This window comes from Tamandua tetradactyla, chromosome 15 (assembly GCF_023851605.1).
Source record: "Tamandua tetradactyla isolate mTamTet1 chromosome 15, mTamTet1.pri, whole genome shotgun sequence".
In the NCBI taxonomy this organism is placed as follows: Eukaryota; Metazoa; Chordata; class Mammalia; order Pilosa; family Myrmecophagidae; genus Tamandua; species Tamandua tetradactyla.
The window spans coordinates 88,620,255-88,764,433 of NC_135341.1; the positions used below are offsets into that span (position 1 = coordinate 88,620,255).

General features: G+C 43.1%; 1 protein-coding gene and 4 long non-coding RNA genes across 8 annotated transcripts; 2 read left to right on the forward strand and 3 right to left on the reverse strand.

Annotated features, from left to right (window-relative positions):
• Nucleotides 1–15,687: 15,687 nt before the first annotated feature.
• LOC143657697 (uncharacterized) lies at nt 15,688–32,075 on the reverse strand. The gene is made up of 3 exons (XR_013162956.1): nt 31,771–32,075; nt 31,429–31,550; nt 15,688–15,834 (listed from the first exon to the last, which is right to left on the reverse strand). It is a non-coding gene; the product is annotated as an uncharacterized LOC143657697 (long non-coding RNA).
• On the forward strand, nt 30,695–63,036 carry LOC143657696 (uncharacterized). Its single transcript, XR_013162955.1, has 3 exons — nt 30,695–30,845; nt 42,069–42,943; nt 62,756–63,036. It is a non-coding gene; the product is annotated as an uncharacterized LOC143657696 (long non-coding RNA).
• On the reverse strand, nt 59,025–66,800 carry LOC143657698 (uncharacterized). Its single transcript, XR_013162957.1, has 3 exons — nt 66,568–66,800; nt 64,783–64,895; nt 59,025–59,151 (listed from the first exon to the last, which is right to left on the reverse strand). It is a non-coding gene; the product is annotated as an uncharacterized LOC143657698 (long non-coding RNA).
• Nucleotides 66,801–78,374: 11,574 nt separating this feature from the next.
• LOC143657699 (uncharacterized) lies at nt 78,375–95,435 on the reverse strand. Of its 4 annotated transcripts, XR_013162959.1 has the most exons (4): nt 95,123–95,418; nt 92,939–93,301; nt 83,694–83,895; nt 78,381–80,959 (listed from the first exon to the last, which is right to left on the reverse strand). XR_013162959.1 is itself a non-coding variant. In XM_077130326.1 (2 exons), exons 1-2 carry the CDS (start codon nt 95,235–95,237, stop codon nt 83,507–83,509), a joined length of 504 nt encoding a protein of 167 aa, XP_076986441.1. In that variant the 5' UTR covers nt 95,238–95,435; the 3' UTR covers nt 78,375–83,506. The 4 variants fall into 4 exon arrangements, 1 of the variants encoding a protein (XP_076986441.1); XR_013162960.1 differs by lacking the exon at nt 95,123–95,418 and adding an exon at nt 94,728–94,881 and having other exon boundaries at nt 78,380–83,895; XR_013162958.1 differs by having other exon boundaries at nt 78,381–83,895; nt 95,123–95,396.
• A 20,969-nt stretch (nt 95,436–116,404) lies between these two features.
• LOC143656758 (uncharacterized) lies at nt 116,405–119,941 on the forward strand. The gene is made up of 3 exons (XR_013162616.1): nt 116,405–116,471; nt 118,112–118,330; nt 119,214–119,941. It is a non-coding gene; the product is annotated as an uncharacterized LOC143656758 (long non-coding RNA).
• Nucleotides 119,942–144,179: the final 24,238 nt, after the last annotated feature.

Here is a 144,179-nt window from a genome sequence, read left to right on the forward strand (position 1 = left end):
ACTGCCAGGCAGGGCGCTGTGAGGGCCAAGCAGGGAGAGGCTGCTGCCCATGGGGGTCTGAGCGTGCGGGAGTGGAGGGGACAGCGCTGTGTGGGCTTCCTACAGGGCAGGCACGGCCCACCTTGCACTAGCGCGGACCTGGAGCGTCTCACTGCTTCTTCCTGGAGGACTGAGTAGCTGAAAGCCAAACGGAGGAAGCTGCATGGAATTGCAGGAAAGCCAGGGCCAGCCACAGGAGGCCCCGCCTCTCTCAAGACGATTCGGGGGGGTTTTCAATGTGGGTGGGTCTCCAAGGAGCCTAAGTCTGACTATCTGCTCTGATCGAATGATGGCAACACAGGGACAGAGGACAAAAAAGCTGGCCAGGCCCCCTTTCTGCTGCCCACCCACCTCTGCTTCAAGTGGGAGGTGGAGGAGCCTGGTGAGCGGGCGTTCCATCCACACAGAAATGGGCTGGACAGAGCAGTTTGCTTGGTGTCCACATTTTAATCCAGCATTTGAGTGGAGGTCTCAGCCAGGACCAGAAAAAGAAACAGAAGCTGAAAGGATTGAGAACGAGAAGACAGAATGGTAAGTCTCTGCTGTAGACAGGATCACATACATAAAACATCCAATAGAAACTACAGATACACTATGACAATTAAATAGTGATTTTAGCAAAGTCATTGGATGCAAGTGGGATATGTAAAATTGCACTGTAAAATTTCCTAATTGTACAAGCAATAAGGAAAACAGAAAATGGACATTTTAAAAAATGACAGCATTTTTAATAATATAAGATCAAGTATATAACTATGAATAAAAAAAGACATGCCATCCATTTATACTGAAAACCACAAAATATTGTTAGGGAAATATAATGAATTAGTGGAAGGACATCATGTTCATTGGTTGAAAACCCAATGTTGAAAAGATGCCAATTCCCTCTCAATCGAGTTTTCAATGGCAATGGCTAAGCTGATTCTAAAATTAATATTGAAATGAAAAGAATAAAGAAAAGACAAAGTAATCGTAGAGAAGAACAAAACATTTTCAGAAAAAAAAGGTATAATAAAGATCTAGTGATGGAGATGATATCATACAAATCAATGAAACCGAAAAGAGAATCCATAGAGACCCAGACTTATAGTGTCACCTGAGTTTTGAAAAAGGGACAGTGCAGTATCGTGGGGAAAGGGTGGCCTTTCAATCTGGGGCAATCGGATGTCCATTTGGAAGAAGGGAAGACCCGGCTGCATCTCCTAGAGTTAGTTTTCATAAAACATTACCATGAACTAGTGGGTTAGGACAGAGAGTCGTCCTTGCCCAGTTAAGGAAGCAGAGCCTGGAACAAGTGCAAGGTTGTCCTTCGGCTGCTGTGAGAGGCAGCCTCCCTCCCCATCCTCCCCGTCCTCTCTGTCCTTTCCCTGTCCTCCCCGTCCTCCCCATCCTCTCCTCGTCCTCTCCCCGTCCTCTCCCCATCCTCTCCGTCCTCCCCGTCCTCTCCCCGTCCTCCCCGTCCTCCCCATCCTCTCCTCGTCCTCTCCCCGTCCTCTCCCCATCCTCTCCGTCCTCCCCGTCCTCTCCCCGTCCTCCCCGTCCTCTCCATCCTCTCCTCGTCCTCTCCCCATCCTCTCCCCGTCCTCTCTGTCCTCCTCATCCTCTCCCCGTCCTCTCCCCGTCCTCCCCGTCCTCCCCATCCTCTCCTCGTCCTCTCCCCATCCTCTCCTCGTCCTCTCCCCATCCTCTCCCCGTCCTCTCCGTCCTCCTCATCCTCTCCCCGTCCTCTCCCTGTCCTCCCCGTCCTCTCCATCCTCTCCTCGTCCGCTCCCTGTCCGCTCCTTATCGTCCCGGTCCTCTCCCCGTCCTCTCTCTGTCCTCCCGGTCCTTTCCCCATCCTCCTCGTCCTCCCCATCCTCCCCATCCTCTCCCCATCCTCCCAGTCCTCTCCGTCCTCCCCTCGTCCTCCCCGGGTCCTCTCCCCAGCTCCTGCGCTGCGGGCAGCCCTCCTCTCCTCTGCTTGGGCACTGCAGCTTCTGCCTCAGTCTCCATCACCTTCTTCCACGGGAGTCACCACGAGTGTTTTCCCGTCTCCCGTAAGAACCCCTCATTGGATCCAGGCCCTACTCTAATAGTGCGATCTCATCTCAATTCCTAATTCCGTCTGCAGAGATCCTGTCTCCACAGGCGGTCACGGTCGAGCCTCAGCTGGACGCGACGAGGGGCGGGTGGGGCCGCTGGTCTGACGCCACCAGAGACTGGGACTCTTCAGGGACCTTGTTCTTCATTTTCCTCCTCCGAAATCCCGGGACCGCCGTCGTACCTGCTCCCCAGGGTCGCAGTCAGGGTGGACGCGGTGCACACAGGAGGGGCTTAGCCCGTGGCCCGCGTGGGGGGAGCCCTGAGTTATGCGGGGGCGTCACTATTACGGCTGCAGCTGCTTCCAGACTTTCTGGAAGCCCAGGAGACGCAGGCGGGGCTGCACGGAGAGCTCACCCGGGCGCAGGACCAGGTCCACGGCCCCAACGCGAGCCTGCAGCGAACCTCCCCCAGGAGGGGCTTCGCTCAGAGGAGGCCAAACTGGATTCGCGTGGCGCTCAGTCCCGCAGGCGGCGCGGACACGCGTGGAGGCGCGGGGGCCTGGAGGGAGGGAGGACCAGCCGCGCCCCCCCGGGCTGTTTTCCCCCCTGGGGAGCCGCGAGCCGGGCCGGGCCTGCTCCGTGAGCCGCGGGCTCCGGGCCACGCGGTGAGGCTCCCGCACGCTCAGCCGCAGCGGCGCCGGGATACAGTTGCTTTCTGGTCTTATTCCAGCGAGTCTTCATCACTTAACAGAGTGTTACAGGCAAGGCACGTAGCCATGCAAAACGCGGTAGGGATACTGTGCACAGCATTCACATTTTAACACAACCAGAACACTGAGCTGCAGTAGAAGGATGTAAAAATTACACGCACAGCCGGCCCGGCGCAGCGGCGGAGTCTCGCCTGCCATGCCGGAGACCCGGGTTCGCTTCCCGGTGCTGCCCAGGCCAAACAATAATAATAATTATTATAATAAAAACAACCAGAGTGCACACATTCCACAGGGGACTGTGAAACCACTGGAAAGATGATGCGTGGACTGAAGCGGAAAATTCCCCACGTTGGAAAAGGATAAAAACAAGTCAGAGAACTTTACTTCAAATATGAAAGCATAAATGCATGTGTAAAAAACTCAAATAAATGATTGAAGATAAATGACAAATTATAAACAATACGTACCTCTGGGGGTGGACTGGAAACCAAAGTGGGGGTTTCCGTTTTACATCTGTTACTAGTTTGCAATAAGAAAAAAAAGCAGGAATCCATGTATTACTTTCACAATGTAAAAAACAAAAAATGTTAAAAAGTAGTTAAAATGGACAGTATATTAATAAGTTTTTCACAAAAATAGTCAATGAATACATTAAAATTATCCAATTATACTTACATAGAAATAAATTTAACAAAAATTATATTACATTATTTTTTATGTCAACTGGGAAATGTGAAAGGAGATAATAGCCATTTTTGAGTGTTCAAAGGCATACATAAAACTGAGAAAGTGTAAAAAAAGAATCACAATTCTGGGGATGTGAGTGAAAGAGAAAAGAAGAGGGAAGGGGAGTGAGAAAACTGGAGGGGCGGGGGGTATTACATTGAGAGTGAAGAGAGAGAAGTAAAACAACAAAAAAAAATCTTCACTAACTTCTAGTATATGAGCAAATATTTGCTACAAGGATATTCATCATAGCATTTTTTATACTAAGGGATTGGGAGGATTGGAAACACTGTATGTTCAACAAAAGCACGTTCAATAAATTGTGATACATTTAAGCAATAAAATAAAATACTGTGGTAGAAAATGTGCTGCTGCAGAAGGAGCTTCATTATATTTTTTGTTCCTTTTAAATAAAATTCTATGATACCATTCTTATTGAAAACATGGAAGTGTTTACATGTGTTATAATAATCGAGAAAGTTATTAAACAAAAGATAATAAAGATAATAAAGAAAATGATAACAAAAGATAATAAAGTAGAACTTGCCCTGCCAGGTATTAAAATATATTATTAAATCAATTTGTTTCTTTTAAAAGGGATTCTGTAGATGATAGGATTACAGGTTTGTTTTATTTCATTTTTGTGCTCTTCTGCATTATCTGCCTGATTATTCCAGAACTACTGTAGGCTATCAGGTGATGAAAAGAAAACAAGTTGACATTTAAAAAACTCAAGCCAAGTGTGTTGGTCAGGGGTCTCTAGAGAAACAGAACCACAGGAGAGATCTCGTGTGATGTATAAAGTGTCTCACGCAACTGTGGGGATGGAAGGTCCAGAATGCGCAGGGCAGGCCGTGAGGTGGCGGCTCCCATGAGGGTCTGGACGGACTCCGCAGGAGAGGCTCGCTGGCTGGAGAAGCAGTGGAAGGTCTCTCTTCTCCCTTAAAAGTCCTCAGCTGATTGAAGTATCTCATTGTGGGAGCCACAGCTTTGTGGATGGCAGCTGCAACCAGCCTCAGATGCTGATGGTTAATCCCCAGCCTGCCCGCAGATCAACCAGCCACAGAATCTCCTGCAGCCACGGCCAGGCCGGTGCTCGCCTGACCCGACAACTGGGCACTGTCACCTGGCCAAGACGACCCCAGGACCTCACCACCACACCAAGCAACTTAAACTTTCAGAAGTTGCTTTTTATACCTCAAAATATCCTCCCATATTTAGGAAAGGTAAATATGGGGTCTGACTTCCTCATTGCTCTCTGATTTAAGGCTATCTTGCCTTGGTGTGGGAACACACTCATCCTTCTCCTGCCACCTTCTCTGGGGGACTAAAGAGAGGGAGGGGCTCTGGCGTCCCAGCTCAGCTAGCCCCTGTAGCCGCTGCTATTTCCCAGGGCAGCAGTTCCCAGACCTAAAGGGCAGGAAAGCTGGTGGCTAGTGAACCCCGAGTGTGCTGGGCTCCTCCCTCGAGTTTTTGATTTGGGGGAGCCAGGGTGAGGCCTAAAGGTGTCCATTTCTAACGCGCCCCGACCCTGCTGAAGCTGCTGGGCCAGGAAGCGCGTTTGAAAACCACTGGGCAGGGTGCCCTGGGTCTGAGCAGCCAGTGCCTCCAGCAGCTTTGCTTTCCTCAGGAATATCGGGAATCCACAAAACAGAGCCCGCCCACCCCTCGCTCCACTCCCTCCAGGCTTCTCGTCCTTATTTCTTCTTAGAAGAGAAGGGTAAGAAAAAACAACAAACAGAAGGTTAATGGATCATGGAAAAATCAGGTAATTCCTTCAAACGTGTTGTGCTAGATTCACATGCATCTTTCAATATTTCTGTGAGTCTAGTAACAGCCGCCCAAATATCTTACAGGCGGTTTCCCACAGGGCCCGCCTGGGAAATGCACTGAGCCTAAATTCTGATTTTGGCTATGTGAATGTAATTTATTGTTGGTTTGTTTTGCCTCTCTTAATACTCTGGGTTTCTTGTTTGCTAACTCCTGTGTGAAACAGATTTTTTTAAAGGGGGCTAGTGCCTTCATAAATAAGACCAGCCTATGCTTTTATTATACATTCTAGCTTTGGATAGCAAAGGCTAGCCAAGCCTGAAAACAGGGGTGGGCCGCCATTTGTATATTTCCATGCTCTAAAACAAGGTTAGGGACTGTTATCGTAAAGTTTGATGGGACTTGGCTTTAAAATTATCTCGGCTTAGTGTGTCTTTGAGGGGAAGATTTTCTTTTTCATTTTGTTTACACATTTTTATCTGCTACATAATTTTATATTTCTTACAGTGAATGTAGTAAATTGAATTATGTACCCCAGGAAAAAATATGATCCCAAGCTTATTTTTAAGGTGCTTATGTGTGTGTGTGTGAAGCTGTCATAAATCGTGCCTGTTGAAGATGCCGCTTTCAGTCAGGTTTGGTGGACTGACCCGTGGCCGGGCCACCCCCTTACCGCAGGTCTTGTGGGATGGCGGCAGGGGGAGCCCGGAGCAGCCCGGCCCAGAGAAGGGAGAAGGAGCAGCCCCGGGGCCAGCGGGACCCCCAAGAGTGCCTGGCAGCCAGAGGTCGCTGACCTGGGGGGGTCACCAAAGATCAAGAAATCAAGCACCCCAGAAATGCACCTTAGATTCACTCCCTGTTAAGGACCCCACTATCCTAAATTCCATCCCATAAGTTGTAAAACACGAAAGCTACTAAATAAGAGTCTGAAACATGGCTGAATTCATTTACTTGCCTACCAAGGGAAAGCGGCAACACCAAGCTTAAGTTCTGCTGGCCTCACGCAGAAACTGACAGTGTGATGGAGATTGGGGGTGGGGGTGGGAAAGAGAGACAGTGTGCTCAATGCCAGAGGCCGGTCTCGGGCAGGCTTACACGGGGGCTGCACTGCCAGCGGGCAGCCTCGCTCCCAGCAAGCTCAGGATGCAGGCCTCATGGTGCCCAACTCCTGGGGCACAGGGCCGGCCAGCAGAGCACGTGTGGGCACATCCTCAAAGTTTAACCAAAGTTCACGGCACAACACTTTAGATTAGTTCTGAATTCATTTCAGTGAAATCATGCAGTGTATACTTTTGCGAGTGTGGCATTTTGGGCTTCAATATTACATTTATGAGATCCATCCATGCTGTTGAATGGGCCATAGTCCACTCCTCTTCATTGCTGTGTGGTACTCCCTCGTGTGAATATGTTATAATCATCCATCTAATCCTTACTGGATATTTAGGTTATTCCAGGGTTTGGTTATTTCAAATAGTCTAACACGAAATTTCCTCTAGTGTTTCCGTATCCACACGCACACTTCTAGTGTTTCTATATCCACACGCACACTTCTTCCAGTGTTTCGATATCCACACGCACACTTCCAGTGTTTCCATATCCATATATATCCACACGCCAGCACACACCAAGGAGTAGCTTTGCTGGATCAGAAGGAACGAACACGGCAGCTTTATGAGTTCCTGCCAATCAGATTTCATAGCAGTGGAACCAGTTTAAAATCCCTCCTGGAGCTCATGAGGCCGACTTCCTCCACACCCTCGCGCTCACTTGGCATTGCCACTCTTTCCATCTCAGCATCTCACTGAATGCACAACCGCATCTCCTTGAGGTTTTAATTTGTGTTTTCCTTAGGACCAGTGAAACTGAACAGATTTTTTTTGGCCATTTGGTTATCCTCTTTTGTGAAGTACTTGTTTAAATACTTTGCCCATTCTTCTATTGCCTGTGTTGTTATTTAATCTTTCATTGAATTATAGGAATATACGTGCATGTATGTGCATGCGTTTGTGTGTGCGTATTCTCAGTTGAAGGGCTTTATGGTTATAGTGACACAAATATCTTGTATTCTATGGCTCACCCTTTCACTGTCACTTTCTGTGGCTTGTCTTTTTACTCTCTTAATGGTGTTTTTATTGAGCAGAAATTTACAATGAGTAAATTAGTAGTGAACTTAATGTCTTTAATGATTCTGGCTTAATTCAAGTTTTCAATTTCTTCTTCTGTCTCTTTTGGTAAATTATAATTTACCAGGAAATTGTTCCTTTCATCTAATTTTTCAAATTTGTTGGCATAAAATTTCTATTAGTACTACTGTATGGTTAAAAATAATCTATTCAGTCTATAGTTATGAACCCTTTTCTGTTCCTAACATTGTTTTCTTGTGCCCTTTGCATCTTTTTCCTTGTCAAATGCTGTCACAGTTTTGTCTATTTCCTTACTAAGTTCAGATCTTTAATACGTTTCCAACATTGCGGCATCACGATCAACCCAAATGTATTATATTTCACATCACTAATTTATAACATTTCTAAATTTTATCATGACTCTTGAAGATTGGAAGTTCTTTAGTGGACAGCATGTTTGTATGAATCTAATAATATTAGACAAAAATTCTGTAGGAAACAGGATATAGAATATTTAGAAACCAAGTACTATACCTTGATTTTTCATTTCAAATTCTGAATTTACATACATTTTTCTGAAATTTAGCCAGTCTTTCCATTTTTAATCAGCTTTTCTGTCTCATGGATTGTATGTGTGGGACTGAGAAATATGCCAGTGCTGACAAGACATTTTGTTGCATGAAACTATTACTTATGGTATAGCTGAATAAATATATTGGAGGAATTTGGGTCATGATTTCTACCATAATTGTAGTGTAGTCTAAGTAAAAGTGGGTATGAAAGCATTAAATGTAATGCACTTATTTGCTTCAGGCATAAAGGCTGCACAGAATCCACGGCTTCTAGCTGGAGCCGTGTTTTTCAGGTTAAACTTGAAATGGAGTTGTTGTTCTGTGCTCAGGCCCTGAACCCAAAGGGAATCGCTTCCTGCCACAGGGCAGATAAAGGGAGAGGGAGAGGGAGAGGAGGGGGGAAGGAGAGGAGGCGGGAGATGGCACACTATGCAGAAGAGAAAAACAGGTTCTTTCTGGAAAGCATGTTATTAGTGACAGGTATTTCCCAGAATATGTTAGAAAAAAAAGAGAAACAGGAACTCTTCAGGTCTTTGAAATTAAGAGCAGGGATCCTTAGTACTCCTTTCTCACCACCCCCCACCACCAAAGGAAAAAACATAGTCATTAAGAACACTGAAAGTCTAAACTCTCAGCAGTAAGGAAAAACTAAGAATGTTTGCAATTAGTCTAAAGGAGATGAGAAAATGCCCAAACCTGGTCAGATGGTGTGGAGTACTGGAGCTCTTCACACAGAACAACAGGACCAGAGAACTGGGTAGAGCACGTGAGAAGCAGGTGGGGTGGGGAGGGACTTTTCGGAAGGACCAGGAGAGGCTGAGCAGAGCTGGAGGCACCTGTGAAGCACCTGTGAAGCACCTGTGTGCCAGCCCACCTGTCCTGCCCCCGGGCGGCATCCCTCACTGAGGGCGGCCGGCCTCAGGTGCTGCCCCCCCCAGGGCCCCACCGGTGAGCAGCTTCACTTTCATGGGGCTGAGGGTTCCCGTAATGTAGAGGGAGAAGTTGGCAGTGAGTAGCACAGTTACGTTGCACGTGTATTTGCCTCCATGCTTCTTGGAAGCAAACTCTGCATCACTCTCATCCCACTGAACATATTCAGTCACCGGCCATCAGTCTCTTTATAGAATTTTGCATTTAAGAGCTCCTTTGGGGATTGTTAGGGATGCATATCAGAGTCGGGGCAGGGGCTCTGAGTTGGGTAAAGAGCTCTGGTTTCCCCGAGTGGTAGGTATTGCCCTCTTCAGTCTGTGAAGTGTGCTGCCTCCGTAAGCGTTCCTTCCGCCCTGTGGTATACACAATGCATGGACTCAGCACTTGTACATATGCTTTGTTTCAGAATGCCTTATGTTTGGTCCTCTTATGCTGTGATGATATTTCAATTCTTCCCCCTAAATTCCTGAGCCTTGATTTTAGCATTTATGTGTCTAAAATGCAGCCTTTAGTCTCTAGGATCTCAAAGGCAGCCATGGCAGGAGCGGAGCTTGGGATGTGGCTTCAGGCTGCAGGTGGTCTGGGCCACCCATCACCTGCACTGGCCACGATGGAGCCAGGGTACGATCTGGGGAGCAGTGGGGAACAGGGCAAGTGTGCTGTCATGTCTTAGGGGAATGGTCCTCAAGCACGGGTCTGCTTCAGTCCTCCTCGTGAGAATATCTCCTAACTGGTCTTCCACAGTCTGAGATAAGTTTGTGTTTTCAAAGCTACCCAGTGTTCACTGTGCACAGAAAGTAGAAGGCCTTTGTCTTAGGGGACGAAGTTCCGTTTGATGCAGGGAGCACAGCAGCAGGTGATGGTGTCCATCACACGGGCAGGCTCCGTGGCAGCCAAAGGGGAGCAGGTGGGTCAGCTTCGTCCTGCAGGTGGCACAGGCTTCAGGGCAGCTCGCTTGGCGCAGCCCTTCCCCAGGGGCCCGAGCAGGGCTCCTCTCACCCAGTGGGTGGGTCCCCAGAGCGATGTCGATCTCTTATTAGGGGCGGGTCATGCTCTCTAGTCAGGGTCACCCTTGGGCTATCTTTCTATGGTTTCTCCAAGTGCACTCGGTGCCCCCAGCTTTTCAGGCTTGGGGAACCTAGCTGCCCTCAGTGAACGCCAGGTGTCTGACACGCTGTCATCCTGTCGCTGTCCTAGATGGACATAGATGAGGCTATGGAATGAAACAGCTGCATCCACAGAGGAGGTGAGTACACGTGGAAGGGGCGTGTTCAAGCATTTGTCCAACATAAACAGAGATTTGGATCTAGGTGACAGAACCAGGAAATAAAAAGAACTCGGAGCACGAGCATGCTGTGAACTGTGAATTGCTCGACTACATTTTTTACTCCAGTGGAAAAAAATAACCATGCATGTATCTATTCAGATGGCTAACTGCAAAGTTCATTAAACATTTCTGGAAAGGTTTATCAGCATACTCCAATTACTCCTGTCTTAAAAAATGATAACAATAATTTTAAAACCACACTGAATGTTATAATTTTATTAAGAATTTAAAATTTAGGTACAGAGATCAAAGGAAAATGCCACCTTGTTCTCACCTCCTAGGAATGTCTGCTACAGACAGAATCTGAAGACACATAGAATTGCTGAGAAGAGAACAAAGGAATTTGTCAAGAGGTAAATGTCAGGCTGTTCAGTCATGTGCTTATTGACTGTTGCATTTGGAGGATTTCTGGATATTTGTTGATCTAAGGAACATGGTTTGAGGCTAATCCATAATTTATCAATTCCACCAAAAAATATCAAAAGCACATTTAGACATAATTAGGTATGTTCTTTAGTTATTAGATCAATCAATGATTAGGGCTTATGGCAAAAGTCTCCTCCTCATAATGAAATACTTTGCCTTTGATTCGTTGAAGAAAAAACTAGATAATTTTAATTTTTAAAGATTCATGCTTTTTTGTAAGAAATATCTGATTAATATTTGATCTCATTGTTGAATTAATTCCTATTTTGATATTGAGAGCAATATTTGTGAAGACAAATATCATTAGAGAAGTAAAGAGACTTCTTATAAGTAAATGGTTTTCAGATTCAATTTTAGTACAGCTCTTATGTTCTTTCACTAAGAGTTAAATTCCATGGTAACACAGCATTGTGTTATTTTAACCAGGCAGCACTTTATTTTAGTGCATTGCGCATAACTGTCTGTTCATGGCATTAGGTACAGACTCTCCAAAAACGCAGAGAGATCAGGGTGTACGTGGAAAAACCTAGATTATTAAGAGGCAGATTCTAATTGTTTGATATAAGTAGTTTCTTCAGCTGGAATGCGTGCCTTTGGGGAAATAAATTATTTTAATGCAACTTATTTGAATTTGCTGCAGACAACTAAACTTCATGACAGGAGAATTATGCCCTATAAAACGTGTATCTCCAATACATGGTCAGGCAAAATGTCGTTTCGTCACATTTGTCCTTATGTCTTCAGGGGTAGGATTACTGGCGTCGTTACTTTGTTCCTAGGTACGTGGATTCCACACGCAGGCATCGGTGGGTCATCCTCCCCTCCCCACATCCTGTCTCCTCCTCTCCGCAAAGTCCACGCACAGTGTATTCACTCTAACTCAGGACGCCTGGGATGTCACTCACCTGCTCAGAAACCATACTGCCCTGAGATGTGAAATCAGGCCGCACTGCCCATTACATGACAGTAATGCTGCTAAGGAAATTCACATTTTCAAATGTCTGTCCTCAAACCACTTGTTCAGGTGGGCAGAATTGGGGAGGGGGGCCACTGTGAGTGAGGAAGTAAATAACACCAGACAAGCAACAGCCAAATTTCAGTAACAGTCTTCAAAGTGACTACCTTGATATTTCGTAAAAATAATAAACTTGTTGCTCAAAACTGGCAACATGAACCAGAACATTCTTCAGAAAATTCTGAAGAGCTTGTAAGATCAGACAAGAATCAGTAACTTTGTCCGAGCGGAATGAAATCTGGTGCTGTGTCCATCCTCCCGCAGGACACAGGACAGAAGGCGGGCCGGCCCCTCCCCGCCCCCAGCCGGCCGGGCCTCCCGCCCGCACCCCCATTCGGCCACACACACCCCCTCCCGCGCCCCGAGCGGGCCAGACCACACCCCCTCTTTGCGGTGGGGTGTCTGTCGGGACCCCGCGCACCGGACAGCGTGGGGGGTGGGCTCTGCACCGCCTGCCGCTTCCACGCTTCCTCGACGTGGTACGTGGGGAGGCGCTTCACACCCCGAGTTCTTCGACTGTGGGGTGGCGAGGGGAGCAGCAGTACCCCCACGACCTGCCGGGCACGCTGGGCCGACGGCCGAAGTGAGGGCGGTGGCTGCGCCCGGCTGTGCCCAGCTGCGCCCGGCGAGGACGGCTGCCTCCCGCCTGGCCCCGGCCTCCCCGGCTCAGCCGCGCCTTTTCCTCCCAGGGCGCCCCTCACAGTCCTGTCCACCGAGGGGCGCTTCCGCCCTCCCTGCGCGGGGCAGGGCCATTTCCCTGGTGCTCGAGTCGCGGACGGTCCACTGCGGAGCGCAGGCTGGTGACAGACGCTCCTAAGTCCTGACTCCTGCGCTACCTACTGCGGCTGGCTGCGCGGGGCCACATCAGGCCCCTCCACCGAACATGCGTGAACATGCGTGAACATGCGGCTTGAGGCCAGACACGGCAGATCTGTTAGGCTTGAATGCAAGTTCAAATTTAAAACATTAAGGAATTTTGACGATTTTGTAATAGCAATTAAGATCCTTATGGCTTAATCCTGATGGCTTAATTACCACTTGTATTTTACTCCAAATAGTAACCAACCCTCTACTTTAACTCCAAAGACATCTCAATTCCATATAACGAATGTCATTTTTTTCCTCTTTGGATATCATTTTGTCACGTCAAAATAACACATTTGAAATTGGATTTATTATCTCCCCCTGGATCTGGATTTCCAGTGTGATTTTCTTTCTTTGTCAGTAACAACCCAAGACTCTAGACTCATGTATCTGCTCTCAAAATGTTTGATTTCATTTGAATCTATCCTCTTAATTTATACTTAAACGTTGACCAAAAATAGTTCTTCGGTTTGGAAGGATTTTATTTCCACTGAAATATTCAAGAAAATTAATTGATTCAGTTCCCAATTCCATATACGAATGTCATTTTTTCCCTCTTTGGATATCCTTTTGTCACCTCAAAATAACACATTTGAAATTGGATTTATCATCTCCCCCTGGATCTGGATTTCCACTGTGATTTTCTTTCTTTGTCAGTAACAGCCCAAGACTCTAGACCCATGTGTCTGTTCTCAAAATGTTCGATTTCATTTTAATTTATCGTCTTAATTTATACTTAAACCTTGACCAAAATTAATTCTTTAGTTTGGAGGGATTTTATTTCCATTGAAATATTCAAAAAATTAAATGATTCAGTTCTCAGTTATCTTTATTTCTTGAAGGGTTAAGTTGGAAAGCTGATATCGGTGAGATAAATTTAGCTGATTGACGAGGCATTTTACACATTCTACCTGTTTTTGTATACTTCTGATTTGTGTACAGCATTTATACTTAGACTTAAGTTTCACTGGCTGCACTGAAGACTCACCTGTGGGTTTCTGATGATTCTATAGTGGACAGCTACGCCTGTAGCAAGACTAGAAAATCAGAGACATAGCTTTACTGGCCACAACAATCTGCAACAAAAAATGTGTCCAATGTGTTAGGCAAACCTAAAGACCATTAAGGTCCACAAAATTATGTTTTACAACATTTTTAATTTAAAAATCTCAATTTACTTTTAATTTCAATGTTCTAAAATTGGGAGCCCTTTTACCATTGAAGTCGAAAGAAGCTTATTTGCCACCAGGCAGTAGAGAAGTCATCAGGCCATTGTCATTTCTAAGCTTATGATAACCTGGCCAAGAATTGAAGGCATGTGCTCACCTGACTGCTTTTTCATCTGACTGCCACATGACATCAGTTATTTGTGTTGGAACCTGGTTGAATTTAAATTTGGACCTACATAGGTCATTTGAAATGTTCTCAGAAGGAGAATATCCTTAGGGAGCATTGGAGCTAAAAATGAGTGAGAAGCCAGATGATTGTCTGTCTTTTGCTATCCAGTGTAATTAAAGACAGTAGTATTACCAAATCTCTTGAAATTGATCACAAACTTTTCAAAGATAGATGAGGTTCCTGAACCTAGTTTTGAGTCCTGAGGGACTATCACTTTTTTAATTAACAGCATACAAAAGCACAACAAAACAAATAAGGGAGCTAAACCGAACAGTGAATAGAGAAGAATCTGTAGTATTATCTGACGTGCTTCAAATTATACTTCCACTTCTAAAATTTCTAAGGAAATTAGAATTAATGGTACTGGTTATCTCTTAACCACTGGTAGTTATGCTTAACCACTACTGGTCAAAATTTATCAGAAGACTAATTTAGACTTAGAATGTGCCATGGCTTAGATTCTGGTACGGATGAATAAAGTGGCATTGAATTGTTTCGATAAGTTTATGTATTGTTGAGTAGTTTTTAAAATGTGTTCATTTAATGTAATGTCTTTTTCTAAGATGCTCTCTTAAATTGATGATGCGCCTTAAAAATCCATACTGTCTTTCAGTAAGGAAATGTGGTAAATTTACAGTGTCATTGAAAGGATGGAGTCCATTATAGAACTTCATTTGCATTGCTCTTAGGACACAAAGTTTTTAGTTTAATTTATTCATCCCTGTATTGTCTTATCTTCCATACCAGAAAGGAGGTTTATTGAAGGGAGAAACTATCAAAAACAGTAGAATTTCCCTAAATTGTTTTATATGGAACAGGTGCTCCATAAATTCTCATCTGCCTGAAGAACTTAGGAGGGAAAGGAGCAGCTAAATGTGAGGAAAAGAATGAACATGAGCTGCTAACAACAGAGACCAGGAAAAATGTTTGTCAGCTTACCCTGACTTTCCGATGTTGACAAACACATTTTTGAACATTTGATAAGCATATTTTAACCTATTCATTCATTTACATAGTATCCACATATTAGGAAATATCTGCCTTGTGTTAGGTTCAAATGGGAATGCAAAGATAAACTAAATATTACCTCTCTCTAAGGGGGAGGGTTTGTGCAACAGATACATTTATGATTATAATGCACAATAGACAATGTAGAAACACCAGAAATTATGGGAGCAAAGAGGAATTCTTGTTTTCAGCATAAAAAGGATGTATTCAGAGTAATGAAAACCTTCATTCTCATCATGCCTTCCAGCAATGTTATTTTATTTATTGAGGATTTTAATAAAAAGTAGTCCTTTGTACATGATGGGACCAGGAAAGAATAGATGCTGTGGTTCAAACACCTCTTTGATTTGTCAGTCCTCAGTTCATCTGAAGGCCAGGGCACAAGGCACAGCTAGGAAAAGCATGTGCATGGGTCTTGGGCCAAGTTTGATTTGAGCTGAATAACATTAAACAATAGTCTATTGTCAAGCAATCAAACACCACTTCTTTTCCTAGCACTAGTTTGTATTATGGTTGCCCTGGCTACTGGAAGGATTCTTATATTTTGGAATTCCAATTTAATCAAGGTAAGGAGAACCTTTTAATCAGATTTTCAATAGAATCGGCTAAGACCCACTGCTCATCATCTTGACCACTTGTCTTCACCGACTTAGGCCAAAACAAAACAAAGATAAACATAAAAATTCATTAATGATCCATGTACTTCAACCTCAACTTCAAATTGAACAGACTTTCTTCACATCAATTCTCACCTCCTTGGGAATCAACCCCCCTTTACCCAGATCCAGAGCCGGGTTTCTGCAACTTCAGCCAACTGGTTTCAGCTCTCTGCAGCATGGGGGACTATGGCTCTGGCCAGAGGAAAAAGGTGGTTTCCTGCTTCTGCTCATGCTTGAAATGCTTATCTAAAGGACAAGAAAAACACAAAGAGATTCCAGAAAGATGCTATGTGTTTGTTTCATTTTCTGAAAGAATGACGATACCCAAAATGCTGTAATTAAGAAAGTGACATGGGTATTTGCCTTACTCAGGACAACAGGGAGTTCAGCCTGGGAGAACTTGTGAGTGTTCCTCCAGGCAAAGCTGACCACAGCATCCTCCTGAAAATAAAGAAGCTATTGTTTTGTCACCTAGATTTGATGGTCCAAAAGTTGTGCCACAGAGGTGCCCTCTGAGCGCTTCTACTCCATAAAGTGTCCTCTGGGTAGCGGTAGCTAAGGTAGCATATTGCCAAGGGACAGTGTTAGTGTGTTTAATTAGCCACCTCCTTCCAAGGAAGCCTGGTCACTTGTTCACAGATGTTAGTTCCTCTTTCCATCCTTATTCTATACACTGCACGTCTCCCATAAACGCATTAGTCCAGGTATTGTTAGATTTTGCATTTCAACAGGATTTGAGCTAGTTTTAACAAGCAGCATTTGTTGTCAATTAGGGCAATGCTTTCTTCACATGTGGCAACCACGCAAGAACTGTTTTAAATCAACAAAGAAATGAATCAGTTAAAAAAAATCTGTCTCTTCCTTGCTTGTGACCTTCACGGGATTCCAATTGCCATGCCCATTAACGTTTTAAATCATATAAGATTTTGAGGGTAGAGGAATTTCATTACAGTATGATGGCGGGTAAACCACTTTGAAATGATATTTATACTGCCTAAATTATACCTGGTCATCCAAGTAGAAACTAATAATGACTGGATAATATACAGACAGAATCCAGGGAGCTAAGGAAAGAGAAAAGGAAATTAACTCCCTAATTAGATAACCAAAATTTTATGTCTACATAATGCCAAAATAACTAATTCAGTATGTAGAATCAGTTAGCCTGGTTTGAATCATGTAGGCAAAACAAAGGACTGATTCCCTAATGCTTTCATTCTTCAATTAGTTGTTGTGGCATTATATAGATGCAGCTTGAATATATTTCAAGCTGCTTTTCTTTTGGATCTCAAGCAACATTTCCTAGGGAGATCACTGAAAAGGAAGATGATTTTCCCTCTAGCTATGAAGCAATGTCTGCATTCAAAATTAGTTTGATCATTTTGTTTGAGTTTACCAGTAATGCTTGCACCTATCGTAGGTATCTATCCAGGTATACGTAAGTTCACTAAATTGAAATATTTTGCACTGGGTAAATCAATTTTTTAAAAGGTCCAACCAAATTTTGTTTATATATTAGAGTCAAGAAATGATGACAGGATAGAAAAATAAATAATCATAGATTCAGGGTTTATCCTAGAACATTTTCATGACTTTGAATTCCACGATATCTCGTCTCCAGGTTTATCTGTGAGCTTTTTTGGAGATTTCTAAAGCTGAGGACCAGAGTCATTCATTAGTTTTAGGAAACTCTTTATTTTTTTAAATATTGCCTCCCCCTCATTATTTCTCTGCTCTTCTTCCGGGTTAGGCATGCACTGTACGCCTTCCCATGCATTTTCCTTGTCTCTTACTCTCCCTCTCACTTGCCATTTCTTTTTATGTCTGTGTTGCGTTCTGGACAATTTCTTTAGATGTATATTCTAGTTTGTTAGCTCTTTTGTTTCATATGTATGGGTCAAAGGCCTCTTAAATTTGTATATGTTTTCCTCAAGTATTTTGTGATCTGGGGTGGAAAACTTAAATTTCTTGAAATTTATCAGTAAGATTTCTCTAAGGCCGGGATGAAAATTGGTTCTGCCGGAGAGGATTGCACTGGGTTCTTCTGACTCTCTGGGACTGGTGACTGTTCGCATCTAACCTCTCAGCACCGCGGTTTCTGGAACACCTAAGGTTATGAATCAGGCCTGGTTTCGCGCATGACTCTCCACCCAACATGAACACTGGAGATAACACACTCCCTTCTTCTCTGTCTTTTGTAGGAGGAGATGAATTATTCTTGTTTACCTCTTCCTAGGAATGCGGCACTTTGGAGGATGCCCTTTGTAGGAGTGTCCTGTTACAGTAGCCAACTGGGCAGGTCCTAGTGTTGTCTTCTGGCCCACGACCCGTGAGAGGAGATTTAACCAGGTGTCATGCCTCCTGAGTTAGGCAGAAGCCCTGGGCGTGAACGTTCATTTCAGTCTTTTGCATTTAGATTTAGGTTTCCACTTTCACTTCATTTAGCTGCAGATGAATTCCCCCTTTTTCTATCTCATTGCAGTTCTTAAAGATGTGTTTCTATAATTTATCTAGCGTTGCAGGTTACTTCCCAAGCAGTTATGGTGCCTCGTGCATAACTTGTCCAGTCTTGTCTTCCCTGCTTTCTCTTTAAGGTGTATGGGTTCTCATCTTCCTGCTCTACCCACTTTTTCTAGTAACTTTCTATATGTGCCCATGGGTTCCCCCAGTGCTTACGCTGAGGGTTCTCAGAAATTTATCTCCCACCGAGATCCTTCTGATTCTGAATGCCAGAGCCCCCTTTTGGAGTGCACCCACAACCTCTTTATTTAGTCCTTCAGTAACTGCAAACACAGGAAGTGTTTGTTGTATGTTTTGTTTTTGCCACTCCTTCAAAAAATAGCTTCTTTTCCTGCCACCCGTTGTAGTTCTATTCAATTTTACCCCTTCTCTCAACACCCACATCCAATTAGTCACTAAATACTATGAATTTTTTCTTCTTATCGGCACTAATTTCTTTGTCTTTTCTCTCCATTCCCTTGGTTACTCACTGGAAAGCCAGTTGTATACTCCTAACTGGGCTCCCTGTTCCTACTGAATTTCCATCATCTCTCCCTTCACATAGCTGATAGGTGATTATTTCCAAAGGGCAAACCTGATATCATCTCCTTGATTAAAGCACATCGTATGGTTCCTAATTGTCTTTGAAAAAAGTCTGAAGTTCTTAGAATGGTGCTCAAAACGCTCTTCAATCTGATTTTGACCTTAGTCTCATCTGCTGCTTAGATTTGAAGATCTAGCATATTGAACTATTTATAACTCCTCAGATTGGCATGCTTTCCCACAGCCGTGTGCCTCTGCCTCCTCCCAGCTTTGGCACCACTGGAGAAGGCCCTTCCTCTCCACGGCGTCAGCACTGAGCAGAGTTTACCCCTATTGATCCATGTGTCACAGCCCATTAGAGTCATTTACTTACAATTTTCCTCCTCTATTAGATTATGAAATAGTTGAACTATCTTCTTTTTCTTTCCTTTCCCCACTTAAGTGTCGACACAGAGCAGACACTCAATAAATTTTGGATTTATGAATGAATGAATTTAGTGGAAGGTTTGGACCAGACTTCCTTCTCAGTGTACTTTGTGCTTTGTAATAGGAACCAAGTTTAATAAAAAGAATCACTTCTTAATAGAAATGCTTTCTGTGTCCTAATATCTTTAAAGCCCTCTTGGAAACTTCTGATCTCACAATATCCTAACCTCAGGGCTGGATGGAAGCCTACAGGGGATTTAATCCCCCCGCCCAACCAGGCCAGGAGTTTCTGCATAATTCTCTGACATGTGCTTTTCCAGATTTATTTGAATGACTTCAGGGTTTCTGAAAATGAGGAAACTATGGGACCGTTTCTTTCTATCTTTGTGTAATTACAACCATGGGAAAAATCTCCTTTTATGTCAAATTGAAATCTCTCTCCCTACAAGTTTCACACATGGACCTTTGTAAGGCCCAAGGGGCAAACCAAGATATGGTTAAAATCCCTTCCATAAAATAGCCTTCAAGAATATGAAGATAGTTTATGCTCCCTACCCAAGTCTTCACTATCTCTGATTAAAATACATAAAATATTTCCATCTTCCTTTAGCTGACATTTATATAGTTTTCACTATGTATACTTTTACCACCATCTCTCTCCATTGGAAAGAATGCTCTACTAAGTACACCTCAAACCCCTAGAATTGTGCAATTTACTAGGAATTGAGATATATTCTCATTTTACTGGTTATGAACAATTTAATGAAGCCTATTTTTGCACATTTATCGTTACTGCTATTTTCCTCTTAAAAACTGTCTTTTCATTGTGAAAAAACAGAACAGCACAGAATTGTAACCCAAAGTAAGTGATTTGCAATTTTACCTTCTAGGGTTTACCATTGTTAGAATATGATGTTTTTGGATTTCCAGAATATAATGTGCATGTGTGCACACACACACACTTAGATATTGCAAAAGTTGGACCATATTATGCAAAGTATTTTGTAACTTGCAATTTTCAGTTAGCATTTAGTTTGAACATCTGTTATGGGGGTTGGTTATCTTTGTGTACTAGTATGCATAACAGTAGTTGATTCTTTTTAAAAGCTGCAAATTATTCTACTCTTTAAATGTATTGGCATCCATTTAAGTAATGTATTGAAGCTATTTCCAATTATTACAATCAGAAAACATTCAATAAAAGTTGTCAGGTATTTACAATGTACACAGCACCATGCCAGCCACTGAAGCTGAAAAGATGAGTATAGTAACCTGGCCTCTAGGGAGCTCATGACCCAGTGTGAGAGTGTTGAATCCACAACCACAATACAGCATGTGTGCTAGCTTAGAAATCCGAGCAGACACACAGAGGAGGTAGGCACTTTTGAGACTCAGGTCAGAGTTGCCCAGGTAAGGTAGAGCTTTGCTGTAGTTGGGAAGGTGTAGGAGGTCATCAAGAGGAACAGGATTTATTCTTGCTGGGAGTGCCATGTTTAGCCATAATGCTATGACAACAAAGCTCAGAAAATTCATTCAGTAAAACAATAGGCTACAGAGGCAGGGGCAAAAGCACACCCCAGAACTTGTCTCTTGCAGGTGAGATTGACATTTCTACCAATTACTGGATATTTCGGTTTATATCCCAAGCTCTGGGTCCTGGAGATTACTGCCACTATACCATGACCAAAGGAAAGTTTCACTTGAGGCTGCTTTTTTATGTTACTATTTCTGGAGTAACAGTTCCTGGACGGATACTTCGGACTCACTGGCTTAGATCACAATCTCACACTCTAGCTGCAAGGGAGCCAAGACAGTGAGTATCTGGTTGGTGTTTTCAGCTTCTAATTAGGAGAGTGCTGTCCTTCTCACCACAGACTCTCAACCAACAGAGCAAAGGGGCTCAACGCTGGGCAGCAAGCCATTGCAGTAGCCCTCACAGCATGTGTGAGCTGAGAACCAAATGAATGGGAGTGCAGTGAAGTGGGAAAGCATGTGACGCCATGAGGGCATGCAGGAGGGTGGAAGTTGAGCTGCTGGAATTTGTGGGCTTCTTCCAGAAGGAAGTGGGACTAGGTGGCCCAACAGGGTCTGGCTCCAGATGGATGGTCATGTCGTAAAGAGGCCTGTCTGGACAGAGCCAGATGCCCTAGGAGCAAGTGGCAGGAAAGTGTGTTTGAGCCATTTTTCAAGGCTCTGGAGCCATATTTATTAATGCTATTTCAAATGCTATTTTCAAATTTCAATTTTAATTTGGTCTTTACTAGTAAATAGAAATACACTCATCTTGTGTGCTGAGCTTATATTCTAGAACCCTGCTAAACTCACTCATTAGTTCAAGTCACTGTTCTGAAGACTGTGTCAGATTTTCTATATATACTGTCATGTAATCTATGAATAAAGATATCTTTTCTTCCTCCTTTCCAATCTGAATGATTTTTTTCTCTTTTGCCTTATTATACTGGATGTAATCTGCAATGTGATAGAAGAAATGGGGTGAGAGGCACCCTAGCCTCATCCTCATCTGAGGGAAAGGATAGAGCCTTCCACCATTACATCTGATAATAACAGTGGGCTCTTCTTAGATGCCCTTTATCAGATGCGGACCCTCCCCGCTCGGTTCCTGAGCATTTTCATCAGGAATGGGTGCTTGAGCTCCTGCTTTTATTTAATTTATTTACTTTCTCTCTTTTTAGACTGTTATTGTAGTGAATCACATGGGTAGATTTTTAAATGTTAAACCAACCTTGCATTACTAAGATAAATTCAACTTTATTAGGATATATTATCTTTTTCAGATTTTGTTAATTAGATTGCTGTTCTAGTTTGCTAGCTGCTGGAATGCAACACAGCAGAGACGGATTGGCTTTTAATAAAAGGGGATTTATTTGTTAGTTCTTCATAGGAAAGGCAGCTAACTTTCATCTGAAGTTCTTTCTCACGTGGGAAGGCACAGGATGATCTCTGCTGGCCTTCTCTCCAGGTCTCTGGGTTCAAACAACTTTCCCTGGGGTGATTTCTTTCTACACCTCCAAAGTCCTGGGCTGAGCTGTGAGTGCTGAAATGAGGTGTGCTGAGCTGCTTGGGCTGTGCTATGTTGTGCTCTCTCATTTAAGCACCAGCCAATTCAGTCAAACATCATTCATTGCAGCAGACATGCCTCCTAGCCGACAGCAGATGTAATCAGCAACAAATGAGGTTCATGTACCATTGACTCATGTCCACAGCCACAGAACTAGGTGCCTTCACCTGGCCAAGTTGACAACTGAATCTGCCACAATTGCTAAATTATTTTTTAAAGAACTTTTACATCTCTGTTCATGTGGGATATTAGTCTGTGGTTTACTTTTTAAAATACTGTCTGTCTGACTTGGTCAGTATTCACTTTCCCTATTCTTCTGGAAGAATTCTCATAGAGTTGGTACTCTTTCTTATTAAATGTTTGGTGAAATTCACCATTGATATCAGCTGGGCCTGTGGTACACAATTTGGTAAGATTTTAAATTGCAAGTCTAAATTTTAAAATATTAATAGGGTATTCAACTAGTTCTTCATAAGTAGTATTTGTTATCTTGTATTTCAAGGAATTTGTTCATTTTGTATAGATTGTCAAATTTATCGACATAAGGTCATATTTGCTTGCTAATGCTGCTGGAATGCAATGCACCAGAAATGGATTGGCTTTTACAAGGGGGATTTATGAGGTTACACGTTTACTGTTCTCAGGCCATGAAAATGTCCACATTAAGGCATCTGGAGAAACATACTTTGACGTTGAAGAAAGGCTAATGGCATCAGGGTTCCTCTGTCATGTGGAAGGCCCCTGTCTGCTGCCTTCTCTCCTGGGTTGGTTTCAAAGTGGCTCTCTCACCTCCTGTGAGTCCTTCCAGCTTCTCCCGGGGCATTTTCTTTCTCACTTGGCTTCTCTGCGCTCTTTCTCAGGAAGGCTCCAGGGAAGGATGAAGACCCACCTTGAGTGGGCAGTGCCTCACCTCCTTGGAGACAACCTGGTCAGAAGGTCCCACCCAGCAGTAGGTCTGCACCCCCAGGATTGGACGAGAAGAACATGGGCTTTTCTGGGGCCCATGACAGATTCAAACCAGCACAGGCTGCTCATAGCATTCACTTCTTACATTTTAAATATTTTCCTAGAATCTGTGCTGATACTATCTCTCTCATTCCTCATATTGGTTGGGAGCCTTTTCTTTCTTCCATTCAGTTTGGCCAGACGTTTGTGAATTTTATTTATCTTCTTGAAGAGTAAGTTTTAGTTTCACTATTTTCTCTATTGTTTTTCTTTTTCCTGTTTTGTTGGTTTATATTCTGACCTTTAGTTTTTCCTCTCTTCTGCTTACTTTGGGTTTCATTCACTGTTTTTTTTTAAACCCCCATCTTAAGATCTAAGATGAGGTATTTGATTTGAGGCCCTTCTTCTTCTCTAATATAGTTATTTAGGTATATAAATTTTCCTCTAAGTACTTCTTAAGCTATATCATGCAAATTTTGATATGCTGTCTTTTAATTCTGATTCAATTTCAAATACTTTGTAGTTTCCTTTTTCAATTTCTTCATTGACCCATGTACTTTTTTTTTAATTTTTAATTTTTAATTTTTTGGGGGTGCATGGTCTGGGAATTGAATCCGGGTGTCCCATGTGGAAGGCGGGCATTCTAACCACTGAACCACCCATGCATCCAGCCCCATGTGTCATTTTAAGGTGTGTCACTCAGTTTCTAAATACTTAGGAGTTTCTAGATAATTTCTGTTACTGATTTCTTGCTTCCCATGTTAGTCAGAGAGCGTTCTTTATATGATTGGGACTACTTAAAATGTATTGAGATTTGTTTTATGTTTGGTGTATGCTCTATTTTGGTATATGCTTTGTTTGCTCTAAAAACAATATATATTCTGCTGTTGTTATGAGGAGTACTCTGTAAATGTAAATTTGGTCAAGTTGGTTGATAGTGTATTTCAAGGCTTTTATAGTACTGATTTTCTCTCTTTTTGTTCTATCAACTTTGATAGAGTAGTGTTGAAATCCTTTGAATGTGTATTTACTTATTTCTCTTTGCACATACATCAGTGTTTTATTCATATATTTTTAAGACTCTTTATTAGAAGCAAAAACATTTAGGATTGCTTATGCCTTTTAAGGAATTGACCACTTTCTTGCAGTGAAATGTCCCTCTTTATCTTTAGTAACATTTCTGCTACTAAATCTACATTGCTATTAATACAACTTTACAACTTTATTGTGAATATACCATTAGCATGACATCAAATTTTCTTTTGTTTCATTTTATCCTATTTTTATCTTTGTATTAAGTGTGTTTTGCACAGGTAGCATATATTTAGATTTTGCATTTTAAATAGGATGTTTTGGCCATTTACATTTTCTGTGTTTATTAATATGATATGGTATTTGTCCCATTTTTTTCTTCTTTTTCCATTTGTTTCCCTGCTTTCTTTTGGATCAATTAACTATTATTTATGATCCCATTCTTCTCCCTTTGTAAGCTTATATGTGAGAGGGTATTTTAGGTCTTATAGTATTCATTTTTAACTTACCACAGTCTGTTTTCAAGTGACAGCATACTGCTTCACGCATGGCTCAAGACCTTTGCAATAGTATAATTCCATTTCTCCCATCCCAGTCTTCATGTTATTTTTCATATATTTTACTTTTATATATGTTATAATATACAAAAACAGGTTGTTCTAATTTGCTAGCTGCCGGAATGCAATGTACATTTTAAAAAGGGGAATTTAATAAGTTGCTAGTTTATAGCTCTAAGGCCGAGAAAATGTTCCAATTAAACAAGTCTCTAGAAATGTCCAATCACAGGTATCCAGGGAGAGATACCTTGGTTCAAGAAGGCCGATGAAGTTCAGGGTTCCTCTCTCGGCTGGAAGGGCACATGGCGAACATGGCGTCATCTGTTAGCTTCTTCTCCTGGCTTCCTGTTTCATGAAGCTCCCTGGGAGGTATTTTCCTTCTTCATCTCTGAAGATCTCTGGCTGGTGGACTCTGCTTCTCGTGGCTATGTCATTCTGTTCTGTCTGAATCTCTCATTCTCAAAAATGTTTCCTCTTTTATAGGACCCCAGAAACTTATCAAGACCCACCCAAATGGGAGGAGACATGTCGTCACCTAATCCATCTTAACAACCACTCTTGATTAAATTACATTTCCAAGGAGATGATCTGATTGCAGTTTCAAACATACAGTATTGAATAGGGATTATTCTACATTTATGAAATGGGATTTTGAATCTGTAATTAGATCAACTCCCTGGAGATGTCTCCCAATCAAGAGTGGCTGTTAAGCTGGATTAAGGGAGATGTGTCTCTACCCATTTCAGTGGGTCTTGACTGGTTTACTGGAATCCTATAGAAGAGGAAACATTTTGGAGAATAGCAATTCAGAGAGAGCAGAGAATGCTGCAGCACCTCTGTATTAGTTAGGGTTCTCTAGAGAGAAAGAATCAACAGGGAACACTCGCAAATATAAAATTTATAAAAGTGTCTCACATGACCGTGGGAACACAGAGTCCAAAATCCGCAAGGCAGGTTGTGAAGCCGACGATTGTGATAGAGGGTCTGGATGAACACCACAGGAGAGGCTCGCCAGCCAAAGCAGGAAGAGAGCCTGTCTCTTCTGAATCCTCCTTAAAAGGCTTCCAGTGATTAGATTGAGCATCACTCATTGCAGAAGACACTCCCCTTGGCTGATTACAAATGGAATTAGCTGTGGATGCAGCTGATGTGATCATGATTTAATTCTATGAAATGTCCTCATCGCAACAGACAGGCCAGCACTTGCCCAACCAGACAAACAGTTAAAACCACTTGGCCAAGTCGACACATGACTTGGGACCATAACAGGGGCTTGCTTTTAAGCTTTGTCTCTGACAGGAGCAGAATGACGTTTAGTGTAGGGTTAATTTTTTGCAGAACTGAGTTCTTTCTCTGATGCCCCATGAATTATGAGGTTTTCTACTCAGGGTAAAGGGAGCAGGAACCGTTCCAGGAGCTGCATGAATTTCAGGTACTTTCCTCCCATTCTCTCAGATGTTTCTTTCTCCAGCTTTGAGCATCACCCTGACACGTGTTGAGGAACACTCAGGAGCAGATTTGCAAGGGCCCGTCGAGAGCCTGGATGTGGTGCCCTTTCTTCTTCCCCGGTCTGCACACTGCACACTGGAGTTGCTCGGTCTCCCCAAACTCAGCTCCGAGTCCTTTCTCAGCTCAGGGCTCCAGGGCTCAGCCTGGGCCCCTTGGGGGGCTGCAGTGGGAACTTCTCTCCAGGCAGGAAAAGGGCATCCAGGCTCACCTCACTAGTTTCCCTCCTGCAGAGATGCTTTCCCTTCATTACCTAATGCCCAATGTCTTGAAAACTTTTGTTTTATGTACTTTTTCCCTTATTTTCAATTGATTCAGGTGGTGGATAAATCTGGTTCCTGTTACTCTCTCTTGGCCATGTGTGGAATTTGGTTTTCAGTTTTTAAATACAGGAAACCCCATTAAGATTCACTCAGTTTGGATAATGTCCACAACTGGACTGTTTCCATGAATGAAACATTGACTCCCTAACAGCCAGGAGAGAGAAGTGGCCACACATGCTTTGATTTTTATTTTATTTTTTCCTAACTCACACATTATATTTCATTCAACCGAGCATGTGGAAGCCAACTCTTTCTTGGCCAATTAAAAGCAGCCTGTGTGCCAGCCCGCTGGAGAGCTGAGCTCGACCCCTGCAGCCCTGTGGGTAGGCTCATTGCACTCTCGCTGCAGCGCTGCTTAAGTGGATCCCGGGGAAATACTGGCTGCCTCCTTGTGCCTGCAGTCTGTCTGTCCTCACTGCCAGGCCACCCAAGGGCTTCCTTGGAGAGCTCTGCTTTTTGACCTTTGCAGTCCCGCCCAGGACGCAGTGGAGACCACAGGGCACTAACGCTGGCAGTGAAGTGTGGCCTGATACCACGACGAGGGGCTGAGGCACGCTGCAGAGACGAGGCCTTCTCGTGTGAGGAGCAGGCATGAGGGTGGTTAGAAAACCTACCAAGACCGAACAAATGCTGGCACCATGTTCAAAGGGGGGGAAATATTTACCCATTATACATATATTTTCCATTTGAGCCTTTCAGTTTATGTTGGGAATAAATTTCAAGAATTCAGATTATTTGGAAGTGTAAGGCCTTAATATTTTTATTTTCTAAATGTTTATAGCTGTTTACTGCAGTTAATTCCTTTAAGACATTTCACCAAGCTCAAGCAAGAACCATTAGTTTAGGATAAATTAAATTAAGGTACATTTGAGTATCTCCCCAATATCAAAAGGTACTTAGGAGGATTCATGGGGGCTATTAACCCTCTTCGTCTCCTAGTTTTGAGTCAATTTTTATCTTATAGATATATTTAGAAGTCAAATAGAAATGAGAAAAATATCCAATGTATTATTAGGAAGGCTGGGTGGCAGAAAGAGCTTCAACCCTAGGCCAAGATGGGCCTTGGGTCCCACCTTCCCGTGAGTTCTCCCCCGGCCCCAGCAGGGCAGCTGGCCTCATCTAGGCATTTTCTGCAGGGACAGCGGCTGCCACGATGGTCACCAGTCAGGGGCCAGCATCCAGGTGGGCATCCAGTCACCTGCCACCAGGAGAGGGGAAGACAGAACCCAGCCGTCTGTACTGCCCGGCAGAGGGCAGGGGCTTTCACGGGTCTCATTGGGCCAAACAGCAGGCTGTCTACCAAAACTTGAAAAATAATTTAAAATTTAAAAAGCTGTGTTCTGTTTTCTAATTGTGGGATTTTAACTGGGAGGCAGATACTCAGCCCAAAGCTCCAGGTTCCAGCCCATCCTTTGTCCCAAGAGTTGTCAAACAACTATCTAATTTTTGCCAGTGGAATGTTAATGAGAGGATGTGTGGCGATTCTGGACCACACGGTGCTGCCTTCACCGTCACTTTCCTTTTCTTATTAGCTAACTGTGTGCAGAGGCCTCCAATCTCCTACATGATGGTGGAGACACATGTGGAAGGGACCTCGGCCCTTACGCCAGCATAGAGGAGAATTTCCTGCTAGCCTGGGACAATGGCACCAGGCTGTTGTGGCACCACTGTGCTGAGGCCTTGCAGCTTGGGGGATTATTTGTTACAGCATCTCACATTGCCCTCATTATACAGTCACTGCTTTCCTCTAAGGGAGGAGAGAAAGAAGGGGATGCAATAAAGACCAAGGGTTTCTCCCTAATGCTTCTCAGAGGCTGAAAGTTCTCTTGGAATTGGCTGAAGCATAAATAGGGAAGAAGGAAAACGTGGCTTCCCTTAGAGAAAGCCCCTAAATGCTGGAAGGGATATAGCTATGGCAGCAGTGAAAGGTGAGCCCATGGCCAGGGGGTCTGGGAAATGGGCAGATTGGCCACACGCCTGACTCTGGGGCCTGTTCCGGGGCGCAGTCTGAGGGAAGTTCCAGCAACCCGAGTCCCCAAGGCCTCAGGAGAAGGGACAGGATGTGTGAAGATTTGGGAGCTGAGCTGCTGTTACTTTTTGAAAGCAGGTGAAACATACGTTATATAGAAAGAAATCCATAAAGGTAGGCTTTGAAGCAGAAACAGTTGGAACTGGAGAAGTATTTTTCTTGATGTTAGCAGTCCTTTTAGACTCCCAGCCCCTCTAATTTCATAAGGAATGAAGTACCTAAAAGACTATTATGTTTGGCCTGGACTCTGTGAAGATATAAACTGCTCAGACACCTGCAGGAAAGGACCACTTTAGAGAAATGTATCTCCTAACGCATGAATGGTGTGAGAATTTCAAGACACACTAAAAAATAAAAACACAAAATTAGATAGCTGCTTTCTCCAAACCGTTTTAGAAATAACAATGGACTCATCCATTAATTAACACATAGTGAATACCTGCTGTGCCAGGCCCTTCCAGGATGCGATGATGACGAAAAAGGAGGCAAAATTCTCTACCCCAATGCCATAAATTCTGGGGGAGGAAACAGACAAAAACAAAGAAGGGAGCAATGATCTATGCGCATTCTAGAATATGCCAGAAAATGATTAACAAAATGGACCCAATAAAGCAGGGCTTTTCCTTTTTATAAATTGATGGAGTAGTTGATTTATGTCAAAGAGTGAAGAGGCAACTGTTCCATTTTACAGTGTGCCTCTTGGGGAGCGCACTAATGCTGGGAAGGCTGCTTTTAAAATCAGAACCTGGCGTCTTCTGTGGCTAATATAGACAGGAAATCAGAGCTGGTTCATTTGCTCTCTTTCTTTCTTTCTTTCCTCCCTTCTTTCTTTCTGTCTCTCTCTTTTTTAAAAAAAAAGGGCTCTGAATTTCTTGCTTGAGGAAGCACTTATCTAGCAATAGCAAATGATTTCTTTATCATGCAGTCTTTTGAAATGTAAATGTGGAAAATGAAGGTCTTTGTGCTCAGAAGCCCAGGGATGACTCATCCATGTTCTGTTGAACCGCTTTCATACCTAAAGAGTTTCCAGTATCTGTCGCCTCCACCAGCAAACAACAGTGACAATTTTTAGGCTCCAGCAGTTGCTTACTAGCTGTGTGACCTTGGGAAAATTACCAAAACTCTCTGAGTCATTTTCTCACCTGAACTACAGACAGAGAAATACTTAGTTCATGGTTATTGTACAAATTAAATGAAATCAAATACGTAAATTTCTTGGCATAGCATTCCTTCAGGAAATAGTAGCTTCTACCATTATTACCATTTCTATTTTATCATATTTACTCAAAAGTCTAAAAACCAGGTGAGTGTGCTTGAAGTCCTATTGATGCTTTATTTTTAGGGCTTCTAAATTAATGTCCACGTCACTGATTCAAGGTCTGGTGCTGAATGAATAAACAGAATTTCACCAACTGATAAATCAGTTTACAGCTGGTTTGCACCAGTTTTGTGCACGCCTCCCCCAACCTGCACGGGGAAAGGAAAAGCGCAGCCTCCACAAGGCCTGCGGTGACGGGCAGTCTCCAGATGCAGGCCAACTCCCCTGAAGACGGAGCGGCAATGCTGCAGCTCACCTGGCTTTGTTTACCGACTGATGAGCGGATTAGCCATGAGTGGGCTGCAGTTCTACAACTCCTACTTGGAGCAAATGTCCCCCAGTATGCTTATCTCCCTCACATAGGTGCCATCAGGAAATTATTCTACAGACACCCGATTTTTAAAATAAGAAAACCAAAAATCCCTACCGAATGTGATTCTATTGTCTGCACTCTTTATCACGCTGAATATTTGTGGATATTCTGGTTTAATGGCGGTATGAACTTTTTTTTTAATTTAAAAGGAAACAAGTACAGAAACTATATCCTTGACTTTTTTATATCTTACTGCCTCTGTGAGTTGGGGGGATTATTTCCCATCTCTCAGAACAGAGCTTATCAGCCATAGAATCACAGCATATATAAGCTGGAAAGAGTTGTAGAAGTTCTTTGTTCTAATTTCTTCATTTTAAAAATAAAATGAAGTTCAGAGGGTATGAGGAGACTCACTCAAAATCATATGTCACGTAGCATAGCTGCTAATAATAATTACAATAACTGACACTTATTGACCAGCCATTCTTCTCTAGGTAGGCTGCCAGATGCACTACATGCAGTTTCATTTAAATTGGCCACACCTCCTCGTCCCTCTTGCTGGCTGCCATGTCCTCAGCAACAGGAAGGTCCAGGCGCAGTGCAGTGGCTTAACAAATGTTTGCTGGAGAAACAATGAAGGAATGAGCAACCTCAGCAACAAGGAACCCTCATCGCCCCGTTTTACAGGTGAGGTCACTGAGTTTCTAAGGGTCAGGGGTGGCATGAGGCCGTGCATGATGACTGGCCGTGTGGACTCATCTCAGGTGGGGGTGTCTCCAGAATCCTGTAGTTAACCACCTGCAGGGCTGCTCTGCATTTGTGACCTCGTTGGGGTTGGAATATGAGAAAAATGTGCATTATGGACATTCCCTTTATATTCTTAGACTTAATTTCTTAGGACACTTAGGATTTAAGTGAGTTCTGCTGACTTTAATTGAAGTATGATGTGAGAAATTAAATGACCTCATTACAGAAACCCACAAACAGATGGTGAAAACAATTACTTGAAATATTCTATTCTGCATGAAAATACTCAAGGGAAGAGTTCAACCTTGATGCCACATGATATTTGGAAAAACTCTCAAAAGCAATGACTTATTTTATACCTTGCAGTGCATTGAACAGTGGCCCCTAAACGGTATTCCCACCCAGAAACACAAGGTAGACCTAATTTTGGGATGAGGGTTTTGCAAATATGTGTAGGGTAACGATCTCAGGTGAGAGCACTCTGGGTTATGGGGGGCCTTAAATCCAACGCTGGCCGTCTTACCCGAGACGGAGGAGGAGGCCCGCAGAAACACAGGTGAACATCCCGTGCAAGGATCGAGGTGGAACCCAAGGATGCCACTCCAAGCCGAGGAGCCAGAGATTGGCTGGTGTGTCCCAGCAGCCCTAGGAAAGTAATACACACTTCTCTCGTAATTATGTGTTTATTTGGGAAGATAGATTTTATAGTATAAAATTTGAGTTTCTGGCATTGACTCAACTGAACATCAGAGAACTGATGTTCTCCGATGAGAACATCATCAGACTCCACACTTTGCAGCCAGTTTTACAGACCCTCCAAGCTGGCCTGCGTATTGTCCCATGAACACCTATTGCTCATTTTTACCTGCCTCTGGGTTCCACTCCTTCACCGGAACTTTCTTCTCACTTTCTACCTCTTTCTATTCTTTGTGTTCTTCAAGGGCCTGCTCGATGGCCCCTCCCTCCAGCACCTGCAGTCGCAGGAGCTTCTCCACTTTTGACAGCCATAGCTCTAGTCATGTCACACTTTCACACGCAAGGGCAGCCTGAGAGGGAGGGGTTTCTCAGTTTCCAGGCTTTAGCGCTGTTCTTAGCAAACAGAGGGCCAAGTTCTCAGAAGGCGGGATTGCTGGGTCATCCTAGCGTGAGGCCTCCTTGGTGTCTGCTGAAAGAGAATGCAGGGGAAGATGAAAAGATTTTACTAAGCTATCATAAGCAATTTTATTTGCTTGGATTTTTCTTTTTTTTCACAAATTGCAAATCTTTAGGATGACAAAGTTTTACATGTAGGCTTGTGCCTTATAATAAAGACATACACGTAGATTTTCCTTTTTATCTTTACAATTGGAAAAGTTACATGGTTTGGGGCTTAGAACCTGAGACTGAGTCCTCTCTTGCTTCCCGGTGACCTAATTTTTGGCTTATTCCCAACAGGTCTCAGCTTCCCCCTCTGTATTCATAAACCATAATAAATGTGTCCTTGGAGGAGACAAGTGAAATTTTGTTTTTGGAGGCCTTTGGGACTTTGTGTGAAAATGTATAAAATGCAAATCAGCATTGTGGATGCATACCTTCATTTGCATGTGGTATTTTCTTGTGCAATTCTGGGAGCATGATTACATCAACTCATTCAAAAAGATTCAAGCAAATTTTCTTTCCTCTTGAGTGAGTTAGGTCCACTTGTTTCATGCTAATCAGCTTTGCCATTTTCTGGTCACTTTTCTTTTTTTAATTAACTGTAGTTGAAATGTTAATGATCGCCTGTGGTAAGCTGTGAGCAGCTCAGATCACCGTCACTGCAACACAGTGGAAAATCTGCAGCGTCCTGAAACTTTTTACAGGCTGCATGAGTGACCGTCCAACATTCTGGACAAATCCCAGATTTGCTGTAATAAATCCCAGCTGGAGCTTGCTTCTCAGAAGTCCCCGAGACTCCCCTCCACTGGCCAAGGGAAAATCCTTCCCCCCAGGCTCTGCCGGTCACTTGGTAGCCAGGGGGCCTGGCCTGGCCCAAGGAAGAGCTCAGTCCTGTGTCCGGTTAGAGAGCAGGAGTGGGCAGCTGGAGACTCACCTTTCTCCTTCATTGCAGACCCGGCGGGTAATGGACACAGCTGGTGATTAGTACAGGACAGGCGGGAGCTTCTCTACAACACTTTACAGGACCCTAAGGTCAGATGCGACCTTGCAAGGGAAGGGCAGTGACGTGAATGTTGGGGGCACCGCACCCCACGAGGCTGGGCAGGTCCCCGAGGCTTTCCCGGGGAGAACACGTTGTGGCCCTGACTTGCCCCCATGGGGTGGGGCCTCATGTAAGTGGACCCTGGAAGGTGGCGTGCTTAGGGAAGGTGCGGACAACTGAATAGGGCACACTCAATCCCGATTACCCTCGTCCTTTCTACGCCGAGTGAAATCCCGTGAGAGGGGACCGCCTGCTGCCCGGGCCCAGCAGGGGACACGACGGTCAGCGCGGTCAGCCGCGGCCTTGGGGGGGGGTGTCCCTAGCCCCGCAGCCTCAGGGACCCAACGGTCAGCGTGGCCATCAGCGGCCTTGGGGGCGCATCCCCCAGCCCTGCAGGCCCCACCCCCGTGCCCATCAAAGCCGCCCAGCAGCGGGGACTGACCCCTGGCCCCGGAGCCGACCCCTGAGCATGAGATCGCGGTCCGCATGAAGAAAGGAAGGAAAAGCGAAGCCCACCGATGCTTCCTGCCTGCGCGGGTGACTGGGGCGTCCCGGGGAAGTGGGCGCCGCGCAGGCTGGAGGCAGGTCCCTGTTGCGTCCTCCACACGCCTGCTTCACGGTTCTAAAATCTACTAGAGGCGGGCCACGGGGGTTCTCCCCTGCCAGGCCAGAGACTGGGCCCCATTCCGGGGCCTGCCCATGCAAAACAAAACAAAATTTAATTAGGAGCTGAAAAAACTGAATATGCACTACAGAAAATTTCAGTTCCAGATCAAATAAACCTTTCTTCCCTTGGTCTCAAAGAGTATATGTGTGGTTCTAAAATATAAGACACTGTCTTACTTACCCCCATGTTCTGAATTACTTTAACCCCAACCTGTTTGGCTTCATTCTTATCTCCGAATATCAGGTTACATATACAAAACAGCCTCTCAAAATCCAGAAATAATAATCACCACTCTGAACTTAATGTGTCTGCTCTAAAAGCTTATAATCTAGGTCCCTGTTTTCTTATAAGCATTTTCTAAAGGAGACCATACCATTCTTGATCTTTTGTTTCTGGCTTATTTTGCCTCACCGAATGTCCCACATGTTCATTCACATCATTGCATGCCTCATGACTTTATTCCTTTTTGTAGTAGCACAACCTTCGTTCATAAGTATACACCATCGTCCACCAATCTACTCCTCTGTCAGTGCATCCTTCAGCATCTGCATTCATTGGGCCCCATGTAGAGTGCCCAAAGTCCACAGTCCATCAACAGTCTCAATTTTAGATAATTGCATTGTTACCAAGAGAAAAAGAGCCAACACACACACCCTCACCAAATGGGAAATCTAAACCTCCTCTTAACTCTTGTTCCTCAACCCATTATTTACCTCTGATGTTGCTGTGGTAGTGCTGGTGGTTTCCTTTTGAACATAGCTCATAGCATGCGATAGCAGAATTTCCCCTGTATCCTGGACTTAAACACTCTTTGTACAAGAATCATATATTTGTAGTAGTTGTTGCAAGAACTAATTCATATTTCTAGTGTGCATCAGCGGGACACATAGGTCTACACAACCCCTTTCAATCTTGCTCATCCTCCATATGGTAATATTACTTCTAGACCCCCTAGGAACCACCTTCACTCCTATCTGTTCCCTTACATTGGAGTTCAACCTCATTAGCTAACATTTCACCCATCTCTAACTTCTATGTGTCTCTAAGTTCCCTATCTTCTGTATTATAAGCCTCTGCTTATACCATTATGCTGGCCATAAAAGTGGAATCATACAGTATCTATCCTTTTGTGTCTGGCTAATTTTGCTCAGCATTATGTCCTCAAGGCTCATCCATCTTGTCATGTGCTTCAGGACATCATTTTGTCTTACTGCTGCATCATATTCCATCACATGTATATACCGCATTTTGTTAATCCACTCATCTGTTGATGGGCATTTGATTTGTTTCCATCTTTTGGCGATTGTGAATAATGCTGCTATGAACATCAGTGTGCAAATGTCCGTTCGCATCATTGGTTTCAGTTCTTCTTGGTGTATACCAAGTAGTGCTATTGCTGGGTCATAGGGCAACTTGATATTTGTTTCCTAAGGAACCGCCAAACAGTCTTCCATAGTGGCTGCACCATTATACATTCCCACCAGTTTCTCCACATCCTCTCCAGCATTTATAGTTTTCTGTTTGTTTAATGGCAGCCATTCTTATAGCTGTGAGGTGGTATCTCATTGCAGTCTTGATCTGCATTTCCCTTATAGCCAATGAAAATGAGCATCTCTTCATATGCTTTTGAGCCATCTGTATTTGCTCTTCAGAAAAATGCCTATTCATACCTTTAGCCCATTTTATAATTGGATAGTTTTTTTATTTTGTTGTTCAGTTGTATGATCCCTTAGTATATACAAGATATCAAATATTTGTCTATGTGATTTCCAAATATTTTCTCCCACTGAATTGACTGCCTCTTCACCCTTTTGATGAAGTCTTTTGAGGTGCAGAGCATTTGATTTTGAGGAGTTCCCATTTATTTATTTCTTCTTTTGTTGCTTGTGCTTTGGGTGTAAAGTTTAGGAAGCTATCTCCTATTACTAGGTCTTGAAGATGTTTCCCTATATTTTCTTCTAGAAGCTGTGTGGTGCTAGTTCTTATATTTAGATGTTTGATCCACTTTGAGTTAATTTTTGTGTAGGGTGTAAGATAGGGGTCCTCTTTCATTCTCTTGGCTATTGATATCCAGTTTTTCCATGCCCAATTATTGAAAAGACTGTTTTGTCCCAGTTCAGAGGCTTTGGGGACCTTGTCAAAAATCGTTTGACCATGATTTGGTGGTCTATTTCTGTACTCCCGATTTGATTCCATTGGTCAGTGTTTCTATGTTTGTGCCAGTACCATGATGTTTTGACCACTGAGGCTTTACAATAGGTTTTAAAGTCAGGGAGTGTTAATCCTCCCACTTCGTTCTTCTCTTTTAGGATGCTTTTAGCTATTCGGGGTCTCTTTCCCTTCCAGATGAATTTGGTATTTAGCTTTTCCAAATCTTCAGAGTAGGTTGTTGGAATTTTGATTGGTACTGTGTGGCATCTGTAGATCAATTTGGGGAGAATTGACATCTTAACTATATTTACCTCTCCTATTCCTGAGCAGGGAATGTCTTTCCAGCTATTTAGATCTCCTTTGATTTCTTTTAGCAATGTTATATAGTTTTCTGTGTACAAGTCCTTTACATCCCTAGTTAAGTTCATTCTTAAGTACTTGATTCTTTTACTTGCTATTTTGAATGGAATTTTTTCCTTATCTTACTCCTCAGTTATGTCATTGCTTGCATATAGAAATGTCACTGATTTTTGCACATTAATTTTATATCCCACCACCTTGCTGAATTTATTAGCTCAATTAACTTTGCTGTAGATTTCTCAGGATCTTCCAAGTATAGTATCATTTCATCTGCAAATAATGAGAGTTTTCCTTTTTCCTTTCCAACTTGGATGCCTTTTATTTCTTTGTCCTGCCTGATTGCTCTAGCTAGGACTTCTAGCACAATGTTGAATATTAGTGGTGACAATGGACATCTTTGTCGTGTTCCTGATCTCAGGGGAAACCTCCTTACTGACTTTTATAAGCTGTAGGTTACTACTGTGTGCACCTCCTTACCTCCCTGATAAATCAAAGGTTACCTTCTTGTGTACCTCCTTTCTTCCATTCATACATCATTAGTTAGCTACATGTACATTCCCTCTTCCTGCCATAAATCAGAGGTTAATTCCATATGTGCCTCCTTGTTTCCTTTCATAAATCATAGTTTAGGATTTATGCCCTTTCGTAAATCATAGGTTACTTCTACGTATACATTCTTACTTCTTACATTTATCATATTTATGAACAAATAAATAAATATGATTTATTTGTTCATAAATCATAGGTTACTGCCATGTTTACATTCTTACTTCCTTTATAAACCATGGTTTACTTTCCTTTACCCCTCCTTACTTCATTTTGTAAACCTAGGTTACTTCCTTCCGCATCTCCTCAGTTCCTCTCACCCATCATTAGTTACTTCCATGTGTCCTCATTACTTGCTTTCATAAACCATGGGTTACTACCCTCTGTACCTCCTTACCTCCCTTCATAAATCAGAGCTCACTCCTATGTATACCTCCTCACTTCCTTTCATAAATAATGAGTTAATTCCATTTTACCTCCTTCCTTCTGTTCATAAATCATAGGTTACTTCCATGATCTCCTCTTTCCTTCCTTTCATAAATCATAGATAAAGTCTGGGTATGCCTCCTACCTTACTTTCATAAGTTACACATTACTTCCAAGTGTACTTCCTTATTTCCTTTTTAATCATATGTTACTTCCATGTATACCTCATTTCCTTTTATAAATCATAGATTACTTCCATGTGGTCTCCTTAGCTCATTCCATAAATCATGGATTACCTCCATTTATACCTCCTTACTTCTTTTCATAAATAGTAGGCTACTTCCATGCATACCTCCTTACTTCTTCCATAAATCATGAGATACCTCCATGATTCCTCCCTAATTGCTTTCTTAATTCATAGGTTACTTCCTTGTATACCTTGCTCTTTCTTTTAAAATTGTGGCTTACTTCCATGTGTATCTCCTTTCTTCCTTTCACAAATCATGGATTACTTTTACATATTAACCTCCTTACTTTGTTTCATAAATCATGGGTTATTTCCTTGTATACCTCCTGAATTCCTTTCATAAGTCTTAGGTTACTGCTAGGTAACCCTCCTTACTTCATTTCATAAATCATAAGTTACTACCATATGACTCTCCCTACTTCCTTTCATAAATTCATGTTACTTCCATGAGTACCTCCATACTTCCTTTCTTGAAGCACAGGTTATTCCATCTTTACTTCCCTCATTCCTCTCATAAATCAGATTTACTTCCATGTATCCCTCCCTCCTTCCTTTCATGAATCACAGGTTATTTCCATGTATATCTCCTTCCTTACTTTCAGAAATTGTAGGTTACTTCAATGTTGCCTCCTTATTTTCTTTCATTAGTCATATATTACTTCCACATGTACTTTCTTCCTTCATTTCGTAAAGCATAGGTTCCGCCCGTGCATATGTCTTTATATCCTTTCATAAATCGTAGGTCACCACCATGTACACCTCCTTACTTCCTGTCTTAAATGATGGGTTACTTTCATGTCACCTACAGAATTTCTTTTATACCTCATGAGTTCCATCTACATATACCTCCTTATTTCCATTCATAAATCATACGTTTGTACCATGCATACCTTCTTATTTTCTTTCATAAATTGTATGTTAATTCCATTTGTACCTCCTACATTTCTTTCATAAATCCTAGGTTACTATCATGTGTACCTCCTTACTTCCATTCATACACCATTGGTTAGTTCCTCGTATACTTCTTTACCTCATAAATTGTAGGTTACTTTCATGTGTGCCTCCTTTGATTTATAAAGCCTAGATCATGTCCATGTACTTCCCTACATAAAGCAGAGGTTAATGCAGTGTGCAGCTCCTTACATCCTTCTATAAATACTACTTCACTTCCATGTAGACTCCTTTACTTCTTCCTTAACTCGTAGGTTACTTCCATGGGTTCCTCCTTATTTCCACTCATACATTGTAGGTTACTTCCATGGATAGTGCCTTAATTTTTTTCATTAATCATGGTTACTACCATGTGCACCCCCCCATTTCCTTTCATAAATTGTAGGTTTCTCCCATATGCCTCCTCCCTTCCTTTCATCAATCATCTGTTGCCTCCATGCATAGCTCCTTACTGCCTTTTCTTAAATCCTTGGTTACTTCTGTGTGTATCTCCTTATTTCCCTTCATAAAACAGACTTCCATGTGTACCCCCTCATTTCCTTTCATAAATTATAAGGATACCACCTTACTTCCTTTCTAAATTGCATGTTACTTACAAGTATAACTCATTACTTCTTTCATAAATACAGTTTACTTCCATATATACCTCCTAACTTCCTTTCATAAAGCATAGTTTACTTCCATGTAGGTCTCTTAAATTACTTTCATAAATTATAGTTGACTTCTATACGCACACCTTACTACTTTTCTTAAATCAAGGGTTTTGTATACGAGTACCTCCTCACTTTCATACATTGTAGGTGTCAACCTGTGTGCCTCTTGCTTTCTTTCATAAATCATAGGTTACTTCGATGCATACCTCCTCAATTCCTTTCAAAACTCCTGGGTTACTTTCATGTATACCAGCTCAGTACTAAGATAATTTTTTTAAATTGTTATCAATGTCCATAGCAGAAACCATTTCTCTGCATTTGAAATTGACAAAAAGTACACTTGGAACTTTGAAACGTTGTCTGAAGAATTGTGAGGATGGCAACAATGACAATTTCTCCCACATAAAGGAAGCCTGGCTCTTTCATATTTTATAAGCTTCTCTATTAAAGAGTATAAATCACATTCTTCCGGCTATGGGTGTAAAAGATCCTTGAGTGCTGCCATGCAGTTCGTGTTCAAACACTCTTCTCTTTGCCAAGTGCCATCCAGCCCCTGGCATTTTTTCCTCCTTTCCCCGTGATGAGTTTCCTGATTTCTCAGGACGGACTGACATTCCCAACACTTTTGTTTTTTTTAAACTTTGCTTGGTTTATCTAATTCCAGAATGCTAGGACCCACTAGCTAAAAATTAAACATTATTTCTTCTCTTGAAAATAAAGCTTATTGACTTCCAACTGGATGTCATGGGATTCCTGAAGTGAATTAATAGCATAGCTTTTTCACTGTTCCCCCAAGACCTCCAGCCTTGTTTATTTCTTAGGTAAACACATATATACCAACAGATACCAGTGAACACACACACACACACACACACACACACACACACATCTCATCTAAGACTTATACAGCTATGTTCACTTGAGGTCACTGAACATTTGGGACAGGTTATTTGACTGTGTTACAGTTATTTAAGGGTAAGGAGGTGTGGTCTCTACAGTTATTTAAGGAATAGGTGCAATGTTAGTAACTGATATTATGAGATAATTACAAATAGTCATCATGAAGCAACCAACATCAGTGTTTAAGAACTATAGACACAACTTGGCTGTCCAACATTAGCTGGAGGGAATGTTTATATATACACTGAATGAGTGTGTTACCAAAATAACAAACAAAGAATACAAAATATTAATATTGAATTGATTATAAGTAGCAACGTCTGGTCAAAGACACACACGGAGCCCTTAATTTCAAAGCACCCTAAACTCTACAATATAAACACCAAACTCTCCTTTGTGTTAAACTCTCCACCTCAATGACTTCAACTCACTTCTGCCTATTAATGTGATTGCAAATCATTTTCAGTTTGTGAAAATCCTTTTTAAAAAATGTAATTCTTTAAACCTGTGAGCATGGAAATATACAAAACCAATTTAATAAATGACTCTGAATCCATTAGATTGTCATTGTAGCCCAATTCTATTTTCATAGGTAATGATGAATATATATGTATATAAATGTGGGCATCATTTACTGCTCTGATTGTAGTGTCCAGTTGATATGCATGCTGAATAGTGCATCACACTGAAAACACTTCAAACAATTATCTGGCTCTCTTCATCTCCATTGCACTAATGCTGAAAATGTAAAGAAATCATACTTAGGGCATCTGCACAGAAAGCACTGATCCAAGGTAGCAGGCGTTGTGTTTGAGCAATAGCCAAACAGTCAGATGTAATAAGTGGCAGAGACCGCATTAGTATTCAGCTGGCCAGTTCGCCTCTCTTTCTCCTCAATATATTTCAGGTACATCTCATTCAAGATCAAAGGGGGAATCTGTGCACAGAAAAATAAATGGGAAAGCCAAAGGGCAATAGCTCAGGACCGGAGACCCCTGGGCTTGAAAGCTTGGCTCATGCACTCAGAACTCACCTTTGTCCCACACGGGCACTATTCAAAGGCCATAAACACACTCAACAGTTCATCTTAAAATCTCATTATCGAGAGCGTTTTGCACTTCAGGAATGCCAATCAATCGTCTAATAGTGAGGTAAAAATGGGGCCAAAATGGTACAGATATCCTCTTCAAGCTGCTTTTCATCCACTTTTGACACTTCAAAGACCCTCCATTGCTATCTTTCAGAGCAATGTGGTCCTTCCGAGATGGGATTATTTGGGAATTTAAGGATCTGAGCCAAATTTTATGACTGGAACATCAGCCCTGGATATCATCGGTATGATGCAGCAGTCCTGCTGAGTAACTGATATTTAAAAGTTCTTGTCATAACTCTAGCTCAAATTAGCAGAGCCGTCCTAATTAAATCTACCAGCAGTTCTGGTTTCCAGACTTTGGAGAGCCAAGTGCATTTGCCTCTAATGCTAGTTTCCTGTGACAGTGCAAAAGCTTCACATGGCACCTCATTCTTATTTCAATGAGAGTTTGAATTTCTTTATTTTTTTAAGTGACTATGAGACCAAGAAAATCATACCCTCACATATTTGCCTTTATCTCCTAAAATGGCAAGTAAACATCCTTGTTATTCTTTTCTATTTAAGTTGACAGTTGAAAAAGATAGGTTTTCTATCTCTAGGTGATGTTTAAACATTTCACTATAAAAAATGTTCCAGTTTTGGCGGGCCGCGGTGGCTCAGCGGGCAAGAGTGCTTGCCTGCCATGCCGGAGGACCCCGGTTCGATTCCCGGCCCCAGCCCATGTAAAAAACAAACAAACAAACAAAATATAATAAAATAAGAAAATGTTTAAAGATGTTTCCCTTTCTTCCTCCTTTCCTTCCTTCTATCCTTCCTTCCTTCCTTCTCTGTCTTTCTTTAAAAAAAAAAAAAAAAAAAAAAAATGTTCCAGTTTAATCAAATGAATCAAAAAGAATGTTTAGCCAGGAATTTTCAATCCCTCATCAAAAGTAGCACTGTCAAGGTTGAAAGAAAGTACTAATAATCCAATTTTCTGTTCTCGGTTCCCAGGCTTTTCTCCCTGCAGTCCGGATGTTATGTCAGTTTGAGGACTCTTGCAATCAAATGCCTGTGAGAAAGCATCTGAGGCACCCAAGATAAGTGATGGGGTGCCAGCCACAACTTTGATTAAAATAGAGAGCTTGGAAGAAGCAATGTCTGTTTTAGTTCTTGATACATGAGAAAAGAAGATAAAAATGTGTAACTAACTCAAGTTTGCAAAGATACATCGGTATGACTATCAGATGGAAAAATGAGAAAGGTGGATTTGTTTATCTGTGTCAGCACATGGTATAATTGATATTGATAGTCTTAAACATTATTTTTAACTTCATAACGTCTCAGATAACCAAAGTTGGTCACTGAAAACTGAAGCATAGTTATGACTTCTGACAGCGCCGCTTTGTCAGAAGCTGGCAGCGCCCGGCAGCGTCCACATTCCCAACAACAGTCCTTTATTACGAAGTAACAAGAAACTCGGCAAATCTGGGTGGCAGAGGCCCTGGGAGGAGCCTGAGGCTGCACAAGCCACCCCGCCTGGCCACATACTTGAGGCTGTAGGAAGTATCAATGATGGAATGAATAAGATTTTGGTCGCTAAGTTCCTTACCATCAAAAAAGTAGACTGGCCCATTGTCCGAAAGAGGCCATGTGCTGGGAGTGATGAGAACATGGCTGGAGCTGCCAACCACACGTCCACGTGTGAGAAGGAGGTGGGAACATTTGCAGGCATTTTCTGGGAATGTACATATCAGCAACCCAAGATGGCAACTGGAGAAGAGGCACTTTGCATCGTTCATATGGGGTACATGGCAATCACATTCCACAGAAAATAAACTACAGTCATCACCAAGCTTCCAATGAATGCAGCAGTTTCACCGTAACAGGTAAATGCTTTCACCATGGTACTAACATGTTGGCTTTTCTTGTTGAAGAGTGAAAGGCTGTGGAATTAAAGAGAAATGGAGAAAGGCCTTGTATTTTAGGTAAATCACACCCAAGGTGGAAAGTGTAGTGAAGTTCACTGCATCAGCCATTTAGGGTTAAAATGGATCACTGATTATGATTTGAGGAAAGTCTATTGAATATCTGATTGTATTTTATGCCTGACGTAGCCTTACAGCTAAAAAACAGCTTGATAAATATGGAGCACCTACTAATGATGTAGACATCCAGTTACAAAACACAGAAAGCCAAACATTTCTCTTTTGAATTTCTGAATATAAAATCAGAAGCATTTACGTGGAATAGACCAGAGAGCGGAAAGGGCAGGGCCCACCCCTGCCCACGCCACACTCACCACCCACCTGTGAGGCAGTGTTCACAGGAAAAGGCTGTGCTGGGCCATGCTGTGTGCAGGGGAGGGGTCCACTAGGACCGCGGGGCCCATAGGACTGCTCACCAGGTGTGAGACAAGAGGCCCGGCCAGGCCCCAGGGCAGCTGGGAGGCAGGTGGCAGTACCTCTCGCCCTCACCCTGGGGAGGGCTCACCTGGCCACAACAGCACCTTGCCCTGTGCCCCCAAGGGTAGACAGAGGTGAGACGCCAGGCCCTGGGCTCCTGGCCCAGGAAGCGGCCCCGGGTCCTCCTGCCGGGGAGGGTGTGGGAGCTGCAGAGCGAGGTCCAGACCGACTCTGGCGAGTGGGGCCTCCGTTCACAGTGACATCCATGCCCACGCACCGCGGGGACCCGCAGCCGCTTTGGAGCAGCCCCTGCCCTCGCCCCTCTCCAGGTGCCAGGAGCTATCCCCGCATCTGAAGGTGTTCACAGCGAGGCCGGGTGGGAAATCACATGGAAACGTTCCACACACCCAGCGAGCATGGCTGGCCGCAGCAGGGGGCTGGGCACGAGCTGGAGGCAGCGCCGCAGACGCCGCAGACCCCGCAGAGCCGCAGACCCCGCAGACCCCGCAGACGCCGCAGACCCCGCGGACACCGGGGACCCCGCAGAGCCGCAGACCCCGGGGACCCCGCAGACCCCGCAGAGCCGCAGACCCCGCAGAGCCCGGGGACCCCGCAGACCCCGCAGACCCCGGAGACCCCGCGGACCCCCGGGACCCCGCAGACCCCGGAGACCCCGCGAACCCCCGGGACCCCGCAGGCACCGCCCCGCACATTAGGTGGCGCCTGGAGGAGTGTGGCCTGCGTTAACCAACAGAGCAGGTCCCCGCGCCTGGGGTGGGGCCACGCGCCTCTAAACGACCCTGGAAATGCCCCAGGGCCCTGCCCCACACCTCCGGGTCCCCTCCCTCTAAAACCGAAGTGCCTTTCCCGGCGCAGGCTGAGAATCCAGGCGTGCGCACAATCCCTTTTACGGGTCTGCGAACAGGCTGCTGGAGCGCAGGCGAGTCGACGCTTCTCTAGGATTTACCCCAGGCAGTGACTGCGGGATGGGCTGTTCCTACGTGTCCGACCCGGAGCGGAGGGGGAGCTCAGAAATCGATTCATGATTTTTTTCCCTCCACAAAAGAAATCATTGACTGGAAGAACATTCAAGCTGCCAAACCGATCAAATTATCTCACTCCACATTCGATTTAGGGTGCGAACCAACATGGGGTCTTTCCTCTTGTCTCTCCCTCCTTCCGTCCTTCTTTCCATCCCTCCGCCTTCGCTCTGTCCTTTCCTTTCTCCTCCCGTCTTCCGCGAAGGTGTACTGGGCCCTGCGGGACACTCGAAGGAGCACTTCGTGAGGGCGCCCGTCCTTGGAGGGAGACCCCAGCAGCAGGGGCAGTCACGGGTGTGATAAGGTGGGCATGGCAGGACCTCCAAGGGGACTAAATCACCTAAAATAACTTCTGCCAAGGCGACATTAATCGTCCTTCAGTGAAGTCCTACTAGGTCAAACCGTGGGTATGTAACTTCTTTATAACTCATACAACACTGAACTACAGGAATAAAGGAATAAATGCCAGGAACTGTGTAACCTCAGTTCAACGTAAGAGCCTCTGATCATACAATAAATGTGCTGTTGTGGGCAGGGCTTAGCTTCTAGACCGTGTGATATGCGTCTTCTCTTTGGTACATGACACGCAACAATTCAGAAGAGAGTTGAACAAATAAAATTAAATTGAAAAGAAAACTGCCCCATGACTTCTGGACCAGGGCGGCAGACCGGGCACATGGCTTTTGTCTCCTGCTCTTCCTTCAGCTTGTTGAAACAAGGAAGGCAGAAAACATGGAAGTAGCCTATGATTTATGAAGGAAAGAAGGAGGGATACATGGAAGTGACCAACGATTTGTGAAAGGAAGTAAGGAGGTTAAAATGTAAGTAACCCATAATTTAAGAAAGGAAGTAAGAAGGGATACATGGAGGAACCCTTGATTTATGAGAGGAAGTAACAGGGTACACGTGGAAGTGACCTGGGATTTATGAAGGGAAGTGAGGAGATACACATGGGAGTAACCTGTGATTTATGAGAAGTAGGCAAGTATTCATGGAAGTAACCTATGATTAAGAAAGGACGTATGAGGGTACATATGGATGTAACCTACATTGTATCAAATGAGATAAAGAGGCATAGATGGTAAAAACCTATGATTTATGAATGAAATGAAGAAAAGAGATATACATAGCAGGGAATCATGCAAAGGATGGCAGTGAGGGGGGTGAGAAGGGATGGATTGTGGAAATATTTTGAAGGTAAAACAAAAAAGACTGAAAGAATATGAGGTGGCAAAGAAAAAGCAGAAGCAACATGCCATCGACGTTTGTGTTTGAACTTCTGGAAAGATAGAGATGCAGTTAACTCAGGTGATGAATATGTAGACAAGGACGTTTCAGAGGGAAGAAGGAATCTGGAGCTTATTCGGACATATTGAGTTGAAATCATGTATGGACATTGGGCTGATGGTCGTCAAGTAAAGACAAGCAACAGGAGGTGAGATAGATCTGGGAGGCACTGGACTAGAGACAATACTTAACACCATGAAGCTGGAAGACCACCCAGGGGCTAGTGTGACAGGCTAGAGGAGACATCAGGGCCTGAGCCTTGGAGGGTTCCAACACTTAGAGGTCAGGAGAAAAAAGGAAAATTCAACCAAAAAAAAAGACTGAGAAGCAGTTATCAGTAAGGGAGCAGGAATAGCAGCCAAATGATTTGCGCTGGAAGTTAAGTGAGGCAAGTGCATCAGAGGCGAGTGCGAGTAACTGTGGGAACCGCTGGTGATGGGTCATTTAAGATGAGACATGAGAATATCCCATCATCTCTACAAACAAGGGGTTTATTGATGACTTTGATTAAAGAAATTTTGGTGAAGTGGGTGGGGGAGTAAATACATCACTGGAGTGAATTCAAGAGAGAATTTGATAAGAGGAATTGGAGGCAGAAACTATAATGATTACTTAAAAATGTTTTAATTCAAAGAACAGGAGAGGAGAGGGGCAGTAACTGGAAGAGGAAGAGGGATACCGGTGTTTTGTTCATTTGTTTTTCAGGTAGGAGAAGTTCTAACAGGCTTGTCTGCTTAAGAGAATAAAGCACAGGAGAAGAAAAAGCTGGTGCTGCAGGATAGAGAAGGGACGAGCTGGAGTGTTGTCTTCGAGAAGAATGATAGGGAGAGGGGTTGAAGATCTGCAGCTAGAGAACCATGAATGAAAGAGCCGCACGGCAGTAGACCTCTGCCCACCACGCTGCGGGTAACGTGGAGGAGGGCACTGATTCCACACCCCTGTAACACTCCCCCCTTTCTTCCTTGTTACTGTTCTCCAATTTTTGTCTTCCGGATGAGCCTGGCCTCCTTTGCTGCTGAGTGCGGGTCTTTGACTAGGCTTTACCCACGAGGATCAGGCAGAAGTGCTGCTCGTAGCTCTGGGACCCATGCAGCTTAGGGAAGGCTGCGCTGCCCTCTCTCTCGCTGCTTTCTGCTGCCTGGATTGCAGATGCGATGGATGGACGTGGAGGAGCCTAACTGGACCGTTTCCTGATAGGTCTCGGTTTCTAAGAAAACAAAACTAAGGCAACTTCACAAGTCAGTTCTCTACTGGTGGACAGAACAGTAGGAGGGAAAGTGGGCCAAGGAAGGAGGGAAGACAAATGCAAAGTGGCATGTTTCTGGGGTACCCACAGCTTCACAGGAAAGCACAACTGGCTCCACAGTCATGGCAGACTGTAAGGGGGAAGACAGGAGCCTGGATATCTACGGTCTTTCATTAGCCAAACTTCTCACCTGGGCTGCTCATCTGTCCTGCTCTGAGCTGACTTACCTGTCCTTCTGGGAAGTTGCTGGAGAAAGCAAAGCCTCCTCTTGTTGGGTGGAGCCAAAGGTGGCTACTGGAGCTGCTGAGGCTCCTGTGCTGCTGTGGGCATGATGGGCAGAGGCCATGCTAACATGCGGCCCTCACCTCAGAGGAGGCCGGGGCAAGCAGTGGTTGGAGAAGACGAGATGATGGCTATGGAGGTCAGCACCGTGCAGTCGTGGGGCTGTGGGGCTGTGGGGCTCATCCCTGGGACTGCTCTGGCCAGAGCCAGGGCAGAGAGTCTGGGCTCATGTCCACACCCTTCCGTGACCAGGAGGGAGACAGGGAAGCAGGTAAGTCTCCAATTCTTCATCTGCTTCAAGAAAACGATTTGGGGTAAGTAAAAAGTACAGGGAGAGGTTTCAGTGCCGTGCTTGTTATCTGCATCTCAGGTCCAAGCATCCATCGCAGTCTAATTCCTCAGGGTCATATATTCATCTTATCTTCTAGTACTGGGTCATATCCACAGATCTGAGGTGAGGATGGGCCTCTATGGTGTCATCTTCTGATGCATCGTCACCGAGTTAGGTGAGGATGAAGTGTGTGTGGGGAAGGAACGTGCCCATGGCACCATCAGGGGGCCCAGCATCCTGTGGGTTAAACCAGCGTCAGCTTTGTCATCACACAGGGGAGAGGGCTTTTAAAATGTTCTGTTTGTCATTAGTGGAAATATGTAACTTGAAAAGCCCACCCCTCTCCATCTTTATTCACTTTCTACCCTGTTGTGAAGTCTATAAATAAAAAGCTAAACTAAGTGCTTCTCAAAAGGTGAGACGTAGAGAGGAGGAGGAGGAGGAGGAGGCAGGGCCACTTCTCTCTATAAAAGATGCTGTGCTTCAGACACGTGTAAAGAGAACGAGAGAAATGCCTGGGGTCACCTCGGGCCAGAGCGAGGACAGAGAGGAAGGACACGCATCAGATGAAGTGGTGGGCTGGTAAGGTGAGGCAGGGCATGACCCGGCTCCCGAGGTTTGGGCACCAGAGGCTGCTCCCCTGGGGTGCTCTCAGCTCCCTTGAGGGGGTTTTGGCTCTTGGAGGTGCTGGCGCTGACATCCGGGCTGGGAACCCTTAACGGCAGAGGAGAAGAAGAAATAAAAGCAGGCTGGAGAAAAGGACAGGGTAACCAAGAGATTCACAGGCCGTTGTCTGGCAAGGTCCGCTGATTCCCGTTAGTGCCTGGAGCCGTGATACAGGTAAGAAAGACTCGTCATTGTGAAGGGGCCCAGGTGGGGCCACAAGGGACAGGAAACTCAAAATGGAAGTGGCTTCAGCAGCACGGACGTCTATTTTTCTCTCACATAAGCGCCCAGAGGTGGGCCATCAGGGCGGTGTGGACACCGCGGCCTGGGTCCCGCTGCCACACCTGGGCCCCTCCCGGGGGCTGCGCAGGGCCCCTGCCCCCAGCTCCCACTGTAGATGCTGTCCCAGTCTCAGGAAGGCGAGCCCGAGGGGACAGGCCGGGCCGCCGGCGGAAGGGCCCCACACGATGGACACTGCATGCGTTCACATGCCACCTGCCACCTGCCAGGACGCAGCCATCGGACACGTCGAGCCGAAGGTTCGGCCAGAAGGTGAAACTTTCATCTGAAGTTGTCCTGTGTCCAGTGGAAACGCGGGAATTCTATTGCTGGGGGGAGAAGGGAAAACAGACTTCTGGGGGACGGCTAGAAATCTGCATCTCAGTCGTCTGAGCCACTGACCTTTGGTTTCCCAAGTCATTGTGTAACTTTGAACAGTGTATTTCCATTGTAATTCTTGGATCTTAGGCTAATATTACCATTTATTTTAATCCTTTGAGACTCTTATTGAGCAAGGCAGAAAACCAAATTTAGGTGGCATTTTCATACACAGTATTTGCAACTGAGTTTCCTGGGAGAGTCTGCAGGCCTGGCTGCGTCAGAGGGCGGCCTTCCCAGGCACGCATTTGAAAGGAAATGTATTTACCGACTGAGAAAGGGCCTCTCGGTTCGGCCTCTCTTTCCTTCAGCACGCGAGCGTCTGTTCCCTCGCTGAGCATCCGCACTCACGTCTCAGCCAGGGCGCAGAGGTGAGGAAGCCGCCCTCCGGCCTCGGGAATTCGGGGGCCTGGGTGTGGTGGTTGGGGGGCCCCGGGCAGGGCCTGGTCTGAGAGGGACCCACAGGGCGAGCTTGGAATAATCAGAGTTGGATTATTCTCCGTGGGAGAAAACCTGAGGCACAGATCATTGTAACGCATTAAATGCTTTTGTAAAGTTGTCCAATAGTTTTTAAAAATGACCTTTTTCTAGGAAAAGTAGAGTTAGGTTCAACTACTTCCTCAGTGAGTGTTGCAGTGGAAATCGTGGCCACCCTCTGAATGTGGTTCTCCTCGCTGCTCCCGGTCTTCCTCTCCCCAGGCGCCGGTGCTCCCCCACGCCCGAGGAACCGTCTCCCTCCTGCCCGGCCCTGGGGAGGGAAGTGGTGATGGTCCCCCAGGCCCGAGGAACCGTCTCCCTCCTGCCCGGCCCTGGGGGGGGGAGTGGTGATGGTCCCCCAGGCTCTGAGCCGTGGGGCTGACCTCCCGGACGCTGACACGCGTGTGGAATGAGGCGCCAGCCGAGCAAAGCCAGGGAGACTTAATTAAAGGACTTGTATTGAACAAGACGGAAGGAGAAACCGTTTTTCTACTAAACTGCAGGCCGAGGAACGCAAGTCTGAACTTCCCGGGCAGTCACCACCTGAAGAGAAGCTGCCTGAAAGGAAAGTGAATCAAGACGACAGAGCTGGGCTCCGGAGGCACGGCGCAGCCCAGGGTGCAGCCAGACCCGAAGCCGGGTTCGGGCCTGGACTTGTGCTTTCATTCCGCGAGAACCTGCGGGGGCCTCAGGCCAGCGTAGGGAGGGTTTCTGCACTGGCGGAGAGAGGGTGCTGGCAGCTCTGCAGAGATCCGGACGCAGGCAGGGAAGGGGCTAGCAACTGGGGGATCCAACTCTTCCGTCTTGGGTGCTCTACGTAAGATTTCCCACGCTGTGTGCCTTACACATAGGCTTTCCCACAAAACTGGTGATTCCATGAGAAGCACGCGGTTGCAGAGGCTCGCTGATTACATCAGGGCTTGGGGCTGCATCGTGCTAGATCCTGGAGGACTCTTGCAGTGAGGAGCCCAGCAGCAGTGTTTGAACAGCATCTCATGCTGCGCCTGTCCATGGCACCACTTCACTCTGTGCACGCTTCTTTGAGTAGCACAGTTTGTAAAATTCTGCCCTACAATTTCACCGGGAGGGAGATGCAGGCCATAGGTTAGAGGTAGCATTTAGGCTCTTTTACGGCCTTGGAGTTTAGTTTCTAGATTGGGAAAAATGGAAAAGAAATCTGTCATAATCACCCAGACAAGCTCTCCTGAAGCCCAACCTTGTCACCGTATCCTGCTCCACTCGGGAGTGAGTGTCGCTCCTGTTCATATTTGTGACATATTAAAGCTGACTGTTATTCTGGGTAATGAACACAGCGCTGCAAGATGTCAGCCGAAAAGGTGAAGTTCATCACAAAACCGTCTGAATGATTCCGATCAGACCTTGGCTTAACTCTGATTTCAAAGTGGGAGCCATGTTTTGAAAAATAGCATAATTCATTTTATTATCACTGGACTAATAACCTATATTTTAAAACGATTTAATTATATTTTCACTGCATTTCACAATGAATCTGACATAAGGCAGATAGAAAGTTATTTTGGAATTAGAGTATTTGTCATCATTTACATCCTTCTTCAGTTATTTTGTAAATAAGTATTTGGTTGAGAAAGGAAAGAAGACACAACATTGTCAACAGAATGCTGTGAACTATGCTACACATGCTCTCTTATTCAACAGTGAGTTCTCTAGGAGATTTCAAGTATGGTGCAGGTGTGATATTTGTAAGAAAAATAATGATTAAAAATAAGTAATATAGTTTTATCTTTCAGTTCAATTATTAACAGGTTCTTGGTTACAGTTCTTTTGAATCAGAGGTGTATTGACTTATCGGTCACTAAGTTCTCTGTGAAGCTGTGGGAGTTCTGCTGTCAGATTTTGGAATCTAAATGTGCTCGCCCCTCACAGCACCCTGCGCGGCCTCCCGTGGCCCCTGGCCCCACTCAGAGCCCACCGGTGGCCCCCGGCACGCATCAGAGTGTTCTCCTCTCTCTTCCTTGTCCAGTTGTCCGCATGGGTAACTCCTGGACTCTTCCAAGATTTTATTTAGATGCTATTTTCTCACTGAGTCCTGCCCGTAGGGTCCTACTTTTAGGTTGCGAACCACATCTGCACCTCCGAAGGCCCCTGGCCTGCTTTTCCATCTTCCCCATGGCACGCGCCCCACCTCACAGGAGAGGTGACCTACTGATGCCAGTGGCTTGTGGTGAGGCTGGGGCTGTGTCTGCTCCGCTGCCAGGATGGGGGTCTCCGAGGCAAGGAGTGCATTGGTTTGGACACTGCAGTATCCTCAGTTCCTAGGATAGTCCCTGGAGCATAGTAGGTGCTCAAACCATGTATTTGGAATGAAGGAACAGGTAAGATTTCACCTGTGAAGAGCAGAGAAACCCCAGATACCTGGCGAACCACAGCAGTGACGAAGTGGTCAATTGCATCTGGCCTTGCAGGGCCTGTCGGCTGGGGATTAACCTCGACCCTCCACTTATGGGGAGACCATTGGATCATTTGCATCCCATGTTAGCACAATAGTTTTCCCAACTTCTCCTATTCCAGAGAGAAAGGGACTGTAGCAGGTCTAGGCTTAGTTACACTGCCATGAAAAATCATGCTTAGGCTACGGCCAGATATCGAGAAATCAGCGCTACTTGCACTTGTTCACAGACCCCCGAATCCGGCAAATGCTCAGATGGCCTTCAGCGACTGGGCTTCCAATGCCCTTTCCCTCAGAGAGCATCCATCAGACCCCTGCTGGGGGTGAGTCGAGGCGCCCCTGCATCGGCACAGGGCCATCGACCCGCCAGTCCCGGCGGGGACCCGGCCCACGGACAGGTGGACAGGCCTGTGCCCAGGGCTGGGAGAGAGTCTGCACAGACTCAGCCGACGGCAGGGCCCCATGCCCGGGCAGGATTTTCCCCCGGGATGCACCAGTCCAAAGATAAGAAGAAAACTAAACTGAAGAGCTTGTATTTGCTGAAGGCACTTTACAGTGCCCGTAGTAGAAACTTTATTTGGGCCTTTCCAGAAGATCTTACTGGAAATATTAAAGAGATTAATTCTGAAAATCGTTAAAAAAATCTCACTCGTAAAGAAACTGTTAACAGTAGTCACTTCTGGAAATAGGGGGTTTGGGCGTAAGAGAAAGACTTTTCATTTTATACATATTTATGCTGTTTGAATGTTTTCAAGGTGACTGGATTACTTAAGAAAATTTGTCGGCATATTTTAGAGTGAACTCAGTTTCCCATACGTGCATCTCGAATTTCATGCAAAACAATTACTAAAATGGTAGAAACCATTTGAACATATGATCAAAAGCTTTTGTATAACACAGTGGTATGCCATGGGCCCTAAGGAAAAGGTTATAGCATATCCTGTATGTTATGGATATAGCAGTTCTCACCTCAGAAATGTGCATGGCCTCCCAATTTACTTATGCTTCAGCTGTTTGGAACAGGAAATGCATTTTTCCCTGTAAATTAATTTTGGACAGATGGACAGATGGACTAATTACACTGCAATTCTCTATATAACTCAAGAACAAATGCAAAAAGATTCACATATCTATGAAAAAAACATGTTAGTTGCTCTAAAGCTTCTAAGCACGGATCAGTCATACTTCAATGGAAAAGAAGCGTTTCCTGTTTCCACATGGGATGAAAGGACAATGTCCCCAGGTCCCCGGTGAGCAGAGTGGAGGGGCGTCTCTTCCCTCCAGCTCTTGCTGTGGAGAAAGCACAAAGCCCTCCAGGAATTCAGCATCCCCGAGGTCGTGGCGCCTGCAGCAGATCAGAGTTCTGGGGTAGGACAGAAGGTCTGGGATGGCTGAGGATGCTGAGAGGTAGGGGTCGGTGCTGGGGGATTTTAAGAGAAGAACCAGAGGCAGGAGCAGGCGGGTTGGGGTGGGGGGAGCTGGGGCACATCACATCGAGCAGCGGCAGGACAGAGGCCACTTCTCTGGATGCTTCATTTCCTCTGCCATCAGCACTGCTCAGTGAGTGCGGCGTCTGGAGTGCTTCTAGGGGTGGGTAGAGTGGGAGAGGCGGGGGTCACAGTGGCCCCCTGACACACCGGGGAGGTTCTCCGGCTCTCCTCCCACTAAGAGGAGGGGCCAACACCTGGGTGTTAGGGATCAGGGGCTGATAGCAGGGATGGTGTGGGAGAAACAAACTCAACAGATTCCCCTTTCCCTTTTCTCTTTTACTTCTGGGGACTGCAGCTGCCACTTTGAGATTTAAAATTAGCTTAATGGAAGGCTGGAATGTGGGAACAGAGAAGAGAAGGAGAGCCAGGGGCTGAAGATGCTGCTAAAGAGGAGAAACAAGGAAGGGGCCCAACTCCCACTTGAGCAGGTTTGCAGGGAAGCTGTACCTTTCCTCGCCATTCACCAGTCATCTCCTCCTCTCTATGACCCTGATGCTAAAATACCTTCAAAGTCTTCTCCCCAGCTTTGAAAAGGAAAGAAGTAGGGAAAGAATAAAAAGATAATGATAATTGTTTACTACTACTTTACCAGGCATTGTGCTAAGCCCTTTATATATGGAAGCAATTTAAACTTCATATTGACCCTATATCTAGATATTTATTGCTGGCTACACTTAATGGATGAGGAGACTGAGGCATGGAGAAGTTAAATAACTGGGCCTAGATTATACAGCTGGCTTGGTAGTTGCAGCTGCTTATTTGTATAATAAAGAGGGTGAGAAAAATCTCCAGGACTCCTTGGATTAGTTTTGTCAGAGGTCTAAGACATGCATTACACAGTTATCTTATAGGAACGCTATTTTACATGCAAAATAGCCAGAACAGAAAAACATAATTCTAAACTGAGATGGTATAACTCACTGTTTTGGTTTGTTAAAGCTGCTGGAATGCAACAGACTGGAAAGGGATCGGCGTTTAAAAAGGCAATTTATTAAGTTGCAAATTTACAGTTCTAATGCCATGAAAATATCCAAATTAAGGCACCAACAATAGGTTACTTGAACTCAAGAAAGGCTGATGCCACCCAGAAGACCTCTGTCAGCTGGAAAGGCCCCTCTGCTGGCTTTCTCTCCTGGCTTCTTGTTTCATAGGGTTTCCCTGGGGGCGTTTTCCTTCTGCTTCTCCAAAGGTCTCTGGCTGTGTGGGGTCTGTTGGCACTGAGCTTTTTCCAAAATGGTTCCCTCTTAAAGGGCTCCAGTGAGCAACCACACCTTGAATGGGTGGAGGCACATCTCCATGGAAACCATCTAACCAAAAGTTACCACCCACAATTGGGAGGGTCACATCTCCATGGAAACAATCAAAAAAGATCCAACTCAGCAATATTGAATGAGGATTAAAGGACATGGCTTTTCTGGGGTCGACAATAATTTTCAACCTGCACACTCTTTGTGCATTTTTAAAGGCAGAAAGCATCATGAAAAGACTGGTTGTTCAAAAGATTCTAACTACAAGTGAATAAATGAGCCTGAGAAAATTGCATTTTTAGTAGACTCTCTGGCAAGTGTTCTAAAAAGCTTTTATACTTAATATTGAGTAATACTTGTAAGAAAATTGATGGAAGCCTCATTGCTTGAATGAGGTAAAACTGTTGGGATGATCAAGATGAGATAATGGGTTTTCTCTATTTCATATATTTTGACCCTTAGTGGAAACACATTCCCCTTTTTCTAAGAGTTGGGTTGTATTTTGATTCATATTTTACTTTTTGTTTTGGAGCCTGTTACTTTTAGATCATTGGGAAACAATCAAAAGCTGTTTTAATATTTTATAATACATTTCTCATAGGGTTTGAAAACTCAAGTCACATTTAACAAACCAGCATCAAAATTTGAAGAGTAATTTTAATATTTAGATTACCTCTGTGGCTCACATTTTTATTTTAGAATTGAAATACATGGAGTAATAGAAGGCAAGAATGGAGTTTAGTATAAATCACAGGTAAATGTAAAGCTATCACATTAAAAATATAGAAAACAATTACTGTCTCCTACTTAATGGAACAAATAAATAATTAAAAAATATCGACTAAGCAAGGCACCATACTAGATATAAATACTTGCTACAAATTTAGCGTTACCTTAGTGCCCTCCTCGCAAACTCAGGGAGTCAGGGCTAAGAGAAGTCAGCAGGGTACATCATTCTGGAATGTCTGCTTTTGATAATCATCATCATCGACGATGACTCTGATCATGCTGCTTCCTGGGCGCAACCTCCCAGCGTGGAGCTGCACGAAGCAGTCGCTGACTCCCACCGCCCCTGCCTCCAGGACGGGTGAGCGCTGAGGACAAAGCCGCCCACTGCCTGCCTCCCGGCTACTTACCTAAATGACTGGTACTGGACATTCTAAGATATTATCTCAAAACCAATAAAAGGAAACTTAATATTAACGCTCACTATTGTATGCTTTTGTTATCCTCAAATTACATTTAAAGTGTTCACAAAGAGAGGTGAGAATGGCGTTGACTGCACTCCTGGCCGCGATAGGGATCTGAACATGGGGTTGATGGTTAGAAATGGGAGTGACCTAGGATGCAGGGGGGTGGTTCACTCCAAACCTATATGTAGGGTGCCTGGTTCAGTCCTCACGGAATCCCTAAAAGTTTATCTTCCCCATCTTATATAGAGGGAAAAGGAAGCCAGAAGCAGGGCAGTAAGAAAAAGCACAATCGTGTTTGCATCAGTGGCATCTCAGCTCACTGCTGTGAGCTGGGCTTGGGGGAAGCCCAGTCCATGTTCCCGACTTGGAGCAGAATTTCCGTCACAACAGGACAGGGCATAATTGTGAGGATGCACAGACAGGGTGCGGCATGAAGCCAAGGGTTCACCAGCATGGTGAGGGGCCAGACTGCAGCAGTCAGTAGAACTCAGCTGTCAGCCAGCCCGAGGACCGGAAGCTGCTGCTGCTCCTAAGCGTTGCTGATGCAATGAGTGAATCTCTGTGCATTTAGATAAGATGCATGTTTGCAGGACAGGACGGCAACGCACAGCCCACCGGTCAGACATGCCAGGGCATTCCAGTTCAGGACTCCTACTTTTAGGGGGATTTTTAACCAATTCCTTCACCTTTAGTAGTCAAAAATCAAAGCTTCAGCATTTATCAGTAGTTGGGCCTGTTTCTGAGGCCAGATCCCAAGTCTTGTCAGAATGAAGGACTCTCAAATCATGTGATATCAGGAGAACTGGAAATTTGTCCTGATTGTGAAAAACTACGTGCCTCTTTACTGTCACCTTACCCTCCTAGCATGACGTGGTCTTCCCTTTTAAAAACACTATAGTTATTGATAAACTACCAGAATGCAATACACCAGAAACGGAATGGCTTTTAAAAAGGGGAATTTAATAAGTTGCTAGTTTGCAGTTCTACGGCTGAGAAAATGTCCCAATTAAAACAAGTCTATAGAAATGTCCAATCTAAGACATCCAGGGAAAGATACCTTGATTCAAGAAGGCCGATGAAGTTCAGGGTTTCTCTCTCAAGTGAGAAGTCACATGGTGAACACAGTCAGGGTTTCTCTCTCATCTGGAAAGGCACATGGCAAACATGGCGTTATCTGCTAGCTTCTTCTCCTGGCTTCCTGTTTCATGAAGCTCCCTGGGAAGCATTTTCCTTCTTCATCTCCAAAGGTCACCGGCTGGTAAACTCTCTGCTTCGTGGTGCTGCAGCATACTCTGCTCTCTCCGAATCTCCTTCATTCTCCAAAAATGTTTCCTCTTTCATAGGACTTCAGAAACTTATCAAGACCCACCCAAATGGGTGGAGACATGTCATCACCTAATCCAGCTTAATGACCACTCTTGAGTAAATCATATCTCCTGGGAGATGATCTGATTACAGTTTCAAACATACAGTATTGAATAGGGATTATTCTGCCTTTATGAAATGGGATTTAGATTAAAACACGGCTTTTCTAGGGGACATATATCCTTTCAAACCAGCACAGGGAAGGAAAGGACCAGGATTGGAAAGATGGAAAATCTGGGATACGATTTAACCTCAACAAGACTTCGCATGGCCCTACCTGGAGCTCCTAAGCTGGAACGGCCCATGATATTTATCCATATTTGGGGCAAAAGGGCTGGATGTTGGCTAGTGTTTGGATACAGACTATCCTACCAGGCTGTCCTGGGAAGGCAGCAAAATCTTGGACAAGGTGACTCTTTTCTGCAGAGGCAGTTCCTAAAGAGAGTTAGAAGCTGAAGCATCTGGGAATACAAGTCTTGAGGCCTGGAGGGCATCTGGGGAATTCTGCGCCAGAGCCTTACTGAACCCACTCATCATCGGAAGTTGCACCCAAATTGTCCAAGTCTGGAGAAAGTTTACCTATGAACTCAAATTCCTATTGAAATATAAACAACTTATGTCAGCTACAACTAACAGATTTATTCAGAATAGGAATAAAGAACAAAATACCTGGCCAGTACAAGGAAAGAACATTAGCTATTAAAGTGACTGTGTCAGGAAGAAAGAGAAAGAGAAAGAGTCATAGTGAGCAAAAAAGAAAGAAAGAAGGAAGGAAAAAAGAAAAGGAAAGGAGGAAAGAAAGAAAGAAAAGGAAAGAAGGAAGGAAGAAAAAGAAAAAGAAAGAAAAAGAAAGGGCTATGGGCTATTTCATTAATTGCCATCAGATGGTCTTACATTACTAGGTAAAAAGTTTTTTTTCCCCGTCTAGGCAAAGCATGGGTCTATAAAAGTGAATTTTAGAGATCCACATTAGTCTGAAGCAGTCATGATGACCCCCACTACAGATTGGCTTTGTGGTTTCAAGAGCACCAAATATGGTTGTTTTAGTTTCCTTGTCGCCAAAGCAAATACCATGCCGTTGGTTGTCTTAAACAGTGGGAATTTACTGGCTCACTGTTCTGGGATAGAAGAAATCCAAAATTAAGCCTTCATCAAAGTGATGCTTTCCTCCTAAAAACCGGCCTTCTGGGGCTGCTGCCAGTGACCTTGTCCTTGGGTCCTCGTCACAGAGAATGCACGTGGGAGCTTCTCTTGGCCTCTCCCTTCTCTTCTGGGCCCAGGTGATTTTCAGCTCCTAGCTGCTCCCTCTGGCTTTTGTGGCTTTCACTCTTAGAAAGGACTCTAGTAACCCGGATTAAAGCCCAATCTGATTCATCTGGGCCACACCTTAGCAGAAGCCCCATCCAGAAGAGATCTTATTTACAATGGGCCCACACTCAAAAGAATGGATTAAGTTTGAGAACAAGCATTTCTGGGGTTCAAAGATTCAAACAGCCACAGGGACCATTGGACCACCTGCACTTTCTCTACAAAATTACAGGCCATCCTGTAACTTATTTGGTTTCTGACTTGTGATTTAGTTTCATGGACTAGGGTATACATTAAAACAAACTGGATTTCTTCCAGAATTAAAGCCTTCCAAAGGGTAAAGAGAAAAAATTTGAGAAAGTGCCAGTTGTGAAGACTTTTTAAGCAAGAGGCATTTCTTAAAATTAGAGTTTGAAGTGAGAAGTATCTAACCTAAGATAAGCATGCTGTTATCACACTTCCATATAATTGTGATTGGCAAAACCTTCTGGAGACTGGCAGTATTTAACAACTCTATTTTTATTAATTCTTATAGTTCCAGACAAATCTTCATTCTGAACACTCTCCAACATTGAAAATGCATGCTGGTTACATATTTGAAGATGAAGAGAACTGGGGATATTTTAATTAATAGCATCAAGAAGTCCTCACATAATCTTGAATAAGGCTCAGCATCTAAATATAGAAACCATGCCATTAATTCTTTTAATTAAACAAGGTGTTCACATGACTATTTTTAGGCTGAAAAAGCAATGGCATATTTTCAAAACCTATGTTCGTGCCTGTAGAGATAAAACTTCCAAATAATGATATGGGATAGCTTCCTCAATGTTGGTAAGTTTAGGCAGAGTCTGAACTGAGTGTTTGTACCTTAAGACTTTACAGAGAAGCCGTAAGTGCAAACTCATGTTCACGTGACACCCTGCTTAACAAATTCTTATGTGATAAACCCAGCAGGGGCAAAAAAAGAAAAAAGGATGCAAACGAGAGACGATAAAATGTCTTTATTTCACACTTAGCAAATTTAACTATCCTCTCCAGATTAGCACTAGATTCCCCCTGCTGAGACACCACAGAAGGTGTTCTGCCCTACGTTATAACACATCACAATAGAAAGGAAAATGACAAATACATGATGAGATTTAATTGTGGTATTTACCTTAGTTTGGGAAAGGAAAGGGACTTTTTAAGAAAAATTTATCTTGATTCTACTTTTTCTTTCCTGCTTGAGGAGAGAATAGCAGGCTTATTCCATGAGGCTAAATAAGGGTATCAGAGTATTGTTTGTACACAACACTGAACAGTTCACGAGGGGCATCCTCATTTTCATGATTCTTTTCATTTATTTCGAATAATGTTAACTCTCTTGATGTATTATTGTCAGTCCAAACACAAACAGTTTAATGTACTTTTATATATACACTAATTTAGAATGGCTCCAATTTGTCAAAGCTAAAAATTCTTCAACAATGGCCAAAGGTCTCTTTTACTTCTCTTTGATCTAGAAACCTTCCTCATCAGCAGACGAGGCCATGACCTCCTGGTCTCTGCCTGGTCCACCCGTAGCATGCAGGCTGGGTGGGTCTCCTTTTCCTGGGACCCACGTCACAGAATCAAGCAGACCACGACTAATTCCTTCCAGAGGATTTTTCCAGCCACCAGAAGCTGCTGCTATTTCATAGGATAACAAAAAAGTCGTTTGCTCAACTGGGCTAGGACCTAGCCACAGAGCCAAAGTGGCCATAGCTCTTAGGTTCTGAAAAACCCTCCTCCATCTGCCAGGGAACTGCAGAACCTCAGGGCCAGCTGAGCTCATCTACATTCACACTTCTACCCTCGATCCTACGCCAGTTTCCAGGCAGCCTTTACTTTCTCTCCTACACTTATCCATAAATTGCTGTGCTGTGGCACCTCTGAAACATCAAAGTAAGCCGTTCAACTCTTTGGCCTTAACCTCCTGCTTTTCAGCTTTTCCACTCAGAAAAGTTTTTCCAGTTCTCGAGTTCTTCAATTACTTGGGAACCTGGCTCCTGTACTGTACATATTTTACCCCACTATCCATTCAATCTTTCCAGCTTGCAGGTTTCTCCTTGGGCTCCATTTGGTGCCGGCACCATCCCACATCTCTGCTTGTTCTTTCTACCTTCTGTCTTGTTGGAGCAGAAGAGTTCCCCTGCCTTCTGTTCCAGACGAGACCCCTCATCTGATGAAATGAATGAGACCCCATTTCATTCTGCTTTCTTTTTCAGGGATATTGATCTATTGGTGATATTCCCTCTCACCATAGTTTCAACACCTTATGTCCCCTACCCTGCTCACTCTCTCTCAGATTCAAACACCCTCAATTCTCTTTTGTCTTAAAAATGACAGTACATCTATCCCATAGTCTCTTTCCTCTACACTTGATCTTTATATCTATTTGTCACAGGAAAATTTTGTAAAAGAGTTATGGCACTTACTGACTCTGTTTTCTTGTCTTCCACCATCCCTCTGTGGCTACTCTCTTCACAGTCCTCCACAGTATCCTTTCGATAAATATAATATGTTGTTTCACATCTTGGAACTATTAGCAACATTTAACACAGTTCACACTCACTCTTAAAACACTCCTTTTCCAGGATCTCTAGGGCAATATACCCACCTGGATTTTAGCCTGCTGCTCTGGCTGCTCCTTCCCAGTTGCTTTGCAGGTGCCAATAATGTTACCTGTTCCTTGAATGGTAGGTCATCATTGAAATCTCTTTTCATTAAGGAGCTTAATGGCTCCCATGACTTCAAAGGCAAATAGGAAAGTTGACATCTTCCAAATCTGTATGTCTAATCGAGAGCTCTTTCCTGAGCTCCAGGCCAGTGAAGCCATTTATTTATTGAGTGTTTCTAATTGCATACCACATTGGCACTTTCAAATCAACCCATCTAAAGCTGAACTTGCTATCTACTGTGGGAAACCTGCTTCTCCTCGAGGGTATACTTAAGAGAAGATCCACCCAGCTGCTGAGAGGATGTCAAAAATCTGGGACTCATACAAGACTCTTAGCTCTCCTGAACCCTCCCTTTCTGAACAAATCAATTCTTAAGATCTGTTGACTTTACTTCCAAAATATCTCTCAATCTTGCCCATGAGCCCTGGTTCCAGGTGAAATTGTTCTCTCAAGGGAACCTAACAGTGGCTCTTCCCAACTCCAGCCACTTTTCCATGCTGCAGACAGGATGATCTTTCCAAAATCTTATTATCTGAACTTGCTACCATCATGCTCAAAACTCTTCATTGCCTGTTTATGAGAGTTCAATCTCCAGTTCATGGCTTACAAAGTCTTGTTTTGCTGACACCTCACCCCACTCCCTGGCCTCATTCTCCATGTTTCACCATATTAAATTAATTTCCTTTATCTAAAGGTGTTTAATCTCTCTGTGGTCCAGTCTTTGGCCATGCTTCACCACTATCTCTTCCCTAACTTTTTCTCCAGTTTCTTTACCTGCCTAACTTCCAGCTTATGACTCAATGTAATGAAATGAAATTACAATATAAAGTGTACTATGTGTGGGAAAGTATAGCATTCAGTTATCTCACAAACAAGGAAAAGAGAAGTCATACTGGACCCTTGCTGCCCACTATGCCCAGTATGACTTCTCTTTGCCCTGTTCGTGAGATAACTGAATGCTATACTTTCCCACACATAGTACCCAAATTGCAATTTCATTTCACTGTCTTCAACATAACTTTATTGAAATCTCCATTAGAGCAGTGATTTTTGTCCAGCTCACTTACCATTATTTTCCCAGTCATTAGCATAGGAAATATGTAACAAATTTTTCTTGTGCAAATACATAATTGAGTACATAAACATTACTGAATGTCTGTGATACTTTTTAGGTCATGAGATGGAAGTCTAAAGTTAAATGCATACACAGCTATCAAGAAAACTATAACTGAAATGGAAAGAGAAAACTGTACTTACCAACCTTTACAAAAGAAGAATTAAAAAGAAAATGCCTACGTGTGTTGCTTGATCTTTAAATTTAATGAAAGTTCAAGAATAAGGCATGAAAACTAAGAAAGGGAAGGAGGTGGAAATCATATTATGTAGTTCCTTAAAGCAAGCCAAAGAGGTTAGGTTTGAAGCAGCCAAGGGTTCTTCAGGTACCATTAGAACTGTAACGTCTTGACTTGAAAAGGGAACAATTTAAACAACTAAACTTGATTGTTTTGGCAAAATAATAGCCAGCATCATTCTCAGTCTCCCAGAATTGAATTGCTCATTTCTTCTTTCTTCTGCAGGGTCAATTTTTATTGGCAGTCAACTGTAGATCTTGGAGAACGCAGTATCTCTCCTGGAGGGGTCCTGGACTGTGGTCAGCTGTGCTCAGTAATGCAGAGGCCACAGGAGGCGTTGGAGAAGTCCCTGGACCTAGCCCAGCAGGAAGGCGCCGCGTGACTCCCACATCGCACAGTTTCAACAGTTGCTGGTGTCAGCCCAACTACTCTCTGTTTGCTTTGTACTTTAACAAAAAGTCTGACATTGGCATAATATCACTATTAAAGATACTGCATAGCAATGATTTTTCTTGCATCACTCCAAAATTTAACGCATTCTCATATAAATCGTCTTTCCCAAACTCATTTACTTAACACTATAACGTCTTGAACGTCAAGCTGTACATCGGTAAAGTAATGATAACAGCACGTGAATTTTAGGGTTGTTGAGAATGAAATGAATTAAATGTTGCTTTGCACCCTTATTTATTTCCCTTTATTGAACAAAATAATATTCCATTATTTCTAAAGCACACTGAGGATGGGGTAGCTCATAGCAAGTCCAATCTCTGGGTCGGCCTGAGGTTTCTGATTTTCCCACCTGAAAGGCCCGAGGGCTGCAGGGATTATTGTCTTTGAAACACCTGGAATTCACTGGACACCCACATGGAAGTCTGAGCTACTGACCTACAGCTCTTCAAACTGCATCTGATGCATAAGGAGTGCTTCAGGTGTGCTTGGAGCTTTATGCTAACCTTGTGAATGCAAGTGCAGGGCAGATCAGATCCCCATTTGCAGAAGAGGAGCCTGAGACACGGAAATAGATGTGAATGTAGCCAGAAGGTTCTTTCTAGGACTTGAATGATTCTGAGCAGGAAAGGGACTCTCAGAACATCCTCTGCCAACTGCTTAACTTAACCAAACCAAGAAGTCTACGGGGAGGGAAGGGGAATCAAAGATACACCTAAGATTTTAATACATCTTCCCATTTGATGAGTGCTGCTGCCACGTGGAGCCTCCAGGGCCCCTTCTCATTGTGGGCGCTCTGTTAGGAAATGTGGAGACACAAAAGAAACTTGATCCCATAGGGATGCTTGCCAATTACATCTAGTCTTTGTGCTGTGGACAATGTTAAGTGTGTTAAGCACACAGATTCAAATTGCTAGTCATAAAATATGCTCATGTAATTTTAAGGATTATTTACCTAAAATTTGGTTTTGCTGTTGGATTTCCCTGCTTCTCTCGATGAAAAAAATCCTCCAAAATTGATCCAATATTTTTCTGAATTCAGAGTAGAAGTACTAAATCTGTCACATTGCAATCTTAATTTTCTTGAAATATAACTAGAGGACATTGAAAGTGCCAAAAATCTAAGGTAATCTACTCCTAGGACAAAAATAAAGCACTCCTGTGCATACACACAGACACACACACACACACACACAACACAAGGAAAATAGCACTGTGAATATTCAATAGAGCATAACTACCAAGATATTTAGCGAAAACAGAGGAGACTTCTGCAAATTAATTATGATTTAGTCACCTGCATTTTATTCTTTCTCCCCATATACTAGCTTTAAAAATTATGAATTGTTTATTTCATTTTCCAAGATTTTTCCTGATGTGACTTATAAAAACAATGCTATTCCTCAAAGGTATTTGTTGAATAAATATTCTTTGGGCTGATTGTATGTATTTTTTTTGGAGGGGGAGTACATGGTCTGGAAATTGAATCTGGGTCTCCACTCACACATTCCAGTTGTATATATATATGTATTTTTATATTTATATTCATAATTATTATATTTTATTATATTTATATTTATTATATACTTATATTTTTAACATTTAGATTAAAATATATATATAAATTATCTGAAATTGCATCAATAGTAATTTGTCATTTTGTTTAATGAAATTAGATTTTAGCACTCAAAAAACTGAAGGAGAAAACAACAACAACCAATAAATTAATGGATACATGGAGTAACATGATGATTAGGCTGATCGACACTTGTTGCAACATTCCTAACTAAACAATGACTTACCAAAATGGTCTTTCCTTCCATTTTAAAAACTACTATCAGGGTGCACGCGTGGTTCAGTGGTGGAATGCTCGCCTTCCATGCGGGAGACCGGCTTTCATTCTCGGACAGCGCACCTGAGAAAAAACAACAACAAAAACTAATATCAGAAGAAAGTGGCAATAAATTTTGCCTTCAATAAAAGACTTTAAAATGGACAAATACTCAAATATATCCTTTTAATATATTTAGGAGAGGGAAAGATTCTAGGCCTTGGAATATGGCATATTTCTGGAATCTTCCATTGCGTGGACATCTAAGATAACTGTAATTTAGTGATAAAGAGCAAGCCTTGATAGTAAATATGACTCACACTAGAATGAATGGCAGAGTGATTATGATAAAAGTAGGCTCCCCAAAGAAATAAGAGCATAATGTTCAGATGCAGAAAACTTTTAACATTATACCGGAAACCTCTGGTGGGTCCCAGATGCTTCCCTTCAGAAGGAAAAATGGGCCATAATTCAGTGGACCATTATTGGACAACACAATTTGAAAGTTTTTTTTCCATGTCTTTGAGTGACTATTGATTGAAATAATGCAGAAATATATTCTATACAATTTAACTAATTTAAAATTCTGTGTGCAAAATATGTGAAAAATTCTGTCTTAGGTACTGCAGAAAAGGTAAAGATGAATGAGAAATTATCTTGAAGGTGTTTTGTTGTTTTTTTTTTGGTTGAATCTGTAAAGAAATCAAGTAGGCTGTGTAAAAGTAATAGAAAAGAAGAAAGAACAACTAATTTATATTATTGAGAAATTTAAATTAAACCATGTACCCTGATTTATGTAACTCACTACAAGCAAGTTGCTATATTCATTTGGCTTCCCCACATGCAATGGATTATACGTAAACCTCAAACTCTCCAGGAATTATTAATGTTTATCTTGCATGTACTAAGTATGAATGAGCTTAATGGGGCAGTGCTGTAAATAAATTACCTTCACACACATATTGCCTCAAACTTTGTCATATTGGTAAGAAATATTAATAATAGAGTAGTTTTGAAATTATTGATTAACTGATTTATATTCTGAATGGCTCTACAATAATTTGAGGTAGAATTGGGTTAATTTACTACGTTGCTTTTCTAAGTATTCTAAATATAGAACATTTTTCAAGTTTTAGTCTTTATCTGTTCACCATACATGCCACCAATAGTGTGCATGGAAAATAATGAAATAGATAATTCTGAGTATAGTTCCACTGGTCTTCAAGTAGTGATTTCTTATCCAGATGTCCATGTAGGTAATAGGCCATGATTAAAAGGAGCTTTTAGTGAGGTGTGATGGTGGCTCAGTGACAGAATTATTGCCCGCCATGTGGGAGACCCAGATTTCATTCCTGGAGCCTGCCCATGCATAAAAACGAAAACAAAACAAACAACAAAAAATGAGTTTTCATATGATTATACTTACTGTTAGAATCCCCTCTCTCATCCATTTTGTATCACAAAATCCCGTAATTACACATTATGCAAATGTGTTGAGTGAGAATCATCTAACAGGAAGATATTTTCAAAGATTTATTGTGGGTCTGGTGTGTTTGGGAGAGTAAATACCTGTATGTAGGTATGCCTATGCCTATATCTGATTCTAAGTCTATAATAACTCTCCAACTGCCCATGATGATGTCAGAGGAAAGAGAAACTAAAAAATGCTTTGCGTAGGACACCAGGGGAATGTCCAGAGGCAAAGTATCGCAGCACGTTGCGAAATCATGTTCACGGCCAGAGGCCAGAGTGGTACCTGGCTGGGGGTCGCCTGTGTGGGCTGTTAGGGGATGCCCCTCCACTTTCCTCCACCCTGAGCAAGACAAGGTCACCACGGTCTCAAGGCTCAGCAGGGCCAGCCCCGGTGCTCCTTCTGCAGCCACGAGCACCAGACTCCCCATCTAGCTTAGAACTGCGCGGGCTGGGCTCTGCATGCTTGTCCCGCAGGAAGGGGGTTCCCAGCCTGTTCACAGTCACAAGGCGACAAGAGCCTGCCTGTAGGAGAATACATCAATACATACATTTGCAGACATTTATCTTTTTACTCGGGGCTACCTTTACACATGCATTTTCTTCAAACACTGGGGTCTAAAGACACAATCATATTTAATTTTCGCAATCTGATTTCTGATTAAGATTTACAGTACAAAAATTGGGGAGGTCTACACTTTTGCACTCATAACTGCTTGTGCATGCTGCCAGCAACTTCAAGACAGTAGCATACAGAGAACTGATGTCACTGTGGGTGCAACCTGGAGAAAAACATTTTCTCTTTTAAGAGATGAAAGTATCTGACACAACTACAAATGAGCTGAGAAAAGCATTTCACCAACCGCATTGCTTTTTCTATACATGCTGCCCTAAGTTTGCTTTAGTGAGCCAAGTCCATGGCTTCCTAAACTTGCAACAATGTGGCGCACTGTTTCCTTTGCAAATGGTTACCTAGCAGGGAGTCTTTGGTTTTAAAAGTTAAGCTAATTAGTGTCTTGGATGTTAAAGCTATGACCTTCTGATACCAAAAGGTGACAAAGGAAAGGTTACACAAAACCTCCAGAGGTGGATTCAGCACTAAGTCACGCCCCTGCATGCATTTAGTCTCGAATCTGCACCCAGTCTTTGTCGGCTTTTATTGCAAAACCATGAAGGTACACCTGAAATCTGCAGAAAAAGCTATTTTGGGAAAAAATCATTCGGAGGTAAATTTTAATTACTATTCACTCCCCGACCCCGAGGGCAGATTCATGGAGGGTGGGGGGCTCCCTGCTACTGGGGCTGGGGGAGCTGTTGTGCGTGGGGGGTGGGGGTGATGAGGAGGCGCCTGTGAGCGGCAGATGCCTGGGCCCTGGGCAGCTGGCTAAGCCCACGTTTTGTTATGAAACAGGCTCACTGAAAAAAAGTATTTTTGTTTTAATACTTTTCTTAGCAGAGCCTAGAATCCCATTTCTCCTTAAGTGGAACGTGATTTCTGTGTTATCCAAAGTAATCTTCCTCTGTTCTTTTTATTGCCAAAGCAATTCCGATAGACACACTCTATGCACCAACCCCCCTTTCTGCAGCCTTGTTTACTTACTTCAAACAAAGTGTGTGGCAATGTGGATTTTTCAAAAGGTCAGTCCTCAGGAAGACCAGGAGAGCTGAGATTCTACATTCTCAGTACCTGCAACATCTGTTCTTCCCTTTGCTTCCTGAGATTCAACTAGACCCGAGGCAGCGTTTCCATGGAGGCAGTTGTTGTCAGAGTTATTTCGACTACAAACAGACTTCGCAATTCTCATGCTTTTGTGCAAGTTTCATGGTTTTAAACCCTATCTTGGGCTTTTCTTCCTCTTTTCTTTGATCTTATGCCAGAAAAATCTTAAAAGGCAGAGTGAGTTTGTGGTGTTTGCTCATTTTTCATTTTGCAGTTCTGAGACAGACATATCAGAAAAATCAGAAGCCTTTACCCTGGTACAAGCGACCCTCAGCAGCTGTCTGCATATGCACAAGTATATGCACATGTATTTGTAGTTGTATATGTTTGCTCATTCGTTTCTCCTTCTGACTGAGTGTGTATTTGTGACATCGTGTTTGTATTTCCACTGGTGAAAACTTAAAGCTGGAAGATAACATGGAGGTGGGGTAAGATACATTTTACAAGTTAGAAAATACTTTTAAAAGGAAAGAATTCAGAGTTTTGGCTTGTGCAATATTTGAAGAAAGCAAATGTTGCTCCTTTTGAAAAAGGTCTAAGTTTATTATAGAATTAGACAAAGTATATATTATATAAAGGAAACCCTTGTACCATTTCTTTTGAGCAGTGTTTCTGAATTATCACTGAAGGTGTCAGGGGAATAATAAAAGGGTAACTAGTTGCACATAACATATCCCATCCAACCAGGGAAATGTCACCAGAAATGAGACCAAGCAGAGGCAGCACTGCATTTCCATATGGGAAAATTTATAAACTAACAGTTAAATGGATTTAGTGCCCCCAGTCATCCTGAGTCATGCATCAAAGCCTGAGCTCTTAGAAATAAAGGGAGTGGGATGGGGTGGGGTGGAGGCAGCTGAGGCCTGGTGCCATATCCCACAGGCTTTGCTTTGACCTGCCCGGGGAGAGCTGCTGCCATGTGCTGCTATCCCCAGAGGAAGCGTGGGTGGCAGGGGCCTGAGCCGCTTCTCGGCCTCACACTCACGGGGCAGTAGCTCAGCTGTATCCTTCATCCCTGCAGAGATTTATTCAAAGAGAAGAAAAAACACAGAGAGATTGGCAGTGGATACAGCATCACCTCTTAAGGAAGAAGAAAAGTAAGGGGATGTTTGGGTTTCAGGAAGAGCAATATGGATTGACACCTGGTTGAGTTATTCCTCTGGAGAGATGTGGGCAGCTGTGCTCAGGTGCAGGATGGAGCAGAATTCAGGGCCAGGATGACACCACCCTGAGGGGGCTCTGGAGAAGTCCCCGAGGAGGGTTGATGTGACGCCAGGTTTTGAATAGCTTAGTTGCTGGCCCCTTTAGGCTTCATTACAGCTGGGGACTAATCTCTGGACACTTTCTGTTTGTTTTCCTCCTAAGAGTTAACACGATCTGCTCACCACCTGTTCAAAGGTCCAAAATGTTATTTGAAAACCCAGAAAGAGAAGTGGCCATTTTCTAGTGGTGAAAATGCAAAATGCAAAATGCTTTTCCCCTGCCTTTCTTGTTGCATGTGAACATTGGCTTTCTATGTGAATTGTGAGACCTGCTTCTCATCATGAATTTTCTTTCAGTAGTTTCGAGACTCAGGAAAAGCATTGTCAGAGACCAAAGCTGTAGATGTTGAGGCAAATCCAGGGTTGAGAACGGGTGATGGCAGCTTGCTTATATCAGTACTCATGACATGCTCAAACCCGATTCCCAGTCCTACCCGTGAGGGAAATGGGAGCTGGAAGTGCTGCAGTGAGTGCCCCGTGGTCTCAGGGCTCCCCTGACTGTCCACAGCTTCTCCCTAAGGCCCCTGTGTGATAACCAGAGGCCCATGTGTGTTTATTGAATGACATCATCACATGGGGCTCCCGGTGATTAAAAGACATGGGCTCTCCCTAAGTAATGGTTTTCAAGGGGGAGAGAGCAGGTGGGGCTTTAGAGATGTTTTTTCTTCTCAAAATGAGTTAGTGTAGCCTAACACAGAAGAGAGACAGGGATAAGCTCATTTATACCAGCTGCGGCAATCCTCAGAATGTCGGTGCAAAGGATCCATCTTGAAATGCCTCGTAGTGTCCACTTATCCTCTCCGCAAGTGCGCTGTGCGCTTATTTTACTGTCGGTGAACATCCGATTCTGTTACAGAAGACACTAAAACAAACGAGCTGGATGGAACCCATGTGATGTGCTAAGAACATCTGTATCAGAAAGGTGGCTGATTGGCTAAGTTCATTCCATCTGCAAACCTAATACCCCGTTGGCATGGTCTGGCATAGCTGTGGGTTCCAGAAGGGGGGCCTGACAGCTTGGAGTGGCCATTACTCTGCCTAGGGCAGGGAGGCACCTGCTGCCCCTCAGGTGTCCTGCAGGCTGCCCCCAAGGCCAAGTAACTTTCCATGAGAGAACTGCACTCTTGAGTTCACCTTTCACTTGTTTTGCACTGAATTACTCCCGTTCGCAGTCTTGGCCTCAGGAGTCCCTCCCACAGCCCCGGCTCAGAAACTGGGGGCCCCAAGCCCTACCCAGCCCTTCCCGTGATGCTACAGGGGAACACGGAATACAGGCAAAACCTGCCCCGTCCACAACAAAGTGATTCATCCAAACCCGCAGCCTGTATACACTGCTGTGATTCACCCAAATCCAGGGTGACCACGTCCTTGGCTGATGGGGCTTTCAGTGCCGAGACCAGAGACTGTCCTTAAAAACTGGGGTATCAAAGCCCCGCCCTGATGCTCCTGCCCACCTCCTGGGCAGCTCCTTTTGCCCTGGGATGAGAAGTAACCCCGCTGGGCAGAACCCTGCACAAGGAATCAAAAGCTTTTGCTCTGAGGCCCAAGTGTCCATGTGCCTGAGGGCATATCCTCTTACTCTTTGTCCCTAAATTTCTTCAGCATTAGAAGGAAGTGTTTGGACCTGCTTATCACAAAGTTTCCTTTTGATTCTGAGAAGCTTTGATATTTTTGTCTGTTTTTGGTGAAGTTATTACCAAATCAGGGATGTGGGTTTCAGTGGAAAAGTTCAATGCCAGGGCTCTTGTCCTTCTCCCAGTAGGGCTCCTGACCGGCCATGCACGGGGCAGCTGTTTGCAGCTCTCACTGGTTTCGACTATTTACATTGAAAGTACTTTGACTCTTTTTGGAGTCTTCCCAGATTCAACAAATATTTGGTGTTCGGGGCATTCAAAGCTTTTAAATAGAGTGAGCAAGCATATAATTAGGCTTGAGTTTCTCTCATGACCCAAGGCAACGCTTGTTCCAAAATGTCCTAAAGTTCTGTAAATAATTACGGCGTTTGTGTGTGCATTTGGAACAATGTCGCTGTTTCATAAAGACTCTCCTTTTTGCTCTACCACACATAGAAATATGAATTGCTGATTCAATGAAATAGAAAGCAGATATCTCAAAATAAAGCACAAACGTGATGAGATGGCATACTTAAGCTGCACGTGGGGTTCATAAAACGTAATTAATCATGCAAATATGCACAGTGGAAAGTTGGATTTCTGGAATATTGGCTTCAGGTGAGAAGGATAAAATGTTTAAATTCTGTTGAGAGGAGTTTTACTACATTGCTTAGGAGCACGCGTCCTCGGGGGAAGGGAGTTAGAAGAGCGGAGCAAACTTTATGGCTACGTGTGTTCCTTCCGAACAATGGCCCTTTGCTGTGTGGCCTCTTCTGACCCCTGACAGCTGATACACTGCAAGGACTGGGCCTGCCTGGCCCCCACCCAGGCATCCCAAGCAGCCCCTGAGGAGACAGAGGTCTTCTCTTTATGGTCCTCCTATTATCACCTCCCGTGAATGTCTACAGCAAGGAATCCAACAACGCGCTGTCCCCACATACTCGATGCAGAGCTGGCATTGGCCCTGCCTCCCTGGCCTGCACTGCTGCGTCCGACAGGGTCCCTGACCCCACCCTGTGCATAGGCCAGGGAGTCTGCACTAAGCCCCCAGAGTTGGGACACCAGGTGTGTTTAGTTATACCTCTGCACCATAATACCAACAGGAGAATGAGGGAAAGTGAAGGAGAGCAGGTTGAAAGAGCACCTGCGAGTGTGGTTGTTACGAAGCGACTCCACTGGCAAACCTTCGTGGGCCATCTCTCCGGTCTATAGTGGAGGCAGTTTGGACAATGCGATTTTTCTATCAGTTTTTTCTCTATTGCCCGTTCATTTCCTATGGGCTTGAGTAATTATTATCCTGGTGATTTTTTCAGCTTGTCCTTCCTTCTCTGATGTCTCCTGTTCAGTGTGACAACTCGCAGGAACATGGGCTTCATAACTTAGGAGCAACTTGCCTTCTCAAAAAGCATGGTTAGATATTGCAGGAAGACTGGTGCTGCCACAACAAATGGCATTGCAAGATAGCTGCGTGCAGAGGCCAGCCCCTGATCGCAGGAGCAGCTCTGGATTTCGTGTGTTCACCTTGAACATGTGTGAGCAGGATGGACTGTGCTCATGGGTGGCTGATTTAAAACCCCATGAATGTTGAGTCTCCTGTACTTTTTGTGTCTCTTGGGTAGCACTTTCAGGCTCTGCTTTACCCACATCTGCCATGTCCTACTAACTTACTCTTCTTTCCTTAACACACTTGTGCTTTTCAATCCAGTTTGTTCTGTCTTCTCTGGCAGAATTGAATATTCTTGAAGGATACTGCAAACATACATTATACTTCATTTAGAAAATGTTTGGATAGTATAGTTATTTTACTGTAATGTAAATGTAGGCAGCATATGTTCATATCTTTATTTATTAGAATCTTGCTGTCCAAGTTTTTCTTGTGATTACGTTCAGATATTGGTTGGATTATATAGATATTTATACCATTATAATAAGGAAGAATTGGAGATTAAAAATGAATACAGGCCTTAATGTCATTTTATTAGTCTTGAATGAATAATGTAGTCTATATCTCATTCAGTCAACACTTATTTTGAGAGCTTAAAATCACAAACTAGTGATAGGGAAAGCAGGGAATGATAAACAAAGACATACAATGATAAATGTGATACAGATTCTGAGTGAAGTGAAAAAGACACTATTTTAGAAAAATGTGTTAGTTGGGGAAAGAGGAAGTGGAGAGAGAGTTCAGAGAAGGCCTTCTGAGAGGGTAATATTTGGTTTGCAAAGAGGAATTAGCCACCAAAGAGAAACATTAAAATAACATTTTAATTTTGAATTTAAACAGCTGGGAACATAAATATTTAAGTCTGTGTAGTCAAACACCTGCCAGGACCAAATAAGATGCAGAATGTTTGTGTGTAATGTTCTCCTACACCCTTCATTCACCTCAGCAACATTAGGCGCTCTCCAGGCAGAGTCCGGATTCAGGCTAGCTGTGGGACAAGATGTAGCCAGCTGCCTTTCCAACCGGATGCGTGCCTTCCAGTCTGGAATTGGCCTGGTCACTGCCCACTGCACAGGTGAGTCACGTGAGAACTTTGCACTGTCATGTTGCCAAGGAAACAAGCCCTCGCTTTTACAGATGTGTTTGCAATGGAGAGAGTTGCTCACTCTGTGGCTGCCTGCTGAGTTACTGTGTACAGGAGAGAAGCATCACCCTCTTTCCACACACGATATGAAATCTTGTATATTTTTAAGAGGTTGAAAAAGGAAAGCCAATAGAATAAAGCAGAACAAACAAACAATAAGTTCAAATACAGCTTGACCTTGCAGCGATTCCCAGGTAAAATAGAATAGAAATGAAGCCCTTTAGTTCAGATGACTTTAATTAATTAATTCGTTACAATTTCCTGTAAATTTGCCATCATGAGCACATAGCAGCTGTGCAGTAAAGAATTCGGCTGTTGCCCAAAGAGAGGTCGGCCCTGGTTTCTGGGCGGTCATCCAGAGCACACCTGGTGCAGGCGCTTTTGCATACAGCAGGGGCTGCCTGATGGAAGGTGTTGGGGGGTCCCTGCCACAGCTGCCGGCCTAGGACTCAGGGCTGAGGCTTGGATCCTGTGGTTGATGCGTTGACCAGGGAGACAATGCTTCCATCCGTCAGGCCGACGGAACAATGCCCCCGTAAGCCTGGGACTGTGAGGCTTGGGTGAACTCCCGGGTGGCAAGGCTCAGTGCCTGCTGCCCCAGTGGCAGGATGGCATGCTCGGGGAACCCTAGGGGCTGGGGGTCTCCCAGGCGCACTGCCTGTGCCTCGGCCTTTGCTGGATTCCGTCTGTGGGTCTGTCTTACAGCTGGCAGTGAGCTCTGCGGATGTTCCTATCGAATTATCAGGCTGTGTGTGGCTTGGAGGAACCTGGCCTTGCGTGGGTGTTGGGGTCTGGGGGGCCTTGTAGCCTGGGGGCTGGTGCCTCTGGCCTCGTGGGGCCATGCTGGGCACCACGCTGGGCACCACGCAGTCCTGACCATCAGCCGCCGCAGCCGCTGCGATCCACTTTTCTGAGTAACAGTCTTCATACCTCTATCTACAGAGCTAGGGATGATAATGTTGGCCTTTGATTGCTCAGACTTCTAGTTAATTTCATGGGAAAGAACTAGAGATGTCTGAACAGCCAACTCCACGCCTCTGTGCCACTGGGCTGCTGACAGGCCCTTTGGCGGTGCTCGGCCACCGGAGTGGGCAGCAGCCAGCCCGGCCCCGCCGCCCTGCCCTGCAGAGGTCCCAGCTGGGAGGACACGCGTGGAGTGAAGGGCTTTCCATGAGTAGCCGCTCAGGCTCGTCGGCCACAGACAGGAGGGTCACAGGATGGCTGGCCCGACTTCCTGACCCCGTGCTCGGCAGCCGCCATCTCAGCTTTGGGAAGAAGCTTTAAAGGAATCTCCAACTGCCCTCTACAGATTGAGTCCTACTACAAAGATCTGTCAGTAAAGTGTAAATGTCCTGAGGACTGGGGAGGACCAGCACTCCCCACTACAATGGGAGGTGCACGAGCTGTGACAGTGGTCCTGGAGGAACTAGGAGCCACGGACGCAACGACGGACACTCACCTTTCAGAGGATGAGTTTCAAACTCCAAAGACCTTCAACTCTGACATTCCCCAGTCTCAACTACCCAAATGCTTCAATGCCTTTCCCCCCACAAAATCCAAATTTTCCTCACTGATAGGAACAGGGATAATAAATAATAACCATTTTGAAGTTCTCAGGTGAGGAAAAGGGATTTAGGTGAATGCTATAACTGCTGAGCTGAGAACATTTATCTTTAGGGGTGGACCACAGAATTAGGGCTCTGCAATCCTGTAGGAGGAAATTTGTGCTAACCAGGCTCTGTAAACTTAGACATTTTGACTTGGGTCCCATATTATGAACTACTTATGGTTCCATCGTAAAACCACCATTAATGTAAACAATAGAGCAAGCATTCCTATCATCCCATATGAGGGGCTCGGGCGACTCATTTCCAACCAAAAGAGTAGGTCCTTGTTGGTATTTGACAGCCGGGATCCACTGACATCAGGCAGCAGCAAAACTTAGCCACAGAGTTTTTCAATAGCTCTGAGTCAAGGGTCTTACATTTTGGGGAAAGATGTGGCATATAAAATTAGCACAGAATAATATGAAACTACATCATAATATAGCAATGTCAAAATAGTTGAGTCAAAATATGTTCTCCAGGACAAAGATCAGCATATTAATTATTTGGTGCAAATGCCTTGCTTTTCAAATTAACATCTAGTTGCATTGCATATCTGTTGATGCGGGATTGCACTTACTACAAATTATTTTTAAGTAATTAGAGATTTTTACTTATGTGACTCTTTTTATCTGTAACCCAGATATTGGTTGGATAACCCCTATCGACCGAGTGGTGAGCGCTGTCTGTCCATGGCCAGCCCCTGCCCACCCCTTCCCTGCACAAGCGCAGCCTTCCTCTACCAAACTTGGAGAGGAGGAGCTGACTTCCTCCCGACCCGGGGCCTCGCTGCAGCACCCCCCCCAGCCCTGGTCCCCTACCGTCACTCTCCCATCCGCTCGCCTTTTTAGCTCCAGGCTCTGCTACAACTACAAAGCTGACAGCCTCCCTTCTGTAGGCCTTTTGCTTCCGCACTGGCTTCTCACGCTGGCTTCCAAAGCCCATAGTCCACGGGCTTTCGGGGGATGCAGCCGTAGAAACTGGGGGCGACAAGCAGACCTGGGAACCAGGTATCTGCTGGGGTCTAAAGAAAATAGAATTAGGACACTTGACGTATCATAAAGTTTTCCTGTTGCGAACACCACAGTTAATGAGTTCATTTTCCTCTTTGGAAGTTGTCCTAGAGGAGCCTCTTTGCCTGCCCCCCCCCCTCCCCCGGTGCAAACACACCCATCTTTAGGGAACTCTCTGCTCCCGGACCTTCACCATGCCACTCTGCCCGGGTCAGAGTCTCCAACAGTTCACTCCTGACAGCCGAGCTGTACAATCTGGAATAGCACCATGTTTGGCCCCATAGGTTTGGAAGGTATTTGAGGGGAAATGAGGCGTAAGAAGAGCTACTTTATGGGACTCCCACTTCCCGAGCTGGGTCCAGGGCTTGTCTCCCTGCAGGGCCCCTCCAAAGTGGACGTAAGGGGGCCTTCTGTCCTTCGTGTCAGCTGTGCTTCTGTTGCTGGTGGCCAGCTCTGGAATGACACAGGCACACACTCCTGTGGAAAAACTACCTGCCTACGGATGAAACTGTACAAATCAGTTTAAGAGAAATCATCCTCATTTTGGACAGGAGAAAGTTTTGGAAATTATATTGCATTTAGAAAGATGGCCCTGTACAAGTTTTGTGCAATGTTACTTCATCCTCATTTGTAGTGTCCAGACTCTGCCATAGGGCCTAATTTAATACAAGACAAATTCATTTCTGAACAAACACAATAGCAGCCTTCCTTACTTTACCCTAACTTTATGTGGAGACATTCCAGTTAGGCTGTGAATGCTGACTGGGAGCAAAAGCTGCCTGTTCCAGAGGGCGGTGCCAACCTCTCCCACACGAGAGGCAGCAGGCCTCATTTGGCCCGAGGGTCTGGATTTATAAGACCTGAAAACATTTTAGTTGATTTTTATTGACTCTGCTCTCCTTCTGAGCTTCCTCAGGAATGTGTGAAGACATGTGGGCTCCTTCTACAACTCTGGGCTTCAATTTATGTCGGTCAAGAAAGGGCCAGGCTGGAAGACTCTCCAGAGTCATAAATTATCTCGCACTTTATTTGGGGCACCCCTGGATTCCCTTTGGCTTATTTCTCAGTGTTACGCCTGGATCACGCAACCTGGACGATGCCTGTGGCTCCGCATAGGTCTCATGGAAGGTCTCACCTGCGACACAAGGGCCATGGACTCCACCTGTCCGCAGGAGGAATTTCACCTGTTCAGGTACAGCCCACGCGGGCCAGGACATCACAAAGAGAGGCGTCCCTTGTGCTACTGGTCCTTTCTGTCAGATGTAATCTTCACCCAGAAATATCTGCCAAGTTCATCTTTCCAAGGCGGCCGCTCCTTCGGTGAGCTCAGCCATCTGCAAAGGTGCTAGGAGGGCGCTCAGTGTGGTCTGCTGTGGGCAGCCCAGCTCAGGCAGGGCTGTGGGTGAGGCTACATCCGTCAGCCTCCAGTTAGGTGATTCTCCTTCCTTGAAATGTTCTAGTCTTGACCTCAGGTCAATGTTAGTCTTCCATGAAGGCTTTGGAAATGTACACCCCAGCTCTATTTTACTGATTTTGTGTGTCTGCATGCTGTACGGTGGGGGCCACCTTTCATTCTTTTTCCATGGGAGTACCCCATTACTGTAGCACATGTGTTGAATTTTGTTGTTGTTGTTTACTTTGTGTGCTTCTTTGTTTGTCTTCGGGAAATGCATGGGGCAGGAATCGAACCTGGGTCTCCCACCTGGCAGGCGAGAATTATACCACCAAACTACCCTTGCACCCACCTTTTACTGATTTTTAAAATAATGCTACAACTATTTTTCCTTAAGGATTGGATAGAATCCAGCAGCCATCTAGACACTGAGCTAACATTTACTTCACCTGGTAACAATGTAAAACAAAAACAAACAAAATAAATGGCTATACTGATAGTGGATAGAATTGGTGCTTTAGAGCCAATAACACAACTTTGAACTCCTTCCTCAAGAAACGCTGCTCCATCTGCTATCGAGGTGCTTTCAGCCTTGTTCTAACTTGTTCTTCTCTCTCGTATAGCACCTTTCAGATCTCCTGTGGTTTGGGGGACTCCCCACCTCAGGAGTCCACTACTGGCCTCCCCACCCCTCTTTCCAAGGTGGAAGCCATGAATTAACGTGCTCCCCTCACCCCTGGTGTCCTGGGCAGCCGTGGGGTATGCAGGTCCCATCGCTCACACACAGCCACACCAGTTTGCGGTGAAAAGCCAGGGGTCCAAAGACGCAGGCACTGCACCGGGACTCCCGGCGGTCCCCCCCAGTGCGCGGGGACTCTCGGAGGTCCCCCCCAGTGCGCAGAACTCTCGGCGGTCCCCCCAGTGCGTGCGGACTCCCGGCGGTACCCTCCGCAGTGCGCGGGGATTCCTGGCGGTCACCCCAGTGCACGGAGACTCTCGGCGGTGCCCCCCAGTGCAGCCTTAACATGGCAAGCTCTGGCCAACGTGTCCGGCTTGGGTGGAGCAGCTTCCCTGTTGGAGCTCCAATGTTTTGGGGGATATCTCTAGGCAGTTTTCTGAGCTTTTTCCCTGATGTTTTTGCATTTTCTCTGGAGCTACTCCATATCTATCTTTAATAAATTCTTGTTCTACTTAACACTATGTAGACGCAGCTTTAATTGTTTGCAAAAATAGACCTTGAAAGATTTAACGCAGTGAAACCAATAGGAGATGAAATGAATGTACAAAGCGCTGGGGTGTCCACCTCTCCGAGCAAATGGACAGGGGTGAGGTTATAGAGAACATAGAAACATACTGGTTTTTCATGATGGAAACAGTTTTTAAAATTGTTTTAAGCTTAACCACATGCAAAAATTATTGAACAGAATTCAAAATGTTTATGAATTTTCTTAGGGAAAAGAAACATCACGTGTTGAGTCGCTTTGGGCTGCCGCAAACCCAGAAAGGAGAAGCGCCTGTCTCAGCTTCTTGGGTGTCTCAAGGATGGTTGAGGTCAGATAGACGGACAGAGGAGGGGCATTCAAGCTAGTTTTGCAAGAGGCATCAGGTTTTCCAGTGAAAATGCCCTTTTTTCTCTAAGACTAAGCAGCTGCTGAGCATCCCGTGAGCTCACATGTGGAGAAATGGGCAGCCTCCCGCTCTGCTGGGGTGTGCATTACAGCGATGGGACTTTTGAACTGGCTGAAGCAAGATGTATCACAATTAGTAAACGTGCTCACTTTTAGAAATGTGTCCAAGGAAATAATAATAAAAATGTTGAAAGACAAAGGATATTTATTTCAGAGTTTCTTATAATAGCAAACATTGGAAATAGCTAAATTGTTCAATAATATATTACTCGGTTAAATAAATCATAACACTTTCAAACATTGGAATAATGTGCAATTATTAAAACAATGATATAGATTAAAACTGTATTAACATGGAAAAAAGGTCACAATGTTTATGTATGATAAAGGCAGGTCAAAAAAACCCAGAGTTGGCAGCACAATCCAACTTCTATGGTGAAAATATCACATGCATACACACACACAGATGCCCACACACACATGTACAGGTGGTCACAGAGGAATCATTTTGATACTGGGGACCTTGGAGAGTGACATTAAAGGTCATCACTTTTTTTCTTCTCTTTCTTATGCTTTTCAGTGTGTGCTTTGTAAGGTAGTACTTACAATGACAATGTATTGATTTTACTATCAGAAAACAATTAAGCTTAAGGATGAAGAAAAGAAAAAAGTGTCAATGGAAAACCATTGGTGAAGATGAAGCTGGACTTGTAAGCATTTGACCTTTTCAACAGGTACTCTATTCTGGGGAGCAAATAATCTTTTCATTTGTTACTGTTTCTCCTTCCCTTGTGAGCAGCAGGGTTGTTAAAAAGCAGTTCAGAGGGCTATAGCGTTGACCAAGGCCCTTCATACAGCTCCATAAAATGGAAGGAATTGCAGGATTCATAGAATTTGTGCTTGAAAAAGCCCTTAGGGGTTTACACACGAGGATTCTGAGAGGGTACTTAATTTACCCAAAATAATTCAAGTAATAGAGGCAAAGCCAAGAGCAGAACCCTGCAATTTTTTCCCAATTCATTTTCAGTCTGGACTCTTTCATGTCACAATTGTCAAAGATAGCAAGTTACGTAAGTGAAGGAAGAGAAGAGCCAAATGTGATATTTAAAAAAAATTCTGTTATGAAATGGCAACAGAGTGGGAGAAATACGGCAAACTGAGCAGTGCCAACTTCCTGACACTTTTGAGACTTCAGAAAAATCTGCCTCGATGTCCCCACCGACAGAAGCATGGAGAAATGTCACAGCCAAGGCTGTAACCTGTACCCTGGAACACGTGTGTGTTGTGCACGTTGATGAATGTCTATCGATGTCGAGAGGCGTCCCCGGTGCAGGCGGCACCCCGTGAGGTGACTGCAAGCATATACCCTGGCCTGGGGCTTGTGGCCACGGTGCGGCTGCAGACAGGGGGCCGAGGTCCTGCCCGTGGGCTGCCAGAGACCTGGTGTCCTCAAGGCTGTGTGAGATGCTCTGGAGGAGGGGCGCTTGGCTGGGGGTCTCCCCCAACTCCCAGGCACAAAGAGGGCGTGGACGGGAACCCCCAGGTCACACTCCTGGGCACAGCACAAGATGTGAGCTCAGTGTTAACAGCTCATGAAGGCACAGTCCTCTGTGGTCACATTTCCTGCCGGCCTTGTGCATGGAGAATAAAGACTTGTGCAAACTCCACTCATACGCTGCCCTCACCCCCGGCTGGAACACAGACTTCTGTGCATCCGCTGCCTTGCCCTTAATCAATCCGGTTCAAATATCCATCTCCTAAACTCCTGGCCAAAGTCGGGATGCATTTAATCCATTTCTTCTCATCAGCTTCGAAAGTGACGGTAATGAGACTGCTGCACGAACGCAAGCTCGGCCTCTGGGAAGTCAGAGACTTTCTTTTTAGCCTTTCTAAACATGCACTCAAAGAGCAGTGAAGAATTAAAATAGGAAAAAAGAAATGGTGCTAGAATAGCTTGCTCTCTGTTTGGGAGAGAACCAGGAAGGCTGAGGGCTGCATGGTTTGTCTGTCTTTTCAGTTTCATCACATCAATCAAATTAAACTCACTGACTTTTATGGAGTTATTACTCTACATAATCCCCCAGGAATTCCACTGTAATTTCCTACTGATGAGAGCTCCGTTTGAGCCAAGTGTATTAGAGGCAGCTGTGGTAGGACTTCCCCGCCCCATGCTGCCAGCTTCCGACACCCTTGACAGATGCTGCGGGTGCTTAGGCTTCTGGCTGTGCACAGCTCTCCAGTGCTGGGTGCTCCTCAGAGTTCCCCCAGCACCCCAACCCCTGCATAAGCCCCTCCGGAGCCTTTAGCTACCACTACAATCCATGAGAGCCCAAAGTCTGCTGCAGAAAGGACTCTACGAGCATAAAGAAGTCTTACTTTTAATGTTCTGTGCAACTGATAGCTAGGCCCAATTTTATGTTTACCCAAAATAAAGTTGGAGGCCAGATGGTTGAAGCAAAACCAACAAATCCCATCTTCTCCGGCAGTTACCATGGCCTTCAGGATCTCTGATGGCATCTGTTGGATTTGCTTAAAACATCAATAAGCAGTGGGTTTCTTTCTTCAGCTGATTTATATGGAATTTATGTTAGACTCCCACATGAATATATGGTCAATAACATTCTTTATAAGAGAGATACATAAAAGTTAAGGGCTTATTTTTGTATGAGGAAAGTAAAAATATGCAAAGTCCCCTGCTTATCATATTGTTGTTGTAACTGTATTTTAAGTAAGCTTGGAAAGTGGGTTAAAATCAAGGTTATAGTTAGACTATTTTAAGACTGCGGTTTGAAAGGATATATGAGTTCATTAAAATGTGTAATTCCCTATATTAAAACATAAATATGCAAATATATGTACATATTTTCAATAGTCGTGTGATGTTGAATAAGATACCTGCATTAGTTAGGGTTCTTGGAGAAAGAGAATCAACAGGGAACACTTGCAAATATAAAATTTATAAAAGTGTCTCACGTGACCACAGGAATGCAGAGCCCAAATCCATAGGGCAGGCTGTGAAGCTGACAACTCCGATGGAGGATCTGGATGAACTCCACAGGAGAGGCTCACCAGCTGAAGCAGGAATGGAACCTGTCTCCTCTGAGTCCTCCTTAAATGGCTTCCCGTGATTAGATTAAGCATCACTCATTGTAGAAGACACTTCCCCTTGGCTGATTACAAATGGAATCAGCTGTGGATGCAGCTGGCGTGATCATGATTTAATTCTATGAAATGTCCTCATTGCAACAGACAGGCCAGCACTTGCCCAACCACATAAACAGGTGCCACAACTTGGCCGAGTTGACACATGAATCTGACCATGACAATACCTAAATCCCGTATCTTATGAAATGCCTTCCTAAGTAGAAAAATGGGTGCCAAAGAACTTCAAAAAGGTGGGATGAAATTAAATGAGCCAAACTGCCTGATACAGTAATTATTTGATCAACTATTATTATGTTTCTACACTTGCACAGTTTGGTTTTGATCTTTGGGGAAATTGATATTTTAAAAATGCAAAAAGTATGTCCTGTTTAACTAAGAATTACATGTAAATATCCCTATTTAGAATTTAAAGAAAATTACTACTTCATTTTTAAGATGAGAAGAAAGAGTGTACTTAGAAAGACACTATTGTAGAAACTCATTGCATGGAAGAGTCGGCCACAGAGGGCTGTTCACATTGAACACTACGTGTTGGTGTGTGGGTAAAATGTCTGTCCCAGGCAAGTGGAATGTTTTCTTGGAGTTTTTAGAAAACAGCCTAGTCATGAAGATGACCAAGAGCTTCCCGAGCTCTCTGTCGACGGGTTGGTTTCATGGAGGAGAAACGTAACATGGAACCCCTGATCTACCTCCACCAGTCATGCTGCATTTACGGGAAAGGAGGATAATCTGCAACAAATGTGCTTAAGCCAGTGTTGGATGATAGGAGGGAAGCCCTTTGCATACAGCAAAGGAAGAAAGTCTTTCCAGGTCACTTTGTATTACCTGGCCCATACTGTGAGATCCACTTAAAAAATCCCTTTCCTGAGACACTGGAATAATTTACACAGCGAAGGTCATGTCCCAGTGCATGTGGAATAAGAGGAGAGAATGCTGGTTTTATGGTCAGCTGTGAAAACCTGTCTACACAAATTTCCTTGAATTAGGCTGTTTAAGCCCCTAACATCCCATCCAGGGGCTGGAGCCAGCCAGGGCAGCTTCCCGAGTCCAGTGGGGAAATGCCACCCCGAGGAGAGGTCCACACCTGCAGGTGAAGTGACTGCAGCCTCACTGCCCTACCCCGGCCCCAGGACCAGGTGTTCGCATGAACACGGAGCTGCTCTTTCCCCCGAGCCCACAGGTCCCCCAGTCTGTGGCGGCAGAGGCGGGGGTCACGAGGCCCCCACGTGCACCTGCTCCCTAATTCCCCGATGACAGAGAGGTGGGGAGGGGAGCCTCGTCCATGTCCCCGGCGCCCTTCCCTGCACTCCAGGCCCCGCCTTTAGGTGTCAGCAGAGTGGAGTGGAGACCGGCCAGGCGGCCTGGGGCTGGGCCCAGCTGGTAGTGACCCGACCTCCTGAAGGACAGGCCCGCCAGCCACGCGCACCTGCGATTCTGCCCCAGCGCCCGCTCGTTGCGGCACCTGCTGCCTCTGCCGCCTCTGTCTGACGTGCTCAGGAAACTTCTGGAACACCTTGTGAGCCGACAGGACGTGTCATCACAAACTGGCTTTGCTGCAGGGGCCGTCCCCGCGGGCCACAGTCCAGGGGGCCTGGCAGGATGCCGTCTCACAGGACGCTCAGCCGTGACTGAGTAAGAGCGAGAAGGAGAGTGTTAAATTACAAAATGGCACGAAACTGCACTTTTAATCTTATGATCAAAAAGTGTACACTATTTTCTCACCTCTCTAGGCTTTTGTATACCAAATGGGTTAATATTTAAGCTTTCACAGGCATTTTTAAGATCCGGCGATTGAACAGGGCTTCCTCTATTTTAGATTTTCCTAGATTTTACAGTATAAACTGTAAAATGCCAGGTAATTAAAGCCATTTTCACATTGGCTTCTGATTGAAGTGGTTCTTCGCTTCTGAGAAACATGTCCCTGGCCTCTTTAAATGAACAGTGGCCAGCCCTATGTTTTGGAAGGTTCTGTGGCTGCACAAATGAGGTGACGTGACCCCTCGCCTTGAGGAGAAGAAGCGAGAGGTCACCTTCCTCATCCTTGAACATTCCCTGTGCACCCACAGCGCCATCGCAGTGCCAGCCCTGGGGACGCAAAGCCAGTCCACGGTCTCTACTTTCCAGGAATTAAAAAGCATCGTATCAAAAATGATCATAGTCCTAAATATAAAATCTAGAAATGCTCTTACTTCAGAAGAAAACATGGTTGAAAATCTTCCCGCTATGAATTTATGCAGAGTCCCAGCTGTGCGCCCAGAGCCTGCCCCACAATTTAACCACACAAGAGGGGCCTGGCATGTTGGACTTCGGCAAACTTAGAAGCTTTTGTTCAGAGTAGGACACAGGTAAGGGAATGTGAAGGCAAGTTGCAGACAGAGAGAACTTTTCTCACACATCCCCTGTATTTATTGGGGATTTTCTCTGGGGGGAAGCGCTGGAGATGGGGTCGTTGATTTTGTCCCCTCCAGGACCGAGACTGAGCCGTGCCCGTCCTTCGGGGTCTCTCCTCCCCAGCACAGGTGTTCCAGCACAGCAGGGCTCCCATGGAGCACGTCGTGGCAAACGGAAGGATTTATAGTGAGTGTCAACACCGATGATACAAACTCACAACACAACAATCTTCAAACCCCCGAAGGAAACCAACAGCATGGAAACTAATTATGAAATGCAGTAAACAGAACAACCTAACACCTGAAGACACTAGGTCATTAAAACAAACACAGGAGATTTATAATGTGTGTTTTTATTTTCAGTGAGAATGCTGAAGATATGACACTGACAAAATCAAAGTAGTTATTATGAGGAAATCCATTGCTCTTATTTGAAAGAAAACATGACTGCAGTGGAAAACCTTCAACGGTTGCACAACAGCTCAGTGTATGACACAATTGTCACAGCTAAAGTAAAAGCTGATCAGCTGAGAGTTAAGCAAAACAAAGCACAACACAAATTATGAGCAGCAAATGTAAGAGACTTGGAAGTTACCTTAAAAAGTTCTGAAACAGATCAACAAGAGGGTAGAGGGAAGAAGTAATAGAAATGAACGGAAGACACGCTGCCAGAGACACCCACAGAGTACCCAAGAAGAGCAAGGAAAGAAGACCTAAACTGGGGTCTTTCGAGCACCAAAGATACAGAGAATATCCTAAAAATTTCTGCATAGAAAAAACTATGGAAGAACTAGAATTGGATTGTGTCATAATTCTTAGCAGCGAAACCAGAAGAAAATGTAGCAGCATATTCAAAATTCTGTAAAACACTGCTTTGAAACATGACTTTTAGACTAGCCACACTAACATTCACAGTGTTCAAATAGATTTTATATGCAATCACTCAGAATGCTAGACACTTCTGTATTATTTGGGAAATTCTTTTTTTTCAAATTAATATTTCTGAAAAGTTACTATAAACCAAATATTGCTTCCAGAACTTTTAACATATTGTATTTGAACAAAAGAAAGTAAATTCCAGAAGTATATACCATTATTATTTGCACTTTAAATGTGAGATGTCAGTGGCATGCAGAGGTTATGCATGTTACTCATTGCTATACAGGTTAACAGTGGTGGGGTGCTGGTTTTAAAATGAGTCACTTGAGCCCAGAACTTCTACTATGAATAATTGTGCCAAACTCCTAAAAGTTAAAAACAAATCCCAATAATGCTGGAACAATATCCCTATGAGTTAAAATAAACTTAACTCCCCATTTCACACCTACACAAACATTTATTTAATTTGGATTACAGAAGTAAATAAAAAAAGCTAAAACAATAAAAGTAGCTAAAGAGAAATGTAGGATACTATCTTTGTAACCTTGGAAAGGGAATATTCTCTCAATGAATATGCTCAAAAGACAAATAACAAGTAAAATCGGATGTCATTAAAATTAAAATTTCTCTTCTCCAAAAGTCACCATTAAGACAATGAAAAGCAAGGTGTGGGCTGAGAAAACATTTACTTGAATGTAACTGGCAAAGGCTTTGTTTTTGCATCCATGATGAACTTTCATAAATTAAGAAGAAAAAGACAACCTAATTAAAAGTGGTCAAAAGACTTGGCTAAACAATTCACAATAGAAATACATGGTCAGTAATCATACCAGAGTTTCTCAACATTATTATTGAAAGGAGAAATACAAATCAAACTCAAAATTGGATAGCTTTCTGTGCTCACTTGAACATTTACAATGACAAGAACAGTGAAGAGAAAATAACAGTGGGAATATGCAGTAACTGGTAGTCTCAGATGTGGCTGAGAAGAGAGTAAAAATGCACCACTCCCTTGAAAAATAATTTGGCAGATTCTGATAGAGTTTAACTTATATGCATCCCCTAATGCGGCGGTTTCCACCCTGGGCATTTACTCAGGAGAAACGAGCACAAATGTTCACAGCCACGCCAGCACATGGATGCTTGTAGCAACTTGATTCATCATAGCCAACGACTAGAACCAACCCAAACACCCTCCACCAGGAGACTAGATGAGCACATTATGGTGGACCAACGATAGGGAAACCACTCAGCAATGAAGAGGATGATGAAAGCACGGTGGATGAATTCCGAAACTTGAGTTAAATGAGCTACATACTTGCACATGCATTATGATTTCATTTATGTGAAATTCACTAACAGGCAGAGCTAAACTGTGGTGCAGACATCAGAACAGTGGCTGCCCTGTGGGGTTGACTGGGAGAGGCCACAGAAAGCTCCTGGAGTGAAAGAAATACTCACGCTTTGATGGAGACGGTGGTTAGATAGATGTGTGATATCAAAACTCATTGAATTGTACAAATAAGATTTCTTTATTTAACTGTGTGCAATTTTTTTTTTCAACTTAAAAACTACTTCCCCAAAACCCCGCCAAATGAAGCAATTTCAAAGTAGGATGTTTTCGCCCTGGAGGGGATGGTTGGAAGAAATTGAAAGGAAATTAAGTGTTTTATTTTGATAGGAAAAATGATCAGTACTGCTTAATTCCAGACACTGTGAAAAAATTAAGAGCATACACGAATATTAAAAACCTAAAGCAAACTGTTTAGTGTGTGTGTGTGTGTGTGGGGGGGGTATATATGTACTAAAACTCAAAAATTAAAGCAAGAAAATATTTCCAAATCCCTTAAAATCAGCAAAGGATCAGATATATATAGAGAAAACAAGAAAGCATGGTAGATAAAAACTGAAGTAAAAAGAGAGGAAGCCCAAGTATTACAGTAATAACAATTGGTATATTTTCCTATTTAAGGACATAGGCTAAGATTCTTTGATTGAGTTGTGTAAATTAAAACAACTATCAGACCTTGTTTTTTAATGCTACATGGGCAAAAATGTCAATGACTGATAGTACAAACTATTTGTGCTTGTATGGAGAAGTAGGCATACTCATACATTCTTAGCAGGAGGTTAAATTGGAGCAAGCTTTTCAGGAATAAATTTGGCATGATACAGCAAAATAAAAACTGTACAAAGCCTTTCATGCAAAGCAGCACTTTTATGAATCTGCTCTACAAAAATGAAGACACAGGTACAAAGATTTATCTACACAGACGTTCACTGCAGAATTTTTTATAAAAGCTTTGAAGTGTAAGTTGCTCTAATGCCACTCAAAAAGGGCAGGATTACTGTAATAGATACCTGCTCTGGAATATATTCAGCTATTGCAATGAGAGAGGATAACTGCCTACCTATCTCTCTTTTAATCTCTCTCTCCATCTGTCTATCTATATCTCTCTTTCTACCTGTCTATCCATCGGCATAGAGAGTCATCGGCAAGCAGCATATGGTGAGATGTCATTTCTGTAAACAAGCGTGTGTATGCAAACACACACATATGCACAAGTGCATTTGTAAATGCGCAAGAAAAGGAAAACAAGGACATCTGCCAAATTCTCAGCATAGGTTCTTACGTAGGGAGTCTGTTTGGGGAACATGGGCATAAAGGTTCTCATGTTTTATTCTGCAAGTATCTTGATCACTTTCACTAAAGTGAGAATAGACTGATAGTCTTTCTATATTTATATTTATGTATTGCTTAAAATGGAGAAATAAAAAAAGTTGAGGATATATTTAGCAAGATCATCTGCATTAAATTTATGAGATGGTATGGCAACCAGTGTCCAGTAAATATTAGGGACTCTACTTAACATCCCATATAATGCAATGGGAGAGGGCGGGCCACAGCAGCTCAGTGGCAGAGTTCTCGCCTGCCATGCTGGAGACCTGGGTTCAATTTCTGGTGCTGCCCATGCAAGAAAAAAAGTGTAATAGGAGAAGTGAAAGTTAGTGCCTTAAATCAATATTTTGGTCAGGAAAGACTGTTTTTTAAATGATGATGTCACCTAAATAAGCACAAGGCAGAAATTCAAGGGAACTAGACTGAAGACATCGGTGGGAGAGAGAGCCTGAGGATCTGAGGCTGAATAAGTGGAGAGGGAGTACGTGAAAGATGTCCTCAATCTTCTCTATTCATTCTGCGGATTTGGAGGGAATGCTCACGGCTATCCTTCCAGAGCTCATTTCCCAGAATTATACATGCCTTGATCACACTCCAGCCTGGTATTTAGCAGACATTACCCAGGAAAGGCATACTTATCACAAATAAATAATTGTGCATTCAAACTACGATTTCTAAAAACATGGGTATGATATGGAGGCTTTCAAGGGTAAAAAGGATGTTTGTATTTTGTTCCTGAGAAATTAAGGATAATGTGTTGTCATTAAACAGCGCACATATTTAAACCCTCGTTCTCAGACATTAATTCTCATTATTCATTTCAATGTGAATAATTCATTACGTTTCTAAAATTAAGCTTCAAATACCTAACAAATTAAATTCAATAATTAAGTCTAAAATGAAAAGGAATTAGTGGGTGGAAGTACATTTGGAATCAATTATTTTGTTTTTAGAAAATTACAAATATCTTCGCTAAAGCAATACACAAAGAATGAGTTTTATAGGGAATTTAGGACCCGTTGGAAATTGATTAGAAGCCAGCGGATATCCTTGAGCGCCCATTAGCGAGGCGGGACGGCACCAAGGAGAACCACTCTGAAGAAGGCAGTGTGTCACGTAGGTACAGCCGCTCCAGAGAAAAGTGAGCAAAAGGAGGTCAGTGCATGAAGGGGTGAGGCCAGACGTCACTGACCGGCTCCCAGAGTCAGGACAGATAGCAGCGCAGCTCCTGAGTCCTTGGGGCTGAATGCTTCGGACTAGAGGAGGGGCAGGCACAGCAGTCCTGAGAGGGCACCGGCCTACAGTGGGGGAGGAGCGTGAGCTGCCCAGCCCAGCGGGAACTCAACGCCTTAGGAAAGTGGGGGACACCAGATGAGAGGAGTTAGAGTGGAGGTCACGTGGGGCCTCCTCTGCATCAGTAAAGAGTTTGCCTTTTATTCTTGGTGGGACGCGAAGCCAATGGAGGTCCCAGGAGCAGGGCTGTGGCGTGACGCGATCTGTGTTTTTGGAAGATCGTGTTGCTGGTCTGCAGAGAACAGACGTAGGCCAGGACTGAAGGCAAATCATTCTCGCAGTAGGCCAAGCAGGGAGGTGGTGGATGGGCCTTCACGAGTTGCTGGGAGAGTCTGGTTCTCACCTGTCGCCAGGTAAGCATCTCCTTTCCTTCCCCAAGACTGTAAAGCCCACGGTTTCCCAACTGAAGGGCAGCAGTGAAGGTTGTGTGACGTGCCAGGGGAGTGGGGAAGGAAGAGCCTGCAAGACTTTCTGGGAGACTAGATGCAGAGCAGAGAGAAAAAGGAATCAAGGATGAAAAGGGTTGGGGCCTGACACAGGACGTGCTGGGGCTTTCGTTGAGGGAGAAGTGCTGGCAGAGAAGCCCCCAGGAAAGAACAAAATCGGGGGTGTCTTAGGCCAGAAGCAGGCTCTGAAGCTAGGATTTGGGTGCAAGGGATTTACAACAGGAACACGCCAGGAGGCTGATGAGTCGGCAAAGCAGGGTGAGGCGGAGTGGGGTGAGCTGGCCAGCCATGCTCGCAGCCCCAGGCCCTGCTCCGGTGGGTGCTCTGCAGCCTAAGGGACCTCTGAGGGTGCCGTGCCCTGGGCACTTTGGGCTTGGAAGGACCCCAGGCCCGTCAGCTGGAGGAGCCCAAGGGCAGGGTGCTCAGGTGCAGACCCTTGGAGCAAAAGCACAGGGCGGCGGGGGTGGGTAGGGGGCGGCCACAGGGCTCCAGGGTCCCGGGTGGAGCACAGGCCATGGCGTGCCGTGTCCCTGAAGAGACCAATGCTGGGATGCCTGCAGAAGTCTGTTAGTGAGCAAAGCAAATGGAGGCAACCAAATGGATGTCCTGAGTTAGCAGGGAGGTTGGGTAAAGATACAGAGAAAAGACAGCCGCTTTGAGTCGAATAGGTGGCACGCAGAGCTGCTAGTCCGGACCCGCTCGGGGTGGGGGTGACTGCAGGGAGGGGAAAGAAGAACAGCCCGGGTGTGGTCGGCCCGCCCCAGCTTGAACAATCTTCATTTATTTGAAGTAGGGCTCTCAGGGCCCAGCAGCTGTGACAGAGCTTTGTAGGACTGTTATTTCCACTTGTCCGGAGTTCAATCTTATGTAGATCTGGGTCTGCATCTCTTCTCTGCCCTCCACGTTGTCACAGGAAAAGGTAAACGTAACACCTTTTTGTTTTCTTCTCTCTCTAAATGCTAAAGCATCATAAAAGTTGCGTCAATTTTTATTATCAGTCGTTTTAGTCCAAAGACATGCAAATACAGCACTGAGACCCCATGGCGTCACAGAATTGCTTCGTTAGTTATATATTCTCCATAGAAAATGAATTTGAAGTCATTCTAAATAGACAAAATCCAAACAGATTCCAAGCCTTTGAAGACAGGCCAGCACTTACTAAACCAAAACAGTCATAGGCCGGTGAAAGTCCAGAAGAGTTGAATTTGTTTTGAAAGGGATTAACTCTTAAATGTCCGCTTCTTACAGATACATATATATATATACACACAATCCTTTTACATCTCTATGCATAGCCATACAGCTGCAAATCTGCAGCTCTCGGGTTTGAAGGAGAATTAACCGAGTCTGTAGGCCCAACGCTTAACACTCACATGGTCCCCACAAGGGGTCAACCTACCTTTACTTGAATCCGCCTCATTGGAGGAAACGTGGAACTTCCTAAAGCCATGCTTTCCATATCAGTGATAGAAAATCCTTTATTATAGGCAAGCCTGGTGTCTCCTTTCCTTGTCGGAGCAGCCTTTCGGGGAGCTGACCTGCAGAGCTCTAATGTGCTTTTTTATTTTCCTTTTGCCCCTACTTCCTCAGCAGCACAGAGTGGCGGCAATGACAGGTGTGTGCCAGCTGCAGCAGGCAGTTAGTTAATTCCCATGACCCTGCTCCAGGCCCTTTGTGCGTATTTGCAATCTTAATCCTCACAATGACTCTACAAACTTGACACCTCATCCCTTCTACAAATGAGGAAATGAGACTCAGAGATGCGAAGACACTTGTCCAAGGTCATTGAGCTGGTAGGTGGTGGAGACAGGATTCGAACCCTGAAATCTGGAGCCCAAGTCCATCCCCAGCATGCGATGTGCTGCCCGGAGGCCGGTGTGTGGCTGCCCTTGAACTGCTTCCCCTGCCCTCGTCTGCCTAAAGCCACGGAGAACTTTGCCTCCCAGAAGATACAGCCACTTCTGGTGGTCATTTTGTGGTCATTTTGTGCTTGGCATCAAGTGGACTTAAGCCCTTGCTTTCAGGATGTGGAATTTATAAGGTAGCTTACAGTCTCCAGGCTAGAAACTGATGAAATTCTATTCCTCTCCCCTCTGCTAATTTGATTTGGTGTGTTCTCTTTGTGGAAGGCACCAGCACCCCATAAATCTGGCAGGCCTGGTGCTCACGCTGCATTACTTTTATTATTACTGTAGTACAGAGTTTCAGTAACTTGGATTTAGGATTACAGAAATAACTGCCAGAAAAATTTACAGCAGACTGCTGTCCCCATGTTTTAATGGCTTGGCTTGTCGCATAGTTTCTTTTAAAAATCTTAACACTTATCTCTTGACTTCAGTTTAAAAATATAATTTTTGTTCTCTCTGTCTATAAGAACTGTTTGTATTCTGGGATAATTAAAGCAGTTCTTTCTTTTTTTCATTTTTATATCTTCATCATGGAATTGGAATGTGTGCATAATGGAACATTTCCTGGGGTAGTTGATAGCAATTAGGTATTACTCTTTATTTGCTGCATTTTAATATTATAAGTTTAAAAAATACACTTTGAGGACACATAGTGTCACCTCAGAGAAAACCCAAATGCAATAGGAATGCTTGTAATGCGACTATTAATTAATTTTGAGAAAAAGCAGAGCATTTTCATTATTAAGCAGGAAAGGACATCTAATATTTTTAAAGGACAAAGATAATTACTGATTATATGCTTGGGATTTTATTTTTAGCTAGCAGTACGATGTGTAAGGTAATTACCAAAACTGATTAATTTTCTCAGATTATTAATAATGGAAATAACCAGGATCTTGTAAAATGCCACTTAGAATACTAAGTGGCTTATTCGTATTATCTCATTAAACTGTCTGAACCACCTTATAAGATGATTAAATGTTATACTCTGAAGCAACATGAAATACAGTGCATTACCTTAGATTCCCCAAAACACAAATGACCTGCACTGCATCGTGAATTAAATCCGTACGTACCATCTCTGTTGTTTCTGGATCTACTTTTCTGCTCCTCTTTTACTGTGCTGGGAACACTTGCGTGAGCTCGTGGAGGCATGAAGAGAGTTTTCTGGATATTTTCCAGATACTTTCCTTATAGCTGTGGGTATTTGGAGGGCGGGATATGAGCTACTTCATGCAGTTATTTAAGAGACGTTACGGGAGGATGATGAGAGGATGATGTCTGTCCCCGTGCCTGCACTGGTGTGGCCCGGGCTTGCATGTTGGTGGACGGGCAGGAGGGATGGCTCAGTCTCTGCCTGGAGCTCTTCAAGGACTGCGGCCTGGAGAACCCCCAGCAGAGCTAAGGAGCCCGTGTGATGGGCCCTGTCCCGATGCCATCTGCAGTACAAAATGAAGGGACTTGAATGAAAACTTCTGATGAAGGTTGATCTTGTAAAGACTTGAACTTTTCACGCATTTTCTCACTGACTCATAAAAAGGAGGAAGGAAATCAAGTGTGATCTGAAGGTTTGGGACTTACAAGATACCGGAGTGAAGATTTTAGTGATTGGTGAGATATGAAGTCTGGAGTTAGCAGAGAAATCAGGACCAGATTAAATGGTTAAATACATAAATATAAAATCGTTTTCTTTTGAACATGCAAATCTCTGTTCAGGTTAATAGAGCAAGGCTCGAAAGCATGAATTCTCATACTGATAGGAATACTTACTTCTGGAGGGTTTGAATCAGGAACTTGGCCAAAGGGATGTTAGCTTTCTCTATAATATTTGAACAATGTAAACTGAGAATGTTTTCATGATTGGTACATGAAATTGGAAACTCATAACAAAATTTTAAGCAGGGAAAAATGTTCTGAATCCGCCGCAGTGCGTGGGCCGAGTCTGCCGAAGCAGCATGTGGTGCCATGTCAGAGGGAAACGGCCTGGGATGGGGTCGAGGGGCCGCCCTGGCTGCCCGGGACCTGCGGGGCGGGAGGCAGGCTCAGGAGATGCCGGACTGAGATTCAGAGACAAACATCCTCAGACCACACAAGTGAGGCTGTTAAAACCAGAATGGCGACTTACTGATAGAGAACAAGAGCCGGTTGTGGGAGGTACTGGAATCCCTAAGAATGAATGCAGGTGAGGGGATTATTTGGTGAACTCGGCGTCAGAACAAGGGGAGTGAGTTGAAGTAACTAACAGCTGTGTTCCAGTGGGCGCGGGCCCTTGAATCCATGGGTGTAAAGCTCCCTGCACCCAGCTGCCCTAGCCCTGGGCCCCTGCATTCATCCCGGCCCCAAACGCAGTCCCAGCATCTTGGTGGGACTCTTCCCTGGGCAGCCCCTGACTGACATGGCCAAGGTCTAAACCAGCTCTTTTCACAGCTCCATAGCTGAGTAGCCACTCCTCCGTCATGGGGCTGTGAGACGCAGTGGTAGATGTCCCCGTGCTTTCGTGGAGACGCAAAGACAGAGACTGGCCTTTAGGGTGAGCTGTATTATCCCACCTGGGAGCACCGCGCACCGCATTTAGAGAGTCATCTCCTGGGGGAGGCTTACTCAGCCTCGTCTGAGCTCTCAGGGAAGGCCTCACGGCAGCCCTCCTGAGCTCTCACGCCCACCACCCTTCCAGTCTGGGCTCTCCGCAGGCGCACGGTGAGGGCTCCTGAATGCCGCGTTATCTCACTCCCATCTGCCTTAACCCTCAGCGGCTCTGCGCCGCCCACCCAGCAAGGCGCGCCTCTCGCCGCGGGGTTGCTCGGCCCCTCTTCCCGCCGCCCCGCACCCGCACCCGCACCGGGGCCTGGAGGCGTCCTCACACACCCGGGGCGCCCGCCAGCGCGGGGAAGACGGTCTCCTTCGGCGGCTCCGCTTCCCAGCTCCCCCTTCACGGGGCTCGTCCACGGACCCTCGGTCCCCGCTGTCCGTCCCGCTCCCCGGGCCCCCGGGCCGCAGGCGAGGTGCGGAGAGAGCTGCGGCGCTCTGCTCTGGGCCAGCCGCCCCGTGGGGACAGGGCGAGGCCTTCCGTCCAGCCCGAGCCTCGCCTGCGGCTGCTCTCCTCGCGGCCCTCGCGGCTCCCTCGCGTCCCTCGGACCCCGAGCTAACTCGGTCCTGCCGTCGCCGGCTCCCAGGGCTTCAGCATCAGTTCACAGTCCTTGCGCCAACCTCTGGTCTCGTCATGACGCTCTTTCCTGCTACCCCCCGGGATGGACGCGCACCTCCTGCCCGATGAGCGGCCTCCTGCAGCCTGTTCTGTGGAGCCCCAAGGAGACGGTTCGTCCCAGCATCTACCTCCGGGTCATGTTTGTTCATGGCATCTACCTCTAAGGTCATGGTTCATCCCAGCGTCTACCTCCGGGTCATGTTTGTTCATGGCATCTACCTCTAAGGTCATGGTTCATCCCAGCGTCTACCTCCGGGTCATGTTTCGTCCAGTGTCTACCTCCGGGTCATGTTTCTTCGCAGCGTCTACTTCCGGGTCATGTCTCTTCACAGCGTCCACCTGCGGGTCATGTTTTATCCCAGTGTCTACCTTCGGGGTCGTCTTTGAATTTTTGGCTTCATATGCCCACGTGAAATCCATCTTCTGTTCGCTTCAAATTGAAAATACGCTGATTTTCATCGTTCCCGGCTACCTCTGTGGCGCCCACTGGAGAGTCCGCCGGTGCGGCCTCCTTGGCGTGGGCCCTCCGCGTGGCTTCCGCGTTTAGGGGCTGGTTAGGGGACTTTGACCACGTGAGTCATTAGATACGTTTTTTTAAAGTTCACCTTAATTAGCATGAAAAATCAACATGATTATTGCTGTCAACACCTCAGAAGTATTCAGCGATTGTGAAGAGCCGTATTTATTACTCTAAACAACAGATTTACCGTGACGCCCAGAGGTGTGGGCTGGGCGATGACATTATGGACGTGGGGTGCCTGCAGGGGCATCTAGAAGTCTGTTATTCTTGCACTTTACACCGCGCCATTGTCCGACCGTCTGCCTGAGCCCGTCCAGGATCCTGACGTTTACGGTGTTAGCCCGCCCTGTGCGCTGCTGCTCGGCGCTCGCCTCGCTCCGGGTCCGCCTTGGAGGCCGTCGTGACGCTGACGCTGGCGCCGCCGGCCTGGGTCCCTCTTCCGGGAGCGAGGCGGCCACGTGACCGCCCCCGACCTGGACAGGTGAGCCTCGCGCGGGCCGGGCCGAGGCAGCCACATGACCGCCCCCGACCTGGACAGGTGAGCCTCGCAGGCGGGGCCGAGGCGGCCACGTGACTACCCCCGACCTGGACAGGTGAGCCTCGCGCGGGCCGGCCGAGGCGGCCACATGACCGCCCCCGACCTGGACAGGTGAGCCTCGCAGGCGGGGCCGAGGCGGCCACGTGACTACCCCCGACCTGGACAGGTGAGCCTCGCAGGCCGGGCCGAGGCGGCCACGTGACCGCCCCCGACCTGGACAGGTGAGCCTCGCGCGGGCCGGGCCGAGGCGGCCACATGACCGCCCCCAACCTGGACAGGTGAGCCTCGCAGGCGGGGCCGAGGCGGCCACGTGACTACCCCCGACCTGGACAGGTGAGCCTCGCGCAGGCCGGGCCGAGGCGGCCACGTGACTACCCCCGACCTGGACAGGTGAGCCTCGCGCGGGCCGGGCCGAGGCGGCCACGTGACCGCCCCCGACCTGGACAGGTGAGCCTCGCGCGGGCCGGGCCTGTGAGACGCGTCATTGACTGGGAGGAGGAAACGAGAGACAAATGCAGCGGAGACGAGGCCTGACCGTCCGCTTCCCCCCGACGGCGGTGCCCGGGACCGCGGGGCAGGAGTGCAGGGCGGGCGGCGCAGGAGAAGCTCCGGGAGCCCGAGCCCGCCCGGCGGACCGCAGGCCTCCGGTTGCTGCGCCCGCCCGGGGTGCTCGTTCCTGCAGCGCATGAGCTCAGACACTGCACTGTGTCGGGGGGACAGAAGGACAGAAAGAATGACAGTGCAGCAGAGATCACGGAATATAAAACAGATAAATCGATAGCACCACCAAAATATACAGATAAGGGTGACAAAAAAGGAACGGAACTTCGAGAGTTCATAAAATGAAAGGACTGGAAGTAGAAAATCATCAAACACGTAGTAAAAAGGAAAAAGCAAACATTGCTTTTTAAATCAACTACCCAAAGCTAAATACCATTAATATTTTGTGGTAACTATAACTGCATAGAGTTTTAACCCCCCCTACACACATACACACACACCAGAAATCCTTGCATGTATACAAAGATTTATATAAATGTAATCATATGCATGTTATTTCTAAAACTCGTGAACATATTTTGCTCTGCTCTTCTCTCCCTCAGTGCTAAGAAGCTAATGTTAAAATCATCTGGCATGTTTTTTTTCCTTAAGGTCATGTAGTCATTTGCATACTCTATACATACATAATACATATATTAATAATTGTTTTATGGCTAGAGAATACTTATATACACATTTATTTATATTTTATTTTCATACCTATACTTTTATATGAGGTAATGGAATTTCTCCAAATCATTTTAGCTAAAGTTTAACTCATTCTTTTTCATTGCAGCATACTAATCTACGGTATTTTTTTTCCTTTGATGATCATTTTTAATTTAAAATTTTGTAGATATAATTGTAGATTTCCATGTGAAAAAAATATGAGGCCTCATGCACACTTTGTCCAGTTTCTATTAATCATATTTTATATTAAAAAATACTAATTTATAGAACTATAGTGGAGTTTCAAAGCCAGGATAATGACACTGAGGCAATCCACCAATCTCGTTGCGATTCCTTCTGTTTCTTTTTGTATTCACTAGTGTCTGTGTGTGGCTGTGTGTGCTCCAGCTACACAATTTCACCACATATCTGGCTTCATGTACCCGCCACGAGCACAGGGAAGGCTCAGCACAGCTCCACTGCCCTCTCCCCACCCCTTCTCTGCCCCTGGGAATCACTGATCTCTCCTCCGTTTATAAGAGGTTGTCCTGTAATATCAAATCATGTAGTGTACAACCTTTGGGATTAGTGGTTTCTACTTGCCCAGATTCTCTTGAGGTTCATCCAGGTTCTTATGGACTCAGTTGCTCCTTCCTTCTACCTTCTGGGTGGTACTTACAGGTTCAGGTAGGCAGGCCCCAGAGTGAGAGTATCCATCCTCACGGGCTGATTCCAGCTCTGGGCTATAAAGTAAAGCCGCATTGGACACTTGCGCACAGGTTTTTAAATTAACTTAAACTTTCCTTCCTTCACGATAGAGGCCTAGGAGTGCACTTGCTGGGTCAAGTGATAAGTGCGCGTTTAGTGTTATAAGGAGTCACCAAAATGCTCCCAGGGTGTCTGCACTATTCTCCATTCCAACTGGCATTGTATGAGTGTTCCAGTATTTCTTCATATTTGCCAACATTTGGTGTTGTCTCTATTTATTTTAATCATAGCCATTCTGATAGACATGTAGTGATATCCTGTTATGACTTAATTAGCATTTCCCTACCAGCTCATGGTGTGGAATATTTTTACATGTAATTCTGTGTCATCTGTGTATCATGTTTCCTTCATGTCTCTGTGTGTCTTTGAACACATTCTAACTGGATGGCTCTGTTTGTTTTACTGTTGAGCTTTGAAACTTCTTTATATATACTAGATAGTAGTCTTTTATCAAATATCTGGTTTGCAAACATTTCACCCCAGTTTGTAAGCTGTCTTCATATCTTCTGAAAAGGATTCACAAACCAAAACTTGCTAATTTTGATGACATCTAACTTATCAATTTTCCTTTTATGAATTTTATTTTGGTCAAACCTGAGAATGTTTATGGAGACCCTATGTCCCTAAGATTCTCTCCTGATGTATTTTTTTTCCCCAAACAGCTTCATAGTTTTACATTTAGGTTCATGATCTATCTTGAGATAATTTTTGTATAATGTGTGAGACGCTGACATGCAATTGTTTTTTGGCCTATGGATGTCCAATTGCTAATGTGCCATTTGTTAAAAAGGTGATCCTTCCAGAAATAGACCCGTTCAGATACAGTCTACTGATCTTTGTCAAAGGAGCAAAGGTAATTCAGTGGAGAAAAGACAGTCTTTTTAATGAATAGTATTGGAACAACTGGAAATTTGCATACAAAAAAACCGAATCTAGTCACAGCTCTTACACTTTTCACAAACATTAACTCAGAATGGATCATAAGCCTAAATGTAAATTGCAAAATTGTGCAACCTGTAGACATAGCAGTATTAAAAAATCTAGGTAACCTTGTGTTCACTGATGATTTTTTAGATACAACACCAAAAGCATGATCCATGAAAGGAAAAATTAATAAGCTGAACTTCATTCACACTAAAAATTTCTGCTCTGTAAAAACACTGTTAAGAGAATGAAAACACACTGAGAGAAAATATTTGCAAAACAGGCATCTGACAAAGGACTTATATCCAAAATAAACCAATGAATTCCTAAATTTTAACAATAAAGAACTTGACGACCCAATTAATAAATAGGGAAAAGATTTGAACAGAGACCTCCCCAAAGACAATATAGAGAGATATGAAAAGATGCTCAGCATCATACAGCAGTTGGTAATTGCAAATTACACTAAGGAGATGCCACAGTGTGCCTATTAGAAAGGTTAAAATCTGAAACACTGAAGACATCCACAGCTGGTCACGATGTGGGATGACAGGAGCTTGCATTCATTTCTGGTGGGAACATAAAATCGCCCAGCCACTTCAAAGGCAATCTGACAATTTTTTACAAAACGAGACGACCCAGCCATCACCCTCCTAGATATTTACCCACATGTGATGAAGACTTATCCCTGCCCAAGTACCTGTACGTGAATGCATATTGAAGCTTTAGCCATCATTGCCCAAAATGGAATGACCAGGATGTCCTTCATGAGCGATGGATAGACAGACGGTGGTGCAGCCACAGGGAGGGCACGGCTCAGTGATAGGAAATGAGCTATAGAGCTCTGAGACGTGGAGAAAACTCAAATGCACATTGCACGCGAAAGAAGCCAGTGTGGAAAAGCTATGTGCTGTCATATTCCAACTGCATGGCATTCTGGAAAAGGCAAAATTATAGAGACGGTAAAAATTTTAGCTGTTGCCAGGGATTCAGGGGCGGGGGAAAAGATGGATAAGTGGAGCCCAGGCATTTTCAGGGCAGGAAAAGCATTCTGCAGTAGTGGTTGCGTGACGTCTCACACTTGTCAAAGACCATGAAATTGTACAGCACAAAATGAGACCTTTGATGTCATGTATAGACTTAGGCTAATAATCGTGGGTTATTATTTGTTTCTCAATTATAACAAATGTACCACACTAATGCAGGATGATAATAATAAAACAAACTTTGTATGTATGCGCGTGTGAGGTATATATGGGAACTCTACGTTCTGTACAAGTTTTTGCAAACTTCAAACTTCTCTAAGAAATAGTTTATTAAAAATAAAAGTTCTTCTTCCATTGGGTTACTTCTGCATTTTTGTTAAAATCAGGTGCACTTATTTATGAGGGTCTATTTCTGTGTTCTCAGTTCTGGTCCATTGATTTTTTTTTTTCACCAATACCTTGGTTACTGAAGCTATAGCGTCAGTTTTGAAATGTGGAAACAGATTCCTCCCCCTTTTGTCTTCTTCTGCAAAGTAGTTTTAGCTATTACAGTTCCTTTTGCATTTCCATTTAAATTTTCAAAAAATCTTGGGAAAGCCTACAAAAAGTCTTGCTGGAATTTTAATAAATATTGTATTAAACATATAGCTCAATTAAGGAAGAATTGACATAATTGTACTGAGTCTTACAATTTATTAATACAGTTTGTCTATTTATTTACATCATCTTTGATTTCTTTCATCAGCATTTTGTAATTTTCAGCATTCAGATCCTCTACATTTTGTAACAAGCATACATAAATACTTTGGGTTTTTTTGAGCTATTGTGAATGGTACTGTGTTTAATTTCAGTTTCTGCATGGTCATTCTAGTATATAGAAATTCAATTGATTTCAGCATGTCTCTATGATATTTTGATTGCAAGTAATCTTGGCAGGCTTTTTTATAATTTGATGATATTAGTTTCAAAATAATTTCTGAGAAGATAGCCTATTTTTTGAACAATTTGTTCATGTTGAAACTTTTAGAAAGAAATTCACCTGTATTTGAGGTTGAGGAGGAATAAATGACAGAGTAGCTATGCTATTTCAGACAAAGAATTTGCAAGTCCTGGTTGTCTGGTATGTAATATTTGCTTAATAAGTCTTACTTTTATTACCATTCATATTTTCCAGGCTTATTGATATATGTCTACATTAAAACATTCAAATTTGTATAGCACTTTAAAGCACAAAAATCCATTCTCATCTATGTCACTCTTTTGAGAATGAAACCACATCAGTATATAAGCAGTTAACCAGAAATCTGGATTTTACTTGTAAGATAGGATGTTTGTAAAAATAGGTTTTGGCATTAGTTTTCTAAAACATCTTTCTGGGTTAATGCACAATGCTTAAATTCTTTTTTTTTTTTTTGCATTTTTTCTTGCTAGATTTATAGCCAAAATATATAAAATGAAATAAGTGTGTCGACTTGTGATGGGGGTTTATTGCCTGCCCCACTCATCAAGTCCACATCCTTTAAGCTGTTTTCAAATGTGCACAGATGCCTGCAGGAAAAAAAGCATGAAACAAATAGAGAAAGAGTTGTATCAAAGGTAACTTACAGATGGTTATAAATCTTCCAAAGGAAGTGTGTGTAAGTAAGAGCAAGACTGCACATGTTAGCAAATGGACATCGTCCTTGCGAGGTTTTCACTCAGCGTGTGAATTTGAAGCTGGCTCTGTGTTCTCTTCATTCTTCCTAAACTTGAAAGCTAAAGGGGTGGTTTGGTGTGTAGAAGCATTGCCTCAATAAACATTTTGGAATTCGAATTAAGAATAAGACCCTTGGACTGTAGGATGGAGCTGTTAGGACTCTTGGACTGTAGGATGAGCTGTTAGGACACTTGGACTATGGGATGGAACTGTTAGGACCCTTGGACTGTAGGATGGAGCTGTTAGGACACTTGGACTGTAGGATGGAGTTGTTAGGACCCTTGGACTGTAGGATGAGCTGTTAGGACACTTGGACTATGGGATGGAGTTGTTAGGACACTTGGACTGTAGGATGGAGCTGTTAGGACCCTCGGACTGTAGGATGGAGCTGTTAGGACCCTTGGACTGTAGGATGGAGCTGTTAGGACACTTGGACTGTAGGATGAGCTGTTAGGACCCTTGGACTATGGGATGGAGCTGTTAGGACCTTTGGACTGTAGGATGGAGTTGTTAGGACCCTTGGACTGTAGGATGAGCTGTTAGGACCCTTGGACTATGGGATGGAGCTGTTAGGACCTTTGGACTGTAGGATGGAGCTGTTAGGACCCTTGGACTGTAGGATGGAGCTGTTAGGACCCTTGGACTGTAGGATGAGTTGTTAGGACCCTTGGACTGTAGGATGAGCTGTTAGGACCCTTGGACTAAGGGATGGAGCTGTTAGGACCCTTGGACTTTAGGATGAGCTGTTAGGACACTTGGACTAAGGGATGGAGCTGTTAGGACCCTTGGACTGTAGGATGAGTTGTTAGGACCCTTGGACTGTAGGATGGAGCTGTTAGGACACTTGGACTGTAGGATGAGTTGTTAGGACCCTTGGACTGTAGGATGGAGCTGTTAGGACACTTGGACTGTAGGATGGAGCTGTTAGGACCCTTGGACTAAGGGATGGAGCTGTTAGGACCCTTGGACTGTAGGATGGAGCTGTTAGGACCCTTGGACTAAGGGATGGAGCTGTTAGGACCCTTGGACTGTAGGATGAGTTGTTAGGACCCTTGGACTGTAGGATGGAGCTGTTAGGACCCTTGGACTGTAGGATGGAGCTGTTAGGACCCTTGGACTGTAGGATGGAGCTGTTAGGACCCTTGGACTGTAGGATGAGTTGTTAGGACCCTTGGACTGTAGGATGAGCTGTTAGGACCCTTGGACTAAGGGATGGAGCTGTTAGGACCCTTGGACTTTAGGATGAGCTGTTAGGACACTTGGACTAAGGGATGGAGCTGTTAGGACCCTTGGACTGTAGGATGAGTTGTTAGGACCCTTGGACTGTAGGATGGAGCTGTTAGGACACTTGGACTGTAGGATGAGTTGTTAGGACCCTTGGACTGTAGGATGGAGCTGTTAGGACACTTGGACTGTAGGATGGAGCTGTTAGGACCCTTGGACTAAGGGATGGAGCTGTTAGGACCCTTGGACTGTAGGATGGAGCTGTTAGGACCCTTGGACTAAGGGATGGAGCTGTTAGGACCCTTGGACTGTAGGATGGAGTTGTTAGGACCCTTGGACTGTAGGATGAGCTGTTAGGACCCTTGGACTGTAGGATGGAGCTGTTAGGACACTTGGACTGTAGGATGAGTTGTTAGGACCCTTGGACTGTAGGATGGAGCTGTTAGGACACTTGGACTGTAGGATGGAGCTGTTAGGACCCTTGGACTAAGGGATGGAGCTGTTAGGACCCTTGGACTGTAGGATGGAGCTGTTAGGACCCTTGGACTAAGGGATGGAGCTGTTAGGACCCTTGGACTGTAGGATGGAGCTGTTAGGACCCTTGGACTGTAGGATGGAGCTGTTAGGACCCTTGGACTGTAGGATGAGCTGTTAGGACCCTTGGACTATAGGATGAGCTGTTAGGACCCTTGGACTGTAGGATGAGCTGTTAGGACCCTTGGACTAAGGGATGGAGCTGTTAGGACCCTTGGACTGTAGGATGGAGTTGTTAGGACACTTGGACTGTAGGATGGAGCTGTTAGGACCCTTGGACTATGGGATGGAGTTGTTAGGACCCTGGGACCATAGGATGAAGCTGTTAGGACCCTTGGACTGTAGGATGGAGCTGTTAGGACCCTTGGACTAAGGGATGGAGCTGTTAGGACCCTTGGACTGTAGGATGGAGTTGTTAGGACCCTTGGACTGTAGGATGAGCTGTTAGGACACTTGGACTATAGGATGGAGTTGTTAGGACCCTGGGACCATAGGATGAAGCTGTTAGGACCCTTGGACTGTAGGATGGAGCTGTTAGGACCCTTGGACTAAGGGATGGAGCTGTTAGGACCCTTGGACTGTAGGATGGAGTTGTTAGGACCCTTGGACTGTAGGATGAGCTGTTAGGACACTTGGACTATAGGATGGAGTTGTTAGGACCCTGGGACCATAGGATGAAGCTGACCCAGACAAGGCAGGAGTGGAGAAGGACAGAGAGTGAGTCCTTGGAGACCTCAGAGGCCTCCTAAATGAAGCCTCTTCTGAAGCAACTATTCCAAGTGAGGCCAGTTTTCTGTTCCTTGCAACTTACTAATATAACCAAAGCTTCAATAGTGAGCAAAATCACATACTGCTCAGTCTAGAAATGAATTAAGAGAATTTCTTGTGTCTTGCATGCTCTACTTCCTGGAAATCTACTTCAGATTGCATGGGCGTTTTAGCTTCTATGTGAGTGTTAATTTTAGGATTTATTAAAATACTCAGAATTTTTTTCATGTGATGTGTTTTCAACTCATTCCCCAATTCTATCCTGATTCAATCAATTTTTAATAATCAAGAGGTAAGATTATCACTTTCAAATTGTATATTGATCTGCAACCATTTGAGATAGTGAGCCTGCTATGCTAGTTATCTCTTACTAGGTATGCCACAGGGTTTTCACCACCAAACATTACTTCCACAAATTGCTGTTATCATGAACATAGTATATCCTGATTACCTATAATCATAGATAGATTTTCCCTCAAAATACATCCATACACATATGTTTAAAAATCTATGGAAGGTAATCCTTCCAAAATGCACTTAATCTATTTCATACATTTGAAAATATTTCAAATTGTAAACAGCTGCTAACATTACATGGTTGGAGTTACCAGATACAGCAATAGCTCTTTGAGTTTGAGAAACTAAAACTAATTCATAGGAATATATGTAAACTTTTTCTGTAGTTATAGTTAATATAAGGCTCTGTGTTGATCAATTTCTTAATCTATAAAAACAGATATGTACTAGGCTTATTTAAAAATTACTGGAAAAGTAATATGTGATTGTACTTTGCAAACTATAAAGTGCTGCTGAATGAAAGATAGCAATTTCAAGTTATGAGTTTCTTACTTCACAATTAAAAATATTCTATAGAAGATCGTTTACTATTTAAAATACAAAATGCCAAATCTCAACCTATAAAATTTGAATTGATCTCAGATTCATATGTGTGTGTTTTGTAATATGCCTATGAAATATGTAGCCAGTTCCCATATATGCATTTACACTTAAAATCTTCGTGAGCGCTAGCTTTTCTGAGTGTTTACATGTGCTGTACCCTTTGGTAAACATTTTCCTTGGAGAATCTCATTACTCCTCAGGTAAAGCCTGAAGGGAAGTATTAAGAAATTAAATCTTTGAGGGGCTACGTCACCTGTATAAAATCCCAAGTTAGTCCACAAGTCACAGCTGCCCTTTGGGCTGTCCATGCCACACTCTGTCCCCAGCTGTTTTTGCCCCTCCTGTGGGCCTGGGCCCTCGCCCACATGGGAAGCCATGCGCCACCCCTCCCCAACCCTGCCGGAGCTCCTGCCAGGGGCTGGCAGTGAGGACAGGTCAGGATCTGTAGAGAAAGGGCGTCTTATTCTTCCTGTTTCTACGGCAGCCTACACGAGTACCTTGGATTGCATTCAGGGATGCGGATGCGATAAAGAGTGGGAGGAGAACCTGCAGGAGGGGCACAGAAGCAGCCTGTCCCACCCCCAGCCCAGACCTGGCCCGGAAATGTGAGGCGCACCTCCATGTGCATCCCGATTGGAGGCAGGGAAGTGGGGTTCTCACATCCCCTAAGGGTAAGTTACTAGCTGGGGCTTCCCTGGGAGACTTAAACTCCAGAGTTGTGCTGCCAACTTCAGAAGCAAACCACGGGGAAGGACAGGGGCTCAGAGGAATGGTGAAACAAAATCCAGGGCACCTGGTGAAGACCTGAAGTACCTGCTACAATCAACTATCGTAAAATATGGGGAGGTGTTTCACATATCATTAACTGATTTAGATAACACTGATGATCAAACTAACTCTGTGGGAATGTTTTGTTATTTCAAAATAAAAATCTTAACTTTAAAAATATTGTAACTATATCAGCATCATTAATGACTGCAAAAACCACTTGTTTAAATATAAAAGTTCCTCTGTTTTTGTTTAAAAATTAAAGTGCTATCAAATTTCATGTGATATTTGGCTTGTGCCTGATTCATCACCTGTTAGTGGATTTAAATAAATCACATTTGTGTCGCGTCTCCAGGCTCTTCCTTACAGACTAAGCATGAGCAGGCAGCTGCCCTCCCAACTCCCTGGGCACCCTAAGCGTGCTCCTGTAAAGCCACCCGATTCTCCTGCATCCCAACAGACACGGCTTTTAGCAAAGGGGTCCAGAGGCGGAGGGTGGGGTTAGCTGACAATCCACATCACCAGAGCCCGGTTTCCACCTGGGGCTTTGCTGTGACCCCTCACTGTGCATGGACCCCCGTAAAACACTGCCAGTGCCGGCTGGGAACACAGCCCTCTATGGATGCCCACCAGGAAGGCCCCAGGGAGAGCCGCTGGCCAGGCCTGGGCGTCCCCCAGCTCTCCTTTCCAGGCAGCCCCAACTCCTTTCCAGGCAGCCCAGCTCTCTGGCTCAGGCAGCACCACCTACTGCCCTAGAAAACCAAAGGCTGCTTCAAGGTTCTGCTCATTTGTCTTTGAACATTATGTGACAGTTGCGATGTGCCATACTGCAATAAATGTACATTTCTGGCCATCTGTATTTTACTTAAAAACATGTATTTGGGGAACTTGTCACATTATCATTGCTAACAGTAAATGTCAATGTCTATATGCATTGAATATTGTTAATATTGAAAATTATTAATAATTACAATGCATGAAGGTAGGTTTCCTTACTCTAGGTTTACAGATAGAGGAATTTAGGAACAGAGAAATTTAGTAACTTGCCTATTTACTGGCAAAACAGAGATTCCAAACCATTTTCCATTCTGTCTGACTCCATATGCTTTTCCTACTCTTGGAGTGTGAGAATGAGAATTCCAGTTAATGTGCATGTCTGTGTGCGTTCGTGTTTTTGCATGTGTAAAACCTGCAAGGTTAAAAGAAAATGAGACTAGGGCCACAGTGGCTCAGCAGGCAAGAATGCTTGCCTGCCATGCCAGAGGAGCCGGGTTCGTTTCCTGGTGCCTGCCCATGTAAAAAAAAAGAAATATAAAAAAAGAAAATGAGACTATTTTTACCTCTACCTTTTGTGTGGAAGAAAGGATTAAAAATGGACTTTAAATATCTCTTCACTCTCTCAGCTTCAGAGTGCCTTCTTGAGCAAAATTAGGGAGATTGGTAGACAAGTTTTTAAAAGAATAGCATGAACTGTTTGTCAATTTGAGGACAAAGCAGATCAGAGTGCAAAAAATAGGTGGCACTGAATTTAAGCAGACAGATTTAAATAGTCCGTAAATATTTTTTAACTTATTCGCTTTGCTTAAGGCTTGGATGAATATGAAAGCGAGAGTAAATCACAAAGAACTTGCTGGAGGGTAAAAAATGTGAGAGTGAAGATATAATTTGGGGAAAAAAGAGCAGCAAATGGAAAAAATGATTGTTTTTTAAGTGAAAGAAATACAATCCTCCTAAATGTAAAAGTGTTTGTTTCTATAAAGAGGAAAACAACATAAGGAACAAATTACTACTTTGGTGGAGAAACTCACTGTTTACAGAGAAACCTGATTAACTTAAGAAATGGAGCTTTTGCCTTATTGAGAAACTGGCTTGACAACTGAACTAAAAGCTGAGAAGGCAGAGCAGTCGTCCACCGAATAGTGTGGACAACTGGAAGATGGGGTAAAAAACGCAAGTTCAATAAATAAATGAAGGAATAACTCCATTACGCATGTTCTCTCTAAACTACATAAACTCACAGGTTTTTATTAACAAGGATTTAAGCGCCACAGGGTCTTTCTCAGTTAATCCCCAGGGTTTAAGAGAACTACAGGCCAAGCACCCTCGGGAAGCCCTGGGGCAAAACCAAGGCTTTCAGTGGAGTGGCGAGTTTATGAGGACCTAGATTCAAACTCTAAAACGTTTATAATCTCAGAGTCTAAATCCTGGGTGAGTAGTTAGAAATGGATAATTAATAAGATACATTTTAGAGCAAAAAAGATTATATTAGTTAGTTTCCCTTGAACAATAAAATCAAATAATTGTCATAAGACACTATTTTGACCTCATTTTATCAAATTTCAGATTTGTATCCTGGCTGAGCCATATTGGATATGGACTGAGAAAACAGGTTTTTTGAGAGAGAAACAGGAAGCCATATATTCTTTTCCAAATACTATGGTAATGCTTCATTTTACTATTTAGTTCAGATGTGTCTGAAAGCATACTCTCATCTAATGTTAATTAAAAATTAAGGTATATTGAAAATGCCTAGCACTATTACAAGAATATTTTAATTTTTCATTTGTATCCCAAATTGCCATCACCCCCATCTCCTCTTCAAAAGGATCTGGTTTTATTAGTGCCAAATGTGAAGACATTGCATAATCTGCCTAATGAAAAAGCTGGAAACCTCCAGATTTTCTAATTTCTTCTAAATGTGATTATAAATTTGATTTATAAGCTCATTGGAATGCAAGAAATATTATTCAGCAGGCCTATGTAGCCGAAAATCATGGATTCATACATCACCAATATTTAGCTTAATGTTTTTAAACTCCAATTCAAATAAGCTTAAAATGTTATTTAAAGCCATATTTTCCAAAGACTTATGTTGGTTCTACAATCATAGGATAACAGTCAAGGCCATTTAGCCATCTCCCTTCCCCTAGACTAGACCAGCTATTTAATCATCTGACAAGAGGAGAAGCAATCCAAACAGTAGGCTTCTTTTAATAGAGAAATTCAAACTTATAAGTTTGGTTTTCTTTTGGCATGGGCAGGTGTCAGAAATCGAACCCGGGTCTCCGGCATGGCAGGTGAGAACTCTGTGCCCCCATCACACCCCTGGTACTTTCCTTTATTGTGCCACATATGATTGGAAAATTACCTGCATGGCTTTTAGGCTATTAACTAAAGTGGCTACTAGAGGTTTGGGCAACCTGCATGGACCATACATGCCTTCTGATTTTTCTGTTTTCTCTCCTAACATTAACCTAATATGCTCCTTATACAATAGTTATGTAAAAAACAGAAGTTCACTTCACCTTGGTACTTGCTTCTCTTTGTGAAGCGGCTGGGATAGAGCAGGTTCCACTTCCCTTTGCTGGCAGTGGGCTCTTCTGAGAGGGAAAAATGAATTTCTTGCCTTCTTTAACCCATAATCTACTGGGTTTCTTGTGATACGCTTGGCTGAAGAAGGTGGTAAGTAGCTTTGTTACTCTGGGTGCCGTGGTGCTCCACAGACACTGTCACAGGTGGGATTTACGCCAGCTGCTGGCAGCACAGCCCCCACGGGTACCGGAGGAGCTTTATGTTCCCAACGCTGTCAGTCCCCTCGGTGAGGCCACAGAACGTGCAACCAAGTGGTTGTGGCTCTTTCGCAGTTGCTTTAGATGCTGTGGAAACTAGAATGGGAGCGGGCATGAAAAGGAGACTTCATTTCATTTGTCAGGTGTTTGGTGAGAGCCTTCTGTGCGCATGAGGCTGTGTCTGCCAGTCTCTATAATCAAACAATGGGTATAATTTGGTTCTTTTTCTATGAATCATTACATATGGGAGACAGAACTTGAAAACAAACAGCTAAACGCAAGGCTGGGTCTGAGAAGGCCATATGAGAACGGTAGGAATTCAGAGGGAGAAAACGACTGTGCCCTGGGCGCAGCAGGGAGCAAGGAGGCGGCACTCTCCTCCAAGTCTCCAGCAGGTACCTGGCAGTGGGGTGACGGCGTCTCCATAAAAGCAAACGTGCAGATGCGAGCCATCAGGCAATCCTATGGGCTGATGATCAGACATGTGTCCAGAAGTAGCAGGAAAGGCCTGGATGAGAGATTTTAATTTTATTCTTCACTCATCTGATTCTCAAAGTGTGCCTGAAAATCACATGCATCAGATTTCATGCCTACTTGTCAAAAATGTGGAATTCATCAGACCCCTATGAGACATACCTCATCTTGATTCCAGACCATAAGGCCTACAAACGAGCCTTTATAAAACCATCTCCATTCACACTTAGGCACGCTGAGCCTTGAATGGTATTTCCTAAGGCACTGGGGGTTGCTGAAGGATTTTGAGTGTAGCCCTGAATATCATTGCCAGGTTTTATGCTGGTTGACCTGGCTAAGGAGAGTCTTACTCAGGGTTTTCAGTGACCTTCAACGTAAGGCCTCCGAAACGGCGGGCGCAGATTGCACTGATCCTCAGAGCCCATTGGGTGGGGACTTCTGAACCTCTACACAGGTTTCCAGCCAAATCCAGGCACCCGGGGAGAGTGGGCTTCACGGCAGTGTTACGTGGCCCCTTGGTTTAAATCCTGGCTGTCCCGCATGCTGGCTGTGTGACCTCACACAACTAGTCTGGGTCTCGGTCCCTCACTGGTATAAAGGGCACACTATGGTAATAACTCACAGGATGAAACCACAGTTTTGGTGTAGTTATTGTTGTTATTTTAACACTAAACAAAATATCCCTTCCATATTTCAAAGGGTGAGAAAAACTCAATACAGTATCTATAAGAAGTCAAAAATAAATGTACTTAAGCAGGTATCAGCAATGACCAGTAACATTTTGGATTTAAAAAGTTACAGCAGTGAATTTATGTTGTTGGTACATAGAATAGAAACGTCAGACTAAATGCAGCTGTTAAATCGGACTGCTGCGTCATCCGAAATATGCCCTCTTAGAGAAGGTACCACTCAACCTGTGCGCATGAGCGCTGCCCAGTAAAATGTTGCTCCTTTTAAAAGAGAAATTCCTTGTCACCAATGACTCCAGAATTTGTGCTAAAAAAACAGTTTCATTAGGCCACTTAGCATTATTTTTATTGTGTTCAAGTGACTGATCTTTTGGGTACTGCTGTGTGATTGCATTTTTCTGTGAAATATCTCAAACATAAAATAGCTAGAGACGATAATAAAAATAATATAATAAATGAATAATATAATAAATATTATATTGTTATATAAAATATATTAATATATATTATATATTATACAATCTAATGTATGAAATATAAAATATATTGTATGTAAAATAAATTCTTGCATAAAATATAATATGCATAAAATATTGTATAATATAATACAATAAATATAGTAATAAAACAAACAAATGACATAAATCTGTGTACTCTGCATCCCCAGCTCCTCCCACGTGCGCATGCTGACACACTCTCTTCGTATTTTAAAGTGCACCGCACAAAGCAGATTCAGAGCCGGTGCTGGGTGCATTTGCCCTCTCCTTCGATGTGCTCTCGGCCCAGACCCGCTTCCTGGGAGGTGGGCAAACAGGAGACAGGAGCTCTGGAAGGCGGTTTTAGCTAAGGTGCGGCCCGCGTGGATGATGTCGGCATTTAGCCCAGAGCACTGAAATCCTTCAGAAGCAGCGGACGTCCAGGCCTGGCAGGAGGAAGCCAGAGAGGAGGAGAGGGCACTGCTGCCAGGAGCCCCAGGGCCACCCTCCCGGGGAGCCAGCCCAGCCTCTGCAGCCACAGGCCGGCCAGTCCCTGGTCAGGCCCAGGCCACATTGGGGTGCTTGTGACCGCAGCCCAGCAAATGAAGCCGTGCCCTTTCTCAATTCCATTTCCCTTTCTCCCTTCTTGGAGAATCTTGGATCCTGTGATTGTCATTTCTATGAAGGTCTTTGTAAAAATACTGTACAATTTATACATAATAACTATTACTGTTTTGAATATACTCAAATTACATTATCAATACTGTATCTGTCTACATTTGCTTATTTCCTCATTATGATATTTCACATATGCATATAAAATTCATTTTAATGACTATGATGTATTTCATTATATGATTCTACTTGAAATTTTGGTCTATTTTTACTGAAGAGAATTTGAATGGTTTCCAGTTTTCCCTATTATGATTTATGCCACATGGCCATTCTTGTAGCCATTTTCTTTTGCTTAAATTCTTAAGTTTCTTTATAGTATATGGGAAAAAGATTTGGAATTACGGGTTCAAAAGAATGCAAACCTCCAACTTTACTAGATGCTCTGAATTGTTCTCCAAATGGTTGTAGTCATTCTCTTTTACTACCCAGCTATGGGATTTTCCATTTCTTTACCTTTTTACCAATGCACTTCATGTTCTCAGACTTTTGTTTCCAACCTGATACACGTGAAAATGCCATGAAGTTTTCTCTCTCTGTTTCTCTCTGTTTTTCCCTCATTATTATTGAGATTGGCTATCTATTTATGTGTTTTCATCACTTGGATTTTGACTTATAATTATGATTGTCAGTTTACAGTTTTGACCACTTTCTAATGGGGTGTTTGTCTTTTTTCATTTATATATAGGCATTCATATAAATTATAAATTATCCATACTATTTTTGTCAGTTTCATGATTTGAAAATATCATCTTTTCTCTGTCAGTGGTTTGTCTTTCCACTTAGTTCTAGTAACTTTTTTTTTACAGGAAAACATTTATTAAAGAAGGATGATTGATGTTGGAAATGTTTAAAAAACAACCACAGGCATGCATGTAAAACAAAGCCAAGTGCAGGCCAATGCTAGAGGCTCACCATAGAAATTTGCTCAGGGGTGCAAGGCTGCTCGCCAATTTAGTCAGTGGTTTTATTTATTTTTTCTTTTGTTAATTAAAAATAAGTTTATTAGAGAAGTTGTGCTTTACAGAACAATCATGCATAAAATACAGGATTCCCATTCACCTCCCACCACCAACACCTGCACTGGTGAGGAAAATTTAATTGATGATAGCACTTTTTTGGCAATTCTACTATCTTGTTTTAATAATAGTTCCATTTGTTACAAGTGATGAAAGACTATTCAAGCAGTACTATCAACATTGTCCATGGTTTGCGTAGGAGTATTTTCCCCATATTCCCAACCTGTTATTTGTTTTCATGCATGTCTTTATTTTATTACTCCATCTACCCATACACTGGATAAAGGGGGTGTCAGTTAAAGGTTTTTCCAACCACAAAGTCACAAGATGAAACTATATAGTTACACAATCATTATCGAAGATCAAGGCTACTGGATTGCAATTCAACAATTTCAAGTATTTCCTTCTAGCTATTCTAATACACTAGAAATTTTTGTAGTGTACACACTAAGAAATGTCTGTATAATGAGTTGATAGTAATAACTCTTTGTTAAATCCTAAAACCGCAGTCACCCACCATCTCCTTGTCATCGATCATTCAGTCTTCAGGGCTATCTGGGCGATGGGCATTCTAACTTCTTCATGCTGGCCGGTGGTGTTGACCTTACGGGGTGGAGGAGTGAAGCTGGTCGGTGTTCTTGGAGAGACGGGCACCTCTGGGATCAGGGCTCATCTGACCTAGGAGATGCTTGGAGGATTTAAATTTCTGAAAACATAAACTTAATAGGTAAAACTTTTATCAGGCCCTAGATAGAGTGCAGAGTATTCTTTAGGGTTTCATGAAAACCGTTGGTTGGGGCTTGGCAGACTGTGGCAATTTGCAATATCTGCCTGAAGCGGGCATTAGAGTGGCCTCCAGAAGCCCCTCTCGACTCTGTTTGGAGTCGCTTAGCCACTGACACTTCATTTCATTTCCTTTCTCTGTGGGACCTATCCCTGTGGTCATGTCTCATGTAGGGAGCACAGTGACTCTATTTGCAGAGTTTCGCTTAGCGCGTGTTGTAGTGATTTTAATGAAAAGAAGTTTACCTTTTATGTCATGATTAAGAAACCCTTCCCATTCTGGCTTCAATATTTTTTAAAAATTTCATTCTAAAAGTTAATTATCTATCAGGTCAATTCTTACATTTGCTCTTCTTCAAGTTTTTTGGCCAATTTTGGCCTTTTGCCTTTTTTGTGAATTATAAAATCAGCTCAACAAGTTCCATTAATAACCCATTTGAAATTTTAATGAAATTTATTTGAATTTACGAAATAATTTGAGGCAAAATGGCCTTTTTGCCAAGTTAAGTTTTCTGATTCACTAATAACATATATCACTCCATTTATTCATATCTTATTTTTGTCCTACTTTGAAAATTTCCCAAAAACCAGTTATGTAAAACTTGAGTGCATTCAGTTTATCTTTTTATTTTATTTCTCTGTATATGTTAAAAGTTTGCTTTAATTTTTTGTTGTTTATCACTCATATACAAAAATTATATCAAGTTTTAAATGTAGATACTATAATCAAAATTTTTGCTGAAATCCCTAATTACTTCTATAAATTTGTGTAAATGTTTGAATTTTTGCAGACAATCTTATTATTTTACAATGGAGACATTTTTTTCATCGCTTTCCTTTTGATGCTATGGCTTATCTTTTTCTTCATCTTTTTGTCACACTGCCTTAGATATGATGGTCAGTATGGAGTTCGTGAACATGGATGAAGGAGAAACATTACCTGGTTATGTCCTTTGAAAGGCATGGTTCTCAAGTTCCCCTGTTAAAATGATGTCTGTTACTGACTTACCAAGTTAAGGAAGTTTGCTTAGCAAACGATCTATTTTGTAATAACTGATTTTCTTGAATATATATTCCTGAACCTATTTTCATGTCCATGTATCTGTCACCTTTAGTCTGTCCCCATGGTGTCTTATGTTGATAAGATATCTTATTGGAATATTGGTGACTTGCTTTTTAGCCATTTGCATTTTGTTTTTACTCACTACTGGAATGGATGTGCTAGTTTCTTCTTTCATTTTTTTTTAAATTTAAGGTGTTTTGCATCTGTTACATGTATTGTTTGTTTTTCTATATAAAATCATTATTGCCCTCATGAAACAAGTCGTTAATATCCCCCTCCTTGCTGTTTCCTGGACTGATTTATGGTTAGGGTGTTAGGTGTTGTGTTCTCCCTAGCAGGTGGTTTGGAACTACAAAGATGGGAAAAGCTTCTTCCTGAACAGAGCCCATCCCTGTGGGTGCTGCCCTGTGTGGGACCTGTGACGAGGGTACATCACTTTGGTGTGGCACTGCCAAATCAGGCTGGGCCTTATGGGGCAGGCCGCCTGGGAGGGCTGGAGGAGCAGACACGGTGAGCAGCAGGAACGGGAGAGAAGGGAGAAGGTGGGGTGGCTTCCCCGTGCCACCCAGGTGACAGGAGAGCCAAGGACCAGCCCAGGACCAGCCTTCAGCGAGCACCAGTCTTATCATTGTCTCGCGGATGCATTGATCCTCCTAGCCCCAAACCAGGAGCCAACAAATTCCCGTTGTTTAAGCCACCCCATTGCGTGGCGTTTGTCCTGCCAGCTAGAGACTACAACACCTAGTTTGATAAAAACCATTAAAACCTGGTTAGAGTGGAAATGTTTCTAAGGAGAAAGGTGGATTGCCTTGTGTGCCAGTTTGAACCTTGTGGACCCCAGAAAAGCCATGTCCTCTCATCCTCGTTCAGTGCCACCGGGTGGACTCTTTTCTATTGTGTCCGTGGAGATGTGACCCACCCACTCAAGGTGGGGTTCCTTGCTGGAGCCCTTTAAGTGGGGACCATTTTTAAGCAAATTTTAGGGTCCACATAGTCAGAGACCGTTGGAAATGAAGAAGGAAACCCCCCTGGGGGAGCTTCATGAAACAAGAAGCCTGGAGAGGAAGCTAGCAGATGTCTCCATGTTCACCATGCGCGTTTCCAGTTGAGAGAGAAACCCTGAATGTCATCAGCCTTCTTCAACCAAGGTATCTTTCCCTGGATGCCTTAGATTGGACATTTCTACAGCCTTGCTTTAATTTCAGCATTTTCACAGCCTTAGAACGATGGGCTCGCAACTTAATAAATTCCCCTTTTTAAAAGCCATTCCATTCCTGGTATATCACATTTCAGCAGCTTGCAAACTAGAACACCTACTTACATATATACACTTTATATCTATATAAAATGCTTATTTTATTTGCACTTAAATATCTTTTTAAGCCAATACGATCATTTATATTTTCTAAAAAATTATCCAAATTCATCTTTTTAAAAAATGGGCACAAAATTATTTGCAGCGTAACTAGTAGAGATTTGTCTATTTCAATAGCTTTTCCCAAAGCAAACTGAATTGTATCAATCGTCTCAATTCCATCCTGTTTTTCATTTCAGTATATTGTACACTTAATTCTTTTCTCCTCACTCCCTTCTTCTTCCTCCCACTCGTATTTTTCTAGCTTCTTTGTGTTTATTTTCAGCACTTATTTTTTAAAAATTCACTCAAGGCTAACAATTTACCTCGAGGTATAGTTTTAACTGATTCCATAGGTTTTGATATGTGATACTCAATTGATGTTTATTATGTAATTTCTCTAGTGTGTTCTTCAATGCCTAAATCACTCAGGAGTGCATACTGAAACTTCTGCACATACGGACCTCATGGTATGTTTGGGTGCAGACAGTATCTTCTAGCTACAGTTTCATTGTTGATATCTTTTTCAACTTTATTTTGGTCCGAACTGTGCTGTTGGTGAAAGAGTAATTCTTTGAAATTTGATGAGGCTTTCTTTGCATTTCTGCATGTGTTTTTTTTTTTTTTGGTACATGTTACCTATGTACTTAAAAGTTTCTTTATTCTTACTAATTTTTTTTGTCTGCTTGATTTAGCATTGTATGTTATATGAAATTTTTTCACAGAGTTCATAGATTTGCTGATTTCTTTTTGTAATTTTCAGCAGTTTTTTACTTTTTTTAGCTATTTACATGTTCATTCTCACTATATATTATATATAACAAGGTATTTTGGTGGATTATTCTTTAAATTATATCGTGTCCTGTATTAGCCTTTATTTCTTTTTTCCCTTAATTATGGTTTGGTTGATATTATTATTATCATGCCTTCATGCAATGTCTGTTTTTACCACCTTATTTTTCACTTTAATTTATGATTTAGATTAAGATGTTTATCTTTTAAGTGGTATATGACTGAACTTTCTTTAAAAGCACAATGTGAGGGCGGGCCACGGTGGCTCAGCGGGCAAGAGTGCTTGCCTGCCGTGCCGGAGGACCCCGGTTCGATTCCCGGCCCCAGCCCATGTAAAAAACAAACAAACAAACAAAATATAATAAAACAAGAAAATGTTTAAAGATGTTTCCCTTCCTTCCTTCCATCCTTCCTTCCTTCTCTGTCTTTCCTTCCCTTCCTCCCTCTCTCTTTAAAAAAAAATAAAAAAAAAAAAAAAAAAAAAAAAAAAGCACAATGTGAATACTTGTCTATTTTGATAGGGTAGTTCAATACATCTGCACTGCTGAACTACTTGGGTTTAGTTATAGTATGGTATTTTTCATTTGTTTGTTTACTGGGTATCATCATTTATTTTCTCTTTTAGCCTCCTTTTATTATTTCTAATAGACTGATCAGATTTTCTGTTAATTTTCTCCTTATTTCTTTCTTCCCTTCTTTCCTTCATTTCTTCACCTTTTTTTCTGCTGATTTAACATGTAATGGTGCATGTTTCTAATGTTTTTTGAATAATGTTTCCATTGTCTATATTTACTGAGTGTGCCTGTCTCATCCAAAACCTGATAAGTATCTTACTGCACTCTGACTACCCATTGTATTTCCTATTTTACACCCTAGCATCCTATTGTTTTGAAATTTAGTTTTACAAATTTTTAAACAAAAATTTCCTTATTTTGATAGCCAACAGTTAAATACTTTATCAATTTAATTTTTGATTTCTGTTTTTTTTTATCTTGTACAATCTTCCTGGTTTCTTATTTCATCCTGATGAAGTATTTTCATTAGGAATTATTTCTGTGAGAGTTCTTATGTGACAACATCAACAACTCTTGAGATGTTAGAAAATATGTTTACTTTGTCTTTCCTCTTGAATGATAGTTTGGCAGGTTATAATAATTTTCGGTTGACAGTTATGTTTTTAAACAATGAAATCATGTATCTTCATTGTCTTTCACTTTTAGCACCTTTGCTGGTGAAAGTTGGCTCTCCTAATTATATTTGGTAGATAAACTATTTTTTATTTATGTTCACTTAAAAAATAATGTCCTCTCTGCCCCAGATGCTTTGCTGTTCGCTGCGCCACCCTGGATGTGAGCCCCCCTTTCCCCTGCTCTCTGCTAGGAGCACCCCTGCACACAGACTCAGCACGTGCTCGGCGCCTTCTGCAACCCTCGGCCAGAGGCACGGGGCCGAGAGCTGTGCTCTGTTACATGCCAGGGCGACTTCGCCAGTATTACCTTCCAGTTTACCAGTGATCTGAGGGACCATGGCCATTCCGGTGAGGTTTTATTAAATAGCTGCACCTTTCATTTCTCAGGTTTCTATCTAGGTCTTTTGGCTACCAACTTTTATTATTTCATTTCTCCTAATGTTGCTGCTAAATTCCATTCTGTGTGCTTTAATCATTTATGCATTTTAAAAGTATTTATATAAACATCTTTGTCATCTGTTTCATAAAACGGATTATATATAATATATATAGCCATATATATGATCTTTCATATTTTATTCAAACCAACCAACAAATGTTCATTAGTTTCATCCATGTGATTTGTGATTTGTGTTGGTAAGCTTCTGAGAAGACGTCTGACATTTGCCAATTGCTTTAATCAGAATAGAAAGCAACTTTTATAGAGGATAGAATTTTAAAAGGAGTAGACTCCAAATGAGACACATTTAAGTTTTTACACACAAACACGCACACACCACACATACACAAGTGACAATCATACAATTGTGCACAACTAGAAAAATAAATCACAACAAAAGAAAATAGCAGTGATCCTACAGTAGTTCAGTTTCTAAAGATTTCAATTTTTTATGGAAAGGAAAATTTCATCTTGGCAATTGAAAAGTACAGAATTGTTTTCCCAATTTTCAAGTTTGAAAATCACTTTAATCCACTACTTAGTTAATATTTTAACCTTGAACAAAAAAGGAGTGATGGAGCTCAGATGAGCAGAGTGATGACAGCAGCCTACTTTTCCATGCAGCACATTTTTTAAGTATTGAAGGGCGCAGGCTAATGTGCACTCACTTAGTGGAAAGATAGGGGGATGCATTACAGCAGAATTTGGTCTTCTTATCACTACAGTTGTAAACATTTTAGAAATTTGGAACATTATTTATGATAGGGGGCATTTTTGATAACTTTCTGTCAGGTTATTTGCAGATAGCCTTGAGACAGAATCCCCTGGGTTACAGAAGCTGATGTTCAAAGCATCAGCAAGATTCCAAGACTTAAGCATGAATTAAACTGAAGGCAAGAACCACGTAAGCATCATTTCCGTATTTTGACAGCACCTCTCATAATATCTACCTCATGCTTGTTACATGGTATTTGCCGAATTGATCTGGAAGAGGATTGGAAGCTGGCTGAGAATGCCAGGTAGGCGGGGATGCAGAACGTTTATCAAAAGCCTAACAAATATATAAACCTGCACATGTAAGAGCTGTGTCAGCCTTCCTGGAAATCTGATATTACGTGATGCCCCCGGGTGTGGGAATTCAAATTATTTCAAATTTAAAAAGATAATTTTTGCATATGCTGCATATTTTATATGGCTCAGAGAGGCATCTAAAGCAGAACCCATTAATCAAACAAACAAAAATGTCTGCAACAAAAAAAATGAATATTCTTGTTAGGTGGGATAAGCAGCTCCACATTAGATCAGGATTTGTGGCAAATTTCTAAGAGCTTTTTATTGGAATAGCAGAAAAGGGATGGTAAGCCTACTTTACATTGTACCAAGTACAGAGAAGGGGTTGGGGGGAAGACTTATGGAAGTACGATTGAAAAGACCTATTTGCCTCCTACAGAGAGAGAATATTTCACACCCACTGAGGATATTAGCGTGTCCTGCCAATGCAGTCACATATCTTCCATGCCCTCTCAAGACATAGCAGACATTGCAAAGGGACTGGCGAGGTGGAGTTAGTGGGGCAATGTGTATCCAAGAAATGCTTTTTTCCTTTTTTTCATAAGAAACTAACAATCCAGCAGGAAATGGAGCTAGGCCTTTGACTTCTTCGGAGACAGACCTAGCAGCAGAATCAATAGAAATGAGAAAAGGGAACAGATGCTCAACAAGCTGATAAAAAATTAATGAGCCACTATAAAAATTCTAGAGCACTCTGGGTAGTTTGGAAAACCATTTTGCCCATATATGAAGTTACATTAGAGGGAATTAAATTAAGAAATGTTACTCCAATAAGGAAGAGAAAAGACATTTGCTAAATGAATAGAAAGTAAGTAGGTGAGTAAATAAATAAACAGATAAGTAGTTGACGGCATGAGGTTTTTTTTAACTGATAACAGAAGGATGTTTATTAAATGTATTCACGTGGTGACAGTCTCTGACAGATATGCTTTTGATATTTTTCTACATATAATCTTAAACTGCGCACCATATGTTAAGTGCTAATATAAACACACCCGTCATATTTCAAAGGCAAAGGCAAAAAGTGGAACAGGAATAATTATGATTTTCCTAGAAGGGATCCTGTCTGAAGTAGAATAATTCATTTAAGAATAAAAAGATGTGAAGTAATAACCACAAAATATCCTGAAAACAAAATAAGATTCCGTTATGGTTTCACCTCCTCGCAGTTAGCAGGCTTGGCCTTGCTTAGCCAGGATTAATAATGTGCATGCAAATTACCCTGTGCCTGTGAGTTTTATGATTCCATTACACAGTAGACATTAGTAAATTATATAATAAATATTCAATGTAATGTATTAACATTCTTTAATATAACCTTAATATTATTAAGAAAGTCACAGTGAGCAGAGTGCTAGGAGTTCAGAGATTCTCAATCGGGTGACATCTCAGGCACAGTCCTGTAGCCACCCATGACAGTGGATGGGAAGCTGGGTCTGCAGTGGGAAGCTGGGTCTGCAGTGGGAATCCGGTCTGAAGTGGGAGCTTCAATCTGCAGTGGGAAGCTCAGTCTGCAGTGGGAAGCTCTGGTCTGCAGTGGGAAGCTCTGGTCTGCAGTGGGAGCTTTGGTCTGCAGTGGGAAGCTCTGGTCTGAAGTGGGAGCTTTAATCTGCAGTGGGAAGCTCTGTCTGCAGTGGAAATCTGGTCTGAAGTGGGAAGCTCAGTCTGCAGTGGGAAGCTCAGTCTGCAGTGGGAAGCTCAGTCTGCAGTGGGAATCCGGTCCGCAGTGGGAGCTTCAGTCTGCAGTGGGAAGCTCGGTCTGCAGTGGAATTGTGAATGACTGAGCTGCAAAGCTGGAGGAGCACAGGGCTGTTGTCAACCAACTACCTGCTGGCTGGACAACTCTTGGCAAGTACCTAATCTTCTAACGTGGTTGCTCTTTTCAAACAAGAGATAAATCACAGATTTAGTGCCAGCTTTTGTAAACTGAAGAGAGCCATGATAATAAAGGCAGCATTAGTATTGTGCTATTCTGAGAGAATAGTGGTTTAGAGTCTCTCAGTCTAGTTCAAATTTTAGTTCTTCACCCAACCAGCTCTGACCTTGACAGCTTACTTGCCATCTCATGGCCTCAGTTTCTTCGGTTGTCACGCAGGGGGCATACCAGTGACAGTAAATCTCTTCTGTTCGTTAGCAAGGAAAGCATGCATATCGAGCACTCACCACCGAGGCAGGCACAGCTTAAGTTCTCAGTGCTCTCCCTTTCAACCATGACTACGGGGAGGTCATCACTGTGGTGCCTTCTGCATCTCGAGGAGTCTAGGCGCGTCAGGAGCCACTCCCGAGAGGAATCTTCAGCAGAGCTGTGGTTCGGGACAATGAGAATCCCAGGTCCGCATACTGTTCGGTTGTTCTAATATGTTTTCTCACCTAAACTGCTGCTTGCTCTGATTCATCATGTAATTATAAATAGCTATGTTATGTCTACCTTGCATTTGATAAGTGCTTTTAAAAATACACCAAATTCCATTTTCATCTCTAAAATCATCAGTCATATTAAAGGCTGGCTTTTAGGCTTAAACACTGCTTGCACAGCTATGCCAGTTCATGGGTAAAGATGAATATGCAATAGTGAGCTGAACACTTTAGCACCAGTTTTTTCTTTTAATTTTTATTTATTTATTTATTTATTTATTAGTACCAGTTTTGAGAAAAATTTTCAAGGTTTATTTTAATAGCTGGTTACAAAAATTTGATGATAAAACCATTTCTCCAAAGGGACTTAAGAATCCAGTATCATTTAGCTAGATTTGGTAATTTAGGCAATGTTTTCCATTGCCTATGTATTTTAAAGCTCCAATGATATCTTTTTCAAGTGATCTGAATCACTTTTGATGCTCCTTTGACGTACTAAATGAAAGCAATGTTTCGGATAGATATTTCTGATTTCACCAAATTGCTTGTAAAGGAAAATATTTCGAAACCATGTTACTCTGTTTCTACTCTTCTTAATAAAATATTTTATACTGTTGAATTATTTCCCTATCCTAGTTCTCTTCTAATTTATTTATAGTCTGATTATTTATAACACCTTTTAACAAATTACAATTTTTATGTATATCTCCACCTTTCCACAAATGAACATTGTGCCTTAAAATTAATATAAAACAGATGATTAGTGGACTCACATAAATTAGAGAAGACCCCCATATACAGATTATTTTATGAAAAGTCGTAGTGTTATTTGGTCTATATTTCAGAACAGGTGCCCAAGCTGCTTTTGCTGTGGTAGAAAATTACAAATAGACAAAAGAGGAAAGCTTTTGTGACCTTGATTAATCATGAATAATCTAACCATGAATCTAGGCTTGCAAATCTCAGCAAGCTCCTACTACTTGCAAATCTCAGCAAGCTCCTACTACTTGCCATAAATTAAACCTACATTTGGAGTCATCTAGTCTCTTCTGTTTGAAATCAATAGCAAATTGTGATGTCATGTTCACGACTGACCTTGATCAGATTTGTTATTTTACAAAAGTGTTATATATCTCTCATTAATAAAACGTTATTCTTATTTCCAATGCTGAAGCTACAATGCTTGGGAAATTATTTCATTTACTCCTATGAAACCATTTTAAGTACCTGAAAATGAATGTTTTACAGACAAGATTATGTTCAGTAGTACCTTTGGGTTTATAAACAAAAATTCTACAGGTGATACTTTCTAATTTGGCTGCACCTGGGGTAGCTAAAAGTGCCTTATGGAGCCCTTCCCATGAGGTTGGAATACATCTTTACAGATGAGTCGTGTACCAGATAGTAAGTCGAAAACTGTGAGGTTGGGTATCTTTGTCTTCCAGGGACATACTGTAAAGGGTTGTGCTACTGAGTTTTATAAAGGTTTTGATTAGCTTCTTACAGTAGATTAGCATATTTTTTTTATGTGGCAGGGCTCATAAAAATCCAGGGTTTATTTTCATAGGTTTTCCTGCTATAATTTCAAATGAGGATAACATGTTTTCCATAAGAAATGGGTCTTAGATTTAATAAGATGGTAGGTAAGGCTTTTTGGCCATGGTAGATTGAGGGATTCCATGAATCTAGCTAATTGGGTTTTAATTATACCATTTGTTATTCCTATCAAGGTTGAAGGGTCAGGGTAATAGGCACAATGAAAATGTTTCAAAATAGGCTGTATTTTGCAAATTGTCTTCATACTTTGTCCTATAAAGTGTGTTCCTCAGCTACTGTGAAGTTCCAAGGGAATTCGTTTGGAATGATTTTTATTTTAATAATACCCTTTTAATAACATAAATTATTCTTAGGAAAATATTATTTTATGTCATATTACTAGAAAAAAGACAGTCGCAGCAGTAGCTTGTCTATAGGGAAAGTTCTCAGCCCAATGTGAGTACATACAGATCATTACTAAAATGCATTTATAACCTTGTGATGGGGTAGTTAAATAAGGTACAATTACCAAATTTCAAAAGTTCAGTTTGTAAGGGAGAATGTCCTTGAGAGCTGTGGAAAGGTTTTCCTGGATTACGCCTGGGACAAATTAAACTACTGTGGTTTAGTTTCATAGCTATTTTAGGGGATGGTCTCTAGAAATATTGCTTTCCTAAGCTTACCATTTTATCAGTTTTCCAGTGAGACGTATTTATTAATAATTTCTAAACTGTTTCCTGTGGCAATTAGAGATTACTGGTTTACCATCAGGGTCAAACCATGACTTAATTGCAGATATATAAATCGTCAACATTTTTCCATCTCTTGGGGAGGAGCATTTTGTTGAGTATCAAGGAGTATTTTTTTTTTTTTTTACATTTCCTCTAGAGTTATTTGTTCAAATATCTTTATAGAAACAGGATAGTATTAGAATTTATAGCTGTATATTTTGCAGCTGTATCTGCCATATGGTTGTCAGTGTTTTCTTTGGTATTTGCCTGAGAATGACCAGGAATTTAAATTATAGCCAACATGTTGTAACAGAATAGCATCTAGCAATTCCAGAATTTATTTCCTCCATTGAAGGTTAAAAATAGCTTCTTTGTTTCTATAACAATCCAAAATTATGAACAAACCCAAAGGCATATGACTATCAGTGTATATATTTGCTACTTTTCTTTCCACCAAGTAAGTATACAGGATTTTGTGAGGGTGAAACGTTCAGTTTGTCAGGATGACTTGGCATTAAGTAAAGACTTTTCTTTCACTATTTCATGGTTAAAGGTATTAGCATATCCAACATGATAAACTCCTGAGTTCTCTTTAAGATACAGACCATCAGTATACCAGATAACATCTGTATTAGCGATTGCTTTTTTTTTTGTTTATTTGTTTGTAAATCTATTGGACGGGTTAACAATTGGTCTCTTACAGCTATGCAAGCTATGCAGTCACGGGGAGCTTCATCAGAAATAATAGGAATTAAAGCAACAGGATTAAGATTGTGTCAACAAACAAAGGAGGAGCTATTGTGAGGGGAAAGAAGAGAATTTTGTAAGAAGTTAATCCATTAGGAAGAGCTTCAACAGAATGAGAGACATTGAGTTAAGGGGGGGACCCCATAATTAATACTTCAGATAATCCTAAAAGCTTTGCCATCCTGGCAGTGGACTTCCTTTAAGGAGGAAGTCTTGCAGTGGCATCCAATGGCTGGCTGTGATATCCCAGAGATCCTTGGTGTGTCTGTGCTGTGTGCATGGACACCTAAGGTATCCCCTTCTTCTTCAGCGACAAAGGGAAAAAGGGTCACTTGTAAGTCAGATGCCTCAGAGCAAGAGTGCTGCTAAACTATGCCTGATTTCTCTAAAGGAATTTTTACTAGTGTCATCCCAAATAAGGTGCTCAATTTGGTCAGCTTTAAACAAGGCATTTAAATGTTGAGCCATCAAAGCAAAACCAGGAATCCAATTTCTACAACATCCTCCAAGGCCTTCAAATCCCCTTAGTTGATGTTTGGTCTTGGAAGGTTAGAATGCTCTCGATTTGGTCAAGGTCTGCAGGAGGCCCTTGTGGTCGGATGCGGGGTGCAGAGAGAATGCAGCCCCATCAGTAGGCCATGTGGACCGTACGCGGTTTGGAATGGGATCCGAGGGATGGTGATGACCGCATTTTATATATCTGACTGAAAGGAACTTCATCCTAGTTTTTGAATCGAAGAGTTACAAATTAATTTCCCCATTTTAGGAGATAGGTGTGTGTGCTTGGAAAAATCCAAGGAAATTTCTTCTGAGAAAATGAACTGGGGCAAAGGAGATGAACAAAAATTGATGAGTGCCTTGAAATGGTCCTCATTGAAGGGGAATTGGGATGGATTTAAAGACAATCATAGTTTTGTTGGAGACTCCCACCATTTGGACTATTTTGCACTCCCAAGAGAAGGGTTAATGAAAGTGGTGGTATTTAAGGCAGAGAATATGCCTTATACTCCAGCATTCATGAGAGCTAGTATAACCGCATTTCCAGTTCTCACGTCTACTTTACCTAAAGATGTGAAAGGCATCTTGCTGGCTTAAGGAGCAAAGAACATTTGGGGAGTTTTTTGAGCAGTTTCTTTTCCAATGCCCTTGTTGTTCACAGAAATTATAAGTAGCAGCAGCCTGAATCCTGGTGCCTAAAAAAGCTAGTGAGGGCTTTTTAGCTGCTGTAATTGGAAACTCGTGCTTTGTGCTAATTGTATTTGCATTGTTTTAGCTTGTGTTTGCACTGTTTTTCCTAGCCTTTTGAAAGGTGCAAGCTAATTGATCTGTAAGGTTTACTAAATCGTTCGATTCCATCAAGGCCCGGTTTGGTAGTTCATGTCCTTAGAGTAGTAATTAGTTATTGTGAAAGTTGAATGAAGTAGGGTAGAGGTTTCATAGTTAATATGGTCAACATCTGAGAGTTGTTTAAAGGTTTTTTCAATATTCACATGTGTGTCCATCATGTTTCCGGGAAAATTACCGGATTTTTCTCCAATTAATAATTTGGGGAAAAACTTCAGATATTACCTTATGAGGTTCCTTATCTAGATTAAAGGCTTTCGTTTGTCAGTAGCTCTTCATTTTGAAAGGTCATTTAAGAGATCTTTTCATAGAGTTTTGTCTATTCAGACTTTGCACGGCCGGCAGTCATGTGGATTAATTGGCAAAGGTCTGAGTATCCAACCTCGTAAATCTGAATGATGAAATCGACATTCTTTGTAAAACTTGCTGGGTCTCCAGTAGGGTTTGGATAATTGTTTCATTAAAGAAGGGGTGTTCAGCTCGGCTAGGATGTAGAGGGAAGGGGGATGGTTTCAAAGGAGGGTTACAACAGTCAGGGGTTTGGGGTAATTTTTCAAGCTTGACTAAGTGCTTAGGTTAGTCTTTGTTAGTCTTGGTTAATTTAGTATTTGTTTAATGAAGAGAGTCAATTTTGGAATTAGTTTTACGTTTGGAAGCTTCCAAGTACCAATTAGAGTAAGCGTCGCATTTTGGTTGCATAGCTTTAGAGCCTCTAATTTCTAGTTGAGCATGAAAATATACCAATTTAATCATATAAAAAGATTCCTACCAGAGTGGCTATTAGAATTTAAGATTTTCTGTAGTGTGCCACGTCCAGCGGGATAAGATTTTACAGGACCATAATTTTGTACCTGAAACCAGCTGAGATGCTGGATGGTGGTGCACATTAGAGATCTTAGGATCTGCAACCCATTCCTTTCATTCTGATTGTGAGCAATCCTAAATCCTAAATGTGAGAGTAATTGTCCGAATTTTGGACGAGTGTGATGATTTGCAATGAGTCTTTCGTGGAGTACTGTTTTACCTGGTGGGCAGCTTGTACTCTAGTTGTCCAGACCACAACTAGGGGTCCCTCACTCCCCGGATATTGTCTGGAAGGTGGTGGGCAAACCTGTGTCTATCCAGCCCATCCATGACCATCTTATCCTTTCCCAGGAGTCACGGCCTTTGGCAGCCGAAGCTTCTCATGAAAAGGTGGCAGACACTCGAATACCATGGACATGGCTATCCTGTGCCTGCAACATAATTATTTGATTGTTCACAGTCAGAGCATTGGTCAAATTCATTGTTAGGAGATGTCCCTTCTCTTAAAAGAGCTCAGTACCACATTTGAAAGTGCCATTTGAGTACTTACCAAACAAGGACATTTTTCTTGTATACCAAAAAGGGCAAGCAAAAGAACTGCAGCCACCAGCCTTAACCAAAGGAACCAAAGTTCAAATTCCCTTTACCAGGGGCACACAAGGAAAGGCCAGAACCACAACCCAAAAGAGGAGGTTCAGAACTGAGCAGACCCCTCAGGAGCCTGAGGCTGGGGGTACGATAGGGTGCCAGGGCTCTTGCATTTACCGTGTGTGAATATAACAGTGGCTCTGGAGCCAGTAGGCACTGCTTTGAATTCCATTTCTGACCCCATGTAATGTTGACCAAAAATAGCAAATTAAGCTGCAAGGCAACAAAAGCATTTTTTTGAGGTCTTAGAATTACAATTCGGGGAGCTCAGATTCAGGCAGCAACTCAAACTGCATCCTGTCCTGGTGCTTTCAATTAAGGGTTTTGAAAGAAGAAGAAGATTCCATAAGTATTTTGTGATTGGTGGATATTTTGGGTGCTTTAAATGTCCTTCAGGTTAGATAGTTGTGTTGGCTTGAAACTGTTGCATACCTCAGAAAAGCCAAGTTCTTTAATCCCAGCTCAGTGTTGTTGGGTGAGATCTTTTTATGAAGTTGTTTCCATGGAGATGTGTCTCCACCCATTCAGTATAGGTCACTTCCTAGAGTCTTTTAGAAGGGAACCATTTGAGAAGAAAGTCAGAGCTGATAGACAAGAGACCTTTGGAGATGCAGAAAGAAAATGTCCCCGGGGAAACCAATTGAAGAGGCTGAGAGAGGAAGCTAACAGACATCACCACGTGCCTTCCCAACGGACAGAGAAGCTCTGAACGTGATCAGCCTTTCTTGAGTCAGGGTTTCTTTTCCTGGATACCTTAGTTTGGATATTTTATGGCCTTAGAACTGCAAACTTGTAACTTAATAAGTTCCCTTTATAAAAGCCAACCTATTTCTGGTATATTGCATTACTGGCAGCATTATAAACTAGAACAATAGTTTATTAAGCTTTTTATCTCCTGGTTTGTTAATAGTGTCCAGATAGTTTAGGGTTTTGAAGAAAGTTATTGCTTTAGGCTGAGCCCACTTTAGCAGTTTGCTTTATCTGGTTCAGATTTGCATGATAGTAACTTCCATAAAGACCTCCCAAATCCATTTTAAATCTCTTATCCATAGTAACTACTCTGTTTATTTCTTTTTACAGATAATGGAAAAATGCACTAAAATATTCGATTGTTTAAGATTTATTGGAGCATTATTGTATCCTCTAACTTTCTTTTGGAAAATAAGGGTTTGGTATGAATTTCAATTTTTATGATGAGAGTAGAAAAATACAGCCCTTTAGTTGGGGGAAAAATCATTGAAGGAATTACCAGACCCAATAAGTTGGGTTTCAATAGCTGATAGCTACATTACTGGAAAACAGTGTTTTCATTTTCCCAACGTTTTGAGATGAGTAAAGGGAATCACTGGGTGTAGTTGAATGAAGGCAATCTCTCACCCAGGGGGAATTAAAGAAAACTCTGGGGATCCCAAACTAGTGTGGCAACTGATGCCCCTAACAGTTTCAGTGACAGTAATACTTGTGAGAATGACTCCGGAAATGGGCAATAATGAAATCACAGGGCAGATACCTTTACCTGCATTAATGAAGTGGTAGCAGTGATAAGCTTTAAGGTCTCTGTTGAAAGTGGAGTCATAGGTTACCTGAATGAAAGGCCATCTACCAAGGACTTGGGGGTAAAAATTGGAGACAGATCAAGGTCAATTAGAGGTACGAATCGATTGAATGAATGTTGTAAGGACTAGTGAGAAAAGTATTTGAGTTCACACAAGTGTAACACTACTTCATAATGTAGTTGGCTCTATTCATTAATCATTGCCATTTAAAGTATTTCAATGGCAATATATTTTTCATGTCAACAATTTCACTGGTAATTTTGAGTGTGGCTTTTACTGCTATTTCTCAGATTGTGATGCATGATATTCCTGCTTTAAAATTGTCATGTTATTTTAAATGCATATTGCCAGGTCCCAACCCAAACATACTAACTAATATCTCTTAGAGATGACGCCCAGGAATCTGCATTTTAACGCTGTCCAGACTCTGGGTCAGCACTAATGTCCAGGAGCCACCAGCTGTGGCCACATCTGTAACAGGGCTGAGTGTGACTGAGAAAACTCTTGCTGGCTTGCGAAGCAATTCTGACCCAAACTACCCAGAGCCAGTGAAGACATTGCAGATTAAGGGTGTCGTCCTCTGTAAAAATGCCCTCACTGCAGACGCCAGCTGCAAATTCAGGGGTCCCCAGGCCACCTGGACTTCCCAAACTGGCTACAAGTCCAGGGGTTCCCCTGAGGTTTGACAATCACGAGGACTACCTATAGAACTCAGGGGAGCTCTGGACCTAGGACCACTCCATTGTTAACCTGAAGGAATACAAGATTAGAATGAGTCAAATAAAGGACACAGGTGAGGCCGGGGTGCATCCCCAACGCAAAGCTTCCAGTGTCCTATGCCCGTGGAGGTGGGGTAGACATCCTCCCAGCACATCATTGTGTTTCAGAAGCCAGGGAAGTCTACCTGCACTTTTGGGCCAAAGACTTTTCTTGGGGCCTCACTACATTGCATGACTGATGCAAATGAAGTGCGCATGGCTGGACTCAATCCTTAACGTCCCTCTTCTCCCTGAGATCCTCCTCCTCCCCCTGGTCATACGGCTGGTCTCCCTGGTCTCTTCAGCATGCACCTAAGGCCACCCATTGGTCCCTAAGCCCTGATTGTCATTAACTGTCTGGAGTGGTGGGCTGGCCAGGAGGAGGGCCGGACGGCACTGACCGAGACACTCTCACCACCTAGAAAATTTCAGAGGCTGCCCCAGGAGCCAGCCGGGCCTTAGCCAGGAGAGCCACGTTCCTTACTGCACACAACCGATCAGAAATCGCTGAGATATGCCGAGGGGGCACAATCCTCCTGCAAATTTAATCCGTAAATCTAAACCTGTGAAGCCAGAGAAAGCACCACGTCATGACCTCATAAATCAGGCATTGCTCTGTTATTTGTAGTTGTCTGTTTCACAAGAACTTTTGAAGGATGTGCCTAATTATAATGAACTGGAACAGAGCCAGAAGTGCAGAGTAAATCCAGTCTGTGGTTTGGTCCGTTACGGCACCACAGAATAGTGGCTGGTCAAAACTTCAAGCAGGCATCACGTAAAACGCGTTCTCATGGAAGGTGGAGAATCCAGAGACACCTATTTCAAAGCCAAAAGGGCTCGATGTCCTATCTAAGTGTAGAGCAGGTTTACAGATGTGCTGGATAATACTGGATGTTCACAAATAGTGTAATGAGTATTATTTTCAAATCTATTTTAATAGAGAGCTAGGCCCTAGTTAAAAGTTTAGGTACCTTCTAATAAAAGACCATAATAAAGTGAGTTTTTACTAGAAGGGAGAATCCTTCTATAGATGGGAAATGCGTTTGATCTTTCAAAAATCAAGAATGTTTAAATTCTAGAAAAACTAATAATGATAATGTGACAGATTCTGCCCTCTTTATTTTCAAACCAATCAGATGTATTCATGGTAATTTAAACTGTGTGTTTCAAACTTACCCACTACTCGATTCAATTAAAATTGATTAACTTCTGTGAGACCCACAAACAAAAAAGTTGCATTTTTTCCTTCCTTTGCTGCCTTTTCCCCACCCTCCCTTCTGTCCTGAGAGGATATTTTTTATTACTATCTCAAAGGATAATAGTCAGAACCCTTTATTAATCAATTGTGAACTCTGTAAGGGATGCAGATAGAGATTGAAATATTGGCTGCTAGAGTGTGAAAGCAGAACATCTAGGGTTTTTCTAGTTACCATTTCCCCTGTGGAGATTAACTCTGTACCCAGCGTAGATGTGTTATCCATCGGCACCCCTGAGCCACTGTCCACCGGACGTATCGCACATGCTGTCTCTCACTCAGTTACAGCCCAGTGGAATGAGGATGGCCTTACTCCATATTACTGGAAGCCTCGGAAGGAGAAGGGAGCAGAAGCCACGTGCTAGAGAAGGCCACAGAAAGAAGCTGGAGTCGGTGGGAATGGAGAAGCAGAGAAGGGACAGGGTGTGTCCACGTGAGGGGAGCAGAGACACAAGCCACGGGGCCCCAGGATGGCTGGCAGGCGGCACCGCAGCGCCTCAGTCTTCAGGAGGAGACAGGCTTCGCTGCTAGCTTGATTTTTTACTTCTTCTAGCCTCAAAACCATAATCTAAAAAATTCCAGTTTGTGGATTTTGTGATAGTTTATCTGGAAAACTAAGACATTCCTCTGAGGACTTGAGGCCGCATAGCTCCCACCGGCTGCAGGGAGACGCCGCTACCCCCCGCCTGCCCACAGCTCAGTGGACAGCAGCGGCCTGGAATTCTTTGGTGGCCCCTGTTTCTGTCTCGGGCCCTGAGTTAGCTATCCTCGCTCTGGGTACAAGGGTAGCTGCTTGTTCTGTGTGCAACCGTCTCTGAAATGGAGAGCCCCAAAAGGCTTAGGCTGCACAGACACAGAGGACAAGTTCCAAAGTTGACAACGAGATGTCATTTCTCTTCCCATGGTCAGAAATGGGAGTGAAGTGGGGGGGGGGGGGCACAGCTTTCCTTAACTTTTTTGGGTGGAGAAGGAAATGATTCTAACATACTGATTGGCCATTCTAAGCCCCTCACAATATTACATCTCCATAGCAATTCCCATTTTAAGGAAAGTTAAGTAATTTGCAGTTCTAAACCAATGGTGTCCAGCCCTGTCTTGATAGAACAAACTAGGTATTGGTCTAGAAAAACGCGTGTGACGTGCCCCAGTGACATGAACGTGCCACCAGTTTTCAAAGCATGACTCTGAGCCAAAGAAGGATACAATGTGACACTTGCACTTGATTGGATTTTTTGTTCCTGGTGGCTAACTAGTTTAGAAGTTCCAGTATGTTTTAATGAACTGAAATTACTTATAACATCTTAACTTAAAAGGCTCCCGAGCCAACCGTCCGTGTGAGTTGACCTTACACTCTTCTCCACTGCCTCCCATGGCAGGTGAAATGCAGAGGAAACCAGTGGCCCCGGGGCTCATGCCTCACTCTGGTCTTGGGGATGCCGCTCGGCTGGGTGAACAGGTCAAGCAGAGGGAGCTCAGTAAGAGGCGGTTTCAGCGGCAGGAGAGAACGAGAATCCAGAGAGTGGCAAGTGGCCGAGGGGTTAGAATGGAGATACCAGATGGTGTTTTAGGATGATTACTCAAGTTACTGCAAGCGTCTGGAAATACTTCCTTCTCAGATAAATTTTACAGAATGAAAACGAATGAAGCCTTCATGAGTGAGCTCAGGTAAAAACAAAATAAAACAAAACTAACACCTTCTTGAGCTCTGAGAAAATGCCAGACCTTAGAAAACATGCCCTTTTTCTCCGAAACATTTTGAGACCAGCTGGTGGTTTCTCTGCAGGGTCTCAGGTGTGGCTGCTGGAGCCCCTTGTGATACATGTGACTGTGGGAGCCACGCAGGGTTCCACCTGCCCCGCAGGAGACTCCACCTCCCAGCAGCCCACAGCTCCCCCCACGCGCCTTCTACTGGATTAGAGCAGGGAGCTGCGAGGACTGTGGTGAAATACACAATGTTTTCAGTTGTTCACAGCTGTGCCACTTCAGAGGACATTCGTCATGTGGAACTGCGGGCTCCGAGATGCCTGATCTTCCTACCTTCCACCCGACAGAAGCCGAAGACCAGAATTCTTGGGGTCTCCTAGGGACAAAAGAAAGGTCTGTGAATTAAAACTGGTCTGAAGACTTGGAGTTGGAGATGTTCGTGTTGGAAACACGAGAAACACAAGGCTGTGAAGTCTCTTCCTCGGCATGGTGCCTGCCCCTGCAGGTAGAGCACCCTTCCAGCGTGTCTCGTGCCGTGTGCAGCCCCGACATTTCCGTGTTGAAATGCTCTCACGAGCCTTAAGCCTATCTGTGGACACGCTGCCACCTTGCTAGAGTGAAGCCGACCTGATGGCAGGGAGGACCCTACACTGGAAACGCACAAGGCTTTACACATGTGCCTTACAAGGAAGTTCAGGTTACACACAGATTATAACCTTTCATCTACAAAGCACTGTGAGGCAAGGACTATGATTTTTCTTATTTTACAAATGTGGAAATGGAAGCTTAGATGTTATGTAATCTGTCCAGATGCAGCCAATAAATAATAAAGTTGGGGAGGTGTTTTCCTCTCCTGGCTGTGCTCTCACCTGCCGCAGCACCCATCCTGCCTAATGCCTTTCCCAGGTCATCAAGTCTCTAACATTTAACATCGGGAAAAAGTCTAGATAACATACTAGGAGAAATACAGGACATGGAACTTGCCACCTGAGTTTAGTTTTCATGGGTTACAGTTGAATTGAAAATAAAACTTAATATCTATTGCTTAGTTGCTTTATTTGTCACTACATTGTATTATATTATCATCTTTCTTTATGATAAATAAACTGGTTCAGAAGAGTTAAGTTACATTTTCAAAGCAAGTATCTAAGGGTGTTAGGGTTTGAGGCTTGGCATTTGACCCAAAGTCAAAGAGTCTGCTCACAGCAACCTCAGTTCAAGACGTGTGGTGACACACAGCCTTCCTTTGACCCCAGAAGATCCCCTACCTCCTCCAACCAATGTAGGGGCAAACCAAGGGGGAATGTTGTTAAATGGTACAGGAAGGGGGATTATTTTTGGTGTACTCAAACTCTATTCTTAGGTAGAAAATCCTGAACTCAAGAAGGTGGGCTTGTATTCATTTCTATAAATTCTATGTTTTGAATAAGGAAAAATAGACGATTATTGGAAAGGTATTTGAAAAATATCTTAATATGCAAAGAAAATAAAATAAAAAATGTTTTATTATTTAACTGGACAAATAATATCTTTTTTTAGAATTTCTATTGTATATTTAAAATTCTAACAATTTAGGAAGAACCTTGAAAAGTTTTCATTCAATAATAGATCATTATAATACCTGACTTACTGTCATGGAGGTTTGCTTTGATTCTGAATTTATGGTCCCTTTTTTTCTCTCTTAAGAGTGGTTTGACTCTGAAGGCATTTGTCTTTTCTAGCCAAATATAATAATGTCATGCTGTACAGATCTTATGGGTTACAGAATTTCCTTTCTCTCAATTCTCTATAAATTTTGTTTCAATGATAGAAGTCTTGAAGCTAGGAATCAAAATTAGTCACAGAAATGCTATCTTATTAATTTCATTCTAAAAGAATGGGCAATTTTAAACTGCATATTTCTAACTAAGTAATATATTTTAATACCCAAACAGATTTCCAATTTAAGAAATTGAAAATAAAAAATGAGAAAATTTTGTATAACAAATGGCAATCTTAAGCCCTTCCAATTCCTTTATCCTGACTCTTAAAATTAAGCTATCAGAACAAACAATTAAACCATATCATCTGGAAATTTTTGGTCAGGTTTCATAGAAAGCTATTGGACCTCCAGAAAAAGGAAAACTGGTAGAAAAGAAGGAAATAAATTGGCAGGGGGTTGTCAACTAGAGTTTATAGTTATTTCTTGGCAAGAAACTACCAGCAAGAACAACTTTTTTGTTTTTTTGTTTTTTGCATGGGCAGGCTCCAGGAATTGAACCTGGGTGTCCAGCATGGCAGGCGAAAAATCTGCCACTGAGCCACCACACTGCTCAAGAACAATTTTGAAAAGAGATTAAACAATATTAACGTAACTGAAAAACAATGTCCAAATGCATGATTCCTTTTGGCAAGCAATTTTTTGCAATTATGTCATTGAGAAAGCCAAGCACTGACATAGTCACCTGCTAACAGTTTAGTCAAATTAATTTAAAAAATATATTCTGAGGTCTTATATGACCTGCTTTTTAAAGTCAGCCAAAGGAAACAAGGATGAGCACCTAAGAATGCCAATCCATGAACAAATCATAAAATCATGGGATATTTATGATTGAAAATTGAATTAGAACCAAATAGTAGGCCTGAAGTTTTTACCCCAACAGGAAGAAATTTGTAACATTAGACAAAAACAATTTCCTTTTCTTATAGGATGCTGTGACTGCTTCCCTTGGCCACCTGGGAGTACTGAGGCTCAATGGCAGGTGGGGCAAGAGGCTTGGGTTAACCTTGCATGTGCTGTTTTCATTACCCAGCAGTACATTAGCCTCAGGGGCAAAAAGTAGTACTGGTGATGACTATTAAGATAGTTAATTCAGCAAAGGGGTTAAAAATAACTTTGAAAAGGAAGAAGAAGGAAGGAAGGACAGAAGGAAGAAAGAAGGAAGGAAGGAAGGAAGGAAGGAAGGAGAAAAAAAGGAAGGCAGAGACCGGGAATTAATAACATTATGTATTATCAAGACCACTGCTGAGTGGGACTGACAGCTGAGTTCGCTGTATAAAGTAAATTGTCTGGGTGCATCTTTTAATCATTGAAACATTCAGATATAGCATTCACCTAATGATAAAGAAACTATAATGAGAAAAACCATATGTGAAGGAGTAAATACTAATAGTAATAAAAGGCAAATAAGCACCTCATCTTATTCATGCCAAGTTGGGAGGGGGGAAAATAGGGGAAGAATTAAGAATAGGTGGAGATTGTGGAGGCAGAAGGGAAGACAACAAGAAGGACCTGAGCCTGCAGGCATCTTGAGGGGCAGACATCTATCTTCCCATCTCTTTGGGTTTCACCCTGAACCATTATTGTTGGATAAGTCAGGGTCCTGATGAGAGAAAAGATGGAATGCTATCAAAATACCAGCCTCTTTTTGTTGAAGAAATTGTCAGGTTGATCCTAATATTTATGTGAAAATGCAAAAATACAGAAGAGATGAAAAATACTGAAAAAGAAGAACAAAGTTGGAGGATTTAAGCTACCTGATTTCAAAACCTATTAGGAAATGACATAAGCCAAGATGGTGTAATATTAGTGTTTTAGTTTGATAATGCTGCCAGAATGCAATATAGCAGAAATGGGTTGGCTTGTATACAGGACATTTATTAAGTTACAAGTCTACAGTTCTAAGACCATAAAAATGTCCAAACTAAGGCATCCAGAGATGATACCTGGACTCAGGAAAGGCTGATGGCATCCGGAGTGCCTGTGTCAGCTGGGAAGGCACATGACTGGCCTCTGCTGGTCCCTTGGCTTCTGGTTTCAAACAGCTTCACATTTTCTGCATCCACAAACATCTCTGTGTTGGATTTGAGCTTTTGCCAAAATGGTTCCCTCTTAAAGGATTCCCATAAGTGGGTTAAGACCTACCTTGAATGGGTGGAGACACATCCCCATGGAAACCACTTAATCAAAAAGTCCCACCCAGTTGTAATAAGCTCATGAAAAGATCCTCAGTATCATTAGTCAGTAGGAAATGTATGTTCAATCTATAATGAAAAACTGCCTTGCATGCATTGAAATGAATTTTTTAAAAAGACTGACAATACCATGTTTTAGGAGGATGTGGAGAAACTAGCCCTCATATTGCCAATAAAAATGAAAACACTGGGTAGCCATGTTGGAAAAAGTTTGACAATTTCTTAAAAGTTTCAATATAATTTTTTTGACACATGACTCAGTAATTCCAAGAGAAATGAAACATATTTCTTTGTGAAGACTTGTATGCAAATGCTGATAGTAGCATTATTCAAAATAGCCCACAAACAGAAACTATGAAAGACTGGTGAAAGATAAAGCATACGGACAATGGAAACCTATCATGCATAAAAAGAAACATGCTATATGATACAACATTAATGAGCCTCAAATATATTATAGGAAGTGAAAGAAGCAGCTATAAAAAGCGTCAAGGTGAAATTTTGAGACAAGGCAAATCTATATGGACATAAAACAGATCAGTGTTTGGTATTGGAGGTGGGCATGCGGATCAACTGTAAATGGGCATTAGGAAATTTTGAGGGGTGAAGGACATGTTCTAAATTGCAATAGTGGGGATGATTGCAGAACACTATAAATCTAAAAACTGTTAACTGTGCACACGTACATTAGTAACATTTTGTATTGTTTAAATTATGCCTCATTATATCTGGTAAAAAGACAAAGCTTCAAAATGAAATTTCATTTTAATTTCTTCTAATAGCAGTCTAACTAAAGCACTTTAAATTTTTATACTTTCAAATGCTTATTACAATAGTAAATAATTTCCAAGTTCTTGTCCTTAGACCAGCATTTTTTGAACATTCAATTATCTTGCAGAAATCATAGATCTCCAAGGTAAAAGCTCTTTTGCTGAAGAGAGGTCTATAAAACAAAGGTTAATTTTCTCATGTTGAAGCAGAATTACTAGTTGTTAAAAATGCAAATTTTTACATTTTTCCCTTGTGGTTTTACTGATTTACTTTTCTCCTCAGGAAAGCTACATCTGTGAGAGATCCAAAATGGGTCAGTTACCTCGCCACACCTAAGACCTCGGCTGTCACCTGTGTCCACCCACAGTGCTGCAGCCTCCCAGGCGCGGGGCTCCCCAGGTCCTCAAGATGTTTTTTTTCTCTTTATTAGAGAAGCTGTGGGTTTATGAACAATCACACATAAAATACAGGATTCCCACATACCACCGTGTTCATTATTATTTTACCATCCCAGATGAAGGATCTGTGGGTTCCATTTGGGACAGCCAGGTCCCTGTGCTGCCCTTAGGTCCTTTTCACCCGAGTGCTTCCAGGCCATTACACAGCTCTCGTTTTGGCCGCCCTGTTCCAGAAGCTTACGTGAGGAAAGAGCTGTGTTTCATGGGACTGACCTTTATTAATTATGAGTGTGCCCTACAAAACAGAGCTGCACAGTCATGCATTCTAGCGATACTACTTGCATCCCAACCCCGTTTCTAAACTTCTCAGGAAATCTATAAACCTGTCACTAGTTGCCCAAGAATTTTTAGATGACATTTGTCTCCTTCATAACTCTCACACCTCTCCATGCTACCTGCTTTGATAGCTCCCATATGACAGGTGGGCAGTGCATTAAAGGGAAAAGGTCACACACACAGAGACGCATGCTTGCACACACACAATAAGATAGGTTACGTACCCAGATAACTTTACCAAGTACATAGAAACCAAACACAAGTGAAGTAGCTGAGGAAGCAGGAACAAATAGTTTCATAATAAGGTATTTCTTCGATCTCAATGTGTCTAAGAGGGGTCTCACAGCTGCCAGAGACCTAACTGCAGGGGGTAGTGTGCTGGTTTGAAACGGTTATGGATCCTGGAAAAGCCATATTCTTTTCATCTTGATCCAAGATTGTACGGTGGGACCCCCCTTTTTTTTTCTTTACATGGGCAGGCACGGGGAATCGAACCCAGCCCCTCTGGCATGGCAGGCGAGCATTCTTGCTGCTGAGCCACCGTGGCCTGCTCTACGGTGGGATCTCTTGAGAAGGTTGTTTCCTTACTCAACCTCTGAAAAAACAGGGCCCCATGTCAGGGAAAAACAAGGAAGCAAAGTTAGGGTACAGGTACCCCTCAGCAGTAAGTGTGACTCCACTTCTTGGCATTCCAGAAAAGCGTCTCCCAAGCACATCTAGATACTGATAACATAACATAAATCACTCATCAATACCAACAGTCTCTTTTGTCATTTTATTATTTCTTTTCGATTCTGAAATATCCTTTAGGTGTTATTTAAATTTCTTGAGGAACAAAAGGATGTTTCCAACTTCACAAATAAGGTTTGTTTATTATCTAGGTCAAGCTTTGTCTTTCCAAGGCCAGTCTTCATCTATTTTTCTCACCATCTCTGTCTAATCATTAGATTACCACAGAATAAAATTTATAATTGATTCTTCATTTATAATCTATAGTTTTTTTGATAAAGTTACATAATTTTTGTTCAATAATCATCTTTATTTGCCTAGGTATTTTGTAGGAAGCAAGCACATTTGTGCTGTATCCTTCCAACTTATTTCTTTTGATAATCTTTGTCCTATGCTCACTTCGTGACAGCTTTATGAATCCTTCCTCGTGTCTGAAAGGACACTGAGAATGGGTGGTTTATTGTGCAGGAGGTAATTGGGAGAAATCCAGTGAAGGAGCTCCTCTCGACATACTTCACTGACTTAATAATATGCTCAAGTGTCAAAAGGCAGAAGCATCCTGGAAGCATTAACGCCCTATCTCAACAGACAAAGTCAAGGGAAGTGTCTCTTAGTATTGCTTCCACTCCAGCTGCAATGGCTCCCAGGGAGAAACCAGAATGGGATCATCCTTCACCCTTGATCTGCCAGGCTGGTAGATGCAAACGTTTTCAAAGGAAATACCTCATATACTCAAGTCTCTATTTCTGTTGTTTTTAATGAAAAATTGAAGAGAACATATGCTGTATTTTAGATTTTTTGTGCCAATTGGTCTTTCCTGGATCCATTTATTACTTTTCCTTCACTTTCTAGGATAGAAGAGAGAGGAAAAGGCCACACCCACCACACACCACTGCCAAGGCTTATTGGCATCATTGTATAGATGAGATGTGAAGGGAAACTGTCACCTAAGTCACTGCCCACACTAAAACTACTGCACCAGCAAGTCCTCTTGGTATGCTTGGTTAATTATATGACATACTTTCTTCCAAAGTTTTCAGTTCTTTGAAACATAACTTTCTAACAAAGCCAGTGAGCTACTCTGTGGTGTGGCTGGTGCATGGTGCTCACAGATGTCTATTTGGAGAGTGCACTAAAGCCCTGACCAGGCAGCTCTCCCAGCCACCAGACGGAGGCTCAAGTCCATTTATTTAACTTTCATTGTGCTCTTTGTCAGATTTGTGCTCATTAAATTTAAATTTGCATTGCTTTAAGCCAGCAAGTTGGTAGCATAGATCACTGGAAGAGAATAAAGAACCCAGCAATAGAATCAAATGTACATGCACCCCTGACCTGTGAGAAAGGTGCAAGCACAATTTAATGAATGGAGGGTAGCCTTTTTGATATGTGGTTCTTAGAGACATGAGGCATTCATGGGCAAATAATGAGCCATTGCCTAAAATTCACTCCTTATATAAAAATTGATTACCTAGCTTAAATGTGAAAAAAAAAAACTACAAAACTTTAAAAAAAATTAGGAGAAAATCTCCAAGATTAAAAACCAGGAAAAGAGTTCTTAGGTTTGAGAACAAAAGCACAAAATATAAAAGGAAAAATTGATAACCTGTATTTCATCAAAATAAACTTTTGCTCTGCAAATCACCCTGTTAGGAGTATGACAAGACAAGCTAAAGACTGAGAGGAAACCATGTGTCTGATAATGCATGAGCATCTAGAATATATGAAAAGCTATCAAAATTCAGCAATAAAAAAACAAGCCAATATAAAGTGGGTGAAAGACATGGAAGGACATTGCAGCAAAGAGCATATGTGGGTGGACAGCGTCCACATGAAGCCATGTGCACTATGATTAGCCTTTAGGAAAACCCATATTAGAAAGAAGATATTACTTCACACCTAACATAATCACTACAATAAAAAATAGTCACACAAAGGGTTCTGATGATGTGGAGAAACTGGGTCACCCCTGCCGTGTTGCTGGGAATGTAAAATAATGCACCCATTTTGGAATATATTTTGGAAGTTTTTATAAAACAAAACATGAGTTTACCATAAAACCTAGAAACTGTACTCCTAGATTTTTATCCCAGAGAAATGAAAAGTTCTTCATGCAAAATCCTGTCCCTGAATGTTCACGGCCACTCTATTTGTAGTGGCTCAAATGGAAATCAGCTCAGATGCCCCTCAACAGGTAAATGGATAAACAAATGATGGCACTCACAGACCATGAAATACTACCCAGCGATTTGAAGGAATGGACAACTGGTGCATGCAACCCCTGGGATGAGTCTCCAGAGAATCACGGTGAATGAGAAAAGCCAACCCCAAATGACCGTAGACGGCATAATCCATTTCTGTAACATATTTTCTCTTGTTTCACAGTATGTTACCACTGGTGGGGTCTGTGCACAGGGAACATGTACCAGTCTATATTAGTTCTCACGGCTGCATGCACATCTACAGTGATCTCAAAATAAAGCATTTAATAAAAAATGCTTTAAACCTGCACAAATAATACACCTAAAAATTGTCTATTTCACAGTGACGTTAAGATTATTTATACATATTTTAATGCATTATTTGGAGATCATTTTGAAAATTCCTTCCTGGCATACATTTTTACATTTCCCTGGATCCTAATTTTACTGGTCATTTATTTATTTATTTATTTTGCAAATTTCCTGTTTATATCCATTGCTATTCTTTTAATTGGGCAGTATTTTCTATCTTCTGGCTTTCTGGCCTGTCATCAGAGATTTCAGGTGTTAATCCTTTGAGAATAGATTTGGCTTTTGGAAACACTGTTAAATAATTTAAAGTACAAGTCTAATGAACAGAATGGGCAACCAACCTAGCATAACAACTCTTTTGGTTAAAACACAATGAAATTACGAAGTGAGATGATTTTATCTGTGATATTTAACCAGTCTCTGGAGTCAGTTTCCAATGAGGTGTTTCAAATACGCTTTGATCCACAGTGACATTAGGACATGTGTATACAGATTTCCAAGGCAAGGAAAGTGTATGTTTTCCTTCCGGAATATTTGTTTAAATGGTGTCTAGTAATGTTACTTGAATACATCATTACCTGTTGGTAATTCCTCATGTTAGCAGGAGAAGAACCATGAAACTGTGACTGAACTCAACTTCTACCACCTCGTCTCCATGTTCTCCATGCCCTGAGGTCCAAGCACTGGCACAGGCTGGTGCAGCCCGACTCGAGATTAACCCCAGAGGAACAACCCAGGGAATGCACCAAGATAGAGAAAAAGTGTGAAAACCTCCTAGGATGACGAGGAGAGGCCAAGTCGGTGAGTATGAGGGTGTGGGTGGAGGTTGGCCTTATGCTTGGGCAGGGCTATAGCAGCTGTGTGATAATAAAATCGGAAAGAGACTGTTGGAGGTCTCCCCATAATTCTCCCTGCTCTTGTTTCGGGGCAGTTAGTGGCAACTTGAGAGACTTCTGGAGTAAAACCTTGGCAGTAGAAAGCTCTGCTCTGATAAGGAACTATAGAATAAGCCATAAGTTTTGGGGACTTAGTAACACACAGTTGCCTTCCCAGTCCTTCTCATTCCAAATATCCAGACTTGTGTTATAATCTAAGCAACATCTAAATGCTGCCCCTCTTGTAAGTAACAATTACATAAGTCTGGGAATCAAAGAGTGTATGTAGGAGCGGCTACACCCATGTTTACACATCATAAGTCAATTGAAAATATTTTGCTTATGGTGCCTCAAAATTTGGGTCTCTAAGGTTTTAGCTTTCACAAGGATTACTTTCACCAGAGGACACAAGTATAGTTCCTAAGACTTAGGAGGAGAGGTTCCATTTACCATTGAAGGAAGAGGCACCAAGAGGTTTAGTGTATTGACTAGATGGCTTGATTCCAATGATGCACAATTGAGGTAGGGAAATTCTACCAGAAATCCAGTCTGTCAATGATTCACATGCTTTAGTAGTGGAAGTTTGGTTCATCTGAGGAACTTAACTAGTTGAAATGCTGGTTGAGAGCAAAGGGAACCTAGAACGGGGAATGTAAAATGACAATGAAAAATAAAAACTATGCCCTAGTGACCAGCTACAGAAACAAGGGCGATAGTAGCTGCTTTAGTTTGCAAGCTGTCAGAAGACAACATATCAGAAATGGAACAGCTTTTAAAAAGGAAATTCATTAAGTTGCAAACTTATAGCTGTGAGGCCATGAAAATGTCCAAAATAAGGCACCAACAAGAGGCTACCCTCACTCAAGAAAGGCTGATGCTGTCTGGAACCCTCTGTCAGCTGGGAAGGCACCTGGCCGATGTCTGCTGGGGACTCTGGCTTCTAGATGCCTCTCTCAGCTCAGAGGGCACATGGCAATGTCTGTGTCCTAGTTTGCAAAAGCTGCCAGAATGCAGTATACCAGAAATGGAACAGCTTAGGAAAAAGGGAATTTATTAAGTTGCAAACTTATAGTTTTAATGCCATGAAAATGCCCAAATTAAGGCAATCCTATAAAACTGTCCAAGCTAAGGCATCCAGAGAAAGATGCCTTGACTGAAGAAGGCTAATGATGTTTGGGGTTTCTCGGTCAGCTGGAAAGGAACATGGAAACGTCTGCTAGCTTTCTCTCTAGCTTCTTCAACCACTTCCCCGGGTGCATTTTCCTTCTTCATCTCCAGCGGTCTCTGGCTGTGTGGGCTCAGTTGGCTCTGAAGCTTCTTCCAAAATGATTCCTTCTTAAAGAGCTCCAGTAAGCAACCCCACCTTGAATGGCTGGAGACCCATCTCCATGGAAGCCAACTTAATCAAAAGGCTGCAGTCACAATTGGGTGGGTCACATCTCCATGGAAACAATAAAAAAGATCCCACCCAGCAATACTGAATGAGGATTAAGAGCATGGCTTTTCTGGGGTCCACAATAACTTTCAAACAGCACAGCAGCTATACAAATTTTCTTCCTAGAATATTATGTTCATTTTTGTATATTAAACATTTTCCTTGTTTCCCTTTTCTCTACTATTTTAAATAAGGAAAGTTGTTGGTGGTTAATTTTACAGCTTTGTCTTTATGTTAAAGA

What these genes read in the sequence shown, in the direction of transcription:
- LOC143657699 (XM_077130326.1), bottom strand. Translation starts at nt 95,237, where the DNA reads ATGACCTTAGAGGTAGATGCCATGAACAAACATGACCCGGAGGTAGAT. An exon ending in GGCCGCTCATCGGGCAGGAG is followed by an intron (nt 83,896 to 95,122) that starts GTGCGCGTCCAT and finishes GCTCTTACTCAG; the next exon opens with TCACGGCTGAGCGTCCTGTG.